The sequence below is a fragment of the Dryobates pubescens genome, chromosome 26 (assembly GCF_014839835.1).
Source record: "Dryobates pubescens isolate bDryPub1 chromosome 26, bDryPub1.pri, whole genome shotgun sequence".
Taxonomy (NCBI): Eukaryota; Metazoa; Chordata; class Aves; order Piciformes; family Picidae; genus Dryobates; species Dryobates pubescens.
The window spans coordinates 4,648,242-4,791,529 of NC_071637.1; the positions used below are offsets into that span (position 1 = coordinate 4,648,242).

At 45.3% G+C, this 143,288-nt stretch overlaps 2 protein-coding genes across 16 annotated transcripts; one reads left to right on the forward strand and one right to left on the reverse strand.

Moving 5' to 3' along the window:
* Window positions 1-1,750: 1,750 nt before the first annotated feature.
* ZMYND8 (zinc finger MYND-type containing 8) lies at window positions 1,751-68,056 on the reverse strand. Of its 14 annotated transcripts, none has more exons than XR_008462893.1 (23): window positions 46,008-46,028; window positions 43,240-43,310; window positions 35,800-35,948; window positions 31,257-31,475; window positions 30,289-30,402; window positions 29,014-29,106; window positions 27,284-27,371; window positions 26,651-26,706; window positions 25,994-26,071; window positions 24,517-24,632; window positions 23,402-23,883; window positions 20,020-20,160; window positions 18,316-18,468; window positions 16,989-17,492; window positions 15,401-15,775; window positions 13,318-13,508; window positions 11,838-11,918; window positions 9,019-9,097; window positions 7,736-7,975; window positions 7,440-7,597; window positions 6,789-7,141; window positions 5,943-6,032; window positions 3,164-4,189 (listed from the first exon to the last, which is right to left on the reverse strand). XR_008462893.1 is itself a non-coding variant. In XM_054173735.1 (21 exons), exons 2-21 carry the CDS (start codon window positions 43,262-43,264, stop codon window positions 2,913-2,915), a joined length of 3,444 nt encoding a protein of 1,147 aa, XP_054029710.1. In that variant the 5' UTR covers window positions 43,265-43,310; window positions 46,008-46,029; the 3' UTR covers window positions 1,751-2,912. The 14 variants fall into 14 exon arrangements, 2 of the variants coding, with proteins under 2 accessions (XP_054029710.1, XP_054029709.1); XR_008462895.1 differs by lacking the exons at window positions 3,164-4,189; window positions 46,008-46,028 and adding exons at window positions 65,864-65,923; window positions 67,777-68,056 and having other exon boundaries at window positions 5,329-6,032; XR_008462894.1 differs by lacking the exons at window positions 3,164-4,189; window positions 46,008-46,028 and adding exons at window positions 65,864-65,923; window positions 66,560-66,687 and having other exon boundaries at window positions 5,329-6,032.
* A 2,017-nt stretch (window positions 68,057-70,073) lies between these two features.
* Window positions 70,074-102,161, forward strand: DHX35 (DEAH-box helicase 35). Of its 2 annotated transcripts, none has more exons than XM_054173654.1 (22): window positions 70,074-70,123; window positions 72,918-73,051; window positions 73,421-73,513; window positions 74,214-74,291; window positions 77,073-77,177; window positions 78,967-79,028; window positions 79,665-79,734; window positions 80,712-80,771; window positions 82,381-82,493; window positions 82,855-82,951; window positions 84,014-84,172; window positions 85,752-85,962; window positions 86,532-86,656; window positions 87,403-87,457; window positions 89,509-89,604; window positions 89,973-90,067; window positions 90,641-90,718; window positions 92,493-92,622; window positions 93,822-93,903; window positions 94,796-94,867; window positions 97,382-97,520; window positions 100,529-102,161. In XM_054173654.1, exons 1-22 carry the CDS (start codon window positions 70,084-70,086, stop codon window positions 100,571-100,573), a joined length of 2,139 nt encoding a protein of 712 aa, XP_054029629.1. In that variant the 5' UTR covers window positions 70,074-70,083; the 3' UTR covers window positions 100,574-102,161. The 2 variants fall into 2 exon arrangements, with proteins under 2 accessions (XP_054029629.1, XP_009906927.1); XM_009908625.2 differs by having other exon boundaries at window positions 97,382-97,493.
* The last annotated feature ends 41,127 nt before the right edge of the window (window positions 102,162-143,288 follow it).

Below are 143,288 nucleotides of genomic sequence, written 5' to 3' on the forward strand. Positions count from 1 at the left end.
GCAGCGTCGCGAGCAGCGCCGCCGAGCAGCGATGCCCAGCGCTCCCTCCCCTCCTTGGGGCCGAGCAGCGATGCCCAGCGGCCCCCTCCCCTCCCTGGGGCCGAGCAGCGATGCCCAGCGGCCCCCTCCCCTCCTTGGGGCCGAGCAGCGATGCCCAGCGGCCCCCTCCCCTCCCTGGGGCCGAGCAACGATGCCCAGCGGCCCCCTCCCCTCCTTGGGGCCGAGCAGCGATGCCCAGCGGCCCCCTCCCCTCCCTGGGGCCGAGCAGCGATGCCCAGCGCCCCCCCTCCTTCCCTCCCTGGGGTGTGAGGACCCCTTCAGAATTCGGGGTCACAGAATCCTATCTGCAGAGCGTCAGGTAAAGAAAGCAGAGTCTCAGCGTTCAGCACGATCGGGCAGGCAAGGCGAGCACAGCAGAGCCAACGCTGTCAGCGTGCAGGGACTCCAGAGGGGCATTAGGTACAGAATTAGGCTTTTAGAAGGGAAGAGAAATCTCACAGGGTCTAAAATGCCTTCAGTTCAGGTGCACAATCATTTTAGAAAGGAGCCTCTGTGCCTCACAAAGCCGGGATAAGGAGGCAGAGGGACTTGGGCCCCATGGATTAAAGACCCAGAGGTCAGGGGGCTGCAGTGATCGGTCATTAGCTCCCTCTGTCTTTAACAGATAGACACAAATTGATAGACACAAGAGCAGCCTTGCCCATGCCATGCCCTCCTGAGAGTGCCACAACCACACTTGCCCCAAAGTCCCCATTGCTGACCCCCACCCTAACAGGATCCCAACCCAACAGTGAATCAACATCAGACAGCAAGCAATGGACCTCTGCTGCTGCTGCAAGTGAGAGGAAGGGAAAGCTGCTGAGCTCTGCACATCAATGGATCCTTGTTAAGGGGCTGCCAATGCTGCTCTGCGTTCTCCCAGGCCTGGACTCCCAGGTCCCACACATCTGAGAGAAGATTTCCAACCTCAGCACGATGAGCCCTATGAGGAGAGGCTGAGGGAGCTGGGGATGCTTAGCCTGGAGGAGGCTCAGGGGTGACCTTATTGCTCTCTACAACTAGCTGAAGGGAGGTTGTAGACAGGTGGATGTTGGTCTCTTCTCCCAGGCAACCAGCACCAGAACAAGAGGACAGTCTCAAGCTGCAGCAGGGGAAGTTCAGACTGGATGTTAGGAAGAAATTCTACACAGAGAGAGTGATTGCCCATTGGAATGGGCTGCCTGGGGAGGTGGTGGAGTCACCATCATTGGAGGTGTTCAGGAGGAGACTTGATGGGGTGCTTGGTGCCATGGTTTAGTTGATTAGGTGGTGGTGGATGCTAGGTTGGACACGATGATCTTAAAGGTCTCTTCCAACCTGGTCTAGTCTATCCTATTCTATTCTCTCTGGAGCCTGTGCAGTAATGAGCATTGATCCAGACTGGAAGGAAAACTGGAAATCCAGGACCACAGAAGGTTCTTCTAAAACAGTTTAATTAAAAACCCGTGAAGGCTCTTGGAAAACCGGAGGAACGCAAAGCGTAGCGCGTGTGCCACCTGCCAGTCACAACCAAACACCAGTGTCAAAAAAGATATTTAAGTTTAATACAAATTTTATACAAAGAAAATGTGAAAAAATACTTCCATATGCTAAGAGCAATTATGCTTCACAGATAAGGCCAGCTAGGCTATTTTGGACACAACTGCAACTCACCAATATTCTGTTCTCACCGTTTTTGTTACCCCCCACCCCCACCCCCTCCCACCTCCCCGCCTCTAATCCTTTTTCCCCTTCTACTGTGGGTACTAGCTGGAGACTGTACAAACCTCATTCTTTATAAACAATGGGAGAAATCAACATGACTGAAATGTACACCAGGGTGGGCTGGAATGATATCATACAAGTGACTTGCTCATATACAGACATCACCTTCGCTTTGTTCAACGCTTTGCGGCTCACGCGACATACAAAGTGGTACGACAGCAGAAGTGTAACAGACAGCATTTCATGGGCTACTTCTCTCGTACTGCTTCATGCTTACAGGAAAACAGAAACCCCATCATATAAATAATACATGCTCTGGCCCAGCACCAAAAGTCCTTTGTCCATCCTTTCTGATCCACGTTTGTCTCCACGCCTAGTTCTTGTTCAAAGTCCTTTTGGAGGAGTTAATGAAAAGAAAACTGAACTGTGAAGCACAGGAACAAACTTCCCTTCTCTCCAGTCCTTGGTGTCCATGATCAGAAACCAGGCTACACCCAGCGGGCACGACACTGACAACTGTTCTGATAGTGGACTGAATGAAATTGTAACTTAATCTGAGCCTGTAAACAGGATGAAATTTCACAGTCTGGTCACCAAAAAAAGCAAAGGGAATCTCTGTGTCTTGCAGGTCCTCAGACTGGAAATGTCACTAACTTGCCCAATAAAATTAACTGAAGAAGGAACCCTTCAGCACCTGACTGCTCAGAGAACTTCTCCAGAGTTTCAAAGTGCAGCAATTTGATTCAATCCCAATGCAAATCAAGTTGTTCAGATTCTCATCGTTCTGCTAGTTTGATGCTTGCCTGCAGGTTCCCAAGAGCAGTTTTCAGTGTTAGCTTGTGATAAGGCTGCGTTCAACCTTCCTTTTCCACCTTCAAACACTCTTTATAAGTTAAAGTCAATACAAATATAAAAAGGAGGTGGGACTCTAATGACATCCACACATTGTACATTATTTACAACAGAAGCATAGATTTAAGAGGGCTCTTACCTGTCCTCAGCTCTCCTAAGCCAGCGCTAATGCTTTACATGAATGTAGTGTGAGGCTTTGTACGCAGGCACAAAGCTAAAGTCTGAACCTTTGAGGTTAATCCAAAGAACTGTGTTTGGTTTTTCACATTTCTATAGGATTTATTTACTCCACCAATGCAAACACTTCTTGTTAGCAGTTAGACTCTTCGTACTTGGACTGGCATTGTGGTCTGAACATAGTCAACTCCAGCTCTCATTGCCACTGTCCCAGCAGAAGGACTTACCACCACAGGAATGGGCTGTGGATTAAAACCAAGAGAAACACGTTGTTATGTCACAGGTCACAGAAGCATGACCACAGAAGAAGAGAGGTTTCTTTTCCAGGGAAGATCCAGCACAAGTTCCAGTGCTGTGCAAGGTGAGTACCTTCGTGACTGCACTGTCACTCCAGGGTACAAAGCAAGAGTTTTACTCCCCTAGAGCCAAGGGTTTTCCTGTGTTAGGACTGCTGCTAGGCAATTACAGGGAGAGGTGGTCCTACAGGTGCTGCACACACTGTCTGTGCTTGGAGAGGGAGGATTTCATGATTACATCCAGTTCTGTGCTTTCCCCAAATGAACACATGGGTAGAGAAAAAAGGGCTAAGAAAATCCTTTGTCATTTGCAAAAGTTCTAACAAATCAAACTGAGTACAAAAACACCCTCGTTTGGAGACACTCTTGTTAGACATCACTTAAATCTAGCTCCCCAAGAGGAGCTCCCCCCATGCATTCAATCAGAGGAGAGAACAAAGAACATCCACTTCAGCAGGAAAGTCCTGAAGCCAAGGGCTGCACAGAGCAGTAACAAAACCATCAGGCTTGCTGGGAGCTGTCTCACCCCCCCTGTGAAAACATTCATAGAGAAGAAATGTTCCTGTCCATCACACAGCTCACGAGCTCTAATCTCGACACAGGAAGTGTCAGGACATCTCTAGGGGTGGTGACTACAGACGTGGGGACAAAGGCACAAGACTGTCAAACAATCTGGTCAAGGTCACATCACTCTGGAAGATCTGGAAAAGGATTTATTGAACCTCAAGTCTGTATCTTAACCTTCCTCCCACACGTAAGAGAGTCTAGAAACGGGCAGCCCATGGAAGCAGCGCGCTGTGATCCAGCTTCAGGGGTGCACAACTGGTGAGCAAACAAGTTCACAACGTGTTGTGGAAGGAACAGGAAGTGAGGTTTTTGAGGAGTCTGAAAAGGATGCTCAGATCTTCCCCCTGATGGTAGTGTGACACTCCAAGAGAACATGGAAGCAGAAACACAAGTTCACCGAAGCCCAAAGTTTCCCCACACTGTTAAGAAACCACATCAGTGTCTTAATGGTATTTGACTGGAGTATCCCTCCTGAGATGGAGCACAGCCTAGAGTGTTGATCAGCTCCTTTGGGACAAAGTCTGTGCCTTCCAGAAGCCTGCTCATTCCAGTGCCTGGAATGCAAAGACCGTGAATTCATATTTTTACATCATGTTAACTGCAGAGAGAACAAAAACCAAACATGGAACCAATTTGCTAAATAAAAGGTTGCTGCTATTCTGTCAGGATTTCAGATGTGTCTGGAGGGCTCAGTGCAGATGATACCCAGAAGATACACTGCAAGTCGTACAGAGGAAGGAATTCCTAATTGAACACAAAGTGCACATGGAACCCTTTAGGTCAGTCACTGTTAGTACCACAGGTGGGGAAATTCAGGCTGCCACAGCTGCCTCTTAAGCAGACACATCGCACGTGAGGACGTTTCAGTTCTCGCCGCGGGCGGGATACGGAATGTGCGAGACCCCTTCAATGTGTTCAGATCAGTCCCTGAGAGGTAAAGCTTGCACCTCTGCCAGTTCCACACACATGTACATCTTGCATACATATTAAACATGCACTGAGGTTTGAAGTCGTTTCAATTGCACGTGCAGTCAGGAGCATACAGAGGTGTCTGTAGCTGTGCAAGGCCAATGCAATGTGTACAAAGTTTCAACATGCACGAATAAAGGCTCCGGGGCCGCGTCCCGCAACTCAACACACCCGGGAAGGTCACTGCCCTTCTTCTGACTATTGCACAGAAGCACCTTAGGATCTCACAACCTCTCAGCTATTCACTAGGAACCCAATGCCTTTGATGTGTGCCACATATCAAACCTTGTAGCTATGGCAATTCAGTTCAAGCGACTCGGGGCCAACGCTGTGAAGGTGCAGTGCTCTCAGCTGAGCGAAATTAAAATGCTGCTAAGGAATGTGAAAGTCTTGATCCCCACTGAGAGCAGTGACACTTGTGTGGGACAGAGTGGCTATGAACTTGCGTGCATGTGTGTGACTCTGAGTGCTGGGGGGCTGTGCACACATGTTCATGTGGCTGTGTGTACACAAGGACAGGCAAAGACTAACTTCTGTAGCAAGCCAGGCCTAATCAGTGTGATTAAGGTGCACTGTTAAATTAGCACACAGTTACTATCCTAACTGATCTAACTGCAGCTACCCAGACACAGGCTCCTCTGCTGACCCAACACTGCTGGGCTGCCAGCAGTGCAGCAGCAGCACCTTTCCTTTTGGGATGAAGAATGCCAGCTCAGCTGCCAGCTCTGCATGGCCAGTTGAAAGGCTGGGAAAATGTGCAGAAAATAGAAAAACCAAACTCACTTCTGTCCCACCTCCTGTGACTGTCACTAGGGAACTGGAGTGTCCTTGGGTTATGGTGGAAGAGACCAGGCCTGACTCCAGTGCTATTCCTCCTCATCTCCTAGCGCTATTGTGCAGACACACTGCTGCTCGGTGCAGCTCTGCTGTAGCGACTCAGATGTCACCAGGAACATCAAGCATAGCTCAGAATTACATTAAATCTCTTTAGGATACCATAGACAAAAAGCTATTTAAAAGAAATTTGCTCTATTTACATAATGCTGTGCTCCAGTATATACATGAACAGACACACACCTAACACAGCACTGCACAGCTCTGCCTCCACTGCACCTCAGCGCCTCCACTGCACCTCATCCTCGCACCAAGGAAGGATGAAAGGAAAGGCTGGAATGTTGCACAGCAAAATAAAGACATTTTGCACTGCAAGGTGAGACTACACCAGTGAATTCATGTCCTGAAAGAACAGCAGATGGAGACAGCCCCCCAGAAATACTGAGCAATTGCAATGCCAGCAACAGCACTACTGCAGACTTTAAATGATGACGTTGTACTTACAATTGTGGGTTGAGTAGTTGGAATATAGGTGGTGGTCTGCGGTACCTGGACCAGTTTTATAGGCTGGCTGCTTGTCACACCTGTTGCTATCTGCAGAGACAGCACAGGCAACCTCAGTAGAAGTCTCAGCTTTTACAGAAATTCCACCTAGCTGTTACTAAAACACGAACTTTACGCTGGGTGTTTGGCTTGTGTTAAAAATTTGGCTCTTAAGGAATTCACAGGTTACTACTTGGTTAATGAAACAAAACTCAGATTATGAACATGATCAGTGTACACAGCATGATGTTTCAGGTAGAACATCTATGTGAAAAGCAGTTCCAGATTTGTGTAACTGGAATCTTCCCTGGCAAAAGTTTTTTTTTAGGAGACGGATTTTCCCCCATCCCTTCTCTCCCCAGTACTACAAAGGTTGTGCTGCCACGAACAATGCACACGGACATGAAGTGAGCTGGAGGTTAAGCGACCTCAGCAGAGCATTCAGGTGGAACAGCACAGCCTTTTTCCCCCTCTTCAAATCTGTTTCTCCCTTAGATGACAAGTCAAGCCCAGAGATCTAACACCAGACAGTAGCAAAAGTGTCGAGAAATGAACACAGCTCTCTAGTTTACTATGCTTCCCAATTCTATAGGACTATCTCAATGAGACATCATGCTGGAATCACAATACTACAAAATTAGTTTGCTTTTAATATTTTAAAATACAACAAGGCTCCTACTGATGTGGGGGATCATGTGTAAGGGTTTGAAGGATCAGCCCCACCCCCCCATAAAATTCTTCATTTATAATAAATCTTGCAAGGGCAGAAGAAAAACGATGCTGAAATTGCTAATAGTCAAGCCCTACCTAGAAAGCAGAATCTTCTCTATAAACATTTTCTATATATGCAATGTTAAGTCCCTTGTACTGGAGCATTTGCTCATCCTTGCCTACTGAACACTATCAGAGTAGCTGCTATGGAGGATCTGGCAACTGCACACTGCTCCGTTAGCTGTAGATCCAGGTGAATTGCTGTGTTATGGACCACTGTGGTACCCTAGTGGCAGTCTGTTGTGATAAGGAAGTTGATCTGAATGCAGGTCTTGAGCTTGGCCTCTGAACCCCCAGGCAAGAAGGGCTTGGAAGTGCTGCAGTCAGTATTGCTTATCAGAAGGCAACTTGTATCGAAAGATCCAGACCAGAAGCTACACTGATGGGTCCTGGAGAGAGAGAGAGAAAGAGGTCCAGTCCCCTTTGGCTGGAAGGATGAGTCAAGCCAACACAAGGTGTATTGGGAATCAGTGAGGGGGAAAGGGTGCTTCCAGAGGACAGGAGATATTTTTGCCAAGATGAAGGAAAAAACCCCAGTGGGTTACTCCCTGCCTCACTCCCCAGATCGCCTTCTTTGAATATGCAAATGATTGTCAGTTCCTGGCTGGTCCAGGGAAGGCCCCAGGGGTAGAATTCACAGAACTCTCATACTGTGTTTTGGTTGGAAGTGGCCAGACCAATACTCACTGTAACACTCTCTTTGCTTTTCTCAGCTGAACCTTCCTTCTCCTTCGGGGTGCTGGCTGGCTCTGTAGGTGTCGGCTGCACGCTTGAGCTGGGCTGGGACGATTTGTTTAACGTTTCTGTGCTAATCTCAGGGTCTGCTTCTTGCTGTGTTGCCGTAGCTAAAAGAAAGGGAAGACACAGTAGCCACTACCCAGGCGTACCAGCCCACAGTCACTGCACCCAAGCAGATGAAGTGTCACTGTGGGTCACCCACCCTGGCCCCCCAGCTGTGAACAGACAACCCAGAGCAAGATTACCTGACTGTGTGCAAGACTTCATGTGCTCCGGCCAGTGAGCTTGTTGGCAGGGATAGTCACAGTAGCTGGTGTTCCAACAGCAGTAGAAGATGGCCTCTTTCTTGCAGTTAGCACACCACTGCTTCTTTTTAGTTTCATCCACTGCTTGCTGCTTTTCCAGCTCCAGCTGCTTCTTCACCTCCGCAATCAGACGATCTCGCTCCTGCTCCAGGCTCTGGCGCATTTCAGCCATTGTCAGTTCTACTCAGAATGCAAAGACAGAGAAGTTCTGCATTTTCTGCCTCCCAACAGCAAGGTGCAAAACCAACAATCTGCATGAGTTCAAAGGCAACATGAAAATAAAAGTAACAATCTCAACATTCCCTGAGCCTGGGCATCTCTGTTTCAGAGCCACTCAACCAATTAATGTCTCCCATCTTCAGTTCTTATTTTGGCACCAGGACTTTCACCCTCACCAATTTTACCTCCCATTTGTTTAATGCTTTATTTCCAGGTGAGAACCCAGGGGTGCTGGGTGCACCATGAGCACAGAAAGGATGCTGCTCACACACTTTGTCCCCACAAGCCCAGACTTCCGTTCTGCTGCAGTATTCACAGGAGAGAATTGTATTTCTTCTCTCATCTCCTGAATAAGTAACAGCAGATCAGCTGTTCATGGTGTCTGGGTTTCTTTACAAACCAAAACATGCCAGTTCTAAGAGGGACACTGACAAAGCTGTGCAAACTCATCACTACATCAGCAAAGTTGTCAACTGGAGCCTATTACTTCAGGACTGCTCTGAGAGCAGTTCCCACAGTTACAAACAGATCCCTGGTGACAAAGGGTTTAAAGGGCCTTCATTTCTGAGCACACCTAAAGGCTCTGTGAGCTGCAGAGGAGTTGCTGCAGTACCAAGTGACTGTGAAGAATGCTGTAACTGGAGTGCAGCACTGGCATAACTGGTCTGCCCTGATTTGAAAGAGCAATATGTAATTAGCAAACCAAAGATGTAAGTCTGAATATGGAGTTATTCAGCCCTTAATTCACTTTGATTCCAGATGTGCTCTGCAAAAAGAGTCAAAAAGTGGAGGAGGGCACTCTGTAGACAGCCCTGGGGCAGTCTGAACTGCGTGGAGCATAAAAAGGGGTTTGATCATGCAACTGCAACTTTCTTCCCACCAAGGTGTCCAGCCCTTCCCATCAGCCCTTCCCTTGGACATGCCAAAGGCAATGCACACCATGGGCATCAGGATTTGCTGTGTAGGACAGAACCTGACACTGTTTTGGACAGGCACTTCCATACCTAGGTTGTGCTTCATCTCTGAGAGCTCCTGTTGGTGTAACCACTGAAGCTTCTCGATCTCGATCCTCAGGCGCCGAATCTGAAGTTGAAAAGCCAGATATTAGTGACAGTGAGCAGGGTGCAGTGTGAACACAGCACTGGCACACAGCAACACACAGCAGAGAGCCTGAGCACCACCTCCATCAAGGCTCCTTCCCATCAACACAAGGACAAGACCATAGCAAAGCCCAGCCTTAAGTCAATGTTTGCCAGGTTTGCTGACCATAAACAGCACAGACTGAGAACAAAAGCACTGCTCCTGAACTTGCTCTTGCTTCCTCTGGACTGAGTCAAGGCTTGACTGGAATCAAGAAGCTGTCCCTCAGGTTTGTTTGTATTTATTATTTTGTATTTATTATGCATTACTGTGTGTTTATTATTTGTGTTTATTAGTATCATAGTATCAGTCAGGGCTGGAAGGGACCACAAGGATCATCTAGTTCCAACCCCCCTGCCATAGGCAGGGACACCCCACAGTAGATCAGCCTGGCCAGAGCCTCATCCAGCCTGGGCTTAAACACCTCCAGGGATGAGGCCTCAACCACCTCCCTGGACAACCCATTCCAAGGCTTTACCACTCTCATGGGGAAAAACTTCCTCCTCACCTCCAGCCTGAATCTCCCCACCTCCAGCTTCATTCCATTCCCCCTAGTCCTATCACTACCTGAGATCCTGAGAAGTCCCTCCCCAGCCTTCTTGTAGGCCCTCTTCAGATACTGGAAGGCCACAATGAGGTCACCTCGGAGCCTTCTCTTCTCCGGACTGAACAGCCCCAACTCCCTCAGTCTGTCCTCATAGGAGAGGTGCTGCAGCCCTCTGCTCATCCTCGTGGCCCTTTCTCTGGACATCTTCCATATCCCTCTTGTAATAGGGGCTCTAGAACTGGAGGCAGTACTCCAGGTGGGGTCTCACCAGAGCTGAGCAGAGGGGGAGAATCCCCTCCCTTGCCCTGCTGGCCACACTTCTCTTGATGCAGCCCAGGATCTGATTGGCTTTCCGGGCTGCAAGTGCACACTGAGAGCTCCTGGTGAGCTTCTCCTCCACCAGCACCCTCAAGTCTCTCTCCTCAGGGCTGCTTTCCAGCCAGTCCCTGCCCAGCCTGGATTTGTGCCTGGGATTGTTTGACCCAGATGCAGGACCCTGCACTTGGTCTTGTTGAACCTCATGAAGTTGGCTTGTGCCCACCTCTCCAGCCTGTCCAGGTCCCTCTGGATGGCATCCCTTCCCTCCAGCCTGTCTTCTGGAGGCATTGTTATGACATTCCATTTCATTTCTCTTCTCCTAACCTAGGTGAGGCTTAGGAAAGCAAGTTTTCCATTCTCCATGGACTGGGAATACAAATATCACTGCTCAAAATTTTGACTCCCTTAGCTTGGTTGGAACAAGCAACCAAATCCTCACATTCTGACTGTGTTTGGTCACACTCAAGACTTGCTTTGCACTGCTCAGTCTGCTTTTTCCAAGTTGAAAGAGAACACTTCAAAAGCATCAGGTGCTACCTCTGAAGGCAATTAGAGCCATGCACAGCATTTCATTAAAAGTACAAGAAGTAAGAAGTATAAAAAGCTGTGTCCAGAATCATATAGAACAGAACAGAATTAACCAGGTTGGAAGAGACCTTCAAGATCATCGCGTCCAACCTATCAACTAATCCAACACCACCTAATCAACTAACCCATGGCACCAAGCACCCCATCAAGTCTCCTCCTAAACACCTCCAATGATGGTGACTCCACCACCTCCCCAGGCAGCACATTCCAATGGGCAATCACTCTCTCTGTGGAGAACTTCTTCCTAACATCCAACCTAAACCTCCCCTGGCGCAGCTTGAGACTGTGCCCTCTTGTTCTGGTGCTGGCTGCCTGGGAGAAGAGACCAACATCCACCTGTCTATAACCTCCCTTAAGTAGTTGTAGAGAGCAGTAAGGTCACCCCTGAGTCTCCTCTTCTCCAGGCTAAGCAACCCCAGCTCCCTCAGCCTCTCCTCACAGGGCTGTGTTCCAAACCCCTCACCAACTTCGTTGCCCTTCTCTGGACTCGTTCCAGCAAGTCAACCTCCTTCCTAAACTGAGGGGCCCAGAACTGGACACAGGACTCAAGGTGTGGCCTAACCAGCGCATCGTACAGGGGCAGAATGACCTCCCTGTTCCTGCTGGCCACACTGTTCTTGATGCAGGCCAGGATGCCATTGGCCCTCCTGGCTGCCTGGGCACACTGCAGCCTCGTGTTCAGCCTACCATCAACCAGTACCCCCAGGTCCCTCTCAGCCTGACTGCTCTCAGCCACTCTGACCCCAGCCTGTGTCACTGCATGGGGTTGCTGTGGCCAATGTGCAGAACCTGGCACTTGGATGTGTTCAATCTCATGCCCTTGGCCTCTGCCCATCTGTCCAGCCTGTCCAGGTCCCTCTGCAGAGCCTCTCTACCCTCCAGCAGATCAACTCCTGCCCCCAGCTTGGTGTCACCCGCAAATTTACTGATGCTGGACTCAATGCCCTCATCCAGATCATCAATAAAGATGTTAAAGAGCATGGGGCCCAGCACTGATCCTTGGGGCACACCATTACCAGCTGGCTGTGGCACCATTCACCACCACTCTCTGGGCTCAGCCCTCCAGCCAGTTCCTAGTCCAACGCAGTGTGCTCCTGTCCAAGCCATTTTCCTGCACCACCTCCAAAGCAGTACAGAACCAGGAGCTCCAGCAGGTACAGGTCTGTGCTGCTCCTACACAGGGATGCTCAAATGCAGGCCAGCATTGTTGAACTTGTATCTTGCACTAACCTCAGCTATGGTACTTCCAGTGGTATTTTTGGAGAGATCATTATATATTTCAGTCATGGTTCCTTTGATGGCATCCATCATCTGGAAGAGAAATAAAAACATATTCTTCACTTTCACTTCCTTTCAGCCACCCTGCTGGGGACTTACATCACTAGGAACAGTGCCCCATAGCTCTGTGTATGTATCTGGGGCTGCTTTTAGGGGACTGGTTAGGTGGCAGAACACAACACCTTTGAACTGGACTCTGATTTTTAAGTGTCCTGAACAGGTGAACTGCTTGCTTGACTTGCTACTTTTCCAAGAAACTATCACTGATATAGGGAAGTGTATGTATATATATATATAAAATATATAACCATATGTTTGGGGAAGAAACTCAGTGCAAAAAAAAAAATAAACAAAAGTAAATTGCTGACCACTACCAGTCCCAACAAGCCCGCATGGTTGAGTGAGAACACTGGAAGATGACAGTCAAGGTTAATCACACAATGTTAGGGGCTGGAAGGGACCTCTGGAGATCACTTAGTCAACCCCTCTGCCAGAGCAGGGTCACCCAGAGCAGGCTGCACAGGATGGCATCCAAGCAAGTTTTGAATGACTCCAGAGATGGAGACTCCACCACCTCTCTGGGCAGCCTGTTCCAGTGCTCTACCCATCCTCAAAGATCCTCCTCATGTTTAGATGGAACTTCCTATGTTCAGGGTTATGCCCAAGTCCCTCAGCCTTTCTTCTTAAGACAGATGTTCTAGTCCCCTGATCCTCTTTGTAGCCTCTCCTGTATCTTCTCAAGCAGTTCCCTCTTTCTCTTGAGCTGGGGGCCAAGAACTGGACACACTCTTCCAGATGAGGTCTCACCAGGGCAAAGGGGGGAAGAGACCCTCCCCTGGCCATGCTCTTCTTGATTCTGGTGCTTCTAATGCCCAGGTACCAAACTTCATTTACTTAATACAGTATTCACCTTGATTTTTTCACTTTAAAGATCTAAGAGAGATATGAAAAGCTGATGTCCCATCCCTCACTGTCACGACACAGGTATTGTATCTCACCTTCTCTGTCATAACCTAGCTTTGGTTTTAAGACATGAACACACACTGGATGACCAGTTACCATCTGCTGAAGCCATCCAGTGGTTACAACAGAAGGGTCTTTCTGTCCTACTGGCCACAGCTGAAGCAACATGAACGCCTGCTGTCAATATGGAGCTGAGGGGCTGTCTAGACCTTCAGGGGAAAACAGCAAGTGGGCTGTGTAAGGTAAGGTAAACAAACAGCAGTCATGGGGCCTGGAGCCTCTGCACACATGCTCAAGCATGGAATGGCAGCACTCAGCCAGCTCTAGAAGGATGGCTCAGCACTCTCACCAAAACCTAGCTGGTCCTTCCTAGTGGAAGGAATGGGGCACATGTGACAACCTGCAAAGGAAGTCAGGTCAGGATGTGAAATGCTCAAGTTCACTTGCAAACCCCTGCTCAGGAACTTACTTTGCTAGTGTATTTAGCAATGTCTGCAGCCACATCAGCTGAAGCTGTTGCAATGGGCAAGTCTGTGTTAAGTGAGGAAGAAAGGGTACTTGCAGATCCAGAACTGGTAACCATAGAAATGGGCTGAGTACTTGTAACCAAGGTTATAGTGGATGTGGAAGTGCTCTGGGTGATCTCTTTTTGCTGCACAGCTAAGAAAAGAGAACATACAGCAGATCAAACACAGAAACAATGCTCAAAACAGGCAAACTGTAATGTCTGACTTCAGTGTGTGCACCTGACCAGCTCAGAGACTCAGTGATCCATACACTGGTGCCATTTAATCAAGGAACTGCACAGTGCCCAGCCACTGAACTTGTACAGAACTGCCAGGCTTCAAGGCAATGAAGCAAACACAGCTAGGAAACTTAGTACTTTAGACTGGCTAATGCAAAAGCCTCCTCAGGTCTGCAATCCTCCTGTTTTGGGACTCTTTCATCCCACTTCCTAACCTCTCAGTCTTGAGAGCTCCCAACTGACACCACACATATCAGCAGAAGTCAGACTTTGTGACATCCTCATTTCTGAGGTGCATTCTTGAATGTCTTCTCTTTTTGCTCTGCAGCAAGGCTTAAGGAGCCACTGCTGCAGAAAGCCTCCCCCAGGGAATGCTATTCCCATACTTTTGTTATGAATGCTGCTGATTTTTAGTGGTGTTGTGACATGTTTAATATACATGTATCCAGATTAACATTAGTCTTTGGTTGGCTGCACAGCAAGGAATGTCACATCAAAGCCATGAAGTTATTCACAGTGTTAAACAGGATATGAAAAGTCTTCCCATCTTCCCTCAGTATTTCAACTGATGTCAAACAGTGGGCAACTCAACAATGAGAGCACAAATCAAAGTGCAGAGAGCATCACCTCTTCATCTGCTTTAAGGATTTTAAAATGTGATGGTTTTAGGGTAGTTCTTTTCAGCCTATTTGCAATGAGTCATATTGTAACAGATGTCTGCACTGCCAACAGCCTCAGAACAGGAATTACTGAAATAAAAAAGCCATTCATGTTTATCTCTGTGCAGCACATTTTTGTTTGTGCCAATTCAGTAAATAAGAAACAGAATTTGTGTAGTTTTGCTCTATTTTAGAAGCTGGTATCTGAGATGGAACACTGCTGTGATGTGCTCAACAGTCAACATCTTGATCAAACCAACCCCTAAATTGAACATTTCAGGTTCAGCTCATATGATGGTGCTGTCACATTCAAGTCTGATTCTGTTAAAACACTTCTTAGATGGCAGTCACAAAAGCAGTCTGGGACTAGGGGAATGTGTCTCTGGTAAGGAGATGCATGTGAGCCACGTCCTAACCCTCTCCTCTGTATGGAGTCACCAGCTTGGCAGCAGTGTTAGCAGAAGGGAGCATCTATCCCTCAGGCACACCAGGGAACAGTCCAGCTTATTAACTTCACATTACAAATGAAGTGAGACTTGAAGTTGCTGCTCTGTGAAGTGAAGCCACAGAAGGAGGGGCTTATACCACCATATGCCTACTACTAGCAAAACCTCTAAGGAATGGGACAGCAAAGGTAAAAACATGGTAAAATGCCATGGCTGTTTGCTCAGCAAACTGATATCAAAGCTTTGCTACAGAGATTTCAAAGATCAGTGTAGCCTGGGTCACTTCACTGTTGGTCAAGTTACACCCTATGAAAAATCTTCAGAACAGCCTCTTGTCAGGATAAAATGGGTCCAGTTTGGAGATGTGACAGTGGGAACCATGCAGCTGGAACAGTTACTAGTTTTATCATTTAATCCAGAAAAGAATTCAGTTTAGTCTCCCAAATCTGTGATGGCTAAGGATGGCAACAATGTATTTACACACAAGGTTTTTGTCATTAAAAGGAGAGAGGACTCCAAATACACACCAGAAGGAGAAGGTTTGCTGAGCAAGCTGCTGTATTCTAAAGTCACTTATCAGAGCAGAACCACACTTTGAGATTTGTTTACATGGAAGAACTCCTGGTTGGGCAGTCTTGGAGCACTGGGATCACTACTGGGGAATTATGGCATCACAGGCACAGTGAGTTACAAAGTGTATACCTTTAACTGCTTGTCTTGTCTGGTATCTTGTCCCTTGAGAGGACTGAGGCTGCTGTGACTGAGCCTGCTGGCTCTGCTGCTGCTGCTGCTGTCTCTGCACCTTCTGCATGTGCCATTTCTGGGAGGATGTCTGAAACTTATTGGAGGAATTCCACACCACCCGCTGCACCGCAGGGGCAGTTTCCTTGGGCAGCAGAGGCCTCTGCTTTTTCACAGGGCTGCCAGTGGCTGCAGCTGGAGCACTAACAGTAGAAGCAGCACTGGTCGTTGCTGTCACACCAGCTGGTGGAGTCTGGGCTGCAGAGCGGGTAAGGACTGGAGTTTCTGGTAGAGGCTGGGTGCTGGCACTAGAGGAAGGTGGAGTTTTACCTACAACTAAACAAACATAAAATGTAATGCCAGCTTGTCACCAACACACCTGTTTCATAATTACCCATCTAACTTTTGGAAGGGCCACACACACCTGCCAGGCTACTCTGAATTATTTTCCTCAAAAGGCAGTTGGTATTCTACAAGTCAACTCATCTCATGAAGCTGGTGGCAATTCCAAAGCACCAGTCACTGAGCAAAGCAAAACAAAAAGTCTAAGAGCCAGAAGAAACAGCCTGACCTCCCTGAGAAGACATGGGAGAGGCCAGCATGTTTTAGGATGTTTCTGGGTCATCTCCATTTCTCTCAAAAGGAGCAGTGCCTGGGCAAGGACTGAAGGAACAGCACACCAAACTTGTCAGGCTGGCACTGACAAGCAAGCACCATCTGTATTTAAGGTATCCATGCCTGCTTCCAGGTTTCAGAGCTCACTGTTCCACATATCAGATCAATTTAGGAACTGGAGAATTCCTTCAAAGCCATGGCTAGCAAAAAAAATGAAAGAGAAGGCTGCTGCACTGCCTGCCTTCTGATGAGGGGAAACACCTCCAGAGATGCATGCACCATATCTCTTTTTCTGGACAGAGGCATTTTAAGATCTCACAGCTTCAAAAAAGTTAGATGAAGAGTAAAGTATTGTTCACTCTAGTTAAATTTGGGGTTCTGTTTTGTTTTGTCAAAAGGCTACCATGCAGAACAAGATTAGCAAAAGCCCTTTCCTCATTGAGACTCCTTTCCTCTTCTAGCATGACAGAGAAAGCAGGACAATATCCAGAGCCAAGCCATGTGATGTAGCTGTTGTTCTGATCATTACTGAGAGCCTTCACACAGACTCTGGGGGGACCTTATGCAATTTGTACGTTTGCTAAGTTCCAGCTTATTCTAGACCTGCAGCTTTGGGAGACCTATGGAAGTGTAAAGATTCAACTGGAAGCCATTAACAACTGCACAATAAATTCTGCATTTGTCACAGAACAAAAATGGGGCTGTTCAAAGCCCTGTGCTGCTGAAAAAAAGCCCTCCACGACCTGTATTTTATTTGAACCAGAAGCTCTAAGGGGGAACAAAAACTTCTTTCATAGTCACCAAGAACGAAAAATCATTCCTAAAAAAATTGGTTCAGCACAGATGTTTTTATCTTACTGCAAAGCCAGAGATGAGAACTCTGGCTTGGAGAAGAGAGCAGAAGGCAGAGAGGAAGGGAAGCATTTCACCCTACCGTCTTGTTTAGGAGGAGGCTCTTTAGATTCTTTCTTGCTCTTCCTTCCTTCACGGGCACAATGATCATCGCCCAGGTCGATGACAAGTTCACTCTCAGAGTCAGAGTCCAGCCCTAGATGCACAGTTGGAGAGTCTGTTTCATCTTTCCCTTTCAGTTTTTCTTTTGCTGGATGCTGCAAACCTTTTGCCTTTTCACAGAAGTCTTTCTCAGGGTCTGTGATTGCCTTATCCTTGACTGCATCATCTGTTTTCTCCACTTCTGGACTTGTGCTTTTAAGTTCCTCCTTGTCTTCATTCTGTGCTGGGGGTTTAGGTTTTTTTTTCAAGCTCAAGGATTCTTTGTCACTTCTGGCACCTTCCTTGTCCTCTCCATCCTCTTGATCATTCTTTGATTTCTGATCCTCATCACTATATTCACTGTCACTGGTGTCAGACTTCTCAGAATCTTCAGAGTCACTGTGTTCTACTGCAGTATAAACAGCTTCAGATATTTCATTTATTCCTAATTGTGGGGAGGAAAGTACATTCCATGGTGACATCAGACTGACAGTACCAACACAAGTACTCTATATATGCTGGAATGAAGTGTACAGATACCATCATCCTAACTGTCAGCCCCTCAGCTCTCTAGCTCAACCCCAGATCTATAACAATTACCTTCTACATATTCCAGTTCATATTTGTGTCTCATTCAGTGGCCCTCCTTTCACTGGGGTTTTTACCACTGCCTGCAAGCTCTTTTGTTTGACTCAGGACCCAGTGCTGCCAAACACAGTAAGGAATTGTTTGTAAACACAAGAAATCACCTTGCAGTCAGTAACACTCTTCAGCTGCTCAGTAATTTACATGCATGTCTGCAGAATCCAGTTTAGACTGCACATATCTAGGGAGGAGAAAATCCCACTTTTTAACCATCTAGAACCTCTTTACTTGAGCACCAGCCAACACTGAGGTTTCTACCAGCATTCAGCTCCTGTGTGACTGGCTATACTCATTTGTGCAACTGCCCTAAGTTAGGTACAATCCATCAGTTTTTCAGTTTACAAAGCAAATACTAAAAGTAGGATCCTGTCACACTGCCTACATCACCACAGCAGAAAAACAGATTCAAAGATGAAAGCTTGCTGCCAAAACTGAAACCATCTAGTCTGGTTGGATTTTAAATGAGACAGGTTCAGTCTATTCTGCCTGCTTAAAGAGTTCATATACCCACTACTCATTGTAATGCACCAAGTATTTCAGGTTTCACTATGCAAAAACTTTTTAAGCTCCAAGTCAAGATTTCCTCAAGTGCATCCTTCAGTGCATTCTTGAGGCACACTCACCAAGCTGTGCTTTACAGCTCTCTATTGTCTTGTCAAGGTTCAGCTGGAACCTACTGCGGATCTGTCGCTTTGGGGAGATGAGCTGCACAGGAGTGGTTTGCTGCTGGACTGACTCACTCAGCTCCTTCAGATCCATCTCAGCTTTGCTACGATCTAGAGAAGGAATAAAAAAGACTAAGAAAGATGTTTTACAAAAAGAAAAGAGATCCCTGTGCAGATGAGAGATTTTACTGACTAGCAACGGAAACAATCTGAAACATTTCACTTTACTTTACATGGATTCATCCTCTCTGATACCAACGACTTCACAGGAATTTCTCATGGGGACCTTTCCTCCATCACAGTGAAATTATCAGCAAATCATCATTCAAGTCTGGAAGCTGCCTGCCAGCGCTACTCTTTGCCAGGAGTGCTGAGATTCCAAGGCACTAAACCTGTCTGGTTTCCTTACTGCTGAACTGGAAGCCAGTCTGAGTCCTGCCAGCGCTCTGCTCAAGGGATGTCGCTGTCTTTCTTTCTGGACTTTTGTTTTTCTTCCAGAGAAAAACCTTGCTCACACTATGTATGACAGCAAGACACATTATGTAAGACAGCAAGTCACACCTGGAAACCACAGGAAGCACAGATGACTATGATTCCTTTAACCAAAGAGTGAAACTCGCCTAGAGCCGCAAGAGTAACTGATACATCCCCTACAAGCACACTAACTCTTCCTTTAAGGTACTGTGCATGGGCCACAGGGTCAGAGTTTTTAACTACACTCTTCAGTCAAAACATTCTCTGCTCCAGCTGATGTTGCCTATCTGGAGCTCAAACAGCTGCAGACTACTTGCTTCTTCCTGTTTTTCCAAATGCATTGTCACCTCAGACAGACAACAAACAGCAGCAGAATTAATTCTGTCATTACTTCCACACAAACAGCTCAACACACTCAAAAATACTCTTGTGAGCTTGTACCCAGAAGCAGAGTATCTGCAACATGCTGGAAACAGGAATTCAGCATTTTTGCTCAAGTTCTCCTAAAATATTTGGCTAACCCAAAAGGGCAGAATCCTGTTTCTCCATCTAATATCACATGGAGGTAAAAAGTGGCCAGAACTGAATCAGAATACTCACAAGAATAAACCATGTCTGAAGAAACTGATTTACATCTGTTTGGCCATCAGAGCTATTTTAGCAACTTTACACTTGCTTATTTCATCTTTTAAAACACCACACTCCCAAAATTTACTTCCAGGGAGTTTCAAGACATCTGCTAATTCCTTTCATCCATCTGTCTCCCTAAAGAATGGCCAGTGAGGAGGTGATGTGAATGCACTGAGGAAGCAGCAGCCCTAATAACTCCTAAATCCTAAAGACACCAAGAAAGCCTTGCAGGCAATTCACTTGATAGACCTGAGGGGTGAAGAGCAGCAATGTCCATCCAATAACAACCTTGAGAAACATTCATTTGTACAATTCAGCTAATAAAAACCAAACCATTTTCTCACTACTTCATTCTGTCAAGGAAAAAAAAATGTAATAGGAACTCTGATTTAGGAAACAGAAAAGAACAGCATCTGTGATGGAACAGTAACTTCACACGTGCCTCATTTAAAGCCCTTCAGTTAGCACCACACACACACACAAGTTTGATCACCTCATGTTGCATTGACACCACTGTCATTTATGCAGCAATAACAGCAGGAGGTTTTCAAGACTAACCAAGATTAAGATTCAGAATGCTTCCTGGTGTGGAGGTCCTTTCTTGCTTAGCAGAAATTGGTGTTGATGCTTGAGGAGAGAAAGGTTTGGGACTGCCTGACAAGCTCCCTGCTTGACCTGTTCGTGTTGGTGCTGGAGAAGCTGAAACAAACCACAAAAATCAATAAAGGCAGATTCACAATAAAGCTATTCACTGGGACAAACCAGCTTTTAAGCCTACACAAGCAGAGAAAGGGGCTTTCTTTAATAATTTCAACATTGTGTTATATCTGTTTTAATTGATAACTATTTCTTTAGTAAAGGGATAATAAAACTTAACACAGTTTAATAAAGAAATAAATCATTAAGAAAACAATGTCCTTGCAGCTACACAGGTGGGTCAGATGTGGGTTTACCCTCAATTCCAGTCTGTTTGCAGTGACAGAAAGTTTCTAGCTTTCAAGGTTTGGTTATTTGAGCTGATCCAGACACTCTCAAGTGGTGTATATTTTAACTCATGAATAAACAGACAGAAACCCAAACATTTACTCCATTTTCTAGCTACACTGACACAGAATTAAAAGTACAAATCACAGTTAAGTGAGTAAGTCAAAGTTAAGCAAGCTGGAGATCAGTGTCCAAATGTCTCTGATAAAATAAGAGAATTTTCTGGGGTTTATAAAGGTTAAGTAAAATCCTCTGCTCTGAGCCTTTTGTTCTCCAGAAAATAAGGCTTCAAATCCAAACTTAGGGCAACAGCCAAACAGTCTAGCAAAGGCAGGCATCTGCAGGCCATTACCTAAGCCAAAGGATTCATTCTCATCAGCAAAAGACTCATTTCTGTCTTTAAAATCTCTGCCTAATGCTCTCAATATCTTCTTAAACTCACTGCTGGACACTTTCCTCCCCAGTACATCCAGGACTGTCCACATCTTTGCAGGCTCCTCATGGGCAGCACTATGTGCTGCTTCAGGAGCTGTTCCCATTTTCTACATTACCTGCATGCTGTTACCATTCAACATACACAGCAAAGGCATCCAAATCAAAACATCTCTGTCTAAGTCCAGTGCACTCATACTTCCTGAATTTTGTTTTACAGCACAGAAGTAATTTGATTTGCTTTTGCACTGAAGCACAGACTCCAGGAACAGGACAGCACAATTTGTACGTGAAGGAAACAATACAAAAGTTTGCATTTTACAGGGAGGCTGCCAGGTGGGAGATGGAATATTCCAGTTTAACTGCTGCTAGGGGCAGCCCAGTATTTCTACACACTAGGACACAGGACAGTAAAGCCTGAGGAAAAGAAAAGTCAGAACTCCCCAGAACTGCTGTGAAAATCAAGAATGCAGAGCACCAGGATAACATCTCTCCTCTTCTAGCTTTACCTGACAAAGCAGCTTGTATGGCAGTTCCCATCATTATCTTCACTACTCTGAAGAACTCAGCATGTGGTACAATAGAAGCTCTGTATTTCAAGCCACAAAGCAGCAGCTTTGAGCTACACCTTGTGCATAAAGGCTGTGCACACACAGACACACCATCATTTATGTACTAAATGACTCCTCCTGACACGTGACTCTACTGAAAAATCCCAGCATTGTCAGAGCTTTATATTCATGCAGTTACTTTGTCACCACATTCTGCAGATGGACAGGACCACATCACAAGACACTTCTGTACCCATAGGTAGTTTCACAGCCTAGTCTTTATGGGCTGGAAAGAGTAAGATTAGTAATAAATGGCACTGTATCTAACAGCTGTAAGGGAACACAAAGACATCCTGTCACCAAACCCAAAGCTTTAAAACACATTAATTCATTTACTGCATCTTTTTGTTCAGATAGCAATGAACTTTCTTTTATGGATGAGAAAGACCAAGATAAAGTAGTTTGCCTGAGTGCCACAAGATTAGATGGCATCTGACTACACTGGAAGTCAGAGAAGTCCAAATTCTGTGTGTTCCTTTTGACCCACTTTCTCTATGGAACTGGAGTTTTACTGTGTTTTAGCTACCCAGCTAGCAACACCATAAATTAACTCCCAGAGCTGCCAACCACAATTCCAACTCTTGTACTTATACCAGTCACAGAATGGGTTGGGCTGGAAGGGACCTCCAAAGGTCATTCAGTGCAATCCCCCACTGCAGTCAGCACAGACATCCTCCACTAGAGTAGCTTGCTCAGAGCTTTATCCAGCCTAACCTGGAGTATCTCCTAGAGATGGGGCCTCAACTCCCTCCCTGGGCAACCTGTTACAGTGTTCCAGCACCCTAATGGTGCAGAACTTGTTCCTCACATCCAATCTACATCCGCTCTTCTCTCATTTCAAACCACTGCCCCTCACCCTGTCACTGCAGACCTTTGCAAACAGCCCCTCTGAAGCCTTCTTGCAGCCCTCTTCAGGTACTGGAAGGCTGCTCTAAGGTTGGCCTGGAGCCTTCCCTTCTCCAGACTGAACAACCCCAGCTCCCTCAGCCTTGTCCTCAAAGGTAAGGTGTACTAGTCCAATGCTTCTAGCAAGAGACTTAATTTATGTTTATATATTTAGCTTTCTTTATTATATTCCACTCTCCACTCATTTTAATAGCTACAACTATTTTCTGCTATTTAAACTGAAGGGGGCTGGCCACTCTCCAGGACTGTTTATTCCTTCTCACTGTGACACAAAGGTTTGTCAGCTCTTCTCTAAGATACTGGAAGTTAAACACATAGGGGAGTCTGAAATAGAATCATAGAACTGACAAGGTTGGAAAAGACCTCAAAGATCATCAAGTCCAACCTGTCACCCAACACCTCATGACTACTAGACCATGGCACCAAGTGCCACACCCAATCCCCTCTTGAACACCTCCAGGGATGGCGACTCCACCACCTCCCTGGGCAGCACATTCCAATGGCTAACAACTCTCTCTGGGAAGAACTTTCTCCTCATCTTGAGCCTAAACCTCCCCTGGTGCAGCTTCAGACTGTGTCCTCTTGTTCTGGTGCTGGTTGCCTGGAGAAGAAACCAACCCCCTCCTGGCTACAACCTCCCTCCAGGTAGTTGAAGACAGCAGTAAGGTCTCCCCTGAGCCTCCTCTTCTCCAGGCTAAACAATCCCAGCTCCCTCAGTCTCTCCTCACAGGGCTGTGCTCAAGGCCTCTCCCCAGCCTCGTTGCCCTTCTCTGGACACGTTCAAGAGTTTCAACATCCTTCTTAAATGGAAGGGCCCAGAACTGGACACAGTGCTCAAGGTGTGGCCTAACCAGTGTGGAGTACAGGGGCACAATAACAAATATCTTGGCAGCATTCTGAAATATCGCCACAAGCGGCAATACCGCCTGCTCGGAAAAAGTGCACGAGACCAAACCAGGGGATGAACCAAATGCCAAGTCCTGCAGCCCCCCTCGTTTAGTTTTTACCTGTGTTTTTCTCAATAAAGTCCATGGATTCTTCACTGGCACTAAAATGGCTGGAAGTTGCTTTTTTCTCGGCATCCTGCTCAACGTCAGAGCCTGTGTGAACGGAGGAGTTTGTACTCATGGGCGACCGCGGCATGTCTGTTAAGGAAATCCTACGCCCGGTACCGCTGCTCAGCATGGACTTGCTCATGAGAATCTTGGGTGATGCTGTCATGTCAAAGTTGAGCTTGATTTTCTCTTGTTTGTCTGTCTTGGCAGTTCCAGCGGTTGGGTTTGCAGGGTCCAACAACATCTGGTACTGGTTGTTGGGAGTGTAGGGTGTCCGGAAAGGGGCGTAGTTAAACACTCCAAATTTTCTACGGATGTTGTCCACATAAACCTCCATCTCTTGCATTGCACTATTGAAGATGCTCTTAGTCTTTTTCACAGAAAAAGGAATTTCTTTAGACATGAGGTAGCAATTATTTATTGGAACCCAGGCCCTAGGTGTAAACCAGAGAAACAGAAGATAACAGAAGTGTGTTTCACGCTGGCGATTGATGCTGTCAGCTCTTGTGCGCACACAGATTTACTTTAGCCTAACCATAATGACAGGCACAGCTCAGATCGTTCCAAAGGACCATCTCTGCCTGCCTTTCTTTAGCCTAGTCATAAAGATATGCACAGCTGAGATCATCCCTAAGGACCATCTCTGCCTTCCTCTTTCAACAAGCCTAATTTTGCTAAGGAAGTTGATTGCATGCCTTAGCTTATTGATAGCTTATTCCACTCTTCCCAGTAAGACAGAAAACATGAGTAAGAACTGATGAAATAAGCAAAACACTCCTAATTAGAGCAGTCTCTGTAAATTCATTGGCCTCTTCCACCTTTAAGAAGGACAGTCTCTGCAGCACAGGAATTAACTTGCTACTCACCCAGACCATCTGTGCATTAATCTTACAAGCACAACTTACATTCTACTAACAACATTCAAGAAACTGACTGTAAATGCTGCAGCAGCCTGTAACTGATGAGAGCCAAGGTTCAAATTACAAGACCTACAAAGTCTAAGAGCACAAACTTACAACAGGAGTTTTTAAAGTATAGCCACAGACATCCCATGCTTCAACTCCCACCTGTCGTGTTGGCCAAAGAAACGGGCATCGACTTGGCCGTCTTTATCCCGCAGCGCTTTAGCAGGCCAGAATGGAAAGCCTTTGAGTTTAGCCCAGACCAAAGGGTGGGGATTGCTCTAGGGGAAGAGGTAAAATGCACAGTAAGAAAACAGAAGCAGGATTACCTTTAAATCTGATAACAGACATTTTTCCCCTTGTGTGTATTATTCAGATTCAGTAAGGATCCAGCATGCACAAGGCACTTGCCAAGTACAAGCTGCCATTTCGCTACACCTGTGATAGACACAGCACAAATCTTGAGAGGGAAAAAACCAATTAACCAGAAATCCCCACAGAAACTCCCAAGTGTCTGAGTTAAAGGCATTGGAACTGCACTTTTTTTATCAATGTAATTGTTATTAGCCCTCTTCAGATGTTCCTTTCTGAAGCTGTTGGGAGTGAGCCCTGAGGAGGCCACAAAGATGATCCAAAGGCTGGAGCATCTCTGCTATGAGGAGAGGCTGAGGAGCTGCAGTTGTGCAGCCTGGAAAAGATAAGACTCCAAGGGGACCTTAGAGCTGCCTTCCAGTACCTGAAGGAATCCTACAGGAAGGCTGCAGAGGGACTTTTCATGAGGGTGTCTACAGACAGGACAAGGGGGACAGGTTTGAAGCTGAGGGAGAGCAGGGTTAGACTGGAGCTTAGGATCAAGTTCTTCAGTACAAGGATGGTGAGACTCTGGAATAGGCTGCCCAGGGAGGTTGTGGATGCCTCCGGCCTGAGGGTGTTCAAGGCCAGGCTGGATGAAGCCTTGAGTAGCCAAGTCTAGTTGAGAGGTATCCCTACCCATGCCAGGGGGGGTTGGAAGAGAGGATCTCTGAGGTCCCTTCCAACCTGAGCCATTCTGTGAGTCTCTGAAATACGCAGCATAACATAACTCAGACTAGGGCAAACCTTTCAAATTCTCTAACATTCATGCAAGTCCAAGGGAGAGCCTGGGTCATGCACTTCTACTTTGGAATTCTAAGGAATCTTCCCCCAAGTTTGGTGCAGTATTAAACAAAAAAAACAGGAAATAGACAACCCATTACTTGGTCCTGAAGAAAAATCAAGTCTGACCTCTGAGATCCATGCCTGCAGGAAGAGGCACATAGATTTCAGAAATCTTCCCCTGAGTGCAGGCACAGATGACCCAGGAGCAGGTATCTTGTATTTGATGGTAGAGACCTTGTGACCTGATTGCTGCCACCCTTTACAGTCATTTCTGACTGAACCAATCCTTTTGGGAGAACATGCAACCTCACAGCTCAACATCCTGAGACTGTCTGACTTCACAAAGAGCACAATGGGCAAGCACAAACTCCTTGGCAAACTACAGCAGCTTTTCTTGGCTTAGTAACTACCATGAGTTTAAAAACAATGGGGGGATAACAAACAGCAGTGAAACAAGAAGTGCTAGTTTAATGTATTAACTGGCCCACCAAACCCCTTCACTTACACAAGGCTCACAAAACCAATTCTCTCGTTTTTGGCAAGCAGCTAAATAACATTCCGGACATACTTCAATTTCATTCATCTGAAAAGAAAAGGCAAAGACTTACTGCAGAGCTTAAACAAGAGTCCCAGGTGTGAGCAGGATTGTTATGACATCCTGTCTACTTTGCCACCAACACTGCCCCACAAATTTGTGGTCAGAAATCAACATTTCTTCAGTGGCCAAGCCGGCCAGCAGTGTCCTGGCTCGTATCAGGAGCAGTGTGGCCACAGTTTTGCATTCATTCAGAGGAACTTAATATTATCACAGCAAAAGAACCACCAAAAAATGCATCTCTGAATCAGAGGTGGGTCTCTTTTTCCAAACCCAAAGGTGTCTTTGTGCAGGATCCATGTGTCCATTTTCTTCCTTTCCCTCTCCATCCCCTACTGCAAGTCTTTAATTAAAGGCAGTGAATATCCTATGGGAGACAGACTTGCCATGACCTTGCAAACAAACCATGCTGCAGGCCGAAGAGATGCATCTCCAGCTATAAAAAGCCCACAAACAGGGAGCTCCAGAAAACACAGACAGTGGAAAACACACCTTATTTCACCACCAATACATGAAATCCAACACTTCAAAAATAGCCAACAATTAAGATAATTGGGGCACTCATACCTCATGCTCACAGATTTTGATGATGACTTTTGCTGTTTGTGTCAATTTGTGATTTCCTGAGGAAACAATAAAATGCTTTAACCAAGAACACTAGAATTCTAAAATCAACAGGGTTGACATTTGAAAATCAGCATTGAAGACAAAAGAGAACAGCTACAGGGCCAATGTGAAACACAAAGCACATGCTTGCACTTTCCTCCTCACTAGAGCAGTATTTCAGTGCTCCTTTCTGAAGCCTGTGGCAGCCTGCCCAACACTGACACGTTCTCAGTGAGAGACTTGCTCTCTAGCTCTCCTATAAAGGCACTGCACAAGGCAAAACACTACCGCAACCTGGTGGTTGGAACCAGATGGATGGGGGTTGGTCCCTCCCCACCCAACCCATTCCATGCTCTAACTTATTTGAAATGTTTTCAAGGTGTAGTGAGCAAGGGAAAGCACAGCTTGGATCTGCTCCTGCAGTGATATGGATGCCAGTTGCTAAGAAAAATAAAATCTGTTGTGTTTAGGCACTCTGGTCACTATGGAAGATACTTGCAGCATTTGCCAACTAGAGGTCTGCAAATGGCTCAGTGCCTTTGCCTGTTTCAAAGTTTCATTGTTGCAGGACACAAGGGCCACATGGATATTTACCCCCATTGTAAATAATGCAGTTGTGCAAAATCCATTTGGCGTCAGCCAAAAATGCTTCAGTGCAACCGTACATCTTCTTCTTAACATTCTGCAAAGGAAACATGGACAATGGATCAGGAAACATGAGTGCAAGAAAGGTGAAAGCCTCTCCTCACCCCCTGCTCTGCCCTTCTGAGGCCACATCTGGAATATCGCATCTAGTTCTGGGCCCCTCTGTTCAAGAAGGACCTCAGTGAACTGCTTGACAGAGTCCACCACAGAGCCACAAAGGTGCGGGAAGGCAGCGGAACATCTCCCTGTGAGGATAGGCTGAGGGACCTGGGGCTCTCTAGCCTGGAGCAGAGGAGTCTGAGGGGTGACTTCATTCATGTTGATGAAGATGTGCAGGGCAGTGTGGGGAGGACAGAGACAGGCTCTGCTCAGGGATGTCCAATGACAGGACAAGGGGCAGTAGGAACAAGCTGGAGCAGAGGAGGTTCCAGGGGAACAGAAGGGAAAACTTGGGACACTGTGAGGGTGACAAGAGCCATGGAGCAGGCTGCCCAGAGGGGTTGTGGAGTCATCTTCTCTCGAGATATAGAAGATATGCCTGGATGCATTCTTGACCTACTCTAGGTAATCCTGCTCTGGCAGGGCAATTGGACTAAATGATGTTTTGAGGTCCCATCCAACCCCTAACACTCTGTGGTTCTGTGATTGTTTCCTATCAGCCACACAACAAGCCTCCTACTTAGCTACTCTAAGACTTGGGCTTCAAAAGACTTTTCTATCTGCTAAAGCCAGTGTCTTCTGACTTCCCTGAAAATGTGCTGTCCAAATTAAATAAAGAATTATTCAACAAACATGTTCAGTGCTTCCAAAGGAAGTGGCAATTTCCTGACAAAGTATTCCATTCCATGGCTCTGTAGAAAACTAAGTTCTTGATTTCTCCTACTGACAGAGTTTTGCACCACAGAACTTTTATTTTTTTCATTTTTCTAAGACTCAGGAAGACCTACTGCTCACAGCACATAAGACAGTGTGTTTGATTTTCCTGTCCACCCACTGGGTACAGTAATTAGATGAGATAAAATCAGTCAGGCGGTTGTGTCCCACCTTTACTGCACAAAGGCATCAGCCTCCACTGTGAAGACCCAGAGAATGAAAATGTGCTGTCTTCACCAGGTCCTAGCAGAACAAAGCTCTGCAATGCCTCACTCTCCACTAAGTGATGGAGAAAGGAGAGCTTTATGATTTGAAATCTTCAGATTACTGCAGAACTGAGAACAAAAGTCCCATTGTCCACCTCTTGACTGTCTTTTTTCTGCTACACTCAGATGAAGTAGAGATCACAGAATTTGTGGAATGATCAGTAAAAGCAGTCTGGAATGAGCCCTGAATAGCCACTCAAATGGACATGATGACCAAATTCCAGCTATGGTTAATGAATTCTCCCCAGAGGATCACCCCTGCAATTGGATGGATTACTTCAGGAAGTCACTGGGGTAAGCTTGGCTCCTTCACACTGCTTTTCCTGAGCATTTGTTTCTAGCTCAGACAAAACAATGGATGTGTACAGTTGGCAAGTGATTGTTTTTGAACTGCAGTTGAACTGGCATTTATAATAACAATGAAAAAAAAACCCCATCACAATAATTCCAAGCAACCACTCTCCCCCCTCCCATCAAACACTTCAGAAATCTTACTGAGAGCAAACTGGAGGAGTCCTCCTCCAATAGCATCATACAAACCTTCTCTAATGTACAAAGGTCCATTGGATGAAAGATATATTCTGCATAATCTGGGTGTTGATCCAGTGAAACTGGCTTTTGAAATGGCTCTGTCTGTTAGGAAAGAAAAAAATCATATCAAACCCCACACCTCTTATTCCTCCTGAGCAGTCACATCAATGACACCTCACATCTGCCTCCTAATGCCAATCCCAGCTGTGAAAAGTGAAGTCACAAAGTATGTGCAGGCAAAGAGGAATTAAAAGGTCTCATTTAACTGACTTTTTTCATGTGCTAAAAGTAACAAATTTCAAAGACCAGGGTCACTGTAAAGTGCACTGTCATTTTTTACAGTAGGGCTGTGTGGGGAGTCTCAGATGAGGCTCAACAGGTATTCTTTAGCAGAATATAGGCACTAAATGTAAGATTCCCTGGCCTCACAAATGTTTCTTTTTCAGACTCTCACCACAATCCTAACTTTCAGAACACTGGTGGCTGGGTAATGCATATGCAGTCACACTTTTATCCCTGGGACTCTGCACTGGATCTGCTAATGTGGAAAGGCAGCAGTTCCTGGAACATAACCCAACTGCAGTGTGCAGGTACCAGAACAACAGGTTGTTAGAGAAGTGCCTACAGGAAATCTTTCAATAGCACTCACTAAACATTAGCTTTCTAACCACATTTTCAAAACACTTTATGAATTCAATATAAACAGATCCTGACACTTTGCTACTGAAAAGCAGCACTTGCAAGCTTCTAATGGCTCCATCTAATAGGATAATATTTACCACTCCAGGGTAAAAGGATTCTAAGAGCCAAAACCTGTCAGTACCTCAGAAGAATATTCCCAGAAATGACCTCTGTTCTGCTGAAGTACTCAGAGAGAGCTCAGAGCTGCAGAGAGCCCATGACTCTGCACAGCTGGCTTTGCCAACAGATTTTCTTGTAACACTGCAGGCATAGAGACACCACCCCTAACCCTCTGATTTCCATACAGAAAGAAGATGACAAGAGGAGATCAGACAACCCTTGTTATTCACCACATCACATTCTGATTTGCTGCTATCCTCACACACGTGAAAACCAGGCAAAGCTTGCCTGGTGAACTAATCTGTCTGCACTAGACAGGTGGCAGACAGCACAGAAGCTGTCACATACAATCTGATAAAATAAACTAGGTTCATAAGCCAGGAAAGGAAGCAAAGCTCAGGATTATGGCAAACATATGATCCAAGCATTAAAAAACAAACCCAAACCCAACAACAAAGCCAAAGAAAGCAGCCAACTTCTTACCCCTGGCTGTTTCATTTTCTGTAGTGCAAACTTCAGTAAGTATGATAGCTGTTCTATGGTGAGCATTGTCATAGCTTTACTCTGTGTTTCTATGCATTCTGCAACTGTGATTTTCTGAAAGTTAAGATCAAAGAGGAGTTTGTCAACAAACATTTCCAGGCAAGTTCTTCTCCACTGAAACATTCTGGCATTCAAATGGAAAACAGTAACAACCTTCTTAGAAACTAAATATGCTGATGAGTAGGTTAATAAAAAAAACACCCCAAAACTACAAACAAACAAAACCCCCAGCCCCCCAAAACAACAACAAAACAAACAAAAAACCAACCCCAAAAGCAAAAGCCCGGCCAATTCTCCATCATCTTGAAGAGCATGCACAGTACAGCTATGAATACATAAAATTCCCAAACACAAGGCAATGTGAACAAGTGAGAAGGCCCCCTGGGCTCGAATACAATGAATGATCAAGGGAAAAGACACAATAAATCAATTTGCTTTCAATAAAGATTCTCTGATGCCAAGTATTCCCACCCCAGGAATGATTAAACCCTTCCTCAGCCTTGCATGAACACCCAGGTGTTTATGTAGTCCCTACAGTGCAGGCTTTTTTCTGCACTGCTGCAGAGATGATCAGCACACCAGTAGAAGCACAAATTATATCAGGCAGAACTGCAGAATGTTTCCATTATTAGTGATGACTGATGAAGAGATCACTCTTTGAAACAGTGCCTTCATCAGTGATGGAAACACAAAGGAAGCTGCAGGCTCGTGGTAGGAAGGCAAACACACTGCAGGCACACACAGAAGCCATGGTGAAGCAGCAGTGGCTGCCTCCTCTTCCGCACACGTTTTTCTGGTAGCTTTACCAAAAGGCAATGTAGGAATAAGCCAGAAACATTTGAGAATGCGAAAAAAGCTGCTTTGAGCTCACAAACAAGAGAGAAATCCACTCCTTGGAGCCAACTAACCTCACATTCTGGGCAAAACCAATCCCCCTCTGGTTCCGCCGTCAGTTTCAGACACTTAGCATGATAAACCCGAGGGCAGAGCTCACAGCAGAGGACTTGGCCTTCCCGATGACAAACCCAGCAATAGAAATCATTCCGTCCATCCTGCGGTACAACATCAACAGGGTCTGTGGTGAGTGGCTGCTTCATATAGTAAAACGGACCATGTCTTAGTTCTGACTGAAATGTAGGCAAGAGAAACAGGTTTGGTTTCAAAACAAATCTGCATTTTTTCCAATAATCACATTCATCACATACAAGCAAACAGCAGTGCACAGAGTCTGACGAACATTGATGCAAGCACATTATCTTAGTCATTGCACAGCACCACCCCTCAAGAAGCCGACTTCTTATTCAGAGGTCGACTGCCAGTTTGCACTCAAGACTGAAAAATGCATTTTGGTGGCAAGTGAGGGCACTGAGCGTGAGACATGCAATCCAACACAAGGCAGTAAAACTCTTGGTCTTCAGGAAAGAAGTGTTGCTACAGAAGCTAGTAGGTCCTCTAAAATCGGAATTCCATGGGGCTGTGCAAGCTAAGTACTCAGACATTTAGTGGCAGCTAAACTTGGGCCAACCGAAGAAGTTAGTCCTGGAAGAAGAAGTTGAACACCACACAAATCTGTTCACGACTCTGTACAATAAAGCAAGCATTCATAAGGCAAACTGTAGAGTAGGACAGCAAAGGAGCAAATCCTGAACAGCCACCTCTGCTGTCGGAGCAGGAGCACTGGCAGAGATTTAATTCATCCCTTCAGTGCATATCAGAATTTCAAACTCACGGTCTCCACTGGTTTGCCTGCACTAGAAAGTGCTGCTCATTTTGGGAACTGCATGGACTACTCTTCCACCAGCTCAAAGGGGACACAGATGATGGCAAAGCTTCTGCAGCTCTGAAGAGCTGCTAACATTCATTGGAAAGCTACCTTCTACTTTTTAACGACAAGGGAACTGCAGTTTGCTCTTTGGCACTAATTACAGCTGTGGTTTGCTGAGGAGAGCATGGAGGGAAACACTCTTTTAAGCAGTTTATTTACTGTGACTTTTTTTGCTGGATGTTAAACCATCTGTTCATGACATTACTTGGAACAATCCAAGGGCTCGCAGTGTGCAGAACCATTTTGTTTGGCTCCCTGGCAATTCTGCAGTTGTCCTACATCATTTACACCTCTGCAAGTTCTTAGACCCTTGAGCTGCCACACACCCATGTGACTCAGAACAGTTGAACCACCTGCATGTTCCATACCTCTGCAGCATCTTCTATAAAATTAGTCACAAAGGACATAAATTAACGTCATCAGAAACCTCCAGCATGCCAGCTTGGACTACATTTCTGGTTATAAAGGGCAAGGTCTACTTATGTGAACAAACAGGGGACCTTCAAGGTCCAATTAGAAGACACAGAGTGCTGAAGCAGCTGAAGAGGTTGTAGCTCCAAAGATACACCATTAGAGACATCACCTGCAATTACCTAGCACTGTGTGAGATTTTAAACAAAGGAAGAGTGCTTCCCACAAACATTCCCAAAGCACTCTGCTACCTAAAATTTCATTCCATTTTCTGTTAGTGTTGGTGGTTTTCCTTTTGCACTCTACAGATGATACAGCAACTAAAAAGGTACTTGGTTCCCACCACAGAAATGGCCAAAGGGTTATTTCTGGACTGTCTCTGTATGGATATTCAATGACAAGACTTTCAGAGGAAGGTTCTAAGAGATCCTGTGGAATAAGAGCAAGAGCATAAGGCTATAGCTGCATTTCACATGCACTGCTACTGCAGTCATTCAAGCAGGTAAAAAGGGATATGGAAACCCAGAGTGATGAAGGGAATGTTGCAATTTACTGTGCAGAGACACAGTTTGTGTCCTTCATTTGCATCACAGCTGAGAGACCAAAATCTCAATGGTGAATGTGAAAATGCAGCTATGAGGCACTTCCTCAACTGCAGACAAAGGGCATTACCAAAGGAATTTAACACATGTTCTGACACAGAAGTGGGTATAAGCAGTACATCCACACTAACTTCCTATGAGTCAAAGACACTGACAAACGAAACCCTGTGCAACTATTCCCTGGCAATCAGGTCATAACAACCAATCTGAAGAACTCTATTTTTAGGTAGACCATGAGAGGAATTTGTTTTCTGTTCAAGGATGCTTAAGACAAAGAGGCTCTGAGACTCAAAAAATCCAGGCAGAAAACCCTACAGGACTGAAAATGAATGACTCAGCTGCATCAGAGGATATCTGCACTTGTTATAATCCAAGTAAGATACGTTAAGAGTTGGCATTTTGTTCAGAAAGCAAAGCTTTGTTTCCTCAACAGTTTCACTGCTAGCCAATTCAAGCTCTAACAGGTGGCAGTTTGCTTTACATTAAAGTAATTAAGATCTGTAGTATGATACAGAAAACTGAATTAAAACCCAACAGTATTGGAGTGCTGGTTTGGGGAGAAAGAGATCACTCTTCCTATTCAGTTTAAATTCATACTGAAGCTAGTAATGAATGAGCTGACAAATTAAATTGCATTTGAACTGACCAATTATGTGTCCAAGGTTCATGATTTTTACCCTGTTTTAGCTACATTCTGCAATTCCATCATTCCTTGCTTGTATTTCAATGCTTTAAAAACCTGTTGATCCCATTCTGAAGATTTGTTCCTGCAGCCACAACTTGTGATACGAAGCTTCATGCAACTGTAACCTCAGTAACAGTTCTTGAAATGCTCAAATATTTCACTTCATGATGTAGAATGTTGAGGTAGAGGTTTCTAGTGATGCTGTCACACCTCCAAATGGATTTATCAGCCAATGGGAACCACAGCTCTCATCTACATTATACTTGAAATTCAACCTGAGAGCAGAAGAAATATCTGCATGCTTAGCTCCCATCTGTTCTGCAGTAAATGAACCTTTAACTCCTGCTACCACAGAGGGCAGAGTTTTGCACCTACTTTAGAAACAATAACCTCCAGGCATGCCCATTTCAAATTAGACACACAAGACAAGGGTAAATTGAAAGCAACTTGCAAAAGCTAAACAAAACTAAACAGGTTCTATTTTCTTGCCAAATTGTAACCAACACTGCAAAACAAGCAAGCCTGACTGCTTCTCTTCATTAGATAAGACAACTTTTACTCTAGCCTTTAGTACTTCAGGTCTGAGATACCTGGAAAACAGAAAAGGATTTACCGAGGGGAAGGTATCAAGTTCCACAACTGCAGTTGTGCTTTCACATCTCTTTTTCAAATGGAAATTAACACCCTAAGGCTCAATTCCCAGTTTGTAAAACCACCTCTACACCACACAGTCAGAAGCTCAGACTTCAGTGGGCCAGCACCTCCCCAGTAAAACATCCAGGATGCAGAGGAATGTGTACAGCCTACAGTGAAGCTCACCAAAAGCCAAAGTGACCACATTAAAGCAGTGAAAGCATGCCTGCACATCCTGCTACTAGATGGGCCAATCATCCTTACACGAGATACACTGGACACTGTCACTGTTCTTTGGCAAGGTCTGGTTTAGTCACAGTCTTTGTTCCAGGACAACTGCAGCCATTAGGAATTCAACTTCCCTTCTTAAGCAGTGACATTGCACCGGGATAATATTTAACGTGGATGTTGTTACATCAGTGCTTTAAAGCCTCACAATGTAACCCAGTGTTTCTGTGATGCTGGCCAGAAACACTGACACATAAAAGCACTCTGAAAAGTACACAGGCATGTCATCATTAAATTAGATGAGGATTTCAGTAAGGCTAATGGTTTAATGGAATCTCCTTCCAGATGATCTCCTCCCAGCATTTGTATCCAATACACTTCATGGAATTCTTTCATTTGTGTCATACAATGAATGAGAAACTGTCCAAGTCTTCTGCAGCCAAGTTCTTCTAAGGACTACACCAAACACCATCAAGTCAGTATTCAGAAGACACTCAATGTTTTAAGCTTGAAGACTGAGAAGTACTGGCAGAATTAACTGGTCTGGTAGGAGTCTACACTGACAGCAATTTCAAGGAAGAGAAGCAAATCTGGAGAGTACCAAGGACAGAGCTGGACTTTTGCTAAGAACTGGCAGTAAGGGCTGAACACAGATGAGAGCCTTCCACTGATTTATCAGATCTTTGTTCAGCTAGAATGTCATGCCACTGAGCATCTATTTTTAATGGCTTTAATTAACAACAGCTATTAGTATTATGGTTATTGTCATCATAGTCCTTCAAAAATCCTTTTGTTCAATATTGCATGGATTGGTTAAACATCTTCTTAGCTTTATGGAATCAAACCCCAGGACATGAGGTGCTCTTTCTGACACAGATATAAAACAAAAAGAAAAGCACATCCAAATCCAATTTATGATGTCAACTCCTACAACCCCTGCACTCAAAAGTGAGCATTCAGGTTTGAGCGTACCAAGAATGAAGCTTCCTAGAGAGAGCTCCTGATAGCTGTCTCTACACCCTTCCTTGTTTTATACTCCATCAAAACAAGACCATGACTTCTCTTACCTGCTCTTTATTGTTACTGTTCAATAGACCAGGTTTCTTTTTCTTTTTTATAGGACTTGTTGATGCATCTTGTGGTGAATGGCCATTAGAGGAATGTGGCGGGCTGGGAAATTTCCTTTTTTGTGCTGTGCGTTCAGCAGAGCCAGGATCTGAGAAACCAGATACAAACAACAGGGTTCAAAAGTGTGCATGGATGAAAAACACTCACAAAAGGTTCTGCTTTGTCATTCACACTCCTTCACTGCACAGAATAAAAATTCTCAACTGTCTTTCACCCCGTGGCTGACAAAACTGGAAGCACAGACATGCTAAGCAATGCCACTGTTAAGTGAACTCTCAATATTGTCACTTAGTTAAACAGCTTCTTTTTTTTTCCTTCTCCTTTTCCCACATCATTCTGACCAATCACCTCAGCTCCAATTTTAGTATCTTTTCAAGCACAACAACAATTATTTCTGTGGTTTAGCCGAGTGCTGTGCTAATTTATGGCATACACTTTCAAAACAGAGAAACAAGATTAACAGTTCTTGACAGCTTTGCTCATGGAATTGATATAAATATGCTCCCTCAAATCCTTAGTCATCTGTAGAACCTGCTAAATTGGATTGGAAAGTGATAACATTAAGACAAGACTTCCAGTCAAGTAGCAACCCTTGACAGCAAGATGGAGCAACAAACAGAAAGTAGCGTAACTCTTCTGTGTCTCTCAAGAGTCAGAGCTCTCAAGTTCAACCAAGCAAGTCACAAGAGCAATTTAAAAAGTCACAGCTTCCATCTATGCTTGAAGTTCTCATCTCAAGGAACAAAGCTGGCAGAAGGTGGCATGTGGCGGGATAAACGCCCTGAGCGGAGTGCTGCAATGGATGGCTACAAGCTCTTCAGAAGGGATATGCAGGGGAAGGAAAGGTGCTGGAGTAGCTCTGTATGTTAGGGACTGTTTTGATTGTGTAGAACTCAACAACTGTGCTGGTGAGGTTAAATGCTTCTGGGTAAAGATTAGGGGAAAGGTCAACAAAGCAGTGATCCTGTTGGGAGTTTGGTACAGGCCACCCAACCAGGATGAGGCAGCTCAGGAGGCTCAATCTACAGACATTGGCAGAAGGCTCCAAATCACCAGCACTTGTGCTAATGGGGCACTGCTGGAAATACAACACAGCAGAGAAGAAACAACCTAAGAGGTTCCTAGAGTAAGTGGAAGAAGCTTTTCTGACACAGCTGGTAACTGAGCCTATCGGGGAGATGCCTCACTGGACCTACTGCTTACAAACAGGGAAGGACTAGGGGGTGAGGTGGTGGTTGGAGGTCATCTAGGGCTTAGTGATTTCAAAAACTCCTTGAATTAGTGTTCTTCCCTCCTGTGGTTGCAGCCTCAGCACACAAAACACAAAATCTGACCTGAAATACATTAAGATAAAAACCACCCAAGCTGCATTTTGTGCAAGACCTTTTTAGCAGCAGTGCCCTGTTTAGAACACGCTGCCTCTGCTTCTTCCTTTGCTCTTCCATCTGTGTCAGCAGAGTTTGTGTAGTTGAGCTGTGAGCTAGATCAAGAAACCTATCCCTGTTAGACTAAGCTGTCAGGAGGCAAGTTAATTTTTAACCTGGATCACTTCCCCTACTATAGTTTGACTCAGTATTTCTTAGTTGAACAATGTGAAACAAATCCAAGAGGAAAGAAAAGATCCCATGGAAGCTGTGCAGTCACTTGGTGACTATGATGGTGACTGAGGAGGTGGATTCAAGTTTCTGCTCTGAAAAGGATCAGTGAGAATTTGTGTGATCTGTTCTATACTAAACAAATATTTTTTACAAGATGTTTAGTGAGCATGCAGTACCTGCCTTAAGAGAGTATCTCACCATGCCAGATTATCCCCAGTTAGCAGACATCTCTGTTACCTCCTGCTGCTTCTACAAAGCTCCTGCCAGATACTTAGCAAGTCAGCCTGAATCAAACTTTTTAGATAACCATCAATTTGTGCACCCACCTTTTCTAACTGCAAAGGCAGAGATCACTGGCAGTTACTCAGCACTCAGAGGGTCAGTAGGAAATTAAATGTTCCATGTACAAAGTGAAGGGCAGTACAGGAAGAGAATAAATGACCATTCCATTGACAAACCAGTTGTACTAACGGATTCATTTGCCAAGCCACCTTACTCCACTTGTTTCACAAATTTTCAGTGTGCAATTTTGCTTTCTTAGCCTTATTTCAAAATGGTGTTTCCAGTGCAACTGAAAAAAACCAGACACCTGAAAGCACCTTTTCACTTCTCATTAGAAGTTAGCTGGGTTTCCATCACTGTGTTATGAATTGCTCTGTAACACCACTGACACTGACACAAAAAAACCCATGAGTGCTCCTGCAAGCCATCCACTGGGGAAGGAGCTACCCTAAGCGTCATCTGAAGTGCAAAAACCCTCAGTCCAGTTTGCCATCCTGTGCCTGAAGGATTAGTAACTCCTGCTCCCAGCAGCAGACTAAACCATACTTAAATCCTCAAGCAACTTGATTTTACACCTCACAGTTGAGTTTCATGTCACAGCAATACAGCTTTCAGGTACATGAACTCTGACAGGGACTTGATGCAGTTCATCTTAAGGAAAAATCGAAACCCAAAGAGAAGCGTGTTATTATTGGATAGCAGGGATCTTACCCTGCTGCACACATGGAGCACAGCCCACAGCCATATCCTCTGTGTTCTATACACAGGTCAGGTGCTGCACTGAAAGCATTCAATAGGGACCAATCCTGAGTATTAAGTGAGGAGAGTCTTGTTCTTCTCCATGGAAGCAGGGGTCAACTCAGGAAATGTGTACAAAAGAAACATTTCCTTTGCTGTTCCCAGGACACTCAAATGTAATTCTTCCTGGTAAAAAAGTAACACCGACAGGTCGTGCTGTAAGAACACAGCACAAACTGCTCAGCACCAAAGACCTTACACCCTTTATGTTCTCCTTGTCATACAGCTTCTTGGGGGTTTAAATTAAAAACTTGCTTAAGCTCAAAGCAATCAGAGTAATTCCAGACTAAAACCAAAATGGCATGGTGTCTGCATATGTATTTCTAAGCATCAATTACAGTTGCATTAGTATCTCTACCAGTAAGGCTTTAATGAGAGCTGTTAGAACAGGCTTCAATTATTCATTTATATGGATTCCAGAAGTGTGAAGTCTCCCAGTTTATATTTATTATCCTGAATGGCTGCTAATGGATTTATGACTTTTGAATCCATTACCTATAATAGTAGAGCAAGCTTAATTATCTTCAAAACACTTAACAAAATCATGGATAAATCTGTTAGAACTTACACTCAACTCTGAGGCATTTTAACTTATGCCAGAACTTGAAAATGCTGCAGCTGCAATCACCCACTAAAGCCCTGTTTACATTCCAGAAACTTCAACTGATGCAACTCACCCAAGCCAGTTGCTTAATGTACTAACTAACAGAGGTTGTGTAAATCCTGATGAACTCCTACACTGCAGACTTTCTCAAGCACAAGTAGACACTGTTACTTGTTTCTCCTTCACAGGCCTTTGGGAGGTACAGAAAAAGTAACACTTCCCAACAATTTGGCCTGTTAGGGATGGAAATTGTTTATAGAGTCTGGCTGTAGGGAGCCTGCTGCCCCAAGGCACTCCTGAAGCCCCCCCCTGCTGATTACCAGGTTACAAGGGCTCTGTGCTGGAGATAAAAGCCTGGAGGTGCACTACTGTTCACTGGAGTGCTCTCAAATTACATTTCACGTTGGAATGAGAATCTCATCTTTATGTGATTAAAAGCTTGGTATCCCTGCAAAGAAATCCGACACAGGATGTGCTATTATGAAGCTGCTACAAAGGATATAATGCACATTCATAACTTCCAGGCCTTTTACCACTGAGAGAAGCCCCTAACACCAAAGCTTTCAACACAAACCTGCAGCAATGCAAAACCTGTAAAAGTCAGAATGCTGACTGTGAAGCTGTAGTGTCTCAATATGTGATGCTATGACAAGCCAAGACCATCTAATGACTAGTTGTCACTGGTGAGGGCATGTCTGCTCCTGGAAATTACATTCATCCAACTTCCCAGCAATCTGACTCAGGGAGAGAAGCTGCTAGAAAACCACTTCTATATCCAAGTGCTTAACTGACTTGAAAGAGGACTGGCTAAGAGCTCCTTAGCTGATATATGGCTGCTGATGGGAAGAAGAGAGTTAAAGAGCTCCTTTGGACAAGTCACAAGACTAGCTGAAGCCTATGACACCTACATGTAAATTCATCCACCATGACAACTACCTGGTGGCAGGTAGGTAAAATAAGCTAGCAGAAAACTAAAAGGAGAACTCTTCCTAGGATGAAAAAAGCCCAGGGGAGAGTTCACTGCTGTCCAAAGAGGATGAGTATAAGTGAAGACAAAATGATGTTGAACCAAGTTAGTAATGCTGCTCTGGAACCACAATGTAGAAATACCCTGAAAAAATCTCCAGAAGGCCTTGCAAGCCTCATCTTGAAATATTTCATAAACAAAGTTCAAAGGAGGCCATAGGGCTGGAGCAGCAACATAACTTCTGTCAGATGTGTTAATGGATTGTGTGCACAGAACAAAATATTGTAATAATCTAATCCACAGCTCTCTCATTTGCTAAACAGCAACTCTTTGTTGACTCCATTTTATGATTGTGGACTCTCTGTGTTCACTTTAAGCTGTCATTTCCCCCTTCCAGTTCTCAGATGCCTTCTGCCTTTTTGTTCTGATCAAGGGAGTGGTGCATTATAAAACCTTGTCATTAGTGAAGCAGCACACACAGAGCTTACAATCAGCTCTAAATCGTATCTGCTGCAGTGACTCTACTCCCGATGCCTGCCCCCACAACGTTTTGCAGACAGGCACTTTTGTAACAGCAGGGTTGATCAGTTCATGATTCAGGCAAAGACTAATACTACCAAAAATGACCAATTTTCTGCTAGGTCAGCTGTCTGATAGAGCTTACTATGCAACAGCAGAAGCAGCAGTGCCAACCTAAGGAGAAGGGCAGAAAAATGCAGCTGAAGAGCAGTGCGTAGGACTGCACAGCTTTGACCAAAGCTATAGCTCACTCTTACATACCACATTCTAAAGCCTATGGCAGAAGTGACATCAAGGGGGTTAAGCTCCAGATCCATTACAGCCTAAATGCTTGCAGGCAGAGCTCTCTACCTCCTGCACCCAGCTGGCATATTCCTACCCTCTCTCTTACACCACTTCTGGCAGTCTACCAAGCCATTACAGCACACTAAGCTAGCAGAAAACTATTCATGTTTTATGGTTCAGTTCGTTTCCTGCCAGCATAGGTATGGAAGGAAGTGGCTAAAACTGCTGCACCAAGTAGTCTGACCAGCTTAGGGTGCTTTGAAAACACCACCTCACTCAAGCCAGTTCAAAGGCTGTGCTAGCACCCTTGTTACAGATTAAACAATGCATGTTTCAGTTTAGTTTCAACTGAACTGGAATTGATCCATAACAATTAAACTGTGGATACCAAAACAAGAATGCTCATGAAGACATCTGCATCAGGCTAATTGGTTTTAAAGCAACGGGTTTGAGGCATGGCATCACATGAGCTGCACAAACTGCAGCAGAGCAAGCTGGGTTACAACCTTGCAGAATATTAGCTTCTCAGGACAAGTGTGAAGTTACGCAATACCACCAACCGAACTCCTACACAGGATTCCAGACCATCAAAACCCCCCAAAAACCCAAGAAGAGTTGCATGCTTCCCTTCAGGGCTTCCCTACACAGGCTCCACTTCCTCATCTGCATCCTTTCTAAGGACACAAAGCAAAACTCTGAAGGAGATTAAGAGCTCAAGAGGAAACAGTGTTGCCACTATCCCAGCAGTTTAGAAGCTTGCTGCTATTTTCTGCCTCACGCTGAGGGTAACAACGGTTTTAAAACTCTGATTTGTGACTTCTCTGCTGCAGAAACACTCCACCAGAGAAACTTGCCTAAATCCAAGTAACAGAAGGCCAAAGTGATTAATTTTAGCAGGCCTATAATATGGCCAGCTCTGGCAAATTCCATTTATGATTCTTCTACTTCCCACGCAAACCTGCAAATCTAACTGTAAGGAACTCCTACTGCTAATTCCTAGATTAGGTTGGGAAAGCAAGATGGCTGGGATCTGACAAGTGCCACAAAGGAAGTAACTGGGGGTGGATCTGAGGATAGGAGCTATCCCCACTCAGCAGCAACCATTAAAGCAACAAATACCCAGTTTACTTTCTGCTGGCTCAGAAAAGTGAAATACAGAGATAAGCAAACATTGAAAGCTGTCCAGTGACGGAGACCAGAAGCAGAGAAGGGAGAAAACACAGGAAGAAGGAGCAAAAGGAGCAAATTAAACTCGTGAGCTCTCAGATCACAGGTACAACCTCATCTAACCACACCAGGAGAAATTAAATAAGAAATTTACTGTCTGTTAGGACAAATAAGACCTAAATGCAATTTTGTAACCATGTTGTCTACCCAAGCTACCACATTAAAACCCAAGGAAGTACAGATTATCTGTGCCACACTCTCAGGGCAATTACACCTGCACACTCAGAGCTAACCAGACTTATGGCCCCTGTAGTAGAAAGGTAAGTATGTGCCAGAGTTCAGAAAGGATGGAAGTAACCATTGGCTCCATTCTACATAAATGGCTTTCAAGTAAACTTAGCTGAGAAGTCAGCTGCAGCACAACAGGAGCTGGACAGGCAGCTGGCAGACAGTTACAATGAACTGGAGCAAACAGCTGTGTGCAGGTACTCTGACTAAAGAGCATTTCTGTCTCCCCACTCCAAATGACAGTGGGAACAGTTACACTGATAAGAGATGGTTGCATATTTGGCTTGCTCTGTACTGGGAGACAACATCATCTGCCTGAACTTAATCCAGAAGGAAAACTCCAGAATCCAGAAATTCTCAGTCACCTGCAACTCCACTACCAAGTTGAATTTATGTCAGGAATGGGCAGACACATGTCCATGAAATCCATATTGCTCAAGAGACCAATTTTTGTGGAACCAGAAATGTTGCTGTGCTTTCCTATCCTTAGGAAAATGAGGATTTGTTACTACAGGAAACATCACCTGACTGTATTATTTACTACTGCTGTTTTCTCCTGCCCTGCAAATCTAGAAGCACTTTAAAGGAAGCAGTGATAAGTGAGAGAATACAAGAGGCTGATGCTTTTTCACAATTTAAACTAAGCTGGTTATTCATTAACCAGAAATAACAAGAGTGTGTGTGGGGTGGAGGTATGACATATAAAGAAAAGCAGGCAAAACCAGAACCACTTTCCAACAGCCGACAGTCACTGCAGAAAAGTACAACAGCCTCTCTTCAGGAGCAGCTTCAGGGTAGACTGCACAGTTTCATTGTCTTGGTGTACAAATATCTCTGTGTTATAGAACACAGATGAAATATTCCTTCTTACCTTTGGATCGAGTGGAGATATCCATCCCCTCCACCACCTCCTGCTCTGCCTTTATTTCCTCTTCAGCCAAGCTGCAGGATTCAAAGAGGTGAATTAGAACAGTTACAGACTGCATTATTCCCATGTCTACCTTCATGTACAGCAGGTCAACGTAAAACTGCCAGACACAACTACATTGAACATCTCTGATGAGAGGAGAGGTCTGCAGTTTGCCAGGGCACTCATCAACCAAAACATGTGGAGAAACATCCCAGGCACACACACCTGCTGCATGTTACCAATTACACAGGTAACAGCTCTACTAATGCCAATCCTGTGCTGTGTACTGAAGGTTCTCTATAAATTGTATGTGACAGACTGATAGCAACTCTCTTCCTTGTAGCTCCTAATCTAAGGCCTCTGCAAACTCTGTGGACAGATGCCTGCTAACATTTAAACACTCGCCAGCAGCAGTGAAACAGATCAGCTCAACTAGGACATTTAAGCAACACAGAAGAGCTTGCAAAATTAGAAGATAAAATGGAACTTTAAATATTAAATAATCTCAAGGATTTTTGAACCAGACCACAAAATAAAAAAACTGAGCATTTATCATTTATTGGCATTACAATTCTACCAATTATTACTGACTATAGTAAAGAGCAACCAGAACAGAGTTGCTACTATTATTCAACCATTCAGCCTAATGCAGTTTTAATTTACTTCAGGCAGGATTAAATGATTAAGTAGATAAACTATATCTGACCTGCTGATATTCTAGTTTCTCATAGTGATGCCATTCAATGAATTTGACTGGTTAAGTCAGTTTGGGAAGGAGAGTGGAAGGGAAGGGAAAAAAGAACTAGGATGAATATTGAGCTACAGACCAGTTTTAGAGATTTGACTACTGTAGACGAAAGACAAAAGAAAAAACAGGATGTTGTGGCAAGGCAAATTCAGAATGACAGACAAATGAGGTCATGGTGCCTGAAGCAGGTATCCCAGTTGCCCATTCACACCAGCAGTGCACAAAGCCAAGCAGGACAGAGATCTTCACCTCAGGACTGACCATTTACTGTCTAGACCACTCCTGTCAGCTGATACCAGTTTACAATGACATGGCAGACCACAAACTAGTGCTCCTGAGGAGTGGACCAAGATCCATTCAGCCACTCCAGCTCCAAGAACACTTAGTTCCACTAGAGGCCAAGAGAACAGCTAGAGATCTCTGCTTTAGCCACAGTGGTTAACTCTGCCTGAGGCAGCTAATCAGAGCTGGTAAACACTCCTGAGGACTTGGTTACATTTCTGTCCAAGAAACTCTTCAGCCTGACAGTTTATGTTAGCAGGAGCTCTGCTACTAGTATAAGTTCAAACAGCTTCCTACACAAAGTAAAGCTACTTGTAATCAACTGTCAGCTACCAAGGGGTTATGCTGCAATTCCTTTCACATTTTTAAACAGGACAGTTAAATCAGTAAAAATGTTAAATACAAATTAACTGAAGTCAGCGTATGGAAGACCCAAAGCTGGGAAGATCCACAAACTGCAGGAATCATTTGCTCTACTTGTCATTTGTATATAGCAACAACTCCCAAAGCAAGCTCTTTAGACCACTGTAGAGGAGTTCTGCTCCACCAGTACCCAGTCTCCCAGCTTGTGGACTATGCTGCTCATTCCAGTGGCGAGGAAAAGCAGCCATGTGACCAGAAATATGGGCAACGTGTAGCACAGCTGACCCTGGCACAACGCTTCCCAGCTTTATTTTGCATGGGCAGATTAAATGCATAACATAGCTGACCCTACCCCAGTGCTCTCCAATTTACTATGCATGGGCAGATCAATTATACTGCACATTTGTTACACCCTTTCCCAGAGGGCCTCCAGCAAAGAGGAGCTGGCGGCATGTTGCAGACACCAAAACATTTCATGCACCACTTGCCTCTGCCCATTCTCTTTTCTAAGCAAAGGGAAGGGATGGGCTCACAGGATGGGTTCATTGTTCTCTTCCAGTGTTGCACTGGCTTTTCCTTCCCCTCCACCCTTATAAAATCCTATTTCAATATCACCAAACTGTAACAAACCCCACATTTAAAAACATCATGTACACAGGATTAATAATGCACTCAGGTAACTATAGAATAATCCACACTAATTCTGTCAAGAGTGAAGTAATTTGGCAGCACACATTACCTGGGTTTAAAACACAGATCCAGTTTCAGTCACAGGCTAGGTCACACAAGTCTTTAGGAGACTCAGGTTGAAGCCTTAAGATCATTTTACACAGGCTGCTACTAAAAGGAATGGTTTTCCCCCACCCATGACTTCATGTTCCAGGGAGCATGTTCATTTTAACTGGCTCTGCTCTGTGATCTAGCTTGCTGTGCAGTGGGATGTGCAGAGAGGAAATGGGAGTGTACCACATGTGGGGAAGGCGGGGGAGAGGGCAATACCCTTCCAGCAGCAGCTCCCATTTAAGTTCTATTAAAGCAATCACAACATTCCAGAGCTCCAAATCTATCTGGCGCATTTTGTTCAAATCAGGACCTCAGGGCAATGGGATCCAAGAAAGATAAAGCCACTGCTACAAGTCAGTGGGACAAGAATCCGAGCTGTGCAGGAACCCTGGCTGAGAAATGGGTGTGAGAGATCAGCACAGCAACAGTAACAGCAACTGCTCCTGCATCCCTGACACCAGTAACAGGGGAAGTTACAGAGCCGACTGAGGATGCTGGGAGCCTGTGGGCCCAAACCTAGCGCTGCAGGGGTGTTCCTGGTCACCACTCCTACCTCCTGCGCAGCAGACGAGGTTTCTTCAGTTCTAAATCTGTCCCACCCCATCTCATGATCTTAATTTGGAAAATTCAGCCTGTATCCTCCAGCACCTTTTTGAGTGTTCTTTCAAGACATCTACAGAGACAAGAAAACCACTCTTCATAAGCACTTCCAAGATGAACCAAGTGTCTTGACCCATCTCTGCTACACCACACACAAGATGCCTAAAGTCAGCTCTCCCAGAGATGTGAAGTATAAATGAGCACTCACATATGCATTCACCACTTGACACAAAGGTTCTTCAGTCTTCTCAGCAGTGGAGGTGCACATATCCTAGACACACATGCATACTGTGAAGCACCCACAGCCAAAGCAGAATTCAGAGGTGACCTACTGCACTATGCAAAGCAAGCCTCAGAAGAACAGATTGCCTCTCCATAGTCTCTTTACTATAATTAATCTCAAACCTTTGGAGGGCACACACATACAAGTATGTGAGAAAATCACCAAAATGGGTTCTGAAAAAAAAGAAAAATCAAAATGTTGGTGGGGCACAGTGAAGTGAGGGTATTAGACACAGCCATAAAAGCTACTTTCAGTTCACAGCTCTTCAGAAACATCTCCCATTGTTTTCTCTGCTGTAATGTATTGTGACTTGCACAACATGACATGCTTTGACCGGCAGCAGTGGTGACTGTGGTGGCAATCCTGAAGACTCAAGTTTGTAAATACACACTGGCAATTCTCAGCGAGTTTACAGTGCCTTTGCTAAAGCTGGCAGATCTTTGCACCCTCCACCAAGATAAGCAGTCTTCTGAAAATGCTTTATAAAGCACAAACTTCCAAAGGCAGAAATTTCATGAACCAAGAGGTTTCAAATTAAATCATTCAAGTAAAACAGGTCCTTGATGACATGCACCTAACTATTAGCCACAACAGAACGCAAAGAAAATTAAAACCAGCAGCAAAATAATCATAAACAAGCATCTAGTTCTGTGGAAACAACAACTGTGTGATCAAGTAGCCTGTCCTAGAGAGTTTTCATGTGCTGATTGGTTTTTGCAGGGCTCAGAACTGTTATTTCAGACAGCAGACATTGCTGTCAGGTATGTGTACTATAAATGCGATGCTCTGCTGCTGCTGCCGCTCCAAGATGCTGCTGGTCCATCCTCATTTAGATACCCAAACAAGTACCAGAAATGCCCAATGCCCTTCTGAAAGCTGCTCTTCGTTTCCTCATTAAGATGAATGAACATAGAGGAGCACATTTGAAGAACACAATTGAAATTTTAAGCTTTGCCAGTTGCCCTGTCAATTGCCTAGAACACAAATCAATCATTTAAAACTTCCCTGCTGCTATTGACAAAACTTACAAAAAGGAAGGAATTGTTTGCTAAAATGTTAAATAATTTGTTTCATACAAATGATTTGAATGTGTCTGAACGAGGGGAGAAGGGGTGGAAGTTAATCCCTTGGGGATAGCTGGAGACAGAAAAGGAGGGGGGGGGGAAGGGAAAGGCTTGCAAACATACAAGACTTACTGATGCTGAGGCAAAAAGAACTTAGCTGCCTAATTTTTAAACATCTTTTCTATTAAACTGAAGGGAGGAGGCAGGGGAATTATAGGAAATTCGGTTCTTCACATTTTAGACCAGTAAATAAAGTCCTGATTTCTCTGGTGAGGAAATCATTCCTGCACCAGTAGCAGTACTGACCTGGAAAATGGTCCGGAGATGAAAATGCTGAAAGCTGCTCTAAGCTACATTAACTACAAAGAGCAATTAAAAGTTGCAGATGAACTGCTGCACCTTGACGTTTAACCAAGAAAAACTGACAGATATGGAAAACCACTCGAAACAGCAATGCCCACAAACACAACCCAGATCTACAGCAGGGAACACACATTCAGCTAAAATAAAGAGCTCTATCGTTATGGAATTCACTTCTCCTTTTCATTAGCAGAAAACAGACCAGAAAACCCCTGATTTAAGCCTTTAAGCACTAAAACTGAATTTCACCCTTAAGACAATTCCTGCCTCTCCTCTACCACATTTGTGCACAGCAATTCTAAATAATGATTTCAAGACCCTGCATTCAATAAAAAATGTGAAGCAAATATTTGCATGCCATTGCTGAATAAAGAGCAGCTGTGTATAAGCACTCACCTACAACAGTCTCTTACTCATCGGGAGCTATGCTATTTATGCAGGCTCCTTAAAATGGCGTCTGCCAGCACTGCACTGCCTCAGCCCTGCACTGGAGCTAAAATGGTAGCACTTCATTCACCAGCAGCACCTCTTGTGCAAACAGCAGGGCTGCAATGGAAGCAGGCAGCTAAATATCAGAAATGGGAGAGTATGACAAAAGGACACCTGACATCCGAGTGCTGAGCTAAAAAGGCACCAGGCAGGGAGCTTTGTCAGCCACAGGTTCCTAAGGCAATCACCCCATTCCAGACTGACTCCGCTCACGGCACCCCAGATTTCACACTGCCTCTTGCAGAATTCCCTGCAAAGTGCTCAGTTTGTGTGAAGCAATTAACACACATACAAATTGCTGGCTTGGATATCTACATCCAGCAGTGTCCAAGCTAGTTACCTCTGGTAACGAGCAAACTAAACACATAAACATTTAATTTAAAGGACGTTGAGGCCACGTTTAAAACATTATTCCTAGTCAGTGTGCATCTGAAATAGCTCCACAAAAAAAATCAGGGGAGGGAGGGAGATCCTTGGTGTCATGTCATCTTTGCTAAGGCTGTAAACTAGAGAGCTCAGGCCCAAGCAAGGCAACCAGAACAGCTACAGATTTCAGATGCTCAAAACATAACTGGAGAACAATCACGTTTGAAAGTAAAGGTTCATAGTGGATGGATTAAGGGTGATAACATCCTGCTTCAGCATGGCTTTAACCTCACAGCATGAAACAGATGCTGTGGCAACTGGCAGTAAAGGGTTAACATAAGAATGACAGACAACTTCTGTCAACTAACTAAACCTCAGTTCCTATGTGGCTCTTTCTGAAGCAGACTTTAACCCATGAATACAAGAGCTGCTCATTAATACATATTTTTAAATGCTTACTAAATACAATTTAAAGGGCCAAGCTTGGTGGCCTACACCAGTTTGCAGCCCCCACCCCCATCCAAGCCAGGGTACTATTACTAAGGGAGCTGCAGACAATAACTAAGGAAATCAAACCTGCTTTAAGAGGTCACTGGAATGGCATTCGTGTGCCTGTGGGAAAAATATCAGGGATCCACAAGTAACAAAAATTGGACATTGTCTACCGCGTTCTACATGGACAAAGGTGATGTTCAAACTTCAGATATTTAGGAGATTATAATTAATACCCAGAGAAGAGAGCTTTTACTGCCATTTGTCATCTTTTAACCAATTGTGTTAGAGGGGCACCAGTGCTATGGAAAACTGACCACGACCATTTGCAGCTACTGAATCCACATGGCCAATACACTTGAAAACAAAGCAAAAAGGGGGGCGGGGGGGAAGGGAAGAAGTGATATCACAAAATGGAAGACAGCTGAAGCTTGTGGAATTGTAGACACTGATATAAAGGGCTAAATGTGTCATGGAATCTACCTGGGTGTGATTTTTGAGCATGAAGTTCCTATTTTTACATGCCTCCTTAGTAGCAGTGCAGGTCTTCCCCTACCTTTCAATACTGCTGCCTGATGAGAGGGGAAATGTCACATTTGGAGTGGTTTATACTCTGCATTTTTTTCATTCTCAGTGTGTTAAGTAATGGCATTTGTTTAAAGAACTCCCTCAGTCTTGCCCTGGCACTATTCAGCTTTGTTGAAAAAAATGAGGGGCATGTAGCTTTTAAAAAGCTAATGTTTGCATCATAATTTATAATCCTGATCACTCCTTTGTTCCACTCCCTCTTCCCCCCACCCCAATGCATCCTTTGTCCAGTTAATTACAAAAGTAACTAGATGCTGGCACTAAATAATAATGGCTAAACATATTCATCCTGGGCAATTCAAATTACTCTTCAGTAGCCAGAAAAAGTGCAATTACACGATTAGCTGCTAGTTACAGGAGAATGATGGCCACTTGTTACAAGCTGAATAAACCTCAGCCACACTGCTTCATACATGACCAGTCTAATGGTGACAAGAACGGGATCCAGTACTGCAAAACCCTGGGCAGAAAGCATCCCTTCTTTTTCCCTACATCTCTCACCTAAACCAACCCCCACATCCCATCTGTCCTGAGCAGCAAAAAAAGCAGCAGAGTGCCTCTTATTATGCAATCTGTGAGAGTGAGTGATAGCATCATACCTTGACAAAGCACCAAAAATACATGGAATTCTTCAGCTTGGCTGAATTTGCTTTACTTAGCTGGAACAAAGATGGTAGAAATTTCCAGAAGGCCTTTCTCAGTCTTGCCACTGCAATTGTCAATCTTTAACCTAGCCCCTGCTTCTATTGGCTGCAGCACTCCTGGGAGCAGCGCCATTGGGCTGATCTGTAAAACAACACTGCTGTCTCTACCTTGCCTCAGACATCTTGCTGCAATGCAGACATTTAGTTTTTGCAAACTATAAAAGAAATAGTATTTGAGTGATTAAAAATAGTGAACTTTCACAGCCTCACCGTGCCATGTTTCACTGCATGCACAAGGGCAGCTCATGCTTCACTGTCAGCTGTGTGTCTGGAGGTGCAGATCTGAAACAGATCCTGGTTTAACAAAACCTGTGGGAGCCATTTTAATACAAGCTTTCTGATTGCAGCTCACTTACTCCTGCTTCCTCACATTAAACAAATACTACGTTGTGCACTCTTTAAGACTGAAAGTAAACTGCTAATGTGGGTAAACTACTGCTAGGAAAATGACGTCCAAACAGAATTTCTGATTTTAGCAACTGGAGAACAGAAACCAGAATAACTTCTTAGATGGCTCAGCACTTTTATCTGTGCTGGAAAATGCATTACAATTGCATACAGAAATGCTATCACATGAAACTCAGTGCTAGAAGCCAGCAGTGTTTCAGGTTCCAAACTGCACTAGACATTCTTATAATCTAATCCTTGGGGGGGAGAAGAAGGGGGGGGGAGAGGGAAAGGAGAGTGATGGCGGGGTGGGGGGGGAAGCTGTTAAGCAAAGTGAGATATTCAAAGATACTCATACTGGTAAACAAGTAACCAGAGGTAAATTGTTATGTTGCAGAATGTTATCAAATATATGGCAGCCTTCTGTAAAAGTCAGCATGCAAACTGTGCCTCGGTGCAGTCATCTGCAAAGCTGGCTGAGCTCTAAGTTTTTCCCTAAAATGAATGTGTGTGGACTGTTCAAACAAGTGCAAAAAGCACACTAAAAGCACAAAAGAGCATCCTAGCATCCTTCCTCTGCCTTTGCAACAATACTGGTAATCGCTGGAAAACAGGTTGTTAAAACAAGCATGCAAACACTACAAGGAAAATCTTAATAAAGGGCACAAAACGTTCTAATTAGCTATAAATCAAGCAGGTTTGTGTGAGATTATGCTCTGTATAGTATCAGAAACATATGCTCATTAAGCACGATTTACTTTACTTCATAAGGTCACTTCATAGCTGAGTACCAGCACTTTCATCACACCTCAGAAGCCTAAAGAACAACAAAAATGCACTACACCCCACAAAGATGGTAATTAATGATCCGTGAACAAAGAGCAAGTAAATTATTTTTCACTGGCCTGAGGTAAACGGGCAGCACAAGCTCCAAACTTTAGAGACAAATGATCAGAAAAGCTGCATTCAAACTGGAACAGTTTTTACAAGTCCCTTAAAATGGACGCTAAGCAAAGCTGATTTTTTTTTCCCTATGCCTAAGCACCAACATTGCTTCATCTGCTGGACTAACTGACCCAGGGAAAACAAAATGTTTGGAAAACTATTAAAAATGTTCAGAGAGTAGCATGCTGCTTACTTACCAACTGTTCAAGCACCCATCTCATTTTTCCAGTTAAGAAGATACAACAGGCTGGCAGATTTGGGAATTGATCAAAAAGGAATTTCTTGGAATAATTACGTAGCATTAAACCAAAAGTAAAAAAAAAAAAATAAAAAAAAAAAGAAAAAAGAACGAGAGAGAGAGAAAAGGAAAAAAAAAAAAAAAAGAAGAAGAAGAAAAAAGAAAAGGATAAAACCCAAGAACGAACAACATGTACTACTGTCATGAACCACATAGGATTTTATATCCTCTGGACTCCACAACACAGAACTGTGGCTGATACAGGGTAAAACAAAAAGGCACAGATAAAAGGTCCATTAGTTTATTTGAACTATGTAAAACGAGAAAGCTAACAGTTCCAAAACATTTTTTTCCATAAAGAATCAGATTTGCAAACAGATGCACTGCTGCATTTTTTTTTTTTTTTTAGGAGCAGCAACCCCTTTTCCAAAATCTGCAGCACAAAAACCCCCTTTGAAAGGAACAAAATATTAACCATACATTGTCCCTCAGAAAGAGAAATACATTGTATTAATTACCCCTGCAAGAAAAAAGATTCAGTCATTATTGCAAGTTAAGATAAGCTGCATTAAAAACATGATGCAACAGCACACCACCACCTAGGCCCAATATCTACAATCTGCCATTAGCACTTTTTGCTGATGTCTAGGTTTTTAAAAATCCCCAATTTTCTCAGAGATAACTTATCTCAGCTCTTCCATTCACTGGTTAGAGAGGTAAACTTGCCTGTTCTGCTGTCTGCCATTATCCCTGCTTGGCTCCCTGTAGGGCAGTTAAATGCATCTGCTCCCTAGCTTCCATTTTCTCTTCAGCAGGCATGTGACACAACAGACAATAGTGCTGGCAAACTGCTCACAGACAGAAAGCTTCTTTGGAATACCAGGACCTTGATAAACTCTACAAACACCGTCCTCCTGTGAAGAAGCAGGTATGCCAAGCTTTTGCCAGCCTGCAAAATAAAGCTGTGGCTAATGGCTACTAACCATGTGACCCAAGAAAGCAAATTTAAACAGTTCCAACTTAATAAAGTGCTGTGGTGTGAGTTTTGCACGACAGATCGCAGAGAATCACGCTCTCAACCCACAACTCATAGGTCTTAGAGAAAAAAAAACAATGTAAAAAGTAAGGCTTACCTCTGTGGATGCATTGTTAACACAGTGTTATGTCAATACTTATAAAACATGGAGGACAGGCTCTCAGTGCTCAGGCAGAAAGGGCTTGGCACTCCAGCTTGATGATCTGTCTAACCAATAAAAGCTAACCCCGGATTGGCTGCGCCGCTAAATCCGAATGTAAAGCGGCAGGGGATTGGCTGAAACACTTCCTGAGCGATTATCTTTGTGCAGCTCTGGCAAGCAGGAGCCATCCTGAGCGCAGAGGAGACAGGCTAAGCTAGGCCCGTTTCACCAAGGAAAACCTAAAAAGACACCCCAGATGTGCTCTCCCTCGGTAAATCACACAGATTTGCAAGCAGAGGGAAGCGACAGCGAGCTGCCTGTTCGAGCAAACGTGTCTCAACATGCCATTACTGAAGGCATTCGGAGATTTTAAACCTGAAGGAGGAAGGGTTCGTCCTGACTGCAAAGAACAAAAGCTGCTCTTTACAAGCAAAAAGTGAAATTCACTTGGCTGGTGTTCTGCAGCGTGTTGCACGGAGAAAGCAGGGCCTCAGAAAGAGGGCAAAAACATACTGACAGTGAGCATGCACAGTGAACAGGCAGGGACTGAAAATTCAGAGAGAAGTCTCCTACCCCTGATTTCAAATGCAACAGTATTAACTCCTAGGGTAGCAACCCCACACCGACAGTGGGATTGCTTCAAGGACCGTGATCAGCTGAGCCCTGAAGAGGAAAAACTTTGTCTCTCGCTTCCACAAAAACTCGTGTACAACGCAAACGACCATCACAGTGCTGCTGCATTCAGTGCATGCCCTCTTTTATGACCCTGCTGCAGCACGTACCTGAAATACCGACATAATAGCAGCATCACACCAGCTCCTGGCCTCTCCAGTTCCCAAAAACTGGTGCACAATGCAAAGTGCACCATCACAGAGTGCTGCTGCATTCAGCGCATACCTTCTGCTTATAAAACTGCTGCAGCACGTACCCTGAAATACCAGCATCACACAGCTCCTGGTCTCTCCAATCTCCCCCCCCCCGCCCCTACACACACACACACACCCCGGCCCCCACCTTTCAGCCTGCCCAGGCTGTTACACAAAAATCTGACTTCCGTGTTAGCCGCTGCAGCTGCAGCTTCCTGCCCATTAACCCTGTAGGACTTGGTGTTTTTTAAGATCCAAGAGAGGCCCTGAAAGGATGGTGTTTTCCCTACGTGGCAAGTTATCTGTCTCCTTTCACAACAACACTGATACAGCCTTTCAGATGGTTTTGCTTTACCTTTCATCTTCTAAAATACTGCAAATGAAACCAAAGTGCGTGTAAGCAGCCGGCTTGATCTTGGGCCAATTCCCAAGCATTTGATTCAAACCCACGATTCAGTTCTCATCCCTAACGCAGTGAAAGTGGGAGGATTTATCCCTGTGCCAGGAAGGAAGAAAGTCTTAACTCCAGATGAAGATTTTAAAGGTCAAACATTTAGAAGGGCCCAAACAGTTCTGCTCAAACATGACGTTTTTGGTTAAAATTTTAGGTACCTAGGCACTGTCATTCTGTAACCATCACCAAAGTACAATGGAAACCACAGAGAAAAAGGTGGTTCTGAAGTGTACTGCATATTATCAAAGGATTATTTATTAAAACCAAAACCAAAACCAAATGGAGTTGTAGAGAGTTGTAGTAAATACTGAAACAATAATTATTAAATAACGAGTTAAAATAACCTCAGCAAAATAAACATGCTTCCAACACAACAGGCAAGATCTAGGACTGTGCAAAACTGATTAAAGAGTCTCCCATAAATCAAGGCCAGTTGAAAGCAGAATACACGCCTCAGCCTCCCTTACTGCAGTGCTAATGAGCCCAGAGACAACCACCACAAATAAACCCATGCCCTCCTCCCTGAGCTCCAGCAGCACCTTTCATGACACAGCTGCTTTACCACACAAACCTCTTTGCTTGAGAGCCGACCTGACTTACAACTATGCAACTCTCTAAAATTAACAATCCTACTCTGCATTGTCCAATACAGCATTCAGATTATTGCTTGAGATACCGTTGTCACCAGGAAACTGCCAAGCCATGCTCTCTCTCTGCTTGCATTGTTTGTATTCTTCTGTTCTAGGCTGCAACGGCAGATTAACAGCCTAGAGTATAAATTCTCATCTCCTAAGTAAATCTGGAGTCCCTGATGGAAGCATTTTCCCTTTTTAGCTTTGGCAACGTTTTCCAGGGCAGGGAGCAGGAAGGCTCATGGATTACCCTGGCAGTTTGTTCTGTTTTAGGAATGTAGCAGAAACTAGAGGGAGTGCTGCTATAGAGGGAATCACAGAGCCCACTACAGCAGCAAAAACACACTGCAAATGTGTGACATTCAAGTGCATGCTTGCCTGGGTTTAAACCGCTCCAACCATTCAAGATAGCTCTTTGTAATTGCATGCCTAAAGGCCTATGCAACTCAGAGGCATCCCCCCTCAACACACAGACACCCCAAATCTGATTCCTCCACACCGTAAATGTGAGAATTGCCACCCATGAACATGTATGCTCATTGAGTGCTCTACTCTGGTATTGTTCTATTAAAAAAAACAAACCCCAAAACAACTAATCCCTGTAAGGTACAGCAAGGAAGCAAACCTAAATACAGTGAATTTGTCACTGCTTTGTGCTAAGCAGGACTCTGGGAATGCAGCAGTGCTGATGGTGACTGGGAACACTGCCAAACGGACACACTTAAACCTACCAAAGAGAATCAGCATACAGCAGATTGAAGCGGAAGCAGCCTAAGAAAAGGGCCTGAGGTCCTACCCTCTTGATTCGAGGAAGTAGTGGGGGGAGAAAAGTAATAAAAAAATTTACAAAGCTTCAGTCATTAGCATGAACAGAGCCACAGAAACCATATCAGACAGAACACAGCATCTGTATGCAGCCACTAGGCTGCTCTGCTAAAACAGACAAAAGAATTCTGTCAGGAATCAGAAAGGGAAAGCTTGAAATATCTTTTGCTTTATTTTCTTTCCATACACATTTTGCAACAGGAGGTACAAGTCTGATCTAATGGCCCAGAAATACAGCTGGGGGAGTTCAGAGTTTGTGTGCTAAGTCACAATTTCCAAGCGCATGTCCTGCTGTAGCTTGGCCAACTCTTTTAAATTCTTTTGGAGGGGGAAGGGAAAGAAAGGTAAGGGAAACAAAGGAGAGAGACAAGGGAAGCTAAAAGCTTTGTTAAACGGAGGGCAGAGATTAGATTAACTTGTGTCTGTCCTTTTCAATGCTTTGGAGATGTTAAGGGCAAACAGGGCTGCAAGGCAGGAAAAAAGCCCAAAAAGGCTAAAGAGAGAAACCAAAGCAAAGATGGACAGGATGAATTCAGTCAAAAGGAAATGAAAAGGCATCAATATTAGAGGTGCAGCCTGCTGAGTTCAGAGTTCTTTGCAAAGAACTATGTCCACTGTGCAGAATCTCCAGAAAGAGTGCATGGCAAGCAGCAGTGTTGTAAGGGACTCTGCTATTTAATACAGACTGAGAGCCTCAAAACCAAACAAATGCCAGCAAGGAGTTGCCTATATGACAGAAAAGGAGGGGGGTATATTTATGACCCTGAAAGGGATGAAAAGAGGGAACAGTGGGCAATGGATGGTGCTTTAAAAGTAACATTTTGAACAGATACACAAAAAGAGAGGAGGAATATTTTGCTTTCTGAGGACAATAATAATGCAAACCAACCGAAAAACAACAAGGGAAAGAAGCAGCATTAAGGGCTTGTAGCTTGGCCCTGGGCTGTCCAGGCCTGACAACCCTAGACTAAGAACACGATACAGTGTAATTCATGCCTTTCCTTTAAGAGTTTCCCCCACCTTTTCCACTTCCACATCTGATGAAGTAACAGTAACTGCTCAAAGTTCAGAAGGTAAGACTTGCCATGTCATACAGAATCCAACAGTAAATACCTTTCAAGTCAGGTCCCACATTTTCAGAAGCAGGCTGGATGCTAAAAGTAGTGACCAGCCTAAGACTGGCAAGTTTCTAAATGATCAGAAACCACTGGGGAACACGGCTGTGCCACACAGGGTGTCCTTCAGAGCAGGAACTTTGAACGCGTCTGGTTTACAACCAGACCACAGTGGTCACTCTTTGTCTGGTTGGGGGTGATACACACCGAGTATCTGCTGCATTAAGGGTTTCTCTCAACAGCCACTTTGAGTATGCTGTGCAACCACCTCATGTACATTTCCTTCTAAAGGAAATCTCTATTCATGTTCAATCATCTGCCAAAAACACCTGGGGAGGTGGGGGTGGGGGAGGAGGCAGGGAAAAATATCTGAGCCCTTTCCTTTAGCATCTATATAGCTTTTTAAGAGAAGTGATACAGCTGTGTTATCTAAAGGCATAACCCTCATATTTCACTCCTTTTACCCTCTGTTTGAACCAGTCTCCCAAGATGTAACATCTGGGAGCTGGGTTGTTGGATACCCTCTATAAAACAGGGTATTCATTATTGTTTATTTAAATTATATGCTTGATATTGAAAGCCTAAGAGGTAGAATTGATTTCATATTTCATAGGCAGTCAAATGGTTTTTCAGTTACCTGGAGAGCAGCTGTGAGCCATATGCAGATACATGGCACATTAGACCTTGAACATACCCAGCCTGCTGCTGAGCAGCACGGGATTTATCATGTCTGTTCCACACTAAAACCCAGAGTCCAGCTCATTGCAGTGCAAGGTCTGGAGCTATGGAATGGGGATACCTTGCATGAGAACTAGGTACAATGCCCTGACAGGCTGTGTTTCACCAAGGACTCTAAAAGCCAAGCATGAGACACCCTGCGTACAGCACTTGCTCTGCCATCAAGGTTCTTCCCAAGCAAAGAGAAGAAAGTCACTGCTGTTAGGGAGAAATTATGTGGGACCAGTCTGCATAATGCTAAACTCCAGTCCTTAAATAACAATTTCTTTTTCTCCTCAGATATTTTTCACATTCTGGGACCACTGGGCTAGCAATGTGACTTTTTTGTTGTTTTGACTTTTTAAACAAAAGCTGATTATCTCACAGAAGACTCCTAAAGCTCACACTGAAAGAACGCCTAAAGCTCATACTGAATACTAAAGTGATGGAATTATGACCATGCTGTTACTACACCGATTCTTCCTCTCAGGCTTCCACCTTATCACAACTCACTGCAGACTTAGACTATATCATTGTCAACTTTAACCTCTGTCCTGCCTCTCCATACACTAAGTTTGCAGTTTGGCCTCAGCTTTAAAGCTCTGCATATTTACACCTTTCACCTCCTTATCTGCTGTTCCAATTGCTATACTCATCTCAGTTTTGTGGTTTGCCTCTCACCAGCAAAAAGGCTTCCTCTCCTTTCTTTTCCCACTACAAACGTGCATTACAATCACTGTCACAAAGTCTTAACCCACAGTTTCACCACTTTTTTTCCCCCTGCTATTATTTTTGAAGGAGATGTACTAAGTTAATCATCTCACAATTCCTTCCAGCCACAGCCCTCAGCTCAGCCACACTGCTAGCAGCGCTGCCTGTATGATCACAAAGAGAACAGAAACAGGGAATTAAGTATTTACTGTGTTAACTTTAACCCAGGAGAGGCTCCAGTTCACAGCACTGCTGCCATAACAATTGTCGTGGCATGACTGAGAGCAGGAGTGAGCAGCTCAAGATAATTTAAACAATCACTACCAGCAAGAGAAACGTTGGGGACGCTGTATGATCAAGCACTGCATCTCTGTTTTCCACTGGGGTTGTGCTTCTTCATGCCCAAATGACATTGTAGATCTGTCCTTGTCTCCTCAACCTCATGAAAGGGCAGGAAGAAAGCAAGCCTTTGAAATATAATCGTGTCTGAAAAGAACCAACACATTTGGCAGCTGTGGCTTTGTTTTCTGAAGCCGAGTCTGAAGCACTTGCCCACAGTAAGCACACATTATCACTCACATTAGCTAACATCTGCATAAACTGCTGCATTCAGCTTAGCAGCTCCACAGGTTATTGCTTCCTATGCACTGCTGGATTTACAGACCGTGTCGAGCCCTCCATAATCAGGTGACAGAACTGAGGACGCTCCCGAGCTAGTGCCACTGTAAAGTTGTTTCAAAGGGGAGGCTTACTGCACAGAAATCTGCACCTACAGCAATGCCAGAGCTCTGACGGGGCAGAACGAATCCTGCTGCATTTATTTGACTTGCCAATAACGTAATGGGATCCAAGTGCGTGTTAATTAGGTACACAAATAAGTCTTAACTGTGTGACTAGGCTGCAAGATTTTTTTGTATTCGACGAACTTCAGTACTTCTTTCAGAGCCAGAACGTTCTCACATGACACGATGACAGATGGCAGAGTTTAGCGGATTCTAAAGTGAAGCCGCATGCAACATTTCAACCACATTGGGAGCAACAGAACAAAAGTATAGGGGAAATAAATGCATTTGTGTGTGGAAGCTGCTTCCAAAGAGAAGTTGCTGAAAAGAACAATCCTGACTTCTTGCATAATAAGGCTTGCTTAAGCCTGGCTTTTAAAGATATGTTGGAAAACATTCCAAGGCACTACAATGAGGACTGAAAACAGGCTGCGATCTTACTCTGCATTTCAGAGCACCGTTAAGAATTCAGGAAATACCAACAGAGGAGGTAAAAGAATTCTGCAAATATTTCTTCAGCAACTCCATGCAACATCCACTGGCAGCCAGAGGATAAAATGAGGACTGAGACTCTTGTTTTACTCTCTTGCTCTCAATCTCTCAGCTGTATTTCTCTTAAAATCACTGCAATTCCAGTCCTGCATTCTGTACATTTTTAATCTCTTCTGTGCATTCAGATAACTGTTTGTCTCTTCAAGGGACCTGAGAATGCTTTGGGAAAATAAACCCATCCTGAACTGTGCAAATATTTTAACAGTATAAAAACCACAATTCAGGAAAAGACACTATAAAAAAAATCACTAGTTTTAACTCTGATTTACAGTGCCTTCCCCCCTGCCTCCCCCTTAATCTTTATATAATGGCAGAAAAATACTTGAAGTACAAAAGGAAAAGCCATACCAACAATTCTAACTTTAGGATGTAAAGCAAATTTGGTTGGGTTTTGTTTTGTTGTTTTTTTTTTTTCCTAAATAAAGCCTGACAAACAAGAGGATTGCAACACACCCCACAAAACAATCTGAAGTGGATACAGATTATCAACTCCTTCACCACTCTTGCAGTGCCACACTTGTAAACGTGACACAAGAGATAAACACTAACCCAGACAGATGAAGAATATTCTTTCTAAAGTTCGAATTTAGCAGATCAGAGACACTATCTTCAAACATATTTTGGGTCCAGGTCCTAAGTAAGGCCTTTTGAGTTTAACTGAACAAGATGGTTAAGTTTTCTATAAGGCTTTATTGCACTGAAAGGGGTGCTGTTATCACCAGTCCCATATCACCACTCATTATCTGCAAAACCCTGCAGGGAACCAGTTCAGTTTGCTCAACCAGCAGAAAACTGGATGCAGTGGTGGGGTCAGACTCTGCAGTCATGAACAGCAGAGGGAAGGAGGGTGGGAGGTTACCCCTTCCAACAGGTAGGGGCAGGTACATCGCTTCAAATTGTCGCTGCATTCCTCTTTTCCCCAAAGTCACTGCTACACAAAGGAAACTTACATACAAATAGTGGGCAGTTCTCTGGACTTCCTGCATTCTGACTTCTCCATATTGCTCACCCATATACAGTGGTTTGGGTGAGATCAGTTGTTCACTCTTGTGAGGAAAATGAACCTTTCAGCACCTGGCCTTTCTTATTTTATTTTATTTTCCTCTGCAGGAGTCTATATTAAACCCAAACCAAAACCATACATCACAAGACCCCCAGTTTCGTTGCAGCCATCACTTGAGCATCGCTACAGCGTATGCATTTCTTCAAGGAAGTTTAGATCTTGATGGACTGATAGAAGAGACTGCCAGCAGCATTTCAGCTTTCATCCCAAAAACTGACACTGAGATTTATTTTTTTCTGGCAGCCCAGAAGAGGACAAAGGAACTGTATGAGGCACAAATACCAAACTCTCTTTTTAAGAGCTGAGCAGCATGGCTGGACAAGGCAGGGCTGTCCACAGAACATGTGAACTGCAGCTGTCTGTCTAATTTAAAATACAAAATCCCAGTCTTCATTATTATCCATGAGCTGCATAAAAGTTCTCTTTAACTTTGCTTCTATTTGCAAAGACTTCTAAAGGAAACCCTGGAACAGGCAATTTCTAAATAGCAGTTTCTTTGAAAGGTGAGGTTGACATTCCTGCTTGCCCTTAGTTATTTGGTTTGGGTTTGCTTTTCTTTTAATTAAAAAGTCATCTGCATACATTTTTATATTATTTTATTCTTCATGTTAAAATATGATGAAAGGTTACATAATTGTCCAACATGTAAATACTTCTACATTGTACAGATTTATAAGCACTTGAAACCCATGTAAATTACTTAAAGGAAAAAACAAGTTCTGGTGTGAAACAGCCTGTCACAAATTTCAAACCTTTTCTACATTACTTGCCAAAAGACAGTTTGTGAGATTGCAGCCCTGGACTAAACATCTCTGTAGTGTAACTGAGCCCTTTTTCACCTGCTTCCGCATGCAACCTACTGCAGTGGGAGCCTGGTCCCGATTTGGGTGTTTCTATAGGATAGGTATTTAAAAACAAACTTCGTTGTACATACATAATAAAGACATTATCCCCAGGTGTTTAGGAGGGAATGTAACCGTTATCTATTTGCACTCACACCTCTGTAACACCTAATAACTAATCGCTGTTCCCTTTCCCGTGCGGGAGGGCTCGGGCCCGGTCTCAGGGTGCCCCTCGGTAGGAACGTGGCGGCCTCTAGCGTTCACCTCGGGTTACTACACGGGAACCAGGCCGGCAGCTTGCGTCCAGCAAACGCCTTTGGGAGCAGCTTTTGCCACAGCATTCAACGCTCAGTGTCAAGTCGAGGTTTTAGGAGAGACTTCGCCGACCTGCGCTAGTCTGAGGGTGACGTTTCCTCAGGTGACAGGCATCGCTCTACTGTGGCAGCACGAAGAGAAACAATCCCAGCGCGTGTTTAACCTCACACACTGCTTGGTGTCAACACCAAGGCTCTGGATCAGCCATCCTGAACTGACCTGCAGCATTCTGGGCCTCCAGAAGAAGTGCTTTCTTGGTGAGGTAACAACAGAGCAATCTGTCCTGCTCTTGGATGGAAGAGCTTGCATACCTCTCATTAGGTAAGGGCATAATCTTCCTCTAGCCACATCAAATGCCTCATCTTTACTTAATTAGAGGAACACAAACAAGTAAAGCATTTGAAATCATTGCTAAGGCTCAGCACTGACATGTTTTTTGCCATGTAAATGGCAGTTAAATATTTAGCACTATAAATCTTACTTAAACATGAATTGGAAGACAAAGGCTAGAAGCAAACTGTATGGTGCAGCAGCCAGAAATTACCAAGGCAACCAGGACTCCTCTGCTAGAAGGCTTACATTGAACTTCTGTGAAATGCTACTTCCTCTTACAAAGGAATGTTGTTATTGATGCCTCATTAATCTCATTAGCAAAACAGTTTTCTGTGGCCACCATACATCAGGCAAGAACAAGACTCTTCAGAACAGACCAATCCCGTGAACACCAGTAAAGGAAGAAAGCTAAAGCAGACATGAAACATTCCCTTACAAAATTATAACACATATCCAGTGGAAGCCACAATGAACGCATCCTGTCCCATGCTGCATTAATTCATCTACAATATACACAGCACTAAATCACAACAGCATAAACAAAAGACATGTAGAAGTACCTGCAGTAATTTCACCCCCCAAGCACACACCTTCCATGATTGCAGCCTCTACATACTGCAGGATACACCTTTCACTGTGTTCTACATGCACATGAGGAGGAAACTTTTCTTCCCAATGTGAACACCCCACTAGCTGTTTGACAGAGCAAACAAGCTGGGAAAAGCTCATTTGAGAATGCATTATACAAGGAGAAAGATGATGGCAACAGAACAAATGTACACTGTTCAGTCATGCTCTTTGGTGCCATGGTTTAGTAGTCATGAGGTCTTGGGTGACAGGTTGGACATGATCTTTGAGATCTCTTCCAACCTTATTGATTCTATGATTCTATCATAGTCTTACAGGGTTTGGACAGGACAGAGATTCTTTAGTAATTTTTGCCCACATTTGCTTTTGTGGGTTTAAGTTATTCAGTTTATATTGATGAGAACAAATGCTCCATAGTTTTTACTGACTAATTCCCATTTTTAGCTCAGTGCTTAATTGGGGTAACCATTGCACAAGAGAGGTGATGCTATTATTTATGGGGTATAAGAACAGATGCTTATACAGACTAATGTCAGGAAGAAGTTCTTCACAGAAAGAGTGATTGGCCATTGGAAGGGAGGTGGTGGAGTCACCATCACTGGAGGAGTTTAGGAAAAGACTGGATGGGGTGCTTGGTGCCATGGTTTAGTTGATTAGATGGTGTTGGATGATAGGTTGGACTCGATGATCTCAAAGGTCTTTTCCAACCTGGTTAATTCTACTCTATTCTATATTATTGGTCCACAGCTGTGACAGCTTTTATCCTATACCAGGGAATATTTGGACAAGGAGATGAAATCCCCTGCAAGAAGGTTATCAGGACTCCTGTGCATCTGGCACTTAGCTGTTACTATCTGCTTAGACTCAAGTGACAAATAGCTGATCTGTGACTTCAGCCTCGGAGCCTGCAACAGCCTCACAGAAACTTTCCATATGAACAGTAGGAAATTATGACACTAAACCCAGGATAAAAGAAATTGCTGCTCTCAATTCCCTTCTGAAGTACTTTCTCTCCTGGAGTGATAAATATCAACAATGGATTGTTCATCTATCTATTTATTTGTTTGTTTAGATCCCATCTTAGGAAATTTGCTGCTAGGTGATTCCACATCTAAGCAATACCACTGGCACAAGCTGACATGCTACCACAGAGACACTAGCTCAGCAGTTTTCCAAGAACACATAATCTTGGATTTAGAAATATTAACTTAGGTAGAACAACCTTCAGAATGCTAAAAAAAAAACAAACCACCCTAAGAAGATAAAGAAACATTTGATTCAAATAAAAGTTTCTGTTCAGTTTCAGTTATTTCTAGTCATTAGTTTCTCCTTGACAGACCACTTAACATATTAATGCCTGACTGAAATATTAGTCCTTGTATTGCAGGGTCGTTTATTTAAATGTCACTTTGACAGCCTATTACACAAACCCTAGGGTGAAATCCAGGCCCTATTATCTCCAGCGAGTCCATGGCTTCACCCAAAACATCCATCTGTTTTTCCAATGCATGGAAATGATACTCTTTCAAGGACAATAAAATCTTTTCTAGGCAAATTAAGAACTACTAATGTGGCTAAGCCCTTCTTGTGCCTATTGAGCAAGCTGTGAACAGCAACAGTTAATAGAAACTCTGAGCTGACAGAAATACTGAAGAGGTTTGCCCACTGCAGTCTTAGATTTTTCATTAGTCTGTTCTCCTGCACTTTGCAACTGTCAGTGCTTTGTTTTTCCTGCAAAGCACTTTATAAAAGCATCATTCTGACCATTTAATAACAGGTGAAAGAAATGAAGGGAGAATAAATCAGCTTCCCTCCAGTAAATGAGACAGTGAATTCAGTATTAAGACTTGAGTCATCAACTTGGAGTATAAGAGAAGAAACACTGGGTTGAAGAAAAGCATGGGATGTGCATTCACTCTCCTTCTGAGTGCAAACATTCAGAAACCTCTGGAAATCGCCCATATTTTTTTATACAGGTTTTGCTGCAAAGCTTCAGTTTAGTTCTTAATACAACAGTAATACATTTTTAGCTCTTTAATCTGCATTTAAATTCTGCTTTTAGCTAAAGAATAAGCTTTGGTTTCTGCACCTCACACTTGGGTTTGCTCCCTATCTGTCATTATCCTTCTCAAATCAACGGAATCCTTTATGCTTCATAAACTGGAATTCCATTAGCTTTAGAAAGATCCTGCACAGGCAATATGCTCAGCATAAAGAGAATATTTCACACACCTCTGCACTGGAGATCCCCATCTTTTTGTCCTTTGCACTGTCAAGCCTGTATCCAAGAAGAGACAGACTCAGAACACCCCAGTCCCTCATCTTCAAATATTCCTGGACCCAGAACAAATCAAGGATTCTCCTGACTTTGATCACACTAAGGCGACATTTCCTGTGCTGTTGCCATGTGACTGTAGATGAAGACTTCAGGGACAAATCTCCTATAGATTCCAATCTCTAAGTCAAGCAGACCACAAAGCAAGAACCTCTGGCAGTTCAAAAATCTACTTGCAAGTGTGCCTGTCACACCATGATTCCAATGGCTGCTTGCCCAGAGCTAACTGTTATAAAGCTTTACTTCATATGTATCCCTCTTCTGTTTTTTTCCATCTTACCCTTTCCTAACTAATTCATCCCCCTCTATCCCAAACTCCCAGAACACAATGGATGTGTTTTGATGCCATGGCACTGCTTATGGGGTATTGTTCATCCCCACCATAAATCCATCCTGTCTACTTGATTCTATGTTCTGTTAGAGTCCCTATGCTACTCTGTGTTTATACAATGGTCAATAAAAAAACCCAAACAAACTAGTGAGTAATAAAATCCCAACCTTGACTGATCTTTTAACAAACAACAGGCAACCATAAGGCCAATCTGAAAGCATTTTCCTTGTGATTTTTAAACTGGGTTTACTTACCCCATGACTTCCCCCATCCTTCTCTGTGGTCAAGCAGATCTCAAGCTGATTTCTACAACTCTGTAAAAGAAAATTTCATTTTGCTTTCTCTGTAGCACAGCAAATCAACAGAACTTCACAGCAGACTAAGCATTGAATTACATGCAGTTGTCCTCAGCCTAGGTGGCTGGTGGGACACAAGTTTCTGATTTTCTGTTTAATTTCTTGACTAAATGCATAAAACAACAGAAAAGTGGCAATCTTTTCTTAACTGGAGGTTTTGTTTTGTTTACTCTCTTTCCAAGACGAAGTAACTATAAAAATAAGAATAGCTGTGTTTGCTAAGTTTTTTTTTGGTTAAAGGATAGGACAATGGAAATGACACACTGGGCTGCATGTGAAATTGGCCTACAGGTAGCAGAAACTGTGGGAACAAAGAGATAAAGAAACCAAAGCAACCACCTTTGAGTCTTTAAACCTGGGACTTAGGGTTAAGTAAACAGACAGAATTATGGGCAAGGCAGGAGAGTAGGTGGCCAGAAAAATAAGTGAGTTGTCATTACGTAGATCCATCCAATTATCTCAGTTTCCAAACATTAGACAGTCTAAACCCTGAAGAGATACACGGGAAAGTTAAGGGCAAGTAATAGCAGCGAGAGGGGTTCAATGGTCTTCTTTTGCACAGACGTACATGGCTTTAAGAAATAGTTTACTCACATTCCAAAGGCAGAGTTGGCACACCAGAGATTTATCAAGCACTTGTGTCATGTACACAGCGAGCAGAGGGGACACCTCACCACCTTAACGTGATGCTGAAACCCACAAGAGGCTCGGCAAAAGGAGTGCGAGCACAGCCAACTCCGCAGCCGAGCAGAACGTTTAACATAAAGCAAATTAACTCCCCAGAAGGATCATGAGGAGCCTCCTCCAACCACCTCAGCGGGCCGCAGTGCTGCCACTCGCGAGAGCAGAGGGACCAGCGCGGCCCGCAGGCTGCCGTACGAGATCAGAGCTACCTGGCTGCTGTACAACTCAGCTACCTGGCTGCTGTACAACTCAGCTACCTAGCCGCCATCGGAGCCGCACCGAGCCCAGCTGCCACAACGGCCAGACCAGACGAGGCAAAGGCGCCCACCCCACCGCGCCTCAGCCTGCAGGAAACTGGTCAGCAACCTGCCTGCCTCCCGCTGCAGCCAAGCGCCCTTCACCGAGCCCGCAGAAGGGATTGGCAGCGGCCCGCGTCACTCATAACAGACCCGGGCTGCCACCGGCTGCCTCCCAAGCGCTTCCAAGACCGCCCCGCGATTTGCTACCCAAGCTGCCAATCCTAAGAGCTCCTAAGCTCGATTAGCTGGGACTCGGATGGGGGTGGGCCTTTGTGACCGGCGGTGTTTGCCGTGCGTGGTTAACGGCGGCTGAGTGGCCTGGCGGGGTGCTGTGTATTTCCTGTGGCAGGGCTGCTCGGCCTTGGGAGGTGATACTGCTGTGAGTTCGTTATTCGGAACCACGTGGACGCCGCACTCTGCGTGGTGATGTCTGTCCTGCTAGGGCTGGCGTTCGAGGTATTGGCCGAGGCGAGGGGCCGCTGGTTGAGCAGCACCTGGTCGTGCTATGGAGCAGCCGTGATGTCCTTGGCTTCCTGCTCTGGAGTTTCCCCAGTACTCCCATTCACTTCAGCCTCACTGCCAAACAGCTCCATACCCTCAGGCTCTGTCTGTCTGTTCCCATCTTCCCTCCAGGGTTATGTCGCCGATTCATCTCTGCCCCGAAATCTGATTCCATGGGTGCCTCATTGTGCACCCTCCTCTCCGCGGCTCGGTTGTCTTGCAAATGCAGCAAGCTTCATTTCTCTGCCCTGCCCCAGCTCGCGTATTCCCCAGTGCCTTCTGCTGAGTTGCCTTTGCTAGCTCTTGTTACGCAAGTCCCTCTCTTACCCTCCTCAGTCGGGTTGCTCCTGGTTCCTTTTCTCGTCCGGTTTTCTTTGGTCTCTGCATGTTTCCTAGCACGCTGCCATAAGCTCCCTTTTACTCAGTTCCGGCAAGTAACCCTCAGAGCTCTGAGGCTGCGGTCTCACTGCTGGATAAGTTTCATGAAGTCACTGCCTTATTTCCCATAATTTTCTCTCTCTGCAAACAGAGCATAGGAATATTACATTAAATCACAGGAGCATATAATTTTGTACTGAGAATGTTTACGATGGAACTAGAATATATGTGATATTTTTTAAAAATAAACTTGTATAATAATGAACGCCTCACTCAATAAAAGTATCATATTTTGAGCAGTTTAAGTGAGATTTGCTTAGCCTTCATTTTTCAGCCTGCGGCTCACAAGACAAGGTCTTCTTAAAAGCGTACTGCAGGCCTGCAGTACCGGCAAGTAAACACCCGGTGGCAGCACTGAGCACGCACGGGGCGATACTAGGACATGTGGCACGCTTGGCGTGCCCTGGGAAACGACATGGCCGACCGGAGGTTCAGTTTCCCAGGACTACAGCTCCCGGCATGCCCGGTGAGCCAACATGGCTGACCGGAAAGTATGTTTCCCAGGACTACAGCTCCCGCCATGCCCGGCCCCGCTCCTCCCGCGCCCGCCGCGAATGCCCATCCTCAGCCACATCTGCGAGGGGTTCGGGTCCGCTTCGTACCGCGCTCGTCGGACGGCTGCGGCGTTTCCTTACCGGGAGGCAGCAAAGAGAGCGGGGGCAGCACCCCGCAGCCACTGAAAATCCATTGCCCTTAGCGGCGTCTGGCAGCGAGCAGCGCCGGACCGGCAGCGCTGGCGTACGGCTCAGCAGCCCTAGTTACCTGCACAGGGATGTGCGGTGGTATCTCTGCCGGTGCAGTAATACAGGCACACGTCGCTCCCGAGCCGTAAACCCAGCCCTATGCAACTTCATGTAATATCTGCTTAGACTGGTAATTTTGTCACTTTAATTAGAGAAAAGAGATGCCTGCTTAAAATCAGATTTTAAACACACAAACTGAGAAAACAAACGAAAAAACACAACAGTGTTAAACTGAAGCCAGGCGACTTCCAGGAGACAAAAGGGCAAGCAGTGAGTTAACGATATTGCTTAATGACTTATGGGCCTGGATCTCTGAGACGTACAAAAAGCACTTCTAAAATGAGCACATGATCACTCAGCAAACATGATGATAACTCCCAATCTGGCATTCTTTTTCCTCTGTTTCACCACCAACAATGCTGGCTGGACTCACCAGACGTACACATCCTGGCCAGAAATGTCTTCAGTCTGATTTGAAATTGAGCATAGCTGTGTGGCTGTGAGTAAAGATGAGCTAAAGAGACAGCACCTGGGTACAGTGTCAGGTTCTGCAGACTAGGTTTGTTTGCTTTAGGTTAATGCTGTGCTACCAGGGAGAAAACCTCCAAACCATGACACAGTGTTCATAGACCAGCAAGTATACTGTGGGTATGGCACTCTAGAGATTCCAACAATGTTTCAGAGACAGTATCAGCCACAATTATTCACTATGGAATATGCAATGAACTATCTAGTTACAGCTCTTCTAAAGCTATATGTACTTGCCTGCCCCTGCTGAAGGAACAGAGAATAGGGGAGAATCACGACAGAGCTGTGAGGAGCACCCAGGAGAAAAGACGGCTTGTGTGACTTGAGGTGTGAACAGCAGCCACTGCTTCTGGAAGAGAAATCTCCTACTCCTGCTTTAGCTGCCACCCCTGACAGCAGGGTGTGTCGTGCATGGCAGCACCTATTACCTAAAACATCCCAGCTGTGCACAGCCACAGGGCTGCTCTCCAGCTCTTCATCCCCAACCTGTGCTGATACTGGAGACCGTCCTGACCCAGGCTCAGGACTTCGCACTCGACCTTGTTGCGCCTCGTGTTCACACAAATCCACTTCTCCAGCCTGTCCAGGTCCCTCTGGGTGGATCCCATCTCTCAGGTGTGTCAATTGCCCCATGCATCTCGGTGTCGCCTGCTGAGGCTGCACTCCATGCTACTGTCTGTGTTACTGATGAGGATACTGAACAGCACTGGGCCCAGCACGATCCCCTGAGCGACACCGCTTGTCACCGAGCTCCACGTGGACGCAGAGCCGTTCGGCTCTCCCCTCCAGCCGATTCCGCCTCCAGAGAAGCGGGGGCACCGCCGCGCCGGGACCCAGCTTCCCCGAGCCGCGCTCTGGCCTCGGCGGCAGCGGGCGGGCCGTCACGTGGGCCCGCCTGCGCTTCCGGTTGCCCTCTCACCCCAAGATGGCGGCGCCCGTGGGACCGGTGAAGTTTTGGAAGCCGGGTGAGGGGCCGCGGGCGGTGCGGAGAGCAGTGGTTCTGGGGTGGTGGGTGTGTGTGGGAGAAGAGCGCTTCCCGCGCTGTCTGTGGTGGGGGCCGGAGCAAAAGCTGCGGCGCAGCCCCCTGCGTCCATCCGCTTTTGGGGGTCGCGGGGACTGTAGCCGCCGAGGGCGGCGGAGGAACGTGTTGTCCTTTCGTCCTCCAGACCTGGAGGGCGGTGGGGTCTCTCTGACTCCGGCTGGGCGTAGCCTGCTACCGGGGGTGGCAGGGAATGGGACAGAGTGGGGGTGCTGCCCTTCGGGGGGCCCTTGGCTAGCTGAGGAGACAGTCAGGGGAACTCCCGGGATTTTAACGGAGGGAGGTGGGAAGCACTGCCCCTGATAAGGAACAGCCCCGGGTGGCGCGCATCAGGGAGAGCAGCTCAGCAGAGAAGGACCTCAGAGTGCTCTGGGCTCCAAGCTGAATGGGAGCTGCTAATCAGCCTTGGCGGCAAAGAAGGTCACCGCATCCCGGGCTGCTGCTAGGCTGAGGGAGGTGATCCAACCCCTCGACGCTGGGAAGGCCATATCGAGAGTGGTGTTTGGGCTACCCAGCACCAGGAGGACGTGGACTTACTGAAGGAGGCCCACAAAATGAGGAGGGCACAAAGATGATTTAGAAACTGGAGCATGCAAAGTGAGGCTGAGAGACTGGGGCTGTGCAGCCTGGAGAAGAGCAGCCTCAGGAGAGTCTCTTCTATGTATGTAAATACATGATAGAAGGGTCCAAAGAAGATAGAGCCAGGCTCTTCTTGGTAGTGCCTCCTGATGGTACAAGAGGCAATGTGCAGGACCTGAAATAAGGCAAGATCACTTTAAAACATGAGAAAAACCTTTTCTCCTGCAGCAGTGATTAGGTTCTGAAACAAGCAGTCAGGCAGGTGAGATGTGGGGTCTTCAACTCCACTGAACAAGGACCTCAGAAGCCTGGTGTAAGTGACCTTGTGCAGGATTTGGGACTTAGAAGATCTCCAGAGGTCCCTCCTAGCATCTGCTGTGCCGTGACTGTAGTCATTCCCTCAGGGTTTGGGCAGTGTGTGTCCTCCCATATGCTTATCCCAAAGGGGAGCTTGGGAATTTTTCTTAAATGGGTTGCTTCATTGTATTCTGTTGTGGTTTGCAAAGCTGTTCCAGAGTCAACACTACTTTATGTAAGTGCTTTTAATCATTTGATGATCTTAGTAATATGCGTGTGCATAGAATATGTATAAATTGTAGTAATATATTGGCAGTTGTGTATTAAGAAAAAAGAAGAAGCAGCAAAGCAAATGCTGTGATGAGGTGATGTTAACTTCATTGATTTGTCAAGATCCAGATATTAAAGTCCCTGATTCTTACCCATCTGTCCTGGGTCCTTGGAATCATTACTGACAGCTCTTAAAATGGGATCAATGTGCTATAAAACTTGCTGGGCGGCTTTGAACAGGTACTAACTGGTTTTAAAAAGTGGGAAAAGCCCCCAAAAGCAGATCCTACAAAACAAGGGAATCCTTACTTCAGTTTTGGGCTTCTCACTACAACAAGGACATTGAGGTGCTGGAGCAGATCCAGAGAAGAGCAATGAAGCTGGTGAAGGGTCTGGAGAATAAGACCCTTAATGGGAAGGTTGTGAGTTCAAGCCTGCAGTGGGCAGTAGTGGCCTCCCTACTCTAGTCATGAGGTCTGTGGTGACAGGTTGGACTTGATCTTTGAGGTCTCTTCCAACCTTAGTGATACTTAATACTGAACAGGGCTGGTGAGGAGCAGCTGAGGGAACTGGGGTCATTTAGCCTAGAAGAAAGGAGGTTGAGGGGAGACCTGTCTCTCTACAATTCCCTGCAAGGAAGTTGGAGCCAGGTGGGGGTGGGTCTCTTTTCCCATGTAACAAGGGATAGAACAAGAGGAAATGGCCTCAAGTTGCACCAGGCAGGATTTAGGTTGGGTATTAGGAAAACTTTCTTTACTGAAGTGGTTGTCAAGGCTGCCTGGGGCAGTGGTGGAGTCCCCGTCCTTGGAGGGATTTAAAAGCTGTGTAGATGAGGTGTTGAGGGACATGGTTTAGCAGTGGACTTGGTAATGCTGGGTTCATGGTTGGGCTGGATGATCTTTAAGGTCTTTCCAAGTCTGAATGCTTCCATGTTTCTCTCTGCTCTCAGACTTTCCCAGTTGACTCTGTAGCTGACACATTCTGTTGCTGAGATGAGCTTTTGTTTCTAGTTTGCTTCCATGATTCAGCATTTCCAGTTGTCAGTTTCATGGTAACCTGCAGCAGGAATACATCAGGTTTCAGTTCCTGAAGTAAACTGATCTGAATTGGGGAGTACATTGGCAGGCAAGCTGGAATGCTTGTACAGCTGATGTTAGTCAGGACAAGTTCTGTTACTTATCTGACTGGCTGGCTTAAAATCCATGGACACACTTCTGAGAAGGATATGGAGGATATTTCTGAGCTGTTGCACAGAGAAAGAAGAAAGTTCCCAAGATCTTGCTGTATATTTTCCCTGTGTGCTTTGTTTCTTCCTTTGTCTTCCTGTAAAAATGCAAGTACTTATTCACATGAGATCCCACTTTTAACCAGCAGGAGACATATCTTTCACTGGAAAGATCATCTGCATGCTTACTGTTGGTTAATATTTTGATTACTTTCATAGAAAAGTTAGCCTTTTGATGTGTGCTGCTACCCATGACTTCTCCTTGCAAGGAAGATACTTGTTTTCCTTGCACTGTGATAAGCTAGGCAGAAGCTGGTTCTTCCAATTACAACTGACTTATGTCCTCTAGGCACGGAAGGTCCTGGTGTCAGTATCTCAGAGGAGAGGCAGAGTCCTGCTGAGAGCAGTGGCATAACCATCATCTACAATCCATATGCTTCCCTTTCTATTGAGCAACAAAGACAAAAGCTGCCTGTTTTTAAGGTACAGGAGTTCTTTTCAGTATGGTAAATCTGTTGGATGATGTCTGACTGTTGTGCCTTTGAAAGTTCTCTATAGGATCACTTTACAACACAAAATGACCACAAGTTAGGACCTCACTCTCTTTATTTGTCAGAATTGATTGTCCCATGACTGTTGCTGTCAGTTTGACAGGCTTTGTAGATTGATGTTATTGATGCTGTGCTGGAGATGCTGTTTAGAGATCGTAAAGAACTGTTTGGCTTTTGGCAGTAAAGTCCACCTGAAATGGATTTACTGTGTCTGCTAGATATGAAAATATTGCCATTTAAATAGTTTGCTTATTTTGGTACATGTCTGGGGTTGATACATGCATGTCATCTTCTCTTTCAGCTGAGAAATCACATACTTTATCTAGTGGAGAACTATCAAACCCTGGTGATTGTTGGGGAAACAGGTTGTGGGAAATCGACGCAGATTCCACAAGTAAGTGCCTGTTCAACTTGGGAAAAGCAGGTGTTCCTTCATGGGGGGTTACAGGAAAGGTTAATCCAGCAACCCAGAATGGCCCTGTGAGACTGGAAGTCAGCTGTGCTCATCTGTGTGACCAAAAAGGAGAGAAACAGTATGAGAAAACAGGGTGAACTGGGATTTCTGTAATAGAAACCCTTCTTCCACTACAGGAAAGGACCATACACCACAAACAAGTTTATGCTGGTACAAACATTAGTCACTGTGCTATGGCAAGTCTTTATTACTCTATCAGAGTAAGATCATCCAGTTCCACCCCTCCTGCCACAGGCAGGGATATCTCCCACTAGCCCAGGTTGCTCAAAGCATCATCCAAGCTGGCCTCGAACACCTTCAGGGAGGGGGCATCCAGAAACTCTATGGGCAACCTGTTCCAGTGTTTCAGCACCCTCACTGTAAAGAATTTCTTCCTAATCTCCAGTCTAAATCTGCCCTCAAGCTTCCTGCAAGCATCTGTGCATATGAAGCAGGTATTGCACTGTGTTGCTTTTAGAGGTGACATTAATATTACACAAAATCTCTAGGTACCTGATTTGCCTAGGGTCATGCATCAGTGAGTGTCTGAGCCAGGAAAGAGCACACAGTGGGGAGCACCAACACCTTCTGTAATCTCAGCATGACCTCCAGTTTTCTTACCCTCCACATTTGTTTGCAGTACCTGGCAGAAGCTGGCTGGACAGCTGAAGGAAGAGTTGTTGGAGTGACGCAGCCTCGTCGAGTTGCTGCTGTTACAGTGAGTTTCTCTGTGTCCAAGTTTGTTGTCATTATAACCTCTAGTTTATTAGCAGGCTTTGCTGAGTAGCAGAAATCACAACTGCATGAGCTCCTGAGTGAATTGACGTTCCTGCTTATCTTCCTCATGAAATTGCTGGTGCTGTAGGTGGAATTCAACCTGATTACTAGATCTTGCCAAGGATGCCAAGGTCAGCATTGCAGATGGAGAAGCTTTGCAATAAAATTGAGTGGTATCAGTAGAATGTGGATCACTCAGTTGTGCAGTCTCCTTCTCTGGAGACTTTCAAAACCCACAGGGGTATGATCCTGGGCAACCTGCTGTGGTTGACCCTGCTTTAGCAGGGGTTTGGACTTGATCCCCAGGAGTAACTTCCAACCCCTACTATGCTGGGATTCTTTGAACCCTGTACTGAGGTTAGGGATGCACAAGGTTGAGCTATGATTGGCTATGGGCTAGAACTGTGCCAGTGAGACCCTTAACTTTCACAAAGCAGTGATGTAAACCTGTGCACAGTAAGATAGCCAGTGGAATTAAAAGGAGAAGAGGAGGCTGTGTAGCTTGTTCTGGTACTTCATACGATTTGTTGTTGTGGGCTGTGTTTTTTTTCTTTGTGTCCCCTTCTAAGAGTGTCATAGAAAAGACAAAACAATTTTGTTGAGAGATATCTTTTCATACACAAGTCTAAAAGGGCACAACCTCAGTTACTCAGTTCTGCTGTGAGAAGGAAGAAGAGGAGATGCTGAGGGCAATGTATTGTACCCTCCGGTAATAGTTTGCACAGAAGATAGCCTCCTCTCCCAGTGTTCCTCATCTCCCTGCCTGCTGCCAAACACTGACTTGGTGAGCAGAAATGTCTGCTGCAGCTTTCTGTTTGTAAAGAAAACTGAGGTGCTATTTGTAACCCTCATCTTTTTGTCCTTTATAAAGGGTTAATGGTACCTGCAACAGATCAGTTATGTCCCTGGTAAAAGCGTAGCAGACCGAGCAGCTGTACAACCTGCCTCTTCTTTTCATCCAGTCTTCTTTGACCCTATCCAGTGTGGGTAAGGTCTCTAGCAGTGAGCTGCATCCTGTTCTTTGGGCAGTCTGCCTGCAGTCTTCTCCCTTTTCTCCTTCACAGGACATCCAGCTGACAGTGCACAGTTCTGCAGAAGATGTTGTGTATGCTGCAATGATTTCTTAGGACAAGCTTACTTCTCTTTTCCCTTTGATGTCTTTAAATGTTATCTTTAAGCCTGAAATTACAAGATTACTCAATCAGAGCTTAGTATTTAGACACAGTAGTTACAAACTGCCTGGACTTTGTGGCTCTTGCAGGGACATGAGGGATAGCATTAGGGATATAGCTGGTGACTTATGGCTTTGTCTTGAACTGAAAGTGACCTTTTGTTTTCATCAATGTGTTTACCTGCTTTCCCATCTAGATCGTGTGGGTTGTCAGAAATAAAGAGGAGTAGCTGCAGAGGCATGAGGCATAGTTTAGCAATTCCTGAACTTCTGCTTGCATTGCCCTGAGTGTCAGTTATCCTGAATGGTTGGGCTGAAAGTGGTGGATTGATAACGTTCCAAGTGAAATTAATTCACTGCCTGCTGGTATGGTTTAGAATGTCACTCCAGTGACTGAAAGTAGCTTCCTCTTAGAATTGTGCTGGGCCTGATGGGTGCATTGTGAGTTTTGTTGTGTCATTAGCTGTTCAGTTTCTCTGTTGTTTGCTTAAACCATGACCTGATAGTACCTAATATTCTGTAGAATAAGTCTGAATAACTCAGGTTTTTCAGCTAAAGGAGCTATTGGCACAGAACTGGCACAGAGTAGTACTGTTCCAAAAATCATGTTTCTTTGAATTAATCTGCCAGTTCTTTGTTTTATGAAAAGTACAGTAGCATCTTTACTAGAAATAAAAGCCTCAGTAAGTTCAGGGACAGATCAGCTTAAGTGATAACTTTTTTTTCTGCATGCCATATCCCTGAACTCTTTCCCTTTTTGTGTTCCAGCTGTGTCCTTAAATAGCACTCCTACAACTTCTGGCAGGTGGTCCTTCCCCAGTGGGGTGGCTGCTTGAGTGGCTGCCTTTGTAGGTCTGTCAGAGTACTTTTAACAGAAAGGTACCCCTAGCTTTCCTGAGCAGAAGCTGTGTGTAATGGGTTCATTAAGTTATGCTGCAACATTTTGAAAGCATTTACCACTTGTATGTTCAGTATGTGCTGTTATGTTGAGCAGATTTTAGTGTTTGAACAAGAGCAAATCACTCTGTGGAAACTGTTCCTGTTTGTATAGAATCATATAAAAGTTTGGATTAATATGGACTTTAGAGGTCATTTAGAGTCCCACCCACCCTGCATCCAGCAAGGACATTGCAACTAGAGCAGGTTGCTCACACCTGGAATGGTTTCAGGTATGTGACATCTTTCATCTCTCTGAGAGCCCTGGGCCAGGGTCTCACCACCTCAGAGGAAAAAGTGTCTTCCTACTAACTAGTCTAAATCTCTCTCCATTAGTTCCAAACCATCACCCCTTGTCCTGTCACAACAGGCCCTGCTGAAATGTCTGTCCCCACCTTTCTGATCAATGCCTTCAAGTACTGAAAGGTCCCAAGAAGTTCTGGAATCTTCACTTCTCCAGGCTGAACACTCCCAACTCTCTCAGCTTGGCCTCACAGTAGAGGGGTACCAGCCCTCGGGTCATTTTTTTGGTGGCAGTTCTCTGTGGATGAAAGAATGATGCCATGAAGATAGGTGGTGTGAGCTGCCTCTTGTTTCTAAGAATCTCTTTCTCAGGTTGCAGGCCGAGTTGCCGATGAAAGAGGTGCAATGTTGGGGCATGAAGTTGGCTATTGCATTCGGTTTGACGACTGCACGGATCCACAGGCTACAAGAATTAAGGTGAAGCATGACCACTGTATGGTTCCTCTGAAAGGCTTAGCTGAAACTCTTCAAGTAGAAACTCTTCTTCTGCAGAATTAAAGAGAGCCTTGTGATGCCCAGTAAAGAGATTAGATCACATTTCAGTTTTCCATGCGGGTACCCCAAGAATGTGCTTGAAATGGCTGTGGCCATCCAAACCTCAATGAAACTGGTGTGTGTGCTCTAGTCTGGCAGCCACTGTTTTAAAACTGAAGGAGATTTTCAAGGTAAGGATGGCCAGATGTTGGTATAGTGCTAGTGTGACCTGTTAAGTCACTCAAAGTCAGAGTGAAAGACTGTCATGAATCACAGCTAAAGTGTCCTCACCACCCTGAAAATAGACTTGGATTAAAAGCACAGATAAAACCCAAGATGAGCAGGCTAACTGCTGTGGATTAAATAGGAAGCTTTGCAGCTGTTCTTGAGTGCTGTGAGCAATATTAATGCTGCTTGTGTTGGTACAGATGAGAGTTTGCTTTAGTTATGCTGCAATAGCAATGATGATGAATGAGACAATTTTCTCTGTGATTATTTTCTGAGGCTAGCAGCCCTTTGAAAGGGAAAGGAATGGAAATGTTTGTTCATTAAATACAGCTGAAATCTTTTCCCTTTTTTTGACTATGATGATTAATCATTTGGAGTTGGAAAATTGGAGGTTTTTACCTTGCATACCAATTCTTGCCTAGTTCAAGGCCACAGTTGGAATCCCAGGTCAAATTACTCCTTGATGGCTGCATGAAGCTGGTGGGTTTCCACTTGCTAGTAGGAAGAAAGTATGAAATTAAAACATTGCATTTTAAGGTTTGTGTTGTGGTCAGAAGTGTGTGATGGATATTAAGTAGCCTGCTTTGAGATGATCAAGACTGAATGGACTGACAGAATGTTATGGCTAAAGCAGATTTAGCCACTTCACAGACAAGAGTGAGGAAACCTCTGTTGCCATGTTTCAGTGCTGCCAATGTGGTTTTGTTTTCTGTTTGTTTGTTGTGATTTTTTTTCCCCCAGTACAAAATAACTAAGTTTAAAGAATCAAATACTAGTTAAGAAGCAATCACTCTACTCACTCAGGAGCACATCTTTACCTTCCCTAGCTGAAAAGAGATCAATTTAATAGATCATTAGAAAGTAAAAGGCAGGGCAAAATTCAGGCAACAGCCTAGAAATCATCTTTAAAAGTAATGAGTATAACAAATCTGCCTGTTAGGAGGACCTGCCAGTAATTCCCTGGGATGTTTATTTGGCCAGTAGGAGCAGGGAAGTCATTGTGTCCCTGTACTCAGCACTGGTTAGGCCACACCTTGAGTTCTCCAGTTCTGGGCCCCTCAATTTAAGAAGGACATTGAGACACTTGAGTGTGTCCAGAGAAGGGCAACAAGGCTGGGGACGGGTCTGGAGCACAAGCCCTATGAGGAGAGGGTAAGGGAGCTGGGATTGCTTAGCCTGGAGAAGAGGAAGCTCAGGGAAGACCTTAGTCTACAACTACCTGAAGGGAGGTTGTAGCCAGGAGGGGACTGGTCTCTTCTCCCAGGCACCCAGCACCAGAACAAGAGGACACAGTCTCAAGTTCTTCACAGAGAGAGTAATTTGCCATTGGAATGTGCTGCCCAGGGAGATGGAGTCACTGTACCTGGAGGTGTCCAAAAAGGGATTGGATGTGGCACTTGATGCCATGGTTTAGTAGTCACGAGGTCTTGGGTGACAGGTTGGGCTTGATGATCTTTGAGGTCTTTTCCAACCTTATTGATTCTATGATTCTGTTCCTTTTTAGTTTCTAACTGATGGGATGCTGGTGAGGGAAATGATGGCTGATCCTTTATTAACACGATACAGGTAAGGAAACATGGAATGCACTCCTGCTGAAGTGTAATTTGGTGAACAGCTGCATTTTTATTTTTTTTTAGACCCACTGTGTGGTTGTTATAAATGAAATCCCCAAAGATGTGACAATTATTTTAGGAGTTTGACTCCTTTATGTTGTAAAGGCTGTTGGAAAATCAGTTGGCCACTGGAACGTCAAACCCGGCAGGATTCGGTGCTGTGGTTAATGAAGGAAAGCTAAATGGAGCTCCTGGAGTCTCAATTGTTTCATTTGCTTGTTTTAAATTCACTTTTTCTTTTTTTCTTGTGATGCTTGTCAAAAGAAGCCCCAACAAAACAACAAACACAGCCTGTTCTGGTGTCCAGAATACCTATGCCGGACAGTAAAAATAGATAGTTTTCTTCCTACCCCTTTCCAAAAGCTAGCTTGAATAAAGAACGGTATGGATGTGCCACCTGCTGTTACCTAAAATTTTTTTCCCTGCTTCATGTCTGTGGGATTTGTTTAACTTCCACAGTTTCCTAAGTGTAAACAGGCTTAGTCCAGCAGCAGATTTCAAAGGCTGATATTTCTAGAAAACAAAAGGACCCTGATTTTAGTGTCAGTCAACCCAGTTCTGAAATCTTACCATTCTGCTTTATTCACAGTGTTCTCATGCTGGATGAAGCCCATGAAAGGACTCTTTATACAGATATTGCCATTGGCTTACTAAAAAAGGTTTGTGTTTTGTTGGTTTTTTTTAAATGTTCACTGAACTGTTTTCATTTTCTTCCTTTTTATTGAATTTCTGATCTTAATGGCTGGTTGCTGAGCCCATTTGGAGAGGGTGAGTTCTAATTCCTCATTTACCCTACAGCCTCTTGTAAAAACCCAGCTGTTTACTGTAGACCTCTGGCACAGGATCCTCCATTGCTTTCTCCCAGTACTGATGATATTAAATGATATTAGCAAAAAGATTAGTCTTCATTCTGCTGCTGATGTTATGAGGTGATCTCATAGGGAGGTGGTTGTTGACTTTCAACCTACTAAAGAGCTGAGTCCCACCACAAATTAAGAGTAAGCCATGATTGCAGACTGAATGTCCTTCAAATGAATATATAGCATTTCAGTCATTAGGTCTATGGATGACTTGGGTGTTTCACTTCATCAGCTGTCTTGTAGCTTCAGAGTATCTTTAAAGAGAAGTTATTGGTAAACTGGAGGCTCAAAAACATGGTTCTAGCTTAATATCTCAGAGAAGACCTTTTGCTCCAGATGTTTGAGGCTGGTGAGAGGCCTCGGGTACAAGCCCTACAAGGGAGGGGCTGAGGGAGCTGGGGTTGCTTAGCCTGGAGAAGAGGAGGCTCAGAGGAGACCTTGCTGTCTACAACCACCTGAAGGGAGGTTGTAGCCAGGTGGGGGTTGGTCTCTTCTCCCAGGCAACCAGCCCCAGAACAAGAGGACACAGTCTCAAACTGTGCCAGGGGAAGTTTAGGCTCGAGGTGAGGAGAAAGTTCTTCAGCGAGCATTGTTGGTCATTGGAATGTGCTGCCCAGGGAGGTGGTGGAGTCACTGTCCCTGGAGGTGTTCAAAAAGGGATTGGACATGGCACTTGCTGCCATGGTTTAGTAGTCATGAGGTTGATGGATTGGACTTGATGATCTTTGAGGTCTTTTCCAATCTTATTGATTCTATGTTCGTGGTCTCCATCCTAGGTCCAAAAGAAGCGTGGGGACCTTCGACTGATTGTGGCTTCAGCTACCTTGGATGCAGAGGTATCGCTCACAGATTTGATTTGCAATGAGGCAGCCCCACTTCTGTTTACACACAGCTTGTACACTGTGCTGCTTGCTTCTTGGGCAGCATTGCTGCTGCTGCTGTGAGTGATGATGAAGAGAGGAAGGAGTACAGGAAAAACAAACTGATATAGTTAGGCTGCTGTTCTTGGTTTTCATTTTATGTTAGCAAACATTTTTGGAAGTGAATTTAGAAGTGAAACTGCTCTCCATGTATTTTCATGTATTGATGCTTTTCCCCCTTCTTACTGGTGCTGTTATTTTAAAAGATAGTCTCTTGGGCTTGACTAGTCTAGGAAGCATTGGTTTAGCTCTGTTTTGCTGACAGCAATATTTTGAGGCAACCCTAGGCCACTAAGAATATGTGCTAAAAGAGTAGATTGAATTTCAGTGAAATCTCACTAGTGCCCTGATTGATCTGTGGCCTGTGAAAACTTACTAAAAATGTGGTTAATTTAATTTTGAGTAGGAGCATAAGAAATGCTCTGCTAGATCAGAGCAATGTCTTATCTAACCTGCTGTTGTGTCTGTAGCAGCAGCAGGAACAAGAGATGCTGTTTAGGGAGAGTGTATGAGCCTGTCCACCTGCTGTGGGTCTGTTCTCTCTGAGCTGCTTCAGCATCCACAGTGGTTGTAATAGAGACATTAGACAGCACATTCCTGCTGCTTCCTGCTAGTGTCTGTTTATGGACCTGCTGTTTCTTAATTTGTCTTTGAATATGCTTGCTGAAGCTGTAAGTCTCCAGGACACCATGTGAGAGCTATTTTCAGAAGTTTGCCACCTGCTGTATAATGAAGTGCTTGAGTTAATTTGTTTTTGTTTTTTTTTAAGCTTGCTAGTTTCATCAGGGGCCTTCTAGTTCTGGTATTGTGGGATTTGGGCTGAAAGAAACCCAAACAAACAGACAATAAAAGCCCAAATCAGTTTTATATTTGCTTTACCTTTGATTTGGTAAACCTCATCTGTGTCTCTTCTTTTCCTGCTGCTCGCCAAGCAAAGCCTCAGCCTCCTCAGTCTCTCCTGATAAAGCAGCTGCTCTAACTCCTTTATCATGTTCTCTGTCCATTTCCTAACTCTACCATGTCCTTCATGAAATGTGTGTAGCACTGAATCATTGCATGATTTGGGTTAGAAGTACTTTTAGAGGTCATCTAGTCCAACCCCCCTGCAGTCAGCAGAGACATCAAGTAGAGCAGATTGCTCAAAGCCAATCTGATCTGGAATGATTCCAGGGATGGGGCATCTACCACTTGGCAACCTGGGCCAGGCTTTCACCACCCTCACTGTAACATGTTTCTTTTCTGAAGGAGGCCTGAATTTCCCTCCTTCACTTTTAGTGGTGAAATACTGGGACAGGTTGCCCAGATTGGTGATCAGGGCCCCATCCCTGGAGACATTCAAGATCAGACTTGATGTGGCCCTGGGCAGCCTGATCTAGTTGGAGATGCCCTTGCTGACTACATGGGGGTTGGACAAGATGACCTGTGAGGGTCCCATCCAGCCCAATGCAATCTGTGAATCTTTAGATTTCTCCCTTAGTTCTTTGAAATATCAAAGTTGAAAGTGTTTGGTTTTATTTTACTGTAGAAATTCAGAGATTTCTTTAATCAAAATGATACTGGTGACCCCAGCAAAGATACCAGTGTGATCCTTACTGTGGAGGGGAGGACATTTCCAGTGGACATCTTCTACATACAGAGGTGTGTTCCTGTTTGTTTGATCTTGTCAGTGGTGGTTAGGAAAGTGTGGGGGGTGTGTGTGTGTGCTATCATTTTGTCTAGGTCAGAGCTCAGAAATTCACAGGGCAATCACGAGGGGATTTAACATTCCATTTGGGAAGCATTTAGATATTTCTTATAGCAGCAGAAATGTTTTTTGAGCTTATTGTAGTGTAAAGAAACAAATTAATTGCTGAAGGCTGGTTGCCAAGCAGGCATTACGATCAACTATGGCATGGCTGATGTGTGGTGTCCACAGCTAGCTCTGTATTTGCTCCTTTGGGGAGTGAAGAATCTGTTTCTACTTTTCTGCTAATATCTCTGGTATGTTCTCTCCCTGTAGTCCTGTTCCAGACTATATCAAATCAACTGTGGAAACTGCAATGAAAATTCACCAGGTGGAGAATGATGGTGATATCCTGGCATTTTTAACTGGCCAGGTATAGACATGAGCTTTACTTTTTGTGTTTTACAGTGCAGTGTTGTGGGCTTTGTGAAGCCGCCTTGGTCTCCTGCTTGCTTTAGCTGCGCTTGCTTTAATCTCATTAAATATGACAAATATTTCTGGATTGATGGGAGCAGAATTAGGCCAGCCCAAGAGACTTTTAGAGAATATGATCTGTGGTCTGGATTTGACAAAGCTGGCGATGGATGGTAGTTTTTCTCATTTAATGCTGTATGCTTTCAGCCTTGTTACGGAGTGGAACGGTGTGTGGGGTTTTGGTGCTAGTCACATCTCCAAAGCTGACAGTGAGTCACCATTAATAATGAAGGCAAATGGAGTTTACATTTGTTAGGCTTAACTTGTGAAGGCTTTGACAGAAAAAACAAATTGCTGTGAGGCAAAAATTTGCCAGTCTCTTCTGCTCTGTTTATGCCTGTCAGCTCACTTTGTAGCTGAGCAGAATGAAAGGGAAGGTGGTTTATAATTTATGCAGTGAGGAGCTGCCTTGAGCCTCAATAACATCTTGCTGATTTTTTTTGCATAAATTCTTCATCCCCTTTATTAATTTGACTTCAAGGAGTGAATTGGGTGTTTCACAAGGTGATGCCTAAACTTTTTGTTGTTTGTGTTATTGAAGAGTGAGATGATCCCTGAGATTAACTGTGAAGTTGAGCAAGAAGTGTTAATGCTGCTACTCTGTCCTTCCTGATGAAGACCCACAGCATTCTACACAGTCAAACCAGGCTGGCCTCACAAGTTGAGATACACAGGCAAACAGCCTGTTGCCTTCTGAAGTTTCTTCAGTCCTTCCCATGTGATTTTTCTCATGCATTAGTGATAGTGTCAGAAATGACAATGAGCATAAATATTTACATCTGTTTATTACTGATAGCAGTTTATCTAAGGATATCACAAAATGGAGGGAGCTTATGAAAAGCTCCTAGAACTTGAACAACTAGGATCATATTGGGATTATTTTGCTGCCTTTTTTGATGTAAATGACAGCCATGTGATGATAAAGTGAAAGCTCTCTGGTTCTGTCTTGCTGTGGCTCTAGGAAGAAGTGGAGACTGTTGTTTCTATGCTCATAGAACAGGCTCGGGCCCTGTCTCGTACTGGAATGAAAAAGCACCTCCGTGTTCTCCCCATGTATGCTGGGCTGCCCTCTCCTGACCAAATGAAAGTGTTTGAGAGAGTGTCTCACAATGTTAGGAAGGTAAGGCTGTTGTGTATGTTTCAATTCTACCACCCAGAAGGGTGTCTGCATTACACAAACTGCATCTCTCAGGTTATCTGTATGGATCAGGTTCGCATCATGGGACTATTGTGAACACTTGACAAGGGAGACTTTCTACACCTCCTAACACTTTGTGCCAGTTTTCAGACTGAACCAAGAATGTATTCTCTGGCTTCCCTTTTCATCTCTGATCAGTCCCAGACATGTCAGTTCTAACTTATCTTCCTCATCAGCTGCTCAGTTCTTTGTATAGCCTTGTATTTGCCTCTGTCCAGTTGCAGCTTCTTACACTCTAAGTCCTCTACTTTTACCTGCTTTTCTTTTTTGGTGTGGTCTAAGTGTCCATTGCTGTTTTCCACCAACAGTGTAAAACTGAGTGACAGAGTAACCAAGTACTGTATTTTCACCTGAGAAACAAATTCTAAACTTGCTTGCTTTTAGTAGAAAAAGGCTTTGTTTTGGACTTCTGCAAGTCTTGTTTGGATGTCACAGAAGTAGATAGTTAGTCATGATGAGTGCTTTCTGCTTAGGCAGAGCCTGTGTTGGGGCTGAGACAAGGTGACAGAATTATACAGACATGACTCGTTCTTGTGCCTGCTGGATTCTAACAAGGGAAATTGTTCACCTGGTGTCAGAAAACACTGAGTATAAACCCTTCTTTTCTTACCAGGATGTGATGTTAGTCAATTAGCTTCCAAGATGTACTTTTAAAACTTCAGATGAAATAAGGATTACATTTCCCTCTGTCATCTGGGAACAGTCATTTTTTAGTATTTCAGGACATGCACATGAGGCTATCTCTGCAGGAATACTGAGGATGGAATGCTTAATCAACTCTGTTCCTTTCCTACCTCTTGCCTTACCCCAGTGTTGCAAGTAACAGCTCAGTAGAACTGAGAAGCAGAAAGAAAATATTTTTAGTTTGCTGCATAAGAACATTTGATTTACAGTCAGTTGATGGTTTTCTCTGCAGACACTGCCAGTGTTGTTTTTCTGCAAACACTGCCAAGTTCTACTTTTATGAAGAGAAGATAAATTTGCATAAGAAAGTGACTGTGAAGCTGTACAAGCTGGGTTTATTTCAAGCTGACAGCTCATTCTGCTGCATGCTGCATGTCAGGAAGGAGAGGACAGGCTCCTCTCACTTGCTCCCTATGGTAGGATAAGGAGCAATGGATGTAAGCTGCAGCACAGGGGGTTCCACCTCAACACAAGGGGGAACTTTACTATAAGGATCACAGACCACTGGAACAGGCTCCCCAGAGAGATTGTGGAGTCTCCTTCTCTGGAGACTTTCAAGGCCCATCTGGATGCATTCCTCTGTGACCTGAGCTAGATTGTATGGTCCTGCTCTGGCAGCGGGGGTTGGACGTGATGATCTCTTGGGACCCTTCCAACCCCTGACATCCTGTGATGTACTGCATCATTCTGGGCTCCAGAGTGTGCTTCCTGGAGCTGTCATATCTGAGGTGCTTCAGCTGGCTGGTGTTGCAGTCCTGCTGCAGTGATGCTGGGGCATGAGGAGTTGATGGCTTCCTGGTTGTGTCTGTCCCTGTAGGTGATCGTAGCCACCAACATTGCCGAGACCTCCATCACGATCCACGGGATTGCCTATGTCATTGACTGTGGCTTTGTGAAGCTCCGGGCCTATAACCCCAAAACAGCCATTGAATGCCTGGTGGTGGTGCCAGTGTCCAAAGCTTCAGCCAACCAGAGAGCAGGGCGAGCAGGACGCAACCGCTCTGGGAAGTGCTACAGGCTTTACACAGGTCAGGAATTGGAGGTGTAAGGAAAGAGAACTTTCTGGTGTCACTTGCATTTTGGTTTACAGGGGTTTTGTATTACAAAGAGAACAACAGAAAAAAAAAAAGGGGCATTTTGTTCTTCTTTCAGTGAGAGATACAATTTTCCCTTCATCTTTCCTCTGGCTTATTTAGAAACACATTATTTGTATGAACCAAGCATTGGACAGTAAATCCCTTTGTGAAACAGAAACACAAACTGAGCAGGGTATTTCCTGGTAAAAATACTCAACAGAAGAGAAATAAAAAGCACTCACATTTCTGTGAAGAATGTATAGCATTTCAAACTGAAATATGAGTGGGTCAGCTCCAGAATCAGCAATGTACCCAAAATCATTGAATTTTCCATTTAGATTAAAGTATCTTAAAATACAATAGCTGGAGAAAGATCAACTTTGAGTTAGAGTCCTTTTAACACCTGTTAAGTCTTCACACCTGATAATTTGCACTTAAAATGAGTATGATTCTATCTTGCTGACTGCACAGGGCATGAGCTGAAACTGAGATGCAGCTTGCTTTGTTTCCTCCCACAACAGAGGAAGACTTTGAGAAGCTGCCCAAGTCCACGGTTCCAGAGATGCAGCGCAGCAACCTTGCACCTGTCATCCTGCAGCTGAAGGCTTTGGGAATTGACAATGTGCTCAGGTTCCCCTTCCTTTCGGTGAGTCCTGGGCTGTAAGGTCTGTCATCTCTCTCTGGTGTGAACAGAGATCAGTAGATGACTTGCTGACAACCCACAGAACCATTCACCAGTAACTATTGTCCTGCTGACTGGCAGAGTGTAGCTCGTTGTCCACTATTGGACAGCAAGGTGTTTCTGAGAATTGGCTACTGCAAGTCCTGTGTCTGACAAGTTAGAAATGGCTGTCTGTGAGTCTGCTGTTAGAAGCTCAGAGCTTGTGACAGTTTTAGAGCTCAAGAAAGGCCAAAAAGACAAACTGAGATACCACAAAACTGTGACTGCAGTCCCTTTGCACTTTCTTCAGTTTATGAAGAAGAAGAAAAAGGCATCTCCAAAACTAAACCTATGCTTGTTTGCCTTCTTATAAAGAGCAATACCAAGTTTTAGATTTGCTTTCTGTACTGGTAGATTTGATTTCTATACTGGTGTGGAGAACTAACATGGTGGCCATAGAAGAGAACATGAAGTAATTGTTCTGCTCCTGCTGGCCTCACTGTTGGGCAAAGCTAGTCTAGCTGGGGTCCTGACAGCATCTTAGTGATGATGCTGAACCTGTTGGGATGGTTTTGGCTCATGGTGTAAGTGACAGGAAGAATCTGAGAGCTGCTTTTCCTTCATTCTGCATAAATAGAAAGGTTGTTTGAGTGGGACTGAAGGATTTTTCAGGGTGTAAGAGTTTTGGTGTGTGATGGTAACTTTAAAAACTGGCCATTTTCTCTTCACAGCCACCTCCTGCACAGTCAATGGTGCAAGCTTTGGAATTGCTGTATGCTTTAGGAGGTGAGAATATTATGCTTTGCTTTATTTATGGTTCTCTGTCCTGGTTTTGCTGGGTTGGAATCCTAGGCCTGCTATGGGCTGCAAGTTGTTAGCAGGAGTCAGCAAGGGCAGCTGGTTTGTGTTGGCTACAGCTGTATCCCAGACCAGAATAGAATAGAATAAACCAGGTTGGGAGAGACCTTCAAATTCATCACATCCAACCCATCATCCAACACCATCTAATCAACTAAACCATGGCACCAAGCACCCCATCAATTCTCCTCCTAAACACCTCCAATGATGGAGACTCCACCACCTCCCCAGGCAGCCCATTCCAATGGGCAATCACTCTCTCTCTAAAGAATTTCTTCCTAACATCCAGCCTAAACCTCCCCTGGCACAGTTTGAGACTGTGTCCTCTTGTTCTGAGGCTGGTTGCCTGGGAGAAGAGACCAGCCCCCACTGGCTACAACCTCCTTTCAGGTAGTTGTAGAGAGCAAGAAGGTCTCCCCTGAGCCTCCTTTTGTCCAGACTAAGCAACCCCAACTCCCTCAGCCTCTTCTTGTAGGGCTTGTGTTCCAAACCCCTCCCCAGCTTTGTTGCCCTTCTCTGGACACGTTCCAGCAAGTCAACATCTTTCCTAAACTGAGGGGCCCAGAACTGGACACAGGGCTCAAGGTGTGGCCTAACCAGTGCTGAGTACGGGGGCAGAATGACTTCCCTGCTCCTGCTGGCCACACTGTTCCTGATCCAGGCCAGGGTGCCATTTGCCTTCTTGGCTGCCTGGGCACACTGCAGGCAAGGTCCCTCTGCAGAGACCTTCTACACTCTTAACAGATCAACTCCTGCCCCCAGCTTGGTGTCATCTGCAAATTCACTGATGATGGACTCAATGCTCTCAGAAATGTCACCTTAGGGGCTCCTCCTGCTCTTCCAAAATGTAAAACTAGTCTGACAGACCCTGAGAGTATAATTCAAAGTACTTCTCTACTAGTTACCTCCTTAATAGAATATGTTTCTTTATTGTGTTCTCTGAATTACTAATCACAGCTTGTTCTCAAATTCATAGGCTGAACAACACTCTTGGCCACATGGTTTAGTTTTTGGTAGTCCTGTGAGGAGCAAGGAGTTAGACTTGATGTTCCCTTATGAGTGGGTCATTTCCATCTTGAGATGTTCTATGATTCTAGATGTCTTCATGTTAGTTTTGTTCTTTATGCCTCTGTGACACTCAACTCCCACTGTAGTAATATTTTTATTCACAGTTTCCAGCTCTTTTTTCTGTTGTGCTGAGAAAATGTGTGCTGTCTGATTTTGTTGATGGGAAGAGCTGTTGCTTTGCTGGGGTTTTTGACAGCTGTTTAATCTTTCTGAATGCCACAAACTTAAACTAAACAGAAACTTGACACAGGGACAAGTAATCAAAAAGAAACTCTGTTTAACTACAAACATTGAGTTAAAGTCAATTCAGAGTTAACAATATTTGCTCCATAATGTAAACATGAAGAAAAAGGGTGGTGCCTAACTGAAGTACAGCTGTGGTTTGCTGCTACCACACAGTTTGACAAACAGTATTTTCTTCTAGTTTGAGAGCCATGGTTAAACTTCCTCACCCCACTCTGCTGTGGTTGTTTACACAATCTCTGCAGTGCTCTAAAGTCCTGTTACTGGGCTCTTGCTAGTCCCTCCTGGTGTGTCTGTTCTCTTGTGCTCTGCTTGGTCTGTGTTCAAATGTACCAGTCATAGAATCATAGAATGGTTTGTTTTGGAAGAGACCTCCAAAGGTCATCTAGTCCAACCCCCCAGCAGTAAGCAGGGATATCCTCCATTAAATCAGCTTGCCCGAGCTTGACCTTGGATATCTACCTATGGAAGAGTACATGGATGTTAAGGAGTGCCTTTGAGCTTAGTTCAATAGACATTCAACAACTCTCAGGTGCATTAGCTGTGTTTTAGCTTGTAATTCTTCTCTTTAGCTTGTAATTCTGCTCTTTGATGAACATTAAATGCTTCAAGAAGCCTTTCTGTGTTGTTGTGCCTGTGTCACAGCTACATGTGTTGGTATGCTGCAGGTTTGGATATGCACTGCCGTTTAACAGAGCCTCTTGGCATGAGGATAGCAGAGTTTCCTCTGAATCCTATGTTTGCAAAGATGCTTCTGGAATCAGGTAGGAGAAAAGAAATGATCAGATTTTCTTCCTTGTCTTGTGATGAGTAGAGGACACTGCCTCTTGTAATGCACGAGCAGACATTTGCAAACCGTGTATTTCACCTTGGTGTGGTGTTTAGTGGAAAGAAGTGGTTAAATTCATGGACCTCTCTAAGTGCAACACATTTGACACACTAATGAGTCTAATACATTTATATTTAAAGTTTTGTATTAAAAACATTCACTGTCACACTAAAAAAAACACCCCAGGAGTTCAGGTATTTTGGTTTTATGTGCTATGAAAAGATATTCTACTACTTTTCCTTTTTATGTGGGGTCAGTTAAAAGGAAGTCTTCTTTCACTGAATTTCTCCTCTTGCTCCTCAGGAAATTTTGGCTGCTCCCAGGAGATTTTGACAATTGCTGCCATGATGCAGATTCAAAACATTTTTGTGATCCCTCCAAATCAAAAAGCTCAGGCTGTAAGTTCAGTTGTGTCTCCCTTTCTTTTTGTTGCTTCCACATTTCTGTATTTCTGCCAAGTATTTTACTGATTCCCCATGACAGGCTGCAAGTGAAAATGAAGCAAGGTCTTGAACTGTACCTATTGGTTAAGGGTAAAAGAAAAAACTGAATAACAGTGGGAACTTGGGAGTGGTTTATTAGTGTTAAAAGCTTTCTTGTGAGGACCAGAAACATGAAAGGTTTATAACCCAATATTGGTCGGTGTAAGGGTTTACCAAAAAACCAAAGCCTTCCCAAACACCACTTCCTTTCAAGAGACACAAAAAAGGAAGTGTTAGGATGTAGCAAATTCTTGTGGCAAGAGCCTATTTTTAATGCAACCCTTTCTTGGGTTTTGGGGGTTCACTTTCAGTTTTGGAAGTCAGAATATAGATAGGCTAGTAAAATATTGCTGCTACTCAGAGGAACTGCTTACTGGGTAAGAATTTTAATAGTCACCAAGACATATGGAGGTGCAGAGAACTGAGGATACTGGGAATGATTTAGGCCAAAATCAGTCAGCCTGTAAAAATATATTTCTTCTTCTCCAGGCCAGGCAACACAGAAAGTTTGCTGTGGAAGAAGGTGATCATCTCACTATGCTTAATGTTTATGAAGCCTTTGTCAAAGTAAGTCACTTCAAGTGGGTGTGGATTTGCAGGAATGGAAAAAAAAGCTTTAGGTTTTTAGCTCTGGTTCTGGGTATAGCATCCTTCAAGCTGAGCAATTAAAAAGTCTGTTCAGTGATGATTCTGCTTTAAAAGACTTTCTGGTTATGTTTTGCCACAGACCTTCTGAGCAGAGTATAGAAAGAATTTATTTTGCCTCCAGCACAGAAGTCTTATGGGTAGACACCTGTGTTTTCAAGGAGACTGGGATTTTTGGAAGGGCCTAGGAAAAACAGGTCTCCAAATTCCAAATGAATGTCATATTCTCTCATCTTTACTCTAGATGTCCCAGGGTATTACTGATTGTAAACTGCATCTAAATCACAGAAAATCACCAAGGTTGGAAGAGACCTCAAAGATCGTCAAGTCCAACCTGTCACCACAGACCTCATGACTAAACCATGGCACCAAGTGCCACGTCCAATCCCCTCTTGAATGCCTCCAGAGATGGTGACTCCACCACCTCCCTGGGCAGCATATTCCAATGGCTAACAACTCTCTCAGTGAAGAACTTTCTCCTCACTTTGAGCCTAAACTTCCCCTGATGCAGCTTGAGACTGTGTCCTCTTGTTCTGGTGCTGGTTGCCTGGGACCAACCTCCTCCTGGCTACAACCTCCCTTCAGGTAGTTGTAGAGAGCAATGAGGTCACCCCTGAGCCTCCTCTTCTCCAGGCTAGGCAACCCCAGCTCCCTCAGCCTCTCCTCATAGGGCCTGTGCTCGAGGCCTCTCCCCAGTCTCATTGCCCTTCTCTGGACACGTTCAAGAGTCTGAGTGTTGTTCTTAAATTATGGGGCCCAGTACTGGACACAGTACTCAAGGTGTGGCCTAACCAGTGCAGAGTAGAGGGGCACAATGACTTCCCTGCTCCTGCTGGCCACACTATTCTTGATGCATGCCAGGATGCCATTGGCCTTCTTGGCCACTTGGGCACACTGCTGGCTCAAAATCTAACAGACTTTTAAAAAATTGCCTCATTGATCATCACACCCTCTTTTTCAGGTGGCCTGATATATTTCCCCTAAGGTTTAACACCAATCTAACTATTTCCCTGTTAGATCAAGTTTTACTTCCTGGGTTTGAAGTGCTCTGCCTTTCTGGGAGAAGCATAGTTTGCTGATATAAAGCATTTCTGTACTGATACATTTGCAACAGTGTTGAGTTGAAGCAGTATAACCACGCAGGTGTTTAGAAGATGATTTCCCTTTCCCCAAACTCAAAGCATTCAGTCAGGCACCAACTGAAACTTTGCTTTTTATATTTTATAGCTGCCTAATTCTTTTGGAAGCAGCCAAGTGCAGAGACTCTTGAAGTAATAGTTTGTAGAGAAATAGTTCTTTGCATAGAGAAGACCAAGGAAGAGAGTGTAGAGAAAAGGCTGTTTGCATTTTGAGACTGAAAACAGACAAGTTCATGATACAGTGCTCTCGTGAGACTGCAATGACTGATGCTGTTCTCTTTCACCACATATGAAGAAATGAAGCACATCTGTATGAAAATACCCTGTGGTATTGTTTCTGCTGCTGCTGAGATGATGTTTGAAATGTGCTTTGTGCTTACTGGTGTTCTTTATCCTTGTTAGTTGCTATACAAATAGGTAATCTTCAGGGGAAACCACAATAAATATGTTGTAGGAGGCAGAGGTAAAACAGATCAAGGCTATGTGATCCGAGAGGCTGGGTTTTGTTTTGCTAATGGTATTTCATTGTAATTTTTCCTGTTCTTCTCTCCCTACAGCATAGCAAGAGCTCTCAGTGGTGTCAGGAACACTTTCTGAATTACAAAGGTCTTGTTAGAGCTTCTGTCGTCAGAGAGCAGCTGAAAAAGCTTCTTGTCCGCTTTAAAGTGCCAAAGAAGTCCAGTGAAGGTGAAGGCTTTTCTTTATTTTTACCCTGTTGTCTTATCCATATGGCATGTAGTTTCCAGATTATCAGTCTGCTTCCTGCTTTCCTTGTTACTTCCAGAATAGAATAGATTAAACCAGATTGGAAGAGACCGTCGAGATTACTGTGTCCAACCTATCACCCAACACCATCTAATCAGCTAAACCATGGCACCAAGCACCCCATCCAGTCTCTTCCTAAACACCTCCAGTGATGGTGACTCCACCACCTCCCTGGGCAACACATTCTAATGGGCAATCACTCTCTCTATGAAGAATTTCTTCCTGACATCCAGCCTAAACCTCCCCTGGTGCAGCTTGAGACTGTGTCCTCTTTTTCTGGTGCTGGTTGCCTGGGGGAAGAGACCAGCCCCTACCTGGCTACAACCTCCCTTCAGGTAGTTGTAGAGAGCAATAAGGTCTCTCCTGAGCCTCCTTGTGTCCAGGCTAAGCAACCCCAGCTCCCTCAGCCTCTCTTCATAGGGCTTGTGCTCCAAACCCCTCCCCAGCTTTGTTGCCCTCCTCTGGACACGTTCCAGCAAGTCAACCTCTTTCCTAAACTGAGGGTTTTCTCCCTATATTTTCTGCCTGGCCTGAAAATAAAATTAATTAAACAGAGATTCTTTTTTCCATAACAATGATTGCAGAACAGCATTTTTGCCCACTTTTACTATGAACACTTGGCCCAGTCTTCATTAATTAAGTTTTCCAGCAAGAGATTTTTCACCCCTGATTAGGTATTTAACGGACAGACTTAACTGGAAGAGTCATAACAAGGTCACTTCATTCTGTCTTGTCAAAAAGCTGGTTTTCTAGTAGGTACAGTCACTGGGATCTGATTTCCAGCTGTGTTTGAGTGTGCATAGATGCCATGACTGCTTCCCATCACCTGTCTCTTAACTGCTCTGAAAAATCAGGCTTGGAGGTGAGCAGTCACACAAGGTTGCTCTGAGGTCTGTGAAACTCTTCTTGTGGCAATCCCACTGGCAGCAGTAGTTTCTTTACAGAAGAATTTTGACTGGCTGTGAAATAGAAGTCAAAAGAGATTGTAGGGTTTGGCTGCCTTCAAGCCTTCGCTGTCATAGCCTGATGCAGTGTGGAAAGCTGAGTGAGGTGGTGAAGTGGTGTTTTATGGATTTTTGCTCTTCTGTTGACTCATTTTGCTTGAAAATTCTTTTCTTCAGGTGATCCAGATCCCGTTTTGAGATGCATAGTTTCTGGATTCTTTGCTAATGCAGCTAAATTCCACTCTACTGGAGCTTACAGGTAAATATAGGTTCGTTACAGCTGTTGTTTTGTCTGAAAGCTCCTTGGGATGCATCTAAATATAGTCAACACACAGTTGTTTCTCTAGACACCTGCATTTGATTTACTAAATATTTGAAGTTTTGTGTCTTCAAACTGCTTCAGTGTTTATCACTTTTCTTTGGTAAATATAAACAGTTGTAGGTAGTGGGAGGCTGTTATTGACAGTAATTAGCTTGTGTCAGTGCAAGCAAATACAGTGTCACAGGATCACAGAAAGTTAGGGGTTGGAAGGGACCTCAAAAGCTCATCCAGTCCAACCCCCCTGCCAGAGTGGCATCACCCAGGGCAGGTCACACGGGAACACATCCAGGTGGGTTTTGAATGTCTCCAGAGAAGGAGACTCCACAACCTCTCTGGGCAGCCAGTTCCAGGGCTGTTTCACCCTCACAGTGAAAAAGTTTTAGCTCATGCTCATATGGAACCTCCTCTGCTCCAGCTTGCACACATTGCCCCTTGCCCTTTCATTGGACATCACTGAGCAGAGCCTGGCTCTGTCCTCCTGACCCTCACTCTTCATGTTTTTATCAACATGAATGAAGTCACCTCTCAGTCTCCTCTTCTCCCTGCTCTAGTCTCTGCTCTAGCACTCCCAGTGCACTGAATAAAAGCCTGAAACACTACTTTGCCGTTTGATGTAGCTAGAACTCTTTTAGGTTGTTAAATTGTCATTTCCTTGGCCAAGCATTAAGCCTGGTTTCATCTGAAAGCCTGTTCCTTAAATGCAAATGTTTTTAATTTGCTCCAGCTCCTTCACTGTTGTCTCTTCTTAACTATGCTTCCTGGGGATGAAAGGACCCAAATGTTAAGCAGTAAACAGACATGCAGTCTAAAATAGTGTCTTGCTTTCAAGGACTATCCGCGATGACCATGAACTTCATATCCATCCCACTTCAGTGCTGTATGCAGAGAAACCTCCACGCTGGTAAGTCAAAGCTGCTTTCAGCTGCTTTCTGAGCTTTACAGGAAACTCAGCAACCAGGTGCTTTCATGAATGACTTTTCTCCATCAGTGGAGGAACGGATGTAGAAGGTCATTGTTCCCACAGAGAGAATTCAATCGGTATTTTCTTTGCGGTTTTTGAGGGCAGTATCCAAATAAATCAGGGAAAGAAAGTGATGTTTAAGTATCAAAAGCTGCAAAGCAGAGTTAGGTGACCCCTTTTTAACACCATATTTTTGCATTGGGAATTGCTCTTTGCTTTTGAGAGGGGAATGCCCATTAATGAGAGACCACAAACAGAATACAGAATTAACCAGGTTGGAAAAGACCTTTGAGATCATCAAGTCCAACCTATCACCCAACATCATCTAATCAACTAAACCATGGCACTAAGTTCCTCATCCAGTCTTATTTTAAACACTTCCAGTGATGGTCACTCCACCACCTCCCTGAACCTTGTGGGTATGTAGCTGTCATGTGGATAATGACTTTCTGGTTCCAGTGACTTGCCCTTCAGTGTGTGGGTTTGTGCTTCCATGGTGCAAGGACTCTACAATACCCAAGGGTGACATAAGAAATAGATGGCCCATGCTGGCAGCAAGGACTTAAGCCCACATGGCTGTCTGCTTCTAAATCTCTTGCCAGAAGGTCTTCTGGCAGTAGTTAAAGATGATTTCCTCCTCTAATCCTTATCTTGCTTGTCTGCAGGCAGGGACCAGGGGTAGTCATGTTGGGATTTGTCCTGCTTGCCATGGGTCCAGGGCTCTGGTACTTGTGACATCCCTCCTCATGACAGAATCATAGAACTGTTTCAGTTGGAAAAGGCCTCTAACATCATTGAAGCCAGTTGTCAACCTAATACCAGCATGGCCATTAAACTGTGTCCTGAGGTGCCATGCCCACACATTTCTTGAACACCTTCAGGGATGGTGACTCCACCACCTCCCTAGGCAGTCTGTTCCAGTGCCTGACCCCTCTACACTAAAGAGCTTTTTTCTGAGCTCCAGACTAAACCTCCCCTGGTACCATATCAGGCCATTTCCTCTTGTCCTGTCACCTGGTACTAGAGGGAAGAGACTGACCCCCATCTGGCTCCAACCTCCTTACAGGGAGTTGGAGAGAGCAATGAGACTGAAGGACCCCAGTTTTCTCAGCTGCTTCTCACCAGCCCTGTTCTCCAGACCCTTCACCAGCTCTGTTGTGTGTCTCTGGATCCCTTTCAACAACTCAGTGTCCTTGGAGTGAGGGGTCCATGATATCACAGTGTAGGTAATATTTGGACAAGAATACAAAATATCTGTTGGCCCTATTATAAGAAAAGTCTTCATGTTAAGAAATATTCTTTCTTTTGTACCTTGCATCTGTATATGTAGTACCTCAAGATGTTTTTAATGGCATTCCAAAGGTTGTCTTAATGTAGAGTGCTCTGAACAACCAGAGGGTAAGGAGCTGAGAGGCTGCATTAAAACTAAAAGAATCTCTGGTCACTAAATCATAGAATCAGTCAAGGTTGGAAGGGACCACAAGGATCATAAAGTTCCAACTCCCCTGCCATGGTCAGGGACACCTCACACTAGATCAGGCTGGCCAGAGCCTCATCCAGCCTGGGCTTAAACAGCTCCAGGGATGAGGCCTCAACTACCTCCCTGGACAACCTATTCCAGGTCTTCACCACTCTCATGGGGAAGAACTTCCTCCTCACCTCCAGCCTGAATCTCCCCACCTCCAGCTTCATTCCATTCCCCCTAGTCCTATCACTACCTAATATCCTGAGAATTCCCTCCCCAGCCTTCTTGTAGCCCCCTTCAGAAACTGGAAGGCCACAATTAGGTCACCTCAGAGCCTTCTCTTCTCCAGACTGAGCAGCCCCAACTCCTTCAGTCTGTCCTCATAGGAGAGGTGCTGCAGCCCTCTGCTCATCCTCGTGGCCCTTCTCTGGACACCTTCCAGCACCTCCAGATCCCTCTTGTAATAGGGGCTCCAGAACTGGAGGTGGGGTCTCAGCAGAGCTGAGTAGAGGGGGAGAATCACCTCCCTTGCCCTGCTGGCCACACTTCTCTTGCTGCAGCCCAGGATCTGATTGGCTTTCCAGGCTGCAAGTGCACACTGAGAGCTCCTGGTGAGCCTCTCCTCCCCCAGCACCCCCAAGTCTCTCTCCTCAGGGCTGCTTTCCAGCCAGTCCCTGCCCTGCCTGGATTTGTGCCTGGGATTGCCTCAACCCAGATGCAGGACCCTGCACTTGGTCTTGTTGAACCTCATGAGGTTGGCTTGTGCCTACCTCTCCAGCCTGCCAAGGTCCTTCTGGATGGCATCCCTTCCCTCCAGCATTTCTGCTGCACCACACAGCTTGGTGTCATACACAGCTTGGTGTCATAAATGCTGCCAGTGGCAGTGAAACTGTCTCAGCGTGCTGTTAATCAGCTCTCTTTCATTGCTTTACAGCAAACACTTGGCTTTGGCTTTTTCATATTTTTTTTTTTTTGTTTCTTCCTCCTAGGGTAGTCTACAATGAAGTCATACAGACTGCTAAGTATTACATGAGAGATGTGACTGCTGTGGAATCTGCATGGCTCTTGGAGCTGGCTCCTCATTTCTACCAGCAAGGAACGGTACGGAATCGGCATAAAGCCCAAACGGTACCATTGCTGTGTTAGCAGCTCTTGTATCTGACCTTTTCAAGTGTGTGTGTTTTGTTGTTGTCTGTTTAGTGGTAGAGAAATGAACTTGGTTTTGTTCATTGTAGGGTTTTAATATAGAGAGTATAATAGATGGCTGCATGAGAGCTTTTCCCCTATTATCCAGCCCACAGACATGATCTCCGGGGTACAGAGTAGTGTGTCACTGGTAAACGAAGCCTTCAACCATTTTACCCTTAAATACAGGCACTTGGCAGCACTGATCTGGGCAGCACTAGAGCTGGGCAGTGGTCATAGAGTGCACAATAATTTCAGAGAGCCTTTGCATGCTTTGCAAATGTTTGTGCAAATCCTGAGGCCTTTTTTTGAGCATTAGTTATGTTGACAGCGAAGAAATGATCTGTTGAGATTTGAAATGGCAAGGAACAGCTGCTCCTTGTGCAAACCAAAGTGCAAATGCTGTTGGGTGTGATAAACCTTATCTTTACAAGTACCTTTTCCTAGGTGTCACCATCCTTTATCAGCTCTGTCCCATGTGAATCTGTCAGTCTAGACTTATTCTGAGAGCTGGATTGGTATGAAATAACATCTCAGTGTTAGCTGTGCTGGAGTTGTTGGTACTGCACTGCAGGTAAAGACTCTACAGGCAAGATTGCCAAATCCATCTTGATGTGAATTTCCCATGGGAGATTAACAACCACTGAGCTTTATAGGAAATATTTCCAAAATACTGAGTAAAAAAAATAATTGTGAAGTATTTCCAAACAGTGAAGTATTTGAATTTGAATTAACCAGGTTGGAAAAGACCTTTGAGATCATCAAGTCCAACCTATCATCCAACACTATCTAATCAACTAAACCATGGCACCAAGCACCCCATCCAGTCTCTTCCTAAACACCTCCAGTGATGGGGACTGCACCACCTCCCTGGGCAGCACATTCCAATGGCCAATCTCCCTTTCTTTGAAGACTTTCTTCCTAACATCCAGCCTGAACCTCCCCTGGCACAGCTTGAGACTGTGTCCTCTTGTTGTGGTGCTGGTTGTCTGGGAGAAGAGACCAACCCCTACCTGTCTACAACCTCCCTTCAGGGAGTTGTAGACAGCAATAAGGTTTTCTCTTCTCCAGGCTAAGCAACCCCAGCTCCCTCAGCCTCTCCTCATAGGGCTGTGCTCCAAACCCCTCCCCAGCTGTGTTGCCCTTCTCTGGACACCTTCCATCCAGCAAGTCAACATCTTTCCTAAACTGGGGGACCCAGAACTGGACACAGGACTCAAGGTGTGGCCTAACCACTGCTGAGTACAGGGGCAGAATGACCTCCCTGCTCCTGCTGGCCACACTGTTCCTGATACAGGCCAGCATGCCATTGTCCTTCTTGGCCCCCTGGGCACACTAATGGCTTATGTTCAGCCTACAAATGCTGAGTGGGAACAAATGCACTTGAGCATCAGATGTGCAGCACAAGAGATCTGGTTATGCATGTGAGCAGAAATGGCTGTTTCTGAGTATACATCTGCTATGTTATTTGATTTTTCTGAGTTTTTCTGGTTTTCTTTCACTTCCTGTTGTTCTTTTGGAGAAAAGAAAACCACTGTGGTGTTTGGAGCACCTGAGGATGTACCCCTGTGGTTAGAGTGTACAGTAGCATTGGCCCCTGTCCGTGTAATTGACTTGAGAGGCTTGGGTTTTGATGTTGAGCTTGGATAATTTATCTCAGTGCTCCAGACACCATCTATAAATGCATTTACTAAGCAGCTGAATATTTTCTGCCTTTTTATCTGTAACACATTTGACAAAAGCTGCTGTTGGACAGTCTGCAGGTATGATGTGAAAAGGAGTTGAGCTGAAGTTCCAGTTGTATCAAATCTGCTCCTGGCATAATGAGTCCTTTTGACTCACATATTTACATGCTGTAACATCCCATACACAGCACAGCATCTCATTATTGTATGACCTCTCCACAAGCCCAGTTTTGGGCTGAGGTTTTCCTTTAGGTGTTGGAGAATGGGACTCTTGACTTGTTCAGGCAACACCTGAGCTGCTTTCTGAAAGTGTAGAAGGCCTGTCTGGAGTAATACTACATACCTGGCTGTGTTTTTCAAAGTAGTACTGCTGCTCTTGTAGGTATTCTGTGAAATTACATCAGCTCATTGAATCATAGAATTGCTTCAGCTGGAAATGACCTTTAAGATCATCGAGTCCAACTCTGCCAAGGCTAATGCTAAACCATGTCCCTCAGCACCACATCTCTGCAGCTTTTAAATGCCTCCAGCAATGGGGATTCAGCCACCTCCCTGTGGAGCCTGTTTCAGTGATTGAGAACTGTTTCAGCAAAGAAGTTTCTTCTAATGTCCAACCTAAACCTCCTCTGGTGCAATTTGAGGCCATTTTCTCTCTTCCTGTCACTTGTTGCTAGGGAGAAGAGACCAACCCACACCTGGCTTCAGCCTCCTTACAGGGAGTTGTAGAGAGCAATGAGGTCTCCCTTCAGTCTCCTTCTCTGCAGGCTGAACAATCCCAGTTCCCTCAGCTGCTCCTCACCAGATCTGTTCTCCAGACCCCTCACCAGCTTTGTCACCCTTCTCTGCTCCCACTCTAGGACCTCAATTTCTTTCTTGGAGGGCCCCAAAACTGAGCCAGTTAAAACCTTGTACTTCATATACTTAGTCCTTGTGTTTGTGCACGTTGTTGGGAGCACATGTCCCTTTCTGTGCATCTTTGCAAGCTGGCAACTTGCTTCCAGTGGGAAATTGTTCCTAGGCTTGCAGTGAGTACAGATGTGCTAGGAGATGCTATTTCATACCAAGCCAGAATATCGCTTTGGGATCTGTGTGGAGGTTTGATTTTGTAGATTTATTTTAGCTATATCAGTAACAAGCAGAGCTTGGGAAGAGTGGTCTTTGATATTTGTAAAAGAATCTATTTAATTGGGGGTTAGAGCCTGGAAGCTTTCTAGCTGAATATTCTTCTGTTTGTGTACATGCTAAGCAATTTTTCTTGTCTTGCAGCATCTTTCCTTGAAAGCAAAAAGAGCTAAAGTAGATGACCACTGATTCAACTTGACTTCAGTCTTGTGACAGCAGATGCAGAACCTACCAGTGATTCCAAGCTGGCTACAGTCCATTCAGCAGTCAGTTCATCAGCAATTTGATCTTCCATCAACTTAAATGTTTAAATGCCTGCCAGGATCTGTAGGGGTGCATGATCAGTACATTGTAAACCTATGTAGAGCTTGCATTGTGGACATTTTATTCTTTGCCTACTTGACCACTGTTGTTAATCTGGGCATGTTGCTCCTTTTAAATAGGTAGGAAGAAAAAAAAAAGAGTTTAAGAAGTAAGAGGACAAACAGGATCTCCAAAACCTGGAACCTTCAAGAAGGAAACTGATATCCTGGTGTGGTATGGCTGCCTTATGAGAGTGGGGAATAGGGTACCCTGCCTCTTGTTACCTAGAGCACTGTGACTACTACCGGCCAAACTGAGACTGACTCCTGCCAGCAGGGGCTCAGGCACTGAACTATCCCTTGAAATGTGAGGGGCTGCCATGGGAACACTGATTTCACATTGGACCATCCTAAACTGGTGCAGCTTGTGCTGCCAAGTAGTGAAAGTCTCCTGCCTGGGGCCAAGCTGCCCCTGGTTCCTGGGCTGGAGCAGTCCTTCTGTAGGCAGCTCTGCATTAAAACATCTTGCTTCCACGGGAGGCTTGCTGTTTGGGGAGGGAGAGGAAGATTAGTTCAATATTTTTCAGAAGAATTAATTTTTTGCTCAATCAGGGGAATATACTCAGATGTTCACAAACAGTCACACTCCCAGATGGGGCTTTGCTTTTCACTCTTTTCCTGTCAGAGGTCGTTAGCCCCTCACTGCTGGAAGCAGCAGAACATTGCAGCAGGGCTAGAGCGTGCAACACTCTGGTTTAGCCTCTGTCTTTCAGCAAAGATGCAAATGCTCTCTGCATTCCTATAAGGAACACAATCCTTTACCTTTCTTTTATTGAGAATCTCTTCTTTGCTGCCTGGGACCCCATGTGTTGTTGTGAGAAGGGTGGTCTGTGCAGTTGCTGCTTTAATTGGGACTCCAAAGCTACTTTCCAGCGAGGACCTTTGTTTTCCCAGGATAGCTTGGCTACATGTATTTGTTCTTTTTCCCCAGCCCTGTTGATATTTATTTTAGAGACATTGTTTGAAGATTTTATTTTTCTAAGGCAGCTGATTTAATGAATGCTTTTCACATATTAACTATATTTTTATTTTCTTTAAGAGAAAAAAAAAATAGAAGCAAAAAGGATGTAAATAAGGGAAAATTTCTACAGCAAACAATTGCCTTCCTCATCACAGGACTGCCTTGAACACTTTCTTGACAGCTTCTTTACCTTCTCCCTTCCAAACACCTGCAGGGAGAACATGTTCTGTCACATGCAGTGTGTGGTCTATCCTGTGTCTAGGTACTGACTGCCAGCACAAACAGATGTACCAGTCCCCATGTGTGGCACCAGCAGCATGACAAACCATGTCACCTTCCTTGTTTTCCTGCTGAACCTCCCCCTTTGTGTGACTTTTTCTCTTAGAGTGGAAGCTCTTTGGGGCAGGGACTGTCTCCTAGCCAGAGCCGAGAGCAGTGTTGGCACTTACAAAAAAGATTCTCTCTGCAGGGTTTTTTTTTCTCTTAAAGCATTGGAGAAAGAGCTGAATATGGAGCCTTGTAAAATGTCCATGTCTCTCTGTCCTCTGGAAGCATTCTTAGGAAAAATAAAACCATTGAATCAAAGCAGCTTGAGAATGCATCACTTCAGCCTGAGGAGTGGGTGATTTCACAGAATCCCAGCATGGTGGGGGTTGGAAGGAACCTCTGCAGATCATCCAGTCCAACCCCCCTGCTAAAGCAGGGACACCCAGAGAGCTTGCCCAGGATCACAACGTCCAGGTGAGTTTGGAATCTCTCCAGGGAAGGAGACCCTACAACCTCTCTGGGCAGCCTGCTCCAGGGCTGCAGCACCCACACAAGAAAAGCTTTCCCTTATGTTCAGATGGAGCCCCCCAGGCGCTGGTTTGTGCCCATTGCCCCTTGTCCCATCACTGGGAACAAGTGAAAAAGACTTTCCCAGTGCACTGGGCTGTTGTGCTGTGCTGGTGTGAATTGAGAGGGGCTGTCAGGGGATGGCCACTCTGCCAATTCTGAGGATTTTGTGATGGAATTTTTAAGCTGATTTCATTTTATCTCTTGTGTTACAATAGACATATTACAGATGGGCATGGGTGCAAAGTGTCAAGTTGTGTGGCACGAGTCTTTAAACAAAAATAAGGAGTTTGCCAGCACCAGATAGCTGTGATTCATTTTAGGTCTGGTGGGTCAGATCTCTTCTGGCTCCTGGACAAGTGCAAACAGGGAATAATTTCTTGTTCCAGCAAGTGGGAAAATAGGGCAGAGATGTTGGGATGGGGAGAGTGTTGAAGCAGCATTTCTGCATGAGGGATGGCAGGGCTGTAAGGCACTAGATCCACAGTTCCAGCTGTATTCTGCAATTACACTTCTGGTTATGAAGTGAGGCTGGGCTCCTCTGGTTCTGTTGGGAACCTCATTTGTAGGAAAGGAGGGAGAAAAGAGAGCCAAGAAGCAGAGAGCTGTCTGCAGGGAAGGCGCAGGTAGATGCAGGGTTTCTTCATCATCAGTTCCCATGCTTGTTTACTCTGAGTGCTGCTGAGCAGGTGGCTGCTGAGCTGCTGGCTTGGACTCAATTGGCTGATCCAGAACTACTGTACTTGTCCCCTTTGTGTGGCTTTTGTGATGAACCCTTGACCAGCAGTCCCGGAGTCGAGGTCCTGACTACTTTTTGGACTGGTGCAGGAACGTAGGTATGATGGCCTCAGTGCTGTGGAGGTCATGTGAGCCTGGGCTCAGCCTTGGTGGAGGTGAAAGCCACCTAGACAACACAGCATCCCTAAATTTGGAAGGCAGTTATCTTCTAGTTCTCAAAATCGAGTTTCTCTGCTGGGACTTAGAATAACCAAGTTGCAGTAAGCACCATATGAAAAAACCTTGCCTTATAGCCAGTTTTTGGCCCATTCTCAGACTTGTAGAACTTTTGTTCTTGAGAGCTTGTCCAGGGTTTTTCTTCTGTCAACAACTTTCTCTACAAGTTTCCCTCGAGATGCTCTTTTTGCCTTAGAACCGACTGCATTTTGAGGAAGGAGCCAGTAGATGGCAGGCAGTAGTTTGTAAAAAGAACCATGCAAAAAAACAGCTTAAGTTTCTGGTCCCTTCTGCAACTGCCCAGCTCTTTAGGCTTCATCTTTCCAGGCAGTGCCCTGCACACACATTTACAGTATCACAGTATCACTAAGGTTGGAAGAGACCTCAAAGATCATCGAGTCCAACCTGTCACCACAGACCTCATGACTAGACCATGGCACCACGTGCCACGTCCAATCTCCTGTTCAACACCTCTGGGGACGGCGACTCCACCACCTCCCTGGGCAGCACATTCCAATGACAAATGACTCTCTCAGTGAAGAACTTTCTCCTCGCCTCGAGCCTAAACTTCCCCTGGCACAGCTTGAGACTGTGTCCCCTTGTTCTGGTTCTGGTTTCCTGGGAGAAGAGACCAACCCCTTCCTGGCTACAACCTCCCTTCAGGTAGTTGTAGAGAGCAATGAGGTCACCCCTGAGCCTCCTCTTCTCCAGGCTAAACAACCCCAGCTCCCTCAGCCTCTCCTCACAGGGCTGTGCTCAAGGCCTCTCCCCAGCCTTGTTGCCCTTCTCTGGACACGTTCAAGTGTCTCGATGTCCTTCTTAAACTGAGGGGCCCAGAACTGGACACAGTACTCAAGGTGCAGCCTAACCAATGCAGAGTACAGGGGCACAATGACTTCCCTGCTCCTGCTGGCCACACTATTCTTGATGCATGCCAGGATGCCATTGGCCTTCTTGGCCACCTGGGCACACTGCTGGCTCATGTTTAGGCAGCTGTCAATCAGCACCCCCAGGTCCCTCTCTGGCAGCTCTCAGCCACTCTGACCCCAGCCTGTAGCTCTGCATGGGGTTGCCGTGGCCAAAGTGCAGCACCTGGCACCTGGATTTGTTGAATGCCATCTCGTTGGACTCCGCCCATCTGTCCAGTCGGTCGAGGTCCCTCTGCAGAGCCCTTCTGCCCTCTGACCAACATCTGCTCCTAACTTGGTGTCATCTGCAAATGTGCTGATGACTGACTCAATCCCCTCGTCCAGATCATCAGTGAAGATATTAAAGAGGATGGGGCCCAGTACTGATCCCTGGGGGACGCCACTGGTGACTGGCCGCCAGCTGGAAGCAAGCTGCAAGCCTCCAACTCACTAGACCTTGGTACTGAAATGAAGGTGCTCTTCTTGAGGCTTCCAGCGTTTCTGGTTTGCTCCTGTGTGCCCATGCTGCTTTGGCTGAAGTCTTGGTGTGACACAATCAAGGTGTGGGAAGTACTGAGGAAGCCAGCAGGTTGCTGTTAAAATCTTGGTGATGCTGACAAGGCAATGGGGACCTCCTGAGTGGAGGTGACCAGCACTTAATGAAAAATAGCAAGTCAATCAAAATTGCTGATTATAAGGAGCAGCAGGATTATAAGGAGCAGCAGGTTCTTGTCTGAGTAGCAGCTATGGGGCAGTGGCTTAGAAGCTCTTTCAACATCTTTGGAGATTAAATCCCTCCATAGGTGTAATGTAAACTCACATTAGTTATTTACAGCTACATGCATTAAAGGGCTCTGGGTGTGACTCACGGATTTGTGGTGTGCCACTTGTGGACATCTGGCTCCTGCAGTGGACACCACAGCATTGTCTAGATGTCTGACCTTCCATGCAATTTCAAAGGGACTGTTGATGCAAAAGGTTAAGGTTCATGGTCTGCTTATGGGGAACCCACCCAAGACTGCCAAGGCAAAGCAAGTTTGAAGTGGTAGTACTCATGGGAGCTCAGCTCTTTCAGATGGTGTGAAAGGTGTGATGGGACTGAATTTCTAAAAGCCTCCCATAAGGTGATGCAGACATAGATGAACCAATTCCAAAGCTGGAAACTTAGCTTGAGGGAAGGAGTGTGGCTGCAGCTTTGCCAGCGGCATCCCAGGAAGCAGGGACCCAAATCCTTGTATTGACTATGGGTTGTGTACTCACAGTGAGAGGCATGTGGGGTAAAATAACCTCTCCAGGGATTTGGGGCATGGCAGTAGCTGGGACCATGTAGTTACTGCAACTGAGAGTCCATCCTCCTGAGCTGCACAGAGCAGGCAATGCCACTGTACAGGTCCAGACCTGGGGTCAGGGGAGTCTGGCATGGGCACTGGGGTTAATGGTGCAGGCTGGGGAGCCTGCTCTGCTGACAGCAGGGGCAGGTAGGCTTGGGGGCCCTCGGGTAACAAATTGAACGGTGAATATCTTAAGACGACTTTGGTTTATTGTCCAGATCAGGTCAGTGGAAAAAAATATTGGGAGACTGAACAAAGAGACAGGCTGCTTTAGCAGATAAATGGACTGATCATTTCGTATTGAGGAACAATCTCTAAAACATAGTTTACTGCACAGCTGAGGGCTGAAGCATTTGCTGATGCCAAGAGCTCCTGCTCTGACCCTAGGCACGCGTGGAATTAAACGGCGCGGGGCTTTTTGATGGTTAAACTCCCCAGAGAAGACACTCCATTTGTTACCAGGTCTCTGATGAAGTAAAGTGTGGTTTATATGTACAAGGCCGGCCTTCAACTCATCTCAGAATGAATGGAGAGGTAAAATTGAATTTTACACTCCTGCTGCTATGATTAATGTGGGGGCTGTGGGCCGGGGCGGGCGGCCGCAGGAGGGCAATGCAGGCTCGCTCTGCTGCGGCGATGCCAGACGCGGGGGGATCCGGCAGGAAGGAATAGCTGCTGGGAGGAGGAACCTGTTAGAGCCATAAATCGCCCGCCCAGCCACCTCAGCACAGCCCTCTGATGTGAGGCTGCACCTGACAAAGGAATAAACTTGTTAGATGAATCAAAGAGCACATAGACATTAAATCAGAGAGTCTGATGCCAAGGGGATGGTGAGGGCTGTGCAACATGGGCCCTGCCATGTTCATGCTGCACCTCACTGGGGGGCAGGAAAGCAACAAGTAAAGATGCTTGATGGGAGATGGTCACTGGTCAGCAGGGATGTGTAGGGCTGGAGAGCTTCTGGTGGCAGAATGGAATGGAATGGAATGGAATGGAATGGAATGGAATAGAATAGAATAGAATAAACCAGGTTGGAAAAGACCTTTGAGATCAAGTCCAACCTCTCACCCAACACCACCTAAACAACTAAACCATGGCACTAAGTGCCTCATCTGGTCCCTTTTTAAACACCTTCAGTGATGGTGACTCCACCACCTCCCTGGCCAGCACATTCAAACAGCCAATCACTCTTTCTATGAAAAACTTCTTCCTAACATCCAGCCTAAACCTCCCCTGGTGCAGCTTGAGACTGTGTCCTCTTGGTGCCTTCATCCCTGCTGCTCCAACCTGTGGGATGGCTTGGAGGAAGGCACAGTAAGACCTAGGATTTTTGAAAGCTGCTCACAGGCAGGAGAGGAACAAGCTACCCAGTAATCCTAGAAATGTGTTGTCCTCATACACTTCAGGAGAAAAGGACTGGGTGAGACCTGTTCATAACTTCATTCAGGACTGAGTGGCTTCAGAAGCAGCAACTTGGGAGGCCAGGATCCCCAGTTAAGCATCCCCAGTTTCAATCTGTTTGCTTCAGGAAAATCATAGAGTCATAGACTGGTTTGGGTTGGAAGGGATCTTGGAAGTCATCTAGTTCCAACCTCCCCTGTCATGAGCAGGGACCTCCTGCTAGATCAGGTTGTTCAAGGCCCCATCCAGTCTGACTTTGAACACTTCCAGGCTCGAAGCCACCACAGCTTCTCTGGGCAAAGTGTTTGGCTGAGCACTGCAGAGAATTGTTCCTTTATTAATCCAGGCAGTGGAATGATTTGCTCAGAATTCATCACACCATTAACCCAAAAATGAAGCAATTCAAGGCAGCGACCTGCATGGAAGTAGAACAAGGTAGCCAGTTGGCTTTCACCATTTCTGCATTGCTGAGATTAGGGCTTCTGAAGGCTGGCTGAACATGAGCCAGCAGTGTGCCCAGGTGGCCAAGAAGACCAATGGCATCCTGGCCTGCATTAGGAATAGTGTGGCCATCAGGAGCAGGGAAGTCGTTGTGCCCCTGTACTCAGCACTGGTTAGGCCACACTTTGAGGACTGTGTCCAGTTGAGACACCTGAACATGTTCAGAGAAGGGCAACAAGGATGGGGAGAGGCCCCGAGCACAAGCCCTATAAGGAGAGGCTGAGGGAGCTGGGATTTTCAGCCTGGAGAAGAGGAGGCTCAGAGGAGACCTTCTTGGTCTCTACAACTACTTGAAGGGTGGTTGTAGCCAGGAGGAGGTTGGTCTCTTCTCCCAGGCAACCAGCAGCAGAACAAGAGGACACAGTCTCATGCTGTGCCAGGGGAAGTTTAGGCTCAAGGTGAGGAGAAAGTTCTTCATGGAGAGAGTCATTTGTCATTGGAATGTGCTGCCCAGGGAGGTGGTGGAGTCACCATCCCTGGAGGTGTTCAAGAGGGGATTGGACGTGGCACTTGGTGCCATGGTTTAGTCATGAGGTCTGTGGGTTGGACTCGATCTTTAAGGTCTCTTCCAACCTTGGTGATTCTGTGATCAGGATTTGCAGAGGACAACAATATGGAAACCTCTTGGAGATGGTCTACTGGAGTCAATGGACTCCCACATGTGTGGCTGTAATGGAACTGAAATTAGAACTCTGTAAATCATTGATTTTCTTTTTTCTTTCATTGTTTTTTCTCTTAGTGTAGAGGGGTTTTGTTGGCTTTTTCCCCCCCCCCACTTGATAAACTTAAAATGTAAATGTCAAGTATCAGGTCAAATACCTCTTTACTTTCTATTTTTCTGTTAGGAATTCAAGATCAGGAAGAGTTGTTTGGATTCTGTGAAATGTTTTACTCCAGATGAATTATTTTGGTTTGCTCTTAGTTAATTTTAGATCCAGGTGCATTTGTAAGATTCTGTTGCTAGAAAACCCTTCTCAGCTGGAGTTGTGAACAGTTCTCTGTCCTTACCAACTGCTGGGTGAAGCACATGGGGCAGGGAGTTCTGGAAATGAGCCTATTTGGAGGAGCAGCTGTTTCTGTACCTGAGGGTATTTCTCAGATGCTGAGCATGGAATGAGGTGTAGCACTCTGGGCAGCACCTGGTCTTAAAAGCAGCTGCCCACTGCCAGCAATGCAGTGAAGCTGCAAAGGCTTCTTCATCCTCCAGATGTCAAGGTACAGTGTGATTAGACAGGCTGTGTCTTGAGGAGAGCTGTGCCTTGCAGGGCTGACCCAAAACAGCTTTAGGTTTTCAAGCTGATGTTGTTTTAAGAGAGACTTTTGGAAGCCACTGGTAGTGCTGCTCATTTTTTCATACCTTATGAAAATAATTCTGCTTTGTCTTCTGAGATGGGAGGAGAAGTTTTGCTGTGGTGAGAATGAGACTTCCTGCTAATGTGGAGGGAAGGTGTGTGGCTGTAGGGGACAGAGTTTGCATAGAGAGATGTCTTGAAAAGGTTTTGGTGTCAAGAAAAATCCACAAAGAAATCATTTCCTCTCTCTTACTGGCATAGAACCTCCAGCACTCATTTCTCAGCTCTTCCACACAGCCCAGCCTAAGCCCAGGGATGAGATGTCTGCTTCATTTGTGGCCCTTTCCACTAGCAAAGGCATCTGTATCAGGTATGACTGAGTTATGACCAGCAGTGTTAAAATCATCTCTCCATTATAAATGGAACTTTCTATAGCTGTCAGGCAGTTCTCTGCTGCCAAGAGGTGCAAAGCATGAGAAGTTGCTTTCCAGAGCCTACAACAGGCTGTTGCCTGCTCCACATCCAGGTTGGGATGAAACACATGGAAGAGGTGGAGGGTTGAGGGTCCCTGTTACCCAGCCACATAGCTCCTTTAGTAAATCTGAGCCCATCCACCCTGGGCAGGGGGGTATGGCTGGGGGAGCAGGTGGCTTTTGAACATCTGCTTCAGCTTGACACCTCTCCTTCACCCATCCCAGTGTAGAGCAGTGACCAGCGGGCACCTGGCTGACAAACAACAAACGGCTGAAGGATAACAATGAGTCAGGTGAAAAAAAGAAATTGTGTTTTTGACAATCTGCTGTTGGGGGAAGACAGGGGAGGGGGGAGGCAAAAAGACCCTGTAAGAATGAGGAGCCTGGGAGAAAGGGGATAAGTTAACATTAAATGGGCATGTGGTGACAGGAGGGGAAATGGTGGGACAGCTGGAAATGCAGCAGGAGCCTGGAGAAAATCGATACGAGATAAGCGTTCCAGGGGTAGTGCTGTTCATCAGGTGACAAAGTTAAAGGCAGTGAGACACTAAAAGTGAGAAAATATCACTGACCCCCTGCAGTATTGATCAAACAGCTGAGACACTCAAGGCCAAAGTCACTAATAAAGTGAGATGTATCAGCAGGAAGCCCCTGAGAGCAGATGAGCTGGATTCCGAAGGTCTTAAAAAGAAAAATAAAAATCTATCTGCAAAAGTTCTCCTTAACCATCTTCTTTGTCTTGTGAAGTGCAAAGGGGACAAAGAAGCACGGCCAAGGGAACTGAGAGGCATGAGGGTTTGCTGTGTTATTTAAAGTGGGGGTTGAAAACAGAGTGGATTTTTGTGGTTGTGGGAGTTTTAGGCTGATGCCTAGAAAATTTTCCACAGGTCTTGAGCAAAAGTGGTAGAATGTAAATAAATTACCACTGGGTGTAAAAGGGAAAATAATGTTAAGGTCTAAATAATCCCATTGGCCTAAAAACCACATTAAGTTAGCTGTGTAAAACAAACTTTTTCTCTTTTTGGCTTCTTTGCTCTAACTGGAGCTTCTGCTGGCTTGCTGACCTTAGCTGTGTTCTTTGTTGTGGTTAAGTACTAACAGCTACTCTCTGCTCTTCTCTATACAAGGTAAAAGAAGCTGTTGGTAACCCCCTAGTTTTGTTCAGGGAGTTCTTGTGTTCATAGAGTCAATAAGGTTGGAAAAGACCTCAAAGATCATCAAGTCCAACCTGTCACCCAACACCTCATAACTACTAAACCATGGCACCAAGTGCCATGTCCAGTCCCCTCTTGAACACCTCCAGGGACGGTGACTCCACCACCTCCCTGGGCAGCACATTCCGATGCCTAACAACTCTCTCTGTGAAGAACTTTCTCCTCACCTTGAGCCTAAAATTCCCCTGGCACAGCTTGAGACTGTGTCCTCTTGTTCTGGTGCTGGTTGCCTGGTGTTTATAAACCATAAATATATGTAAATATTGTGTATTTAGTACACATTCCTTGCATTCCGTATTTCTAGATTGTAGGTGTGCTTGTAAATGTATCTTAATTTGCTTCCATCTGAGCTAGTCTGGCAATTTTATTTTGAGGGCTAATGTCAACCTACCACAGTAGTGGAAAGAAAAGAGGAGCTAGTAATGCTGGGGAGGGGCAGCAGTGCTGCAAGCTGCTGCTGACTGCTGTCCTGCCAGGATACCTGCGGCAGCCAGCCTGGTTTCACTCAGAAACCTCAGCCTGAAGTCCTGCCCCGAGAGTCAGGCTGCAAAACTAAATGGATGCCCCTGCCCCATTTGAACTGCTGCCCATCTGCTAGCCATGTCCCACAAAGCTGGAGCCTTAAATTTGGCCTTCAACCTGTTTTCATGGGGCAGATGGGGCTATTGCTAGTGCTTGCTTTCCTCTACTTGTACACGGCTGAGGGATACCGGGAAGTTGGCTTGAGGTGGGAATTAAATGATCTGCTTGGACTCATCATTGTTAAATTGCCCTTTTACTCCAGTTCTTGGTGTGTCTAGGAACAGGAGCATCCCACAACTAGGCAGAAACAACAGACAGAGTCTCTTTAGGTTGTTTGGTTGGGCTGGTTTAGGATTACCCTAGCACTTGCATCATTGTCTGTTCAAACTGTTGCCTTCATGCACTCTCTTTTACCTGCCTTGATTGTGGTTGTTAAGATCTTGGACACTGAGAAAGCAGAGTTGTGTGAGACTTGTCACTCTTTTGGCTCAGAAAAAAAAGGAAAGACTCACCTTTCTGTGAGTTTTTTTTTGACACACAATTTCCACTGGCCTTTCCTTCCCTTTCAAGCACCCAGGTCTTGGTGCAGCTGGGTTGCTGTAAGCACATTGTGCCAGCAGGTTGTTTACAGCGGATTGCTCAGTCTCACCTGACTGGTGATCTCTACAGGCTCTCCCTTATCTGTGTCCTGTCACATAACCAAATGTTTTAGGCTTTTGGACAGGTCACCTTGCTGGACCTGTCACTGTACACATAAGTAATCCAGCAGATCTTCTGAGGTTGCAGGGACTGAGGCCATCAAACCCTCCCTGTGTTTCTCCTTTCCTGAAACTCACCAGTGAACTCAGCAGAGTCGCTATATTTTCTGGCTTTTTATACAAGTCACCCCAGTTAAATATAATGGAATGGAATGGAATGGAATGGAATGGAATGGAATGGAATGGAATGGAATTAACCAGGTTGGAAAAAACCTTTGAGATCATCAAGTCCAACCTATTACCCAACATCATCTAATCAACTAAACCACGGCACCAAGTGCCTCATCCAGTCTCTTCCTAAACACCTCCAGTGATGGTGACTCCACCACCTCTGTCTACAAGTACTGAGAGGTACAGGTGAGATGATGGGTGTTTCATGCACCCTTCTGGATCATCCTCTCTCCATAACTTCTCACTCCTTCCCAAAGCAAAGCTGAGCCACCATCTAGACAGTGGTCCTAGAGCATAAGTCCTGTGAGAAGTGGCTGATGGGAGGGGGGTTGTTCAGCCTGGGGAAAAGGAGGCTGAGGGGAGACCTTCTTCCTCTTTACAACTAGCTGAAAGGAGGTTGGAGTAAGGTGGAGGTAGGCCTCTTCTCCACAGTAGCAAGTGATAGAACAAGAAGAAATGGCCTCAAGATGCATCAAGGTAAGTTGAGATTGGATATTAGGAAGAATTTCTTTACTGAAAAAGTGGTCAGGCATTGGAACAGGCTGCCCAGGGCAGCGGTGGAGTCACCACCCCTGGAAGTATTTAAGAGTTGTGTAGACATAATGCTTAGGGATATAGTTTAGCCAAGGACCTGTCAGTGTTGGGTTAATGATTGGACTCGATGACCTTTTCCAACCTAGGCAATTCTGTGATTCTAGTTTACTGCTCACATGGAGGCTTCCCCAGCACTCCCTTATGAGAAACAGTGGTTCCTCCTGACTTAAGCTGATGGGACATGAGGACCTGGGCAGCACCTCAGCAAGGCCAGCCCAATCCATGGGATAACAGATGATGTGCCAGCACTGGAGCGCCTGGAAGTGCTGCTGGAGCAGTGCTCATCCCACCCGTTGGTATGGCAACGGCCCCTTGCGCAGTGGCAGGCACCATCCGCGGCACCGGCCGGCTATTTGTACTTGTCTAATTATTATTACTCTTTGCATTTTCTTCCAGTGGATGAGTAATGGACGAGGGTTAGAGGGAGGGGAAGGTGTGGGGCGGGGGAGAGCAGTGATTTGTGGGATAGGTATCTCATCTCTGAAAGGAGGACATTCATCTTGCCCGGCATCCACACGCAGCCCTGGCTGCCAGCATGTGGTGTTCATGTGCGGATGCCTGCGTGGGTGTCAGCCTGCAACAACCAACAGGGTTTGGGTGGGGACTGTGGTGGGGTTTATGGCTGTTTTAATCTGGGAGCACCACTTGTTGGAGTTTTGGTTTCCAAGTATTCACCAACAAGCCAGCTGTTTTGAAAGCGAGCAACTCCCTGAGGAGACCTGTGATAGGACAAGGGGCAATGGATATAAACCACAGCAGAGGAGGTTCCACCTCAACGTGAGGAGGAACTTCTTCACTGTGAGGGTCACAGAGCACTGGGACAGGCTCTCCAGAGAGGTTGTGGTGTCTCTTTCTCTGGAGACTTTCAAGGCCTGTCTGGATGTGTTCCTGTGTGACCTGTGCTGGATTCTATGATCCTGCTCTGGCAGGGGGGTTGGACTCGCTGATCTCCTGAGGTCTCTTCCGACCCCTAACATCCCATGATCCAAACCCAAGAGAGCTCAGTAACACATTTTCTCATTCTTGTTTCACAGGTGTGAGTTACATGTGGAATATTTATAGATGCAGTGCAGGAATTCTATGGAATATTTATGGATGCAATGCAGGACTTAATTCTTGAGTCACTTCATTCCATGGAGCACGTGCAGCTGCGTAGAGAGAGCTCTGTGCTTTTGTTTTCTGTTTATTTTTCCATCTGCTATTTTTTGCCAGTTGTTTCCTGAAGGAGGTTTCTTGAAGTCTGCATGAGCTCATATCATGCCCTAAGCTGTGATTATAGAGAATTTCATGCTTATATTGCTGCCTGTGGCTGCTCTGATCGTAGAAGCTGCCACTGTTGGTGCAGAGCCATGTTCAGCTTGGTGAGGTTTCTGCAAAACATTCAAATGCTTCTTACCCTGTTCCAGAGAGGGCAGAGGGTAAAACCAGCAGCTGAGGTCCCACTGTTCAGCTTGGCCTCAGTTTCTATGGAAAAGCAGTCAGTATCTCCTTTTGGTAAATGAACAGCTGTATGAGAAAGCAGGTGCTGAGTGTGGACTGAAATGAGAGGAGTTCTTCCCCAGGGGAGGAACTTTGTGCTTGTAATGCTGCTACCTCAGGTAGGCACCTTGGGAGATGATTTCAGACCAATGCAGACAAAACCCAGCATGATCAAATATGGGGTTTGCATGGTGGAAAAAAAATCCTCAAGGTCTTTTTCCTGCCTCTCTCTCCTCTGTAGGTGTGCACTATATTCCATAGAATAGAATAGAATAAAATAGAATAGAATAAACCAGGTTAGAAGAGGCCTCAGAGATCCTCAAGTCCAACCCATCATCCAACACCATCTAATCAACTAAACCATGGCACCAAGCACCCCATCCAGTCTCCTCCTAAACACCTCCAGTGATGGCGACTCCCCGGGCAGCACATTCCAATGGGCAATCACTCTCTCTATGAAGAATTTCTTCCTAACATCCAGCCTAAACCTCCTCTGGCACAGCTTGAGACTGTGTCCTCTTATTCTGGTGCTGGTTGCCTGGGAGAAGAGACCAGCCCCAACCTGGCTACAACCTCTCTTCAGGTAGTTGTAGAGAGCAATAATGTCTCCCCTGAGCCTCCTCTTCTCCAGGCTAAGCAACCCCAGCTCCCTCAGCCTCTCCTCATAGGGCTTGTGTTCCAAACCCCTCACCAGCTTTGTTGCCCTTCCTTGTAACACCCTGATCTCTCAGGAGCCTAAATCCAGCCAAGGAAGGCCACTGAGGCACTGGGCTGGGAATTTACTACAGTGCAAATGGGAAGCAGTTTTGTTCTTTATCCTTTGACAGAATAGTCCAAAATTATTGAGATTTCTGCTGGGTAGGCACCAAATCAGGATTTCTTTCCCCTGAGCAATTTGTTCGAACTTTTAACAATGTTGTAAACCAAAGTCATCCTTTTTTCTGGGGACAGGGAGAGTTTTGAAGCTGCAGAACTGTAGAGGCATATCGTGTTTCACAGTCAAAAACCAACGTGCCCCAGTATCAAGTGATAGAATGAGTGGGAAGGGCCTGAAACTGTACCAGGGGAGGTTTAGGTTGGATAATGGGAAAACCTTCAGTACTGAAAGAGTGGTCAGGCATTTGAACAGGCTGCCCAGGGAGGTGGTGGAGTCACCATCCCTGGAGGTATTTAAAAAAACATGTGGACATGGCATTTGTGGACATGGCATTTGAGGACATGGTTTAATGGCCATGCTGGTGTTTGGTTGATGGCTTGACTTGATGATCTGAAAGGCCTTTTCCAAATGAAACAATTCTATGATTCCATGATTCTGACCATAATATCTGCTTGTGCATTAATGGATCTTCGTAGATGAATGAGAAGGTGCTTGTTGGCTGAATTTTGCTGGGGTTTCAGCTCATGGCTGAGCATCCCTGCCTTCCCCATGTGCCAGCACACAGGCAGGGCCTGATTTGGAGAGCACCAGGGCTGTGTTTAACCTTCCCCTTCAGTGATCTGGCAAGGGTGGGGGGAACCAAACAAAAGATCTGAGCTACAGAATGCCCCAGCAGAAGCCAATCCAGGGGCATGCAGTGGTAATGGCCAATTATGATGGTATTATAAAAGATGTCATTACAGCACTGAAAGTATTGATTGAACCTTTAGCCACTGCAGACACTGAGAGCGAGCAAAAGAATGTGCGAGATCAATATATGCATCTTTAGACCTATTTATCTCTGGGTGATTTTTCCATTCCCCTTCCTGTTCAATATGGCATAATTTACCTTCATAAAGTGTTCAGCATCAGGGGTCCATTATCAGCGTAATCAGTTTTGATTAGTAGAGAAAGGGTACAAAATTGTTTAGCCTCTAGATAGAACTGTGAAGAGTGAGTAAACTATGCTTGACAGCACCTAATGCAGTTAGAATGTAGACTTAATTTGATTCCAATTCTTTATGGCTTTCCGTGATTTCAAGCATCTATTGGTCTGTTAGAAAAATATAATAGGAAATGGGCCATGGCAGGTGGGAGGGGAGAGGGAGGGGAGAGATAATTTAAGTTTGCAGGATGCAATTTTCCTCAATATAAAGATTCTAATGCAATTTGATGCCCGGTGTGTTGTGATGCGCCGGGCGGCAGCTTTCATTTTGCAGGTTTATTTTTAGCACTTTGAGTACATCCAGGGGGCTAACCCAAGCTGGCTGCTTGGCTTGCTCGTTCCCAGTGCCACCAGCTGGGCTTCAGAAATGCTCATGGGTGGCAGTCACGCATGCAGGGGATGGTAAGGGTTGGAAGGGACCTGTGAAGACCACCTAGTCCAACCCCTCCTGCTAATGCAGGGTCGCCCAGAGTAAATCACACAGGAACATGTGTGAGGAGAAAGTTCTGCACAGAAAGAATGGAATGGAATGGAATGGAATGGAATGGAATGGAATGGAATGGAATGGAATGGAATGGAATAGAATAGAATAGAATAGAATAGAATAGAATAGAATAGAATAGAATAGAATAGAATAGACCAGGCTGGAAGAGACCCTCAAGATCATCGTGTCCAACCTATCATCCAACACCACCCAACCAACTAAACCATGCAACCAAGCACCCTATCAACTCTCCTCCTGAACACTTCCAGTGATGGCAACTCCACCACCTTCCCGGGCAGCCCATTCCAATGGGCAATCACTCTCTCTGTGTAAAACTTCCTCCTAACCTCCAGCCTAAACCTCCCCTGGCGCAGCCTGAGACTGTGTCTTCCTTTTCTGATACTGGTTGCCTGGGAGAAGAGACCAACCTCTGCCTGTCTACCATTGGAATGTGCTGCCCAGGGAAGTGGTGGAGTCACCATTCCTGGAGGTGTTCAAAATAGGCTTGGATGCGGCACTTGGAGCCATGGTTTAATTGTCAGGAGGTGTTAGGTATTGGGTAATAGGTTGGACTTGATGACCTCTGAGGTCTTTTCCAGCCTTACTGATTCAGGAGTTGGATGTCCAGGCAGCTTTGCAGTCTCTCCTGACTTGGTGAGTCCTCTGGTCTGGTCTGGCACCCTCAAAGTGAAATTGTTTCCCCTTACATTTATGTGGAACCTCCTGGGTTCCAGTTTGTGCCCATTGCTTCTTGTCCTGTTGCTGGGAACCACTGAGAAGAGTCTGGCCCCTTACACCCTACACATGCCCTTTGGCTATTGATCAGCATTGATCAGATTCCCTCTCAGGCTGCTCTTCTCCAGGCTAAACAGACCCAGGTCTCTCAGCCTTTCCTCACAGAGATGCTCCAGGCCCCTTAGCATCTTTGTATCCTCTGCTGGACTCTCTCCAGTAGTTCCCTGTCACTCTTGAACAGGACAGCCCAGAACTGGACACAATATTCCAGATGTGGCCTCACTAGGGAAGAGTAGAGGTGGAGGAGAACCTCCCTTGACCTTCTGGATACACTCTTTTTAATGCACTCCTTTTAATCAAGGCTCTTGTGTTTCCTTTCCAGCTCTTTCCTTAATGCCACCCTACAGCACTATCATCTCTTTAACTTGTTTTTGTTGTCTTCAAAATGGAGTGAGAATCATGTAAAATCCATTAATGGCAGCAGAGCTCTTGGAGATCCTCTAGTGAAGTAAGTGTCCTGCTTTGAAGTCAATCATTAATCAGGATGTGATTAATGCTACTGAATATACTATCAGTGTAAAAGAAAAGCAATTAAGATTTTACTAGGCAGTGACTTCACTCTGCTCCAGTTCTCAGGACAGCTAGCAGAACAGCAGTGTGGTTGGCTGGGAAGTGTTAGCTGATTTCCCAAACTTCCATTATTAGTTGGTTTGAATCCTCAGCCCCATCTCAGTTACGCCTAAGGCAGCTGCTTTACGAGTCCTGTCTCTGCCTCTCCCAGCTGGAAACAGAAGTTAGCCAGTTCACAGCATGACTCAGTTTTTCCATCTCTGATTTAACTTAATGATGCCTGGGGAAGGGCTGCGAATCTGCAGCCCATGTTGCTCTTTATGAGCTGGAGATACTGGTGTTGCAATGGAGGTTAACCCCACTGCAAACACGAGCATTGCCGAGCAGGGGCTTTACTCAAGGACCAGAGGCACTGGGTGTTAGAGTTTGTAACATGAACATAATTCTGGTAATTACAAGGAGAGGTTTCTGTGTGTCAGTGTAACCAAGGAAGGGACCTCTGTACAGCACTGAAGGTTTGGGACCGTGGAGAAGAGAGGTTTGTATCCTTTTAGAGAGGCCAAAGACAAGAGATTAGACTTTATGGACACACCTTTGATACACTGGTGGTGATAAAGGGACTCTATCCTGCATTCATCCATTATAAAAGATGCTCCTACAGAGCTAATCTCCTGCTGCCTATGCTGCTCTATCTTTAACAGATGAATGTAACTAGTATGTGGTTTAAATGCAGCATGAGATGAGATGAGATGAAAGGAGCCTTGGCACTTGTGCAACACATTTTTTCATCTGCCTCAGTTTAAAGACCTGTAGGACTCCTAGCCAGAACCCTTCAGCTGCAGGAGGTGGATTTCATCTCAGTGCTACCCTGCTCTATGCTCTCTCATTCCCTCTCATTGTGACTCTCGAGTCTTTTATGGTTTTCTTTTCACTCAAAGAGCATGCTGCAAGGAGAGGGAGAGCCCTCTCCTTCTACAGCTGGGCATACAAGGTGCCAGAGAAGGGGTGACTGTGTTAATGACTGGAGTAGTTTTCCAGTTTATTGTGGTGGTTTGGGGAGTTCAAAGCTTTGAAACTGACCAGAAAGAAAAGTAAACAAAACAAGAAACACTAAACCCCAAACCAAACGAAAATCCCCAAACGAGACAAAACAAAACAAGCCCCAAACCAAACAAAAAACCCCAGAACCCAACCAAACCCAACCCAGCAGCATTCTTGGCTAAGCTGGCTGGAAGAACAGTTTATTTGTGACCATTTTCAACCCTCACCATCTAAAGTTATATTCAAACTGTTTTTGTCATTCCACTCAGAAATATTGTGTTCTGCAAGTGGCAAGATAAAACTCTGGGGTTTGGTTTTGTTTATTTGTTTGGTTTGTTTTTTTTCCCCCCTGCTGAATGTATTGGTATGATTTTTAACTTGAAATAGATAAGAGGAAAACAAGATGAACTCATAAAACAATTTGGTTGACCTGAATCTGTTTATTTAAGCAAACCAAAAATATCCCAGAAAGATGAAAGCCCAACCCAACAAAAAAGGTTTGTTTCCTTGTCTTTTGTTCGCTCCCGTGTAAGCCTATCCCTCCAGTTCTCTGTCCTTGCTGCTGGTATAACAGCAGCTGGTAAAACTGCTCCTTTCAATCCTCTCTTTCCTCCCTAAACTCACCTTTCTCACTGCTGTTTCTCTGGTTTTGCTCAAATGCAGCAGAAAAGGGTCTTGAGGTGGTGGAGTGGGGTTGGTCCCTGCACATGGTTGTATTCCAGCATGCACAGGAACACACCAGGGGAAGTTTAGGCTGGAGGTGAGGAGAAAGTTCTTCACTGAGAGAGTCATTCGCCATTGGAATGTGCTGCCCAGGGAGGTGGTGGAGTCACCATCCCTGGAGGTGTTCAAGAGAGGATTGGATGTGGCACTTGGTGTCATGGTTTAGTAGTCATGAGGTCTGTGGAGACAGGTTGGACTCGATGATCTTTGAGGTCTCTTCCAACCTTGGTGATTCTGTGATTCTGTTTGGGTTGGAAGGGAACTCTTGAGGTCATCTAGTCCAACTGCCCTGCAGCCAGCAGGGACAGGCCCATCAAGATCGACTACATCAAGTCCCTGCCTGTGGTGGGATGCAATGCACAGGGACCATTAGTAGTCATGTTAGGGGTCAGAGATTAGTCCTAGAGCATGTGCAAAATGGGAAAATCCAGACTTCCCGTGTTCCAATCCCTGCTGCCCCCTACTCTCCTCTTACAGGAAACCGAGATGAAGATTTCATTTCAGCCTTGCATTAGATAAAGAATCAATTAGGGAGAGAGGCAAGGAGATGAAGGAGCAGAGCAGGGCAGTGAGGAGGTCACCAAACATGCCTGCAGCAAGGCACATGGCAGCACGCCGGGTCAGCTGTGCCTGTAAAACTTTATGGGAATGTAAAACTGGCAATAAAACCTGAGAGTGCCAACTCCCTCCATATTCAGCTGAAGCTTTTAAACCCTTCTCAGATACCCATCTTGTTCAAAATCCTCCCTCTCTGTCTGCCTCTCATTTTGCCTTCCAAGAGCAGTTAAATAGTTCAAAGCTTCTTAAAGCTGGCCATTGAAGTCCAACAAGAGACCTGCCTGGATTTTTGCCTTGCCACTGAGTTGGCTTTTGGTACCACGTCCACCTCTGCTCAATGATGTGAGGGTTCCTTTCATTTTCTGAGCTCTATCTATAAAAGCAGAGTTGAACAAATCAACTCGTGCAATAGGATCCATAGGCACAGACCCTTCAGCATCTGGTTTATGACTTCTGGTCACCAGAGTTTTTAACACCTATTAATGTTTTGAAACAGAGACAGTGTTGGCTGCTGTTGAGCTTTGACTGGGTCTTGAGGTATTTGGTCTTGTGTTTATAGCCCCAGCTCCTGGGGGCAGATGGCTGCAGGAGAGTCATGGCTTTTCTTTTAAAGCATTTCTAGTAACTGTGGTTTGAGAGAACGGCTTTAAAACGTGATTTGGCTCCACTGTAAAGACTCAGGGATTGGAAGGCAAATAAAAACTTGCTAAAAACCCCCACAACCCCTACTATTTTTTTTTTAATCTCTGTGCTTGTTGTTGTTGTGATTGGTTTGGGGGGGTTTTGTGTGTGTGAGGTGGACAACTTAAGACACTCACACAAAACCCTTATGGAGTTGGAAAGACCTCTGAAGATCTTTTGTTCCAAACCCTCTGCCACAGCAGGATCACCTAGAATAAATCACACAACAGCACGTCCAGGCAGGTTTGGAATCTCTCCAGACCTGGTCAGCCCACAACCTCTCTTGTAAGCCTGCTTCAGTGCTCTGCCACCTACAAAGTAATCCCCCCTCCCCTCCCCCTTATGTTTATGTGGAAACTCTTGGGTTCCAGTTTGTATCCATCCTTCCTTATCCTGTCACTGGACATCACTGAGAAGAGTCTGAGTTTTTGATCTGTAAAGGACAGGGTTTGATTTCTGAGGAAAACCAGGCTGAATGTGTGAGGTACTGCTGAAACAGGATGTTTCACTCTACCTTCTATCTGTTTGATAGCAGCTGGCCTTGCCTGACCACATACATGGAAGGGAAGAGGTTTGTGGTGGACTTCAGCTCTGCTGTTGCAAAACTCTGTTAGATATTTCAGCCTGTGTGTGGATGGGACCAGAACAACATTTCAGAGTGAATGAGAAGGATTGCTGTGACTGCTCTTTAGGGTTTTAGCCCAGCAGAATTATTACACACGCGATCATAAGGAAGTGTGCAACATCTCCTGTGAATATTTCAGCTGTGTTCCTGCCTTCCTGCCCAGTACTTCCCAGGAAAGGGAGGACTATAAATCCCTGCTGGTAAGAAAGCTGAGTTTGCTCTAAAGCCCAAAGCTGTGTGCAGCAATATTCCACATCCCAAATACACCACTTGCACCTGCATATCAAAGTATTGAGCTCTCAGGTTTTTTGACCAAAGCCTATGTCCATTACACGACACAACTTGTGTGTCACTGCCCTCTTTAAATCACAAAGCTGCTTCACATGATGTGGGATTATGAACTGGATGGGGTGCTTGGTGCCATGATTTAGTTGATTAGATGGTGTTGGATGATAGGTTGGACTCAATGATCTCAAAGGTCTTTTCCAACCTGGTCTCGTCTCGTCTCTCTTCTCTTCTCTTCTCTTCTCTTCTCTTCTCTTCTCTTCTCTTCTCTTCTCTTCTCTTCTCTTCTCTTCTCTTCTCTTCTCTTCTCTTCTCTTCTCTTCTCTTCTCTTCTCTTCTCTTCTCTTCTCTTCTCTTCTCTTCTCTTCTCTTCTCTTCTCTTCTCTTCTCTTCAGAGTAGTGAGACTGGCTGCTGGAAAGAGGTTAAATGAATGAAGTAGTTTGCCTGTGATAAATGATTGATGTATCAAAATGTATAATTTGTTTTCTTATCAAATCAGGGGATGACAAAAGGGATGGTTTGCTTATCCTGCCATCCACATCCATCTACTCCTGGCCTTTTAGGAAATCTCTCTCTAGTGTAAAAATTCAAATTTCCTTTCCTCAGGCTGGGATAAGTCAGATTTCTGGACATGAAACTAGTTGCAGACAAACTCTAAGAAAATGGATCTTGTTTAAGATCTGAAGGTCATCAGCTGTGTTGGGGAAGGGTCACCACATCTTTTGTCAGCAGAGTAACCAGGCTTTAAGCAGATAGATCTGGGGCTCCATGATTTAAAGGGGTAACATTTTTCACTAGTTACAAGATGCCATCTGAATAAATAAACCCAGAGCATCACATGTGAGTTCTCCTGCTTCCCAAAGTTCATTAGTGATAACGAGACTGTTGGCATTTGGATAATAAAGCCATGATCTAAGGGCTGTTGTAAGCAGGTTGAGACACTCAGATGGTGACATTAATGATGCAAATACAATAACATTTGAAAAGAAATGTCTTGGAGGGGGTAAGAAAGGGCAGCTGAGCACACACAAGAGGGTGGGGGACACAGAATACGGAATTAACTAGGGTGGAAAAGACCTTTGAGATCAAGTCCAGCCTATCACCCAACACCATCTAATCAACTAAACCATGGCACCAAGTGCCTCATCCAGCCTCTTCCTAAACACCTCCAGTGATGCTAACTCCACCACCTCCCTGGGCAGCACATTCCAATGCCAGTCTCTCATTCTGTGAAGAACTTCTTCCTAACATCCAGCCTAAACCTCCCCTGGCCCAGCTTGAGACTGTGTCCTCTTGTTCTGGTGCTGGTTGCCTGGGCTTCTTGTGGCCAATGTGTAAAACCCTGCACTTAGATGCGTTAAATCTCATGCCCTTGGACTCTGCCCATCTGTCCAGACTGTCAAAGTCCCTCTGCAGAGGTCTCCTATCCTCTAACAGATCAACTCCTGCCCCCAGCTTGGTGTCATCTGCAAATTTACTGATGATGGACTCAATGCCCTCATCCAGATCATCAGTAAAGATATTGAACCGTATGGGGACCAGCACTGATCCCTGGGGGACACCACTAGTGCCTGGCTGCCAGCTGGATGTGGTACCATTGAGATTTTTACTGTTTTGGAGAGCAAGTTACACGCTAGCACAGACCAGCTGGTTTTGTTTTTGGGTTTTGCTTTTTTTTTTTTTTTAATAGCAATTAGAAACAGTAAATTGAGCTCAAAAATGCTCCAGGTTCAAGGTGCTCATTTCATTAATTGCTTGAATGATTCACACTCTTGTGCGAGGAGCTTATAGGGATTCAGCTGTAATTTAGCAACTGTATTTAAAAAGAGAACAAAACCCTCAATCCCACATCAAAACCACCTTAACACCTTTGAGGGGAAAAAAGCAAAACATTGTGGGACTAAATCTCTCCTTTGCTTGGAAATAGTCACAAATACGTGCCTGTGTTTCTGCTGTGTGGATAAGGAGTCTGTCTTAATAGGATTGGGAACTCAGAAGTGCCAGAGGCTTGGTTTTATAGAGACAAAGAAGATCACAGTCTCATAGTATCATAGCATCAGTCAGGGTTGGAAGGGACCACAAGGATCATCTAGTTCCAACCCCCCTGCCATGGGCAGGGACACCCCACACTAGATCAGCCTGGCCAGAGCCTCATCCAGCCTGGGCTTAAACACCTCCAGGGATGGGGCCTCAACCACCTCCCTGGACAACCCATTCCAGGGCTTCACCACTCTCATGGGGAAGAACTTCCTCCTCACCTCCAGCCTGAATCTCCCCACCTCCAGCTTCATTCCACTCCCCCTAGTCCTATTGCTACCTTATATCCTGAGAAGTCCCTCCCCAGCCTTCTTGTAGCCCCCTTCAGATACTGGAAGGCCACAATTAGGTCACCTTGGAGCCTTCTCTTTTCCAGACTGAACAGCCCCAACTCTTTCAGTCTGTCCTCATAGGAGAGGTGCTCCAGCCCTCTGAGCATCCTCATGGCCCTTCTCTGGACACGCTCCAGCACCTCCAGATCCCTCTTGTGATAAGGGCTCCAGAACAGGATAGATGCTTAAAATGGTTTTCGTAACTGCTGTGGAGCATTTGCACAGTACCTGGGTGGATTTCAGTTCACCTGGACATGCTTTTGTGGGTAATATTCAACATCACAGGTTGGACTTGATGATCTTTGAGGCCTTTTCCAACCTTGTTGAGTCTATGATTCTATGATTTGTCTCTTGTCTTCTGTGTGTTACAGCTGAATTAATTAATTTAAATATCTGAGTGTTTTTCCTTCCCAGGTTTTAAGCCAAGTGTAAATGAGCAGTGTGGGTGAAAGTGAATACCCAAACTCATTCTGCTGGCCTTCCTCCCCTACCTGATACCTTTCTTTTGGCAACAGCAATCCATGTCAAATGTGAACTTCTCTCTGATCAGGTTACAGCCTAGGAAGGAGCCCCAATTCAGTTTTTCTCTCATAGGACTATGGTAGAAAATAGAATCAAAATTAGCAGGTAAATGAATAAAATCTCAAGGACAATAACTGAACAAAGGTGTCTGCTAAGCAGTTTTCTAAGAAGAAAATCTGGCATCTCTCACCTGAGGAGAAATAGTGAGGAGGAAAGTGTGCAGAGTCCCTAACTGTGGGACTGAGCAATGTCAAATGCAAGGTTCCTGGTGTAAGTAAATCTAAAACCCTGGAACAGGCTGCCCAGGGGGGTGGTGGAGTCCCTGGAGATGTTCAAAAAGCACATGGACATGACACCTGAGGACACGGCTTAGTGGGTATGGTGGTGTTTGGTTCGCAGTTGGACTTAATGATCTTGGAGGTCTCCTCCAATCTTAATGATTCTATGATTCTATGTATTTCCTGAAGTCAGTATGAGTGATCTATTTCCCTCCACTACCCTGACCTCAGTGGAGTTTGCTGTAGCGCTCTGCTGCCCATGGCAATGTTGAAATCACCTGCTTGAGGCCAAACCCACACAGTTTAAGAGACAGAATACTCTGCAGTGCACCAGCTAAGGTTGGTGAGATCCCAGAATCATAGAATCAATAAGGTTGGAAAAGACCTCAAAGATCATCAAGTCCAACCTCTCACCCAAGACCCCATGACTACTAACCCATGGTACTAAGTGCCACATACAATCCCCTCTTGAACACCTCCAGGGATGGTGACTCCACCACCTCCTTGGACAGCACATTCCAATGGCTAACGACCCTCTCAGTGAAGAACTCTCTTGGTGAAGAACTTTCTCCTCACCTCCAGCTTGAACTTTCCCTGGTGCAGCCTGAGACTGTGTCCTCTTGTTCTGGTGCTGGTTGCCTGGGAGAAGAGACCAACCCCCACCTGGCTACAACCTCCCTTCAAGTAGTTGTAGAGAGCAATAAGGTCTCCCATGAGCCTCCTCTTCTCCTGAGCCTCCTCTTCACCAGGCTAAGCAACCCCAGCTCCCTCAGCCTCTCCTCACAGGGCTGTGCTCCAGGCTTCTCCCCAGCCTCGTTGCCCTTCTCTGGACATGTTCAAGAGTCTCAGTGTCAGAAGATGCACCTCTTTCTCTGTCCTCAGTGCTTTACACTGGAAATTGGTTAATATTAGTGTTTAAACTAGGAATAGTGTTTAAACTTCAGGAATGATGTTGAGGGGGTGGTGTGCAGGACCTTTTCCAAAGGCAGTGCTGCTGGAGGACAGTTTTCATATTTCCTTGGGTTACGATTCCACATTTAGCGTTATTCCCAGACCATCAGGACCTCTCTACAGGCTTTGGTGGGGTCTGGGAGGACTTATGGTATTACAGGGCCAGAAGCAATATGCAGGATGTGTCCAGTGTTCTTGGGGACTGAGAAGAGTAAGGGGACTCATAAAAATGAATATGTTTAATAGCACAGAGTGAAACAACAGATTGAAATTGTGCTGAAATCCAATTCTGGGGTTTTATAATCCAGAGAAACTTATTAACTTCAGAGACCTGTGCAAGCTAGGGAAAAAGTAAGCTTTCCATTCCATCCCCAAAACACAGAGAATTTAGAGCATTTTTTATGGTGCATTTTAGGACAGTGACCTGGGCAATGTGTTTAGCTGCTTTGCTTGCTTCATAAAGCTCAGTTTGTATGGTCCTGGAATCAATCCTGTTCTGTTTTGGGCTTTCCAGAGCAGGGACTGCCAGTAGAAGCACTTTATGTTACAAAGCTAAGGTGTCAAAGGAACAGACACCCTAACTATTGTGTTCACCTCCTTGGTCAATAGGAAGCAGATCTTTAGACATAAATAATACTTGCTGTGGGATGGGGAGAACATTTCTCTGCAGTCCAAGGTTTGAGGGCACCTGTCTCTCCCCCAGGACCTGATCTTTTGAGTTTATTTACTCTAGGTAGCACAACTTTAACAAGAAGGACATACCAAAAGTACACCAAAAAAGGGAACTTGCTGTGCCCTCTGTAGTTGACTGCATGACAGTGTCACAGTACATTAGAGGTTGGAAGAGACCTCCAGAGATCATTGGGTCCAACCCCCCTGCCAAAGCAGGATCACCCAGGGTAGTCTGCACAGGAATGCATTCAAGTGGGTTTGGAATGTGTTCAGTGCTGGGCAGCCTGTTCCAGAGCTCTGTCACCATCACTGTAAAGAAGTTTCTCCTCATGTTGAGGCAAAATCTTCTATGGTCAAGCTTGAACCTGTTGTTGCTTGTCTTATTATTGCACACCACCCAAAAGAGCTTGGCCCCCTCCACTTGACACCCACCTGCATTGATGAGATCCCCTTTCAGTCTTCTCAAGACTAAACAGCTGCAAGTCTCTCAATCTCTCTTCATAGGGGAGGTGTTCAAGTCCCTTAATCATCCTCCTGATTCTCTGTTGGACTCCCTCCAGCAGGTCTCTGTCTCTGTTGAACTGCAGAGCCCAAGACTGGACACAGCCTTCCAGGTGTGGTCTCACCAGGGCAGAGCAGAGGGGAGAAGAACCTCCCGAGATCTGCTGGCCACACTTTTCTTGATGCACCCCAGGATCCCATTGGCTCTCTTGGCCACAAGGACACATTGCTGTCCCATGCAGAGCTTGATGTCCACTAAGACTCCAAGGTCTTTCTCTGTGAAGCTGCTTTCCAGCAGGGCAGCTCCTAACCTGTACTGGTGCCTGCTGTTATTCCTCCCCAGATGCAGGACACTGCACTTGTCCTTATTGAACTTCATGAGGTTTGCCTGCACCCAGCTCTCCAGTCTGTCCAGATCTCGTTGGATGGCATTGACAACTGCCAGGCTCTGACAATTTCTGATGCTGAACTTTCTGTGATAGCGTCTGAATTTTGCTGTGTACACCTTCTCCCTCAAAGCTTTGATTTGTAAAATACCAAACACCTCTTTTTCTTGTTCTATAGCTGCAACAGTTTCAGTCACTTCATTTTTTCAGGGAATAAATCCCTTCAGTTTCCAGTTCTAACTCTGAATCTGGGTTTTAACTGTGTTTTCCAGCTTCCCGTGCCGAGCATGCAGCTGGAGCAAAAAGGACCAGACTGTGTGCAGGCTGAAGGAGGGGAAGTGCTGAACATCACAGGCTTAGAGCTGAGTGAAAGCCAAGTCTCTTCAAGACAGATCCCTCACTCACTGCTTTTGTCTTTACTCTGGACTTCTGCTTTCTCTGAAGCAGATTTTCATAGTTTGGGTTGGAAAGGGCCTTTAAAAGTCATCTAGTTCAACTCCCTTGCAGTGAGCAGGGACATCTGCAATTAGTGTAGGTTGCTCCAAGCCATGTCCGACTTGGCCTTCAGTGTTTCCAGGGATGAGTTTTTCTGGAGCAGCCTAAGGAGCGAAACATCTGGGATGTGGAAGGGCAGGATTTGACTTCTGGAAGAAATGAAAATAGGTTTGAGCAAGTTAACTCCTTGTCACCAACCCAAATAGACCAACTTCTGGAGTGTCAGGAGGATGGAGCCAGGCTCTTCTCAGTGATGTCCAATGACAGGTCAAGGGACAATGGGTGCAAGCTGAAGCAAAAGAAGTTCCATGTGAACATAAGGAGAAATTTTTCACTGTGAGGGTGACAAACACTGAAACAGGCTGTCCAGAGAGGTTGTGGAATCCGCTTTAGAGACATTCCAAACCTGCCTGCACATGTTCCTGTGTGACCTACTCTGGGTGCTCCTGCTCTGGTGGGGGGATTGGGCTGGATGATCTTTTGAGGTCCCTTCCAACCCCTAACATTCTGTGATTCTGTAATTCTGGATTAACATTTGAATGCCTACTTACTTGTACAGAATACAGAATTAACCAGGTTGGAAAAGACCTTTGAGATCATCAGGTCCAACCTATCACCCAAAACCATCTAATCAACTAACCTATGGCACTAAGTTCAGGAGAAGGTGTCTGCTTGCAGTTCATATTTCTGAAACACTTGCAAGTATTTGGCTCTACAGAGAGCAAACTCTTCTTGCTATTATTGCTGTCTACAACTACCTGAAGGGTGGTTATAGCCAGGAGTGGGTTGGTCTCTTCTCCCAGGCAACCAGCACCAGAACAAGAGGACACAATATCAAGCTGTGCCAGGGGAGGTTTATGCTGGAGGTGAGAAGAAAGATCTTCACAGAAAGAGAGATTGGCCATTGAGATGTGCTGCCCAGGGAGGTGGTGGAGTCCCCATCCCTGGAGGTGTTCAAGAGGGGATTGGACGTGGCACTTGGTGCCCTGGTCTAGTCATGAGGTCTGTGGTGACAGATTGGACTTGGTGATCTTTGAGGTCTCTTCCAACCTTGGTGATTCTGTGATTCTGTGTGATTCCTTGCACTGCCATGGCTTCTTGCACTGCGGCCACAGCCGTCCCTCCGGCCCAGCAGTTACAGCCTGCTCTTTGCTGCCCTGCCACAGGCAGAGGCACAGGAGGAAAATCGGAATTCAAGCCCTGTCTGAAAAGTAAAAGGGACAAATTAGTTTCTTGTCACTGCGCCGCAATAAATACATTGTCATTTTTATACCCCAGTGAATCATATTCTCCATTTCCCCCGTAACTATTATACAGTCTGCTGGCAGTACATCATTTTTTGGTAATTTTATTTTCACCAATTGTTTTATGAAATTTTTGAGCTTTATGGACACTAAAACAAATCTAGCCTGCGAGTGTTATAGCCCTTTAAATCACCGGCAGGAAATCTCAAGGTTCCTCCAGACTGTGAGAGAAGGAAGCTTTAGGAAAGAAAGATTGCTTTGAGCTTATAAACTGAGCAAAAAACCAGAGATAAGTTTGTAAAAGGGACATACATCATCACTGCTGAAAACCAGGACGTAAAACAACATCTCTCCGCTCAGCTCCCTTAAGAATAAAAATGGATTTTTATTTAGCAGAAACACTAAAGTGGTTAGGGAAAGGAACACACGAGCTTTGCCATGCTTTCTTAACCATAACAGTCCTTATTTCCTACAAAGCCGCTGTGTCAGGCACCACCCTGGCTAAATTGCAGGTAGTTGTAGTCCCCAAACAGTGAGAATCTGGCAGAAAACCTCCTAAATCTAACCTGCGCTCACACAAGGCTCAGCTGAATTACCTCCTTGTGACGCTGAGGAAGTGGTGGCACTTGGATGGGCATGGGGAAAAGGGACTAGCCAAGTTTTGCCCTCTTACCCATAACCTTTGCTAATGCTTTCCATCACTAATTCATCTGAACTGGCTTTTGAGAGTGTTTTGCCAGTTGAATGAAATTTCAGGCAGCAAACAGGAGGCAGAGCCCTGCAGGGCTATCCTGCTTGGTGAGAACCTTGCTGTCTCCTGCTTGGTGTGAGCCTTGCTGTGTCCTGCTTGGTGTGACTATGCTCTGCCCTGCTTGGTGTGAGCCCTGCTGTGTCCTGCTTGGTGTGACTTTGCTGTGTCCTGCTTGGTGTGACTATGCTCTGCCCTTCTTGGTGTAAGCATTGCTCTGCCCTGCTTGGTGTGAGCCTTGCTCTGCCCTGCTTGGTGCAAACCCCTAGCCCAGAACACAGGTAGACACCTAGGGAAGCCAGTGTGCTCCAGCCTCTACATCAGTGCTCCAACCTCTGACATCAGTGAGTGTCTCTGTCCTCACAAAACATATTACATGACATTGTCTCTCTGAAGAGCAGAAGGTTATGGTTTCCAAAGCGAATCAAAACTGAGTCATGGTGTGACAAAAGATGATTATTTAATTTTGTTGTAAAGGTCTTTGTTCTCAATGGATTACTTGAGGTGCTTTGTATAGCTCTGAAAGTGCTAAGTGCTAAGAATGTAGAAGTAGATGAGATGGTCTTATTAGGAGGAAACATTGAACAAGGACTTAACTGGAAATCTGCAGATGGACAAGCTCTCATCCCAGTTCTGATGTGGACTTTGCAGTCTCAAATGAGTTACTCCTTTTGACTTTTCATTTTTTTTAGAATAGAATAGAATAGAATAGACCAGGTTGGAAGAGACTTTTGAGATCATTGCATCCAACCCATTAACCAATCCAACCCACCTAAACAACTAAACCATGCAACCAAGCACCCCATCAAGTCTCCTCCTGAACACCTCCAATGATGGTGACTCCACCACCTCCCCGGGCAGCCCATTCCAATGGGCTGTATAGAACTTCTTCCTAACATCCAGCCTAAACCTCCCCTGGCACAGCCTGAGACTGTGTCCTCTTGTTCTGGTATTGGCTGCCTGGGAGAAGAGACCAACCCCCACCTGTCTACAACCTCCCTTCAGGTAGTTGTAGAGAGAAATAAGGTCACCCCTGTCTCCTCCTCTCCAGCTCCCTCAGCCTCTCCCCATAGGGCTTGTGTTCCAAACCCCTCAGCAACTTTGTTGCCCTATTAGTCCCCTCTTAATGTTTTTCATGACTCTGAAGATATTTAGATGAAAGATTTGTTTTGGGGGTCGGATGAAACGTTGTTTTTAGACCAAATTGGATCACTTTGTTCCTAAATCTAGTTCTTTTTCTTTACAAGATAGTGGAAGTAAGAAATTAAAAAAAACCCCAACCCCAACAACCCCCAAACCATCTAAAAATGGCTCAGACCTGTGGTCCACTGTGGCCAGGAGCGGAACAGTATAACTCTGTATGCATAAAATATTTCTCTCGGTGTATCCTTCCAGCAATCTATTATGTAGGAACTTATGAGCCAAAGGGAACACATTTGTTAATGGCCCTTGATGGATTTTTCCTCTGTGAATTTATGGAGTTGAACATATGTACACTCATGGCTTCCACAGGATAATGTGGGGATGGCTTCCACCCTCTCACATGTTGTGGGATGGGGAAAAAAAAAGAGTCTCCATTTTTCCTGGCTCTCTTTTAATCTGGTGTCCTTCTTGTTGTGCCAGAAGCTGTGAATTATCTGTCACCAACCTGATGGTGCTCATGAGCTTGAAGATTCCTGCTCTTGTCTTATCTGCTCACCCCTTTCCTAGTCTGGTAAGATCAGGTTGGCTTCTAATTCTTGGACAAATATCCCAACTTTCCTGAGGGGATGTGGGTGCTGCTCCTACAGTGGGGCTGGGTTTCCATGCTGTAGATTTAGAATAGGATAGGATAGGATAGGATAGGATAGGATAGGATAGGATAGGATAGGATAGGATAGGATAGGATAGGATGGGATGGGATGGAATGGGATGGAATAGAATAGAATAGAATAGAATAGAATAGAATAGAATAGAATAGAATAGAATAGAATAGAATAGAATAGACCAGGTTGGAAGAGACCTTCAAGATCATCCTGTCCAACCCATCAACCAACATCATCTAATCAACTAAATTAACTGGGGGACTGTGACAGTAACTGTTGTATGTTGGCAAAAAACAAGAGTGGGCTGAGGCTCACTTCAAATCATTCCTCTTAAAAGTCCTAAAGAAATGAAACCAGGAAGGATACATCCCTGAGTAAATGGTGTAAGAACAAGCCAAAAATCTCTGTTCCTGAAGTTAATATTCCCAGGCTATGACCTTCAGACTGTATATTCTGAATAAATCAGTGAAAAATAGACATGGGGCTGCTTTTCCAGCTCTATTTTCATATCACCTGGAAAGAGAAACCTACAGGTTTGAAAGCAAACTGGCATTGATTGTTTGCAGTCCTGGTTTTAGGAGCTGCAGTCCCTTTAGGCCACTGAGAGTGTCTCTGACACCTCACCAGTTGGGAAAAGATCTTTAACAGCTGGGGGATCACTCACATGGGTGGTGATGCTTCTTCTGACTCCAACATGAGACCATCTCCCATCCTGAGGATTTACAACTGATTTGTCTTCTAGTAGCAGCCAAATGGGTGATACAGGGTGAAGAGCTTCCTAATTTGAAGGGTTGGGAAGAAAAGCAGGGAAGAGAAGAGGGGACAACTGAGTGAGGAGTGAGTGAGCAGATTTCTCAGCACATCTTGGTCCCTTCAGGATTGCTTGTCTAAAAATAGGGCATGGTTGGACAATAGTAATGAAATCTGGGGTAGGACTAGGGGGAATGGAGCAAAAATAGAAATGGTTAGATTCAGATTGGATGGTAGGAAGAAGTTCCTCACCATGAGGGTGGTGAGACACTGGCTCAGGTTGCCCAGGGAGGTGGTGGAAGCCTCATCCCTGGAGGTTTTTAAGGCTAGGCTGGATGTGGCTCTGAGCAGTCCTTGCCCATGGCAGGAGGGTTGGAACTGAATGATCCTTGAGGTCCCTTCCAACCCTGACAATTCTGTGATTCTAACTTCACCCATATAAATCATATAATCACAGAACACCAGGCTGAAGGAGACATCAAGGATCTTCTAGTCCAATGTATCTTGGGAAAAGCACAGTCCAGATAAGATGGCTCAGTACCATGTCCTAAAGCAATTTCATGTCATTGGGGCTGTAGCTGCACTGAATGCTTTGATGGCAAAATGACTTCTCAGAGTTTGGTCTGCAGCCTTTCAGCTGTGTGGCTCAGAGCTTCAGAGAAAAGATGTGCACTGACAGACCATCTGCAAGGGAACTGTGAGGAAGGATTGTGGAGGAGGAAAGTGACCATAACAGGGGGGGCAGCTCTATTGACAGTGCTTGGGAGAGTAAAGGAAGCAGCCCCAAGCCCACCGTGCTAGCTGGTGTGAGTGGAGGTGCTGTGGCCCAGCTTGTGCTTTTAGACTGGATGTTAGGAAGAAATTCTTCATAGAGAGAGTGATTGCCCATTGGAATGGGCTGCTTGGGGAAGGTGGTGGAGTTGCCATCATTGGAGGTGTTTAGGAGGAGACTTGATAGGGTGCTTGGTTGCATGGTTTAGTTGATTAGGTGATGTTGGATGATAGGTTGGACGTGATGAAGATCTCTTCCAACCTGGTCTATTCTATTCTATTCTATTCTATTCTATTCTATTCTATTCTATTCTATTCTATTCTAATCCCCTGGGGCCAGGGCCCCCACCAAGCAGTGTCGCACTCCTGCTGGAGATCCCTCAGCTGCTGGGACACAGGACAAAGCACCGTGCACCCTCCCCTTGGCTTCAGGAATGTTCAGCTGAGCCAGATCACGGCAGCAGCTCACAGTTTCTCTCTGTTGCACCAGCAAACACCTCCTCTTGGAGAACAAACCCCGTGCTCCTGCTCCCTCACCCTGCTCTATGCTTCTTTCTGCTTTCTCCTCCCTTCCTTCCTCTCTTCATACCAAGTGCAATTCTTAATTTTTGACTCTTCACTCTCTGTGGCTAAATCTCCTTCCCCCCTCTCCCCCCCTTTTTTTTTTCTTCTTTTCCTTCTTCTTTTTTTTCTTTTTTTTTTTTTTTAATTTTAATATTGTTTTTTCTTCCAAGCTGTTTAATCTCAACTCGGAGCCCCAGAGCCGGTGCAGCGTTACAACAGCTCTGTCATGTTGGCTGTCACCGTGCTGACAGCCCCGTGACAGCTGGCAGATGTACAGATGATGGATGCGTTCTCCCTTGTGCAAGGACGATGGGATAAAAGTGCAAACAAACCGGGTAATAGATGGGAAAAGCAGAGCAACGTTGATAAGGCCTGGTCCTCACTCTGTGATGTATGGGAAAGCAAGCTGTGGGCAATTTGTTTCAGAGAAATGAGGGACTCTTTGTAGAGAGGGACACAAGGAAAAGAAAGGGGGGGGGGGGGGGCGGGGAGAGAAGAAAAAAAAACAGGAGAGAAAATAAAGAACTACTAATAATGAGGGGAGGGGGAAATACCCAAAGCTTGGCTTTATTGTGGCAACACCCGTCTGTTGTTATGGAAATAGGCAAATCTCATTTCAAGGACAAGCTGAGGTCTTTGGCTCATGCCTGTGCCTGGCATACAATGAGGGACCCCAGGAGGTGGCTGGGCTGGGAAGATTGGCTTTGTCTTTGCTTGTTCCTGCTGCTTCATTCATCCCTCCACCAGGTCCCCAGTAGCACCTCCTGCTATTGGTAGCCTCTGGGTGTCATCTGAAACAGTTAACCAACGGCTTCCCTGGGTAAGGGCAGGCAGAGAAACTTTCCAAGGCACTTCAGCTGGGTAGTTGAGAAGTTCACATACATCCAAGGGCTGCTGGTCTCTGAAAGCCTGTGTGCTGACTGCTGGGCTCAACTCCAAGGGCTTCAGCTTTGGGGTGAGCCTGTCCCATTTGTGCTTTCCTCCCAAATCCTGGGAAGAGGAAGAAGCCACAAGTAGGGCATTGGATCAGGTGATCTTGAACCAAGAGTGATGTTCACCTTGGCCCTGACCTCTAGCTCAAAGCAAATGCAGTTGATGGGGGGGTGAGATGCTTCTGCCACAGTACAGGGTGTGGATCCAAATGATGGAGGAGGTCAGACACCCCCTAGTGAATGTGCAAGGCAGGGAAGAGGACACTACAGTCTCTGCTGTGTCTCTCTTTAGAACTAGAGACTGACCACTGGTGAAACACTGTCCCAGGCTTCCCAGAGAGGTGGTAGATTCCCCATCCCTAGAACCATTCCCAGGTGAGGTTGTCTGGGGCTCTGAGCAACCTGCTTGAGTTGCAGATGTCCCTGCTGACTGCAAGGGAGTTGGGCTAGACCTTTAAAGCTCCCTTCCAACTCAAACTGTTCTGTGATTCTATGAGAAGCCTTTAAAATGCAAGGGATATCCTCCCCTGTGGATCCTGACTAGCAGTACCTAGGTGTGGTTACTGCAGACAGGGACGTAGGTACCCTCAGCCCACCACTTTCCAGTACGGACACTTTCAGGACACCGCCATCTCTCCTCACTTCCCTTCCACCTTTGGTTCTGTCACTGTCAGGAGTTTATTTAGGCCTATAATAGTGATAATTTACTACAGCACACTTCCTATGGGAAGTAAATAAGTCTGTCTCTCTCAAACTCCCGTGGCAATTAGAAGAATGAAAGACTGTGCCACGTCTTAGCATTTATTTTCTCCCAGCATTTACACAAGGCCATTTTCCTGCTGACAAATTGTGGGGCAAATTGTTCTCAAGCAAGTCTGTCAGATGGGAAGGTGTTATGATTAAGCTGCTGGTGTAAATTTGGGTGACAATAAATCCTTTTACTGCATTAGCTGGATTTATTTGCTCGCAGCCACCATTAAGGATTCGAGGAAACAATAATAAACAGGTTGATTTTCCACCTGCTTAAGGGTAATTAATATGCACTCTAAAAATAAAGAGCCTGCTGTAAAAAATAAAATCAAACCCATGGAGTGATCTAGAGGCTGCTGATCAGGACTGGGTGCAGGACTCACTGGCTGTGTATCCTTAGTGTTGCGTTAAAGAAATCCTAAAGCGCAGTGATGAGGCAGTGAATCCGGGACAGGCTCTGCCCAAATCAATCATAGAATCAATATGGTTGGAGAAGACCTCAAAGATCATCAAGGCCAACCTGCTACCCAAAATCTCATGACTACTAAACCATGAACACCTCCAGGGATGCTGACTCCACCACCTCCCTGGGCAGGGCAGCCCATTCCAATGGCTAACAGCTCTCTCTATGAAGAACTTTCTCCTCCCCTCCAGCCTAAACCTACCCTGGCACAGTTTGAGACTGTGTCCTCTTGTTCTGGTGCTGGTTGCCTGGGAGAAGAGACCAACCCCCACCTGGCTCCAACCTCCCTTCAAAGAGTTGTAGAGAGCAATAAGGTCTCCCCTGAGCCTCTTCTTCTCCAGGCTAAGCAACCCCAGCTCCCTCAGCCTCTCCTCACAGGGCTGTGCTCAAGACCTCTCCCCAGCCTTGTTGCCCTTCTCTGGACACATTCAAGAGTCTCAATGTCCTTCTTAAACTGAGGTGCCCAGAACTGGACACAGGACTCAAGATGTAGCCTAACCAGTGCCGAGTACAGGAGCAGAATGACTTCCCTGCTCCTGCTGGTCACACTATTCAGTATTCAGTGGAGATATCTATCTGCATCTAAATACCATTAACCTTCCTGATGCAGGCCAGGATGGCATTGGCCTTGTTGGCCACCTGGGCACACTGCTGGCTCATGTTCAGCTGCTGTCAACCAGTACCCCCAGGTCCCTTTCTGCCTGGCTGCTCTCCAGCCATTCTGACACCAGCCTGTGGCACTGCATGGGGTTGTTGTGGCCAAAGTGCAGCACCCAGCACTTGGACTTGTTGAATGCCATCCTGTTGGACTCTGCCCATCTGTCTAGCCTGTCAAGGTACTTCTGCAGAGCTGTTCTACCTTCTAACAGATCAATTGCAAGCAAATGCAAGCTATAAGGGCTTCATTCTGCAAACCATTTCATGTGCATGAGCACCACTGTCCTGTGTAAGGCCAGTGACCCAGAGGGGTTCAGGCTGTGTGAGTACACACCAGCTATACAGCCCTGGAGAAGATGTACAGAAGCAGCAGCATCATGGGTATTACATGAAAGCTCTCCGTGCCCAGATGGGATGGGCACAGAGGACTGAGCTCTGCCTTAGGGCTGCTCTGGTACAACTGTGTTTGGCTGCTCTCAGTCTTCTTTGCTTAGAACTGGCTGGCAGTAAATTTGGCAGAGCTTGTGGGCACTTTAGTGTTGACCTCTCTCTGCTTTTCCTCCAGTCCTGCATCAGTTCCAGCTCAGAGGGGATTTACAGGAAAGGTTTTGCTCTTGGTGGGCTGCTTGTGGGAAGGGTTTGTGTGCTCAGAATCACAGTGGTAGGAGTTGGAAGGGACCTCTGGAGATCCCCTAGACCAACCCCCCCGCTAAAGCAGGGTCACCCACAGCAGGTTGCCCACAACCTCTCTGGGCAGTGTTTGCTGGCATATGAGTGATGGGGAGAGGGGGGATGTATTTCCCCTGCTGTTTTTCTCTTTGCAGCACTCAATAGTCTGTGGCTCTTTGGTTTTGTGTGGGAGCTCTTTAAGCTTGTTAAGGGTGTGGGCTAGTGTTTTGTGGCCTATGAAGTGGGCACAGCTGCTCTAGGGACCCTTTTGGTGGGGTCACCCTGGGTGGTTGGGTGCCTTTGCAGTTGATCCAAACATAAACCACCAAACTCTCTCCTTTTTTTTTTCCTTTTTCTTTTGACCCCTTTGTTTTTTATCTGCTGTGGTTCTGAGGAAAAATCTTCAAAAGGAGAACAGATTCCTTCACTCAAGGAGAAAAGTCAGCTTCTGCTTCTGCTGTTGCCTCCTGGTGTCTGCATGGGGCTGTTTCTTTGCTGGCTGTGCAGACAGTGCCACATTTTCCCAGACCATACCCCAGGTCATGCTACAGGTTCCTGGATTGTGACAGTGAGCTGGTGAGACAAGGTAAGTGACTCTGTGTGTATTAAACCAACCACCTTGGAGTTGTTTATTTGTACAAGAGAAGTGCCTCTAGCAGATGGATGTGAGGGGTGTTGGTGAATTTCAGACACCCCAGCTCACCAGGTAGCTGCTGTTACAACACCTTATGCAGTGCTACAGGCTGGGGTCAGAGTGGCTGGAGAGCAGCCAGGCAGAAAGGGACCAGGGGTACTGGTTGAGAGTAGGCTGAACATGAGCCAGCAGTGTGCCCAGGTGGCCAAGAAAGCCAATGCCATCCTGGCCTGCATCAGGAACAGTGTGGTCAGCAGAAGTAGGGAAATCATTCTGCTCCTGTACTCAGCACTGGTTAGGCTACACTTTGAGTCCTGTGTCCAGTTCTGGGCTCCTCAGTTTAGGAAAGATGTTGAGTTGCTGGAAGGTGTCCAGAGAAGGGCAACAAAGCTGGGGAGGGGTCTGGAGCGCAAGTCCTATGAGGAGAGGCTGAGAGAGCTGGGGTTGCTTAGGCTGGAGAAGAGGAGGCTCAGAGGAGACCTTCTTGCTGCCTACAACTACCTGAAGGGAGGTTGTAGGCAGGGTTTGGTCTCTACTCCTGGGCAACCAGCACCAGAACAAGAGGACACAGTCTCAAGCTGCACCAGGGGAGGTTCAGGCTGGATGTTAGGAAGAAGTTCTTCATAGAAAGAGAGATTGGCCATTGGAATGTGCTGCCCAGGGAGGTGGTGGAGTTACCATCACTGGAGGTGTTTAGGAGACTGGATGAGGCACTTGGTGCCATGGTTTAGTTGATTAGATGGTGTTGGGTGATAGGTTGGACTCAATGATCTCGAAGGTCTTTTCCAACCTGGTTCATCCTATATTCTCACTAGGATCAAGTGATAGAACAAGAAGGAATGGTCTGAAATTGCTCCAGGGGAGGTTTAGATTGGATATTAGGAAAAAGTGTCTTTAGTGAATGAGTGGTCAGGCATTGGAACCAGGCTGCCCAGGGAGATGGTGGAGTCACTGGAGGTATTCAAGTAATGTATAGGTATGGCGCTTCAGGATGGTTTAGTGGCCGTGGTGGTGTTAGGTCACCAGCTGGACTTGATGCTCTTAGAGGCCTTTTCCAACCCAAACAATTCTATAAATCTACAACATGTGGGTTTTCCCTCTTTTGTTAAAGATTTCTCACCCAGGTGCAGGAAAGCCTTCTCTCTTTTAACCTTGATCACTTTCACAGGGTAAGTGCACCCTTCTCTACGCTCTTCTACTCCTCTTCTCGCCTCATTTTGTGGAATTGCTGCATTCTAATTAATTTTGGCACACAAGTTTTCAAGTGGGGGTGTGTGGAGAGAAGTGGCTCCTGTCACAGCGTGGCAAGGTTATCCCAGGGTAATGTGGTAAATATTTTTCATCCATTAGTGGATTATAAAAACAGTGCATCATGCTGCTGCTTGGCATCAAGGGGGGTGGAGAGCAGGAGTGTGGCTGTTAATGTAAGAGGGTGAGGTACCATCACTCATCTGGCTGGTCCAGGAGACAGGGCTCCCAGTGACATCTGACTTGTGCACAAATGTGTGTTTGTTTCACAGCTAACCATTCCACTCAAAAAAAACCCCCAGCAGATCTCTTTGTATTTCCCATATATTCCCTTTTCTTCTTGCATCTTCCTTTTTCTGATTCTCAATTCTCTCTCTCTCTCTGAAGGTTTCCCTTAGTATTTTATTTATCCCGGCTCCAGCAACCCAGCACAAAATATTAGAAGCACCATGGACTGCACCAGTATTTGGTCTGTATGTTCCCTTCCCTCTTTCCTGACCTGCTTCTTGAGACAAAAAAGGTATTTTTTTTTTTTGCTGTTCAGGGCTTCATTCTGCATTGATCCCTCATCATTACTGTAATAAAAAAAAAAGATTAATAATATAAATCATAATCCATTTGCTATAGTGCTAAATATAGAGGGCTGTAATTCTGTGCAGTTATTCTGTGCTTTCCCTACAAAAAGTAGGAGTCAGACTCTTTATGTGTAAAATGATACTGAACAGTAACTACCTTCTAATACTGCCACATTATTCTGTAGTTAGAGCCCTAAACACCACAGCTTTTGTCAATTTTACTGGGTAGGTTTCATTCTTACCATAAAAAACCCACAGTAATTTTTAATAGGGGTAGGTGGTGGCAGAAGAAAATGACTCATAAAACACTTCTGATGGACTTGGCTCTATAAACCTGGAGCCAGAGTCTTCCTTGTCTAAAGGACATGAAATTCTCCATCTCTCTGTCCTTCCAGTGGTCTCTCCTTTGCGTTCAGTCGCTCAGAGATGTTGGCAGCCAGGGGCTTCCTTAGGTGGCCCTGTAGCTGGGGTGTACTTTGGATCAGGAAGAACCTGCTGAAACAGACCTCTTGGCTGTCTCTACTTGCTGCATTTTGTCTTCACTTACTACACTTCAGTTTGTTTTCCTGTTTCGGAGTGCCTGGCCTAAATTCCTTTAAACCCAAGTGAAATGGAAAATGCTCTTCAAGCATGTGACTGCAGCCACTAAGGGGCAATTAGACTATGGGATGAGGCTGGAAAAAAAACCCCTCTGAGCTGTGGCTAATGGGGATGTCAGATCACAGAAACATTCATCCAGGCTGGAAAAGACCCTCAGGATCACCAAATCCAGCTGATAACCCTTGGGATTCTGTCTCTGCAGCTCCTCTTCTCTTGGTCTGCACTCCCTGGCAATGCAGGTGTGACCCTTGGGAATGGGGAATATCACCTGCTGAGTTTGGAGCTGCACAAAAGACCTTCTGAGGCCATCCAGTTGACTTTGGGGGTTGTTTGTTCACTGATTTGGTGTGTTGTGCGGAGCAGGCCTCCGTCACGCTTGGACTTGATGATTTCATGTTTGGACTTGATGGTCTTAAAGGTCTCCTTCAACCAAAATGATTTTACTTGATGATCTTAAAGGTCTCCTTCAACCAAAATGATTCTACAATCCTATTCCAAAGGACATTTTTGAACAGAAGAAGTTGATAGCTTCCTGCTGTGGTCTGGTTTGGAAAGCACAAGCCCTCTCAGGCAAGCTGCTTTCACAGCAGACAGACATAAGCAGGGCGTTAGGGCAGACCACAGCCATCGAGCACGCAGGCACATCCTTAGCCTTTGCCAGGCTACCCAGACTCCTTGCAAGGTTTGGCTTGCTTGTCCATAGCCCATGTCAAAGTTTTGAGATCATTGTTTTTCCCCTGTTCCCATCCACTGCCACACAGGCTGATGCTGCCCCTCTAACACTGGCTTCCCCTTGCACGCTGCAGTGATTTGTGGATGCTCAGAGCTGCAGCCACTTCAGCAGTGAAGACCCTGCAGCGATGAGGCTCGAGCTTGCTGGACCCCCCTGTCCATTTAATTAAGAAATGCTGCTGGTGGAGAAGCAAATGCATCATCATAATTTACTGCCACGTCTGTCTGTCGAGCCTTTTGTCTCCGCATTCCCTGCTCCTCCGCTGTCTCTTATTACCCGAGCTAGGTAGAGCCTTGCTTGGCTGAGCCAAGATCAAAAAGTAATTTTTCTTTTTGCAACAGCCGATTAGAAATTCATTTGTTTTCACATTAGACATTTGACCAACCTCTCCCTCCCCCCAGCAAAACCAATCCCCCCACCCCACCCCACCCCCCCAAACTCCAGCAATTTAGCTCCATTTGTGTAGTCTGCATAATGGAAGAGAGCGAGCCCGTTAGGGGAACGTGGCCCAGGGCAAAAATTAAATGCAAAGTCGTGCCTCAGAAATGAGATGTATTTACTATTGGTTTTGAAAATTAATGGTGCATTTTTCAGTTTTATAATGCAATTTAATGATGCAATTCATCTAATAAACACCCTCCCACCCCCCCATTTTTAACTGGGTTGTCCAGACCTACTGGGGCGGGACAAAATGTACCTTTCGGATGTCAGATTTGGAGCAAACGCTTCGGGCTCTTTGGGTTTGGTGGTGTGGTGGGTGGGGTTTTTTTTTTTGAATGCAACAACAACAAAAAAATAACAAAAAAGAAGAAGAAACTCTCTGCATGCTTTGGCTAACAGCTGGGGTATCAGCAGGGGTCCAATAAAAAGGACATTTTTCTTTCTAAATATTGGTGTTTGTGCAGCAGACAATAATATTATAAATGCGGCAGTGGGTTTGAAGTACAACGCTGCAGCTGATGATAGGATGCCATATGGTGCTGGCATGTTAAATTGATACAGACTGAGCATGGACTGGAGCTGTAAAGGCTGTGGACCAGTGCTTGTGCCGAACTGGAATGAATATGCTAGACAGTGCCAATATACAGAGCTGTCATATTCAGCAGCAGAAAACAAACTGTGTCAAAATAACATGGGCTGACTGGAGAAAAAGCCCACCAAAGCCAGCGCTGAGCACATGCTCCTACCTCAGGCCAGCTCTTGGTGGGAGATGGGTCCTCACCTGCTTTCTCAGAGCACTATTTGACTTGAGGAACTCAGGAGCAAGGGCTGGGAGGAGCCCTGGGCATCCCAGTAGTGTATTTTACTGGGTGCTGACAGATTGCAAAGCACAGGTTTTGCTCCAGCTTGGTGGCAGGGAAATGCCCTTGTTGCCATCTCTTGTGTTTAGAACATTAAAAGCCTCTTGATCTGATTTGCATCATGTTCTTCCTCTGCTTTGCAAAGTTCCTGTATTACACATGCTGTTGTAAACTGAGCACAGGCAGCTTTGCCACAGATTTAAGAAAATCTCCTAAAAGTGTGGTCGTGTAAGAGGGATAAGAGCAGCTAAAGGGATGCTCCCTGGTGCTGGCTCATTCCTGCCAGTGCTGCCAGCATCACTGGAATTTGAGTGAGGCTGAAAACAGGACATAGAAAGGTGAAGCATTTGCTGGAGCTGAGGTTGAGTTGAGGAGCCCCAGGGAGATGGGGCTGTAGTTTTTTCAGTAGGGGCAGAGGTTTATGGTTGCATTCAACTGATCAAGTCAATTCCCACTCATTTTTAGGTTCATTTTTTAAGGTTCTCCTAGAAAATACATTCAGGTTTGATTTCCAGCTTGAAAATATACCCTCAGCTGCTTTTGTAGAACTTTCTTTTATAGACAAAACTTGAAGTTGCAGCTAAGCAAATAGTATCTAATACTGGCTTAAGAGAACCCCCTCCCTATAGATTTAAAATGTGCATTTTTCACAAAGAGTTGAGCTTAGTTACATCAAAACTACCACCCTGGCACTTAAGTAGATTTTGGTGCAAAGCTGTGGAAGGAAGAGAAGTTGATTCATTTGTGGGGGGGAATTAGACATCCATTTTTCTTTGTTTCCTGACTCTGGTGCTTGATTTCCCAGAGGACACAAGGAGATGGCTCCTGTGACAACTAAGAGAGGAGCTCACTCATAACCTCCAGCACAGTGCTCCTTGAGGGATACCCTTTGCTGTTTATGTGAATTAGTTTGGGTCTAACAAGGACCCTGCTGGTCATGTTTCTGGTCATTTTGTAGGCACAGAT

What these genes read in the sequence shown, in the direction of transcription:
- DHX35 (XM_054173654.1), top strand. Translation starts at nt 70,084, where the DNA reads ATGGCGGCGCCCGTGGGACCGGTGAAGTTTTGGAAGCCGG. An exon ending in CCATTGGCTTACTAAAAAAG is followed by an intron (nt 79,735 to 80,711) that starts GTTTGTGTTTTG and finishes TCTCCATCCTAG; the next exon opens with GTCCAAAAGAAGCGTGGGGA. An exon ending in GCCAAAGAAGTCCAGTGAAG is followed by an intron (nt 92,623 to 93,821) that starts GTGAAGGCTTTT and finishes TCTTTTCTTCAG; the next exon opens with GTGATCCAGATCCCGTTTTG.
- ZMYND8 (XM_054173735.1), bottom strand. Translation starts at nt 43,264, where the DNA reads ATGGATATCTCCACTCGATCCAAAG. An exon ending in GGTTTTGCCCAGAATGTGAG is followed by an intron (nt 30,403 to 31,256) that starts GTTAGTTGGCTC and finishes CTTAACTTTCAG; the next exon opens with AAAATCACAGTTGCAGAATG. An exon ending in GCCTCCTCCTAAACAAGACG is followed by an intron (nt 15,776 to 16,988) that starts GTAGGGTGAAAT and finishes ATGTTTGTTTAG; the next exon opens with TTGTAGGTAAAACTCCACCT.